Raw genomic sequence first — 144,179 nt, 5'->3', positions numbered from 1 at the left:
TATTCTGTTTATAACAACACCATGCTTTCTGATCTCAATTTCAGAGAACAGATGAGGTACAAAATTGTCCACCAATCTTATATTTGAATTTGCCGGATAATCTGTTCCATCGAGCTTTACAACATCAAATTTGATGTATAGATCTGCTCTGTGAGGGTGTATAAAGCCATCCCCTACATCAAGATCAACCTCCATTTCTGTGTTGGGTTGATTTAAATTTGCAAATGTCCTCCTGTTTGGGGGAAATGTTTGTAGCTCATAACTCTCAATATTTTCCATTTTTTTTATCTTGTATGTATTTTTATTTAAATATTAATTTCTATGATAGCAGTTGTTGTGGCTCCAGCAAAATCAACTAATTCTTCTTTTTCATTAGTGACCATCAATTCAATATTATCTATTCTATTATGGCACACAGGAAAATATAATGTTGGGGATGGAGTGTAGATGATTGGCTCCATAAATTCAGAATTAGGTTTAAATGTTGCAATGATGCCAGTTTGTTTGTGAGTGCCTATACCATTTGATTTGGCGATCATACCCTCAGCTACATTACAGTGAATATTCAGAGTTTCTATGGCTAAGAATTTAGGTATATTAATAGCAGTGTGTTTGATGGCTGGTTCAAGTTTTGTGTTGTTCTCAAAGCCTAACAGCTCTCCTATAGTACCCAGATCCACTGTTTCTGTAGCAGACACAATCTCTACTCTGTGAGTGACAGAATTTTGACTTAACACTACACCTCTGGGTAATTGAGCATTTACAGTGGATAGATTATATTGCCCTGGAGTGATGACAATTTTTTGATCCCCAACTCCAATTTTGTTGTTGTGGTGTGTAATATTAGGGATCAAGTACATGCCATAAAATGCTCTGAGAGCTATTGTTTTGGGATACACTATGTCATCATGTAATTTGAGTTTCAATATTGAATTTTGGCTGGTGAGATGGAATACCCCCATGATGTTTCAGATACCACAAGGCTTTTTGAAAATCTTCAATTGATGGTTTATTTATTTGAGACATATATCTGAGAACAGATAAACACAAATGTCCACAATTAACATCTTTGAAATTTTGAACACGGGCATTATTGTAATAAAGATTAGGTGATTTTAAATATTTTATTAAATTTTCAGGTGGAATACCTCCAAATGAATCAAACACAAATGCATCATCTTTTAAATATTTAAGATAACAGATCCAGTGAGTGCCCTGATTTTTGTACTTATCCAAATTAACAATGCCACACTCTTTGTTGAGTGGTTGCTCTGGCAAAGAATCAGACATGTACACACCTCTAAAATTTTTGATGCCCAGTGGCTTGATAAAGCTTCAATATCTTGGTTTGTAAGCGGCTCTTGTTTTTTTTAAACTTATTCATGGCTCTCTTAACACCTTTGCCTTGTTTCTCCATGGCCAGGTTATGGCGCTTCAATTCATCTAATTCTGCCCTATTCTTCTTGGCATCTATTACTGTTTTTGCTATGGCAGCTGATCCCCCAGCCAAGCTCCCAACAGCCCCGAGTGCTGCTAAGATGGCCGGGATAGTAAATATGAAACCCCCCACATGAGATTTTTTTCTAGATTGTTGTAATTTTTTTAATTGGGGGGTACTAAGCATGCCCCTTTGCAAGACAAGAATTTTTTTTCTTGCGCTGCTTTTTGGTTAAAAGACTGTCAATAGTTTTAAGAGATTTAAGACCTGCATAAGGTATTTGATACATAACACCCTTGGCCTTCATTGTAGGTTTATTATATACATATTCACAACCCCCACCCCAGTTTTTGTTTGGTGCTCATAGCTATGGTGGTTCCCAATGTTGCTATTCTCTCACTTAAAGAAGCATCTTTGCTTACAAATCTACCAAATGCAGCCTCTTCTAATTTCTTGTCTGCAACATGTCTCTTGTCAAGATCAGAATGTGTGTTGTATGCTATGTCATGGTCTCTACAAGCAGCATCTAGGGGATTAACACCAGGATCCCCTCTGTTTAATCTATGATCCAATTTTGTGCCTGGACCACAATACTGATAGCCTGGAATATGTAGTTCAAATGGCAGCTTGTTTATAATGTCATTAACCAACCCCCGACCCTCAGAAATATTCCAAAATTTAGGTGGTAGAGTATTAATAATTTTTATAAGATATCCAATCCCCTTAGTGTCATTCACTATAAAATTAGACAATTTTGTGCTTATCATGTCCATAATTCCAACCTTTTCATTGTAAAAATTGTGGTTGCCAGCATTTTCCTCCCCAGCTATCACCAATAACCTATCTACAAGTTTCCTGACATCATCAACCCAGACAAATTCTTTAGGCAGGGTGTTGTATTGTTTGATTCCACTGCCAGTCTTAATTTGTGACCATATGGGCTTGATTAAATTATTGTATTTTGCTCCACTGCTAGACTTGACTCTTTTTTGTGTGGGATCATTGTTCTGATATAGAGCATCTGATTTTATTAATATTTCTTTGTAATATTCATAATCTTGATCTGTATAGCTGCCAGGCCTTTTCCTAGTCATCAGTTCCCACAATCCAGGTGTGCCAAGATACTTAACAAAAGCACCTTTTTCTCCAAGACGAGATTCTGAATATACAATCAGATCATCCCCCATAAATGTTACTCTGAAATTGCCAATTCTATGTATGATGCTACCATCACGCTCTGTGTCAGCATATAAGCCAAAAACCTCATCTTTATTGTCTTTAGGTGTGGTTAAATATTTTTGAGCAAGAAGACCCAATTCAATAGGATCCTGAGTAGCTTCAATTCTTCTAGGAGCAATAGGACTAGGTGTATGAATACTGGAAAGTGGGGTGAATGGATAATCTAATATGTTCCTAGCAGCTACAGGCACAAGCTCTGTGATCAAATTTTGATTTTGCTCTGTAACAGTTTTGATATTTTTACCTAATTCACTAATAGCATCAATTACAGGCTGTTCTGTTTGTTTGTGTTGCTCATAAATTCCTCGGTTCTGTGATTTCCATCCCTTAAATCTTTTTACAAGATTATCTCTTAATTTAAGATCATCAATGATTGGCCTTTTCATGGTTATTTATATATGTTTCAATGTCTAGAAAATTGTTGATTTTATTTCTATATTTGCCACTATTGGGTTTTCTTGTCATATCAATTGTGACAAACCCATAACTGTCCTGGTTCCAGCACCTACTGCAAAACTTGGAAAAATCATTGTAGCTCAAGTCCCCACCTACATATTCATCATGTATGTGTTTGAGGTTGGTATGATCTTGATGAAACACACATATAAAATTGCTGTTGTCTCGGATCAGCTGCTTGGGTATTTTTGAAAAAGTCTGTGCAAGGTAGAAGCAATCAATGTTTTTGTGTCGGCCCTGTGTAAAGAAATTTCTAACTTTGTTTTGATTATCCAGTATAATGTCATCAAACACAACAACAGAATTATCGAGACATTCATGAAGTGGCTTAACATCTGGTTCAAAAGTGGCTATATCCAATCCATCATATAGCTTCATCAGCTGCTGATATTTTAATTGTTCCAAGCTCTTAGAGAAGATATACAAGTGCCTGTTTTTCCAGTCTAACCAGTTGGGTGCCAATAAAAAATTATCAACCATTAGTGTAGTTTTACCACAAGCCGATGGCCCAACAATAAGACATCTAATATTTTCAGGCAGCAACTTGCCACTTCTCTTAATCTGCTGTTCAGGTTCTGGCAGCCTTTTTATAACATCCCAGGTGCTCATATTATCACTTTGTCTGCATCGATCCAGCTGTGTTCTGGAAGTCCTAGCCATTTGACAAATAACTTGTTGCCTTTTCTGCGGATGATTTTTTCTATGAGATATGTGTCAGGCTGTTTAGTTTTGCTGAGCTCTTGTTCATAAAACCTGCCTTTGAGAATTTCTCCTCGGTGATCTTTTATTATATATGTGTTAAGGGTCCCAGGTTTAACTTGAACCACTGTAAATAATTCAGTGCTCCAGTTTCTTGTAAAGCCTCTTTTGAATAAGTGCTTATATTTGCTGATTCTTACTTGATCACCCACCCTGTATTTGGCCTTTCTTGTTGTTTGCTGGTATCTAGGATAATAAACAGTCCTGATCAATTTTTGCTCATCAGATGAAGTTACTTCAGAGGGTTTCATGTTGATTGTGGAATGAACCGAGTTGTTATATTTATGTAGAAGTTCTGGAAGAATATTAATCCATTTATAATTACCTTGAAGTGTAAATTGTTTATACATAAGATTTTTTAGGGTTTTGTTGAATCTCTCAGTAGTGGTAGTGGGCGGGAGCTGCAACAGAAAATGAGGCTCGCCTTAATGGATTTTTCTCGTAAGGCATGAGCCTCATTTTCTCGCAGTGTTGCCAACTTCTTACTCGAAAAAATCACCAAGGTTTTTTTTAGTTTAACGTAACCTAAAGCAAGGAGCTGGCAATCTTGCTTGAGGCTTCTTAATGGTTTGCTTTTGTAAGGCATAAGTCTTATTTTCTCGCAGTATTGCCAATATTTTACTCGAAAAAATCACCAAGGTTTTTTTTTCGGGTCTAACCACCTAAAGCAAGGGGCTGGCAATTTTGCTTGAGGCTTGTCTTACAGTGCATAAAGCAAGGTTGCCAACCTACTGCTTTTGCCATAGCTTTTTACAAAAAAAAGATAGAGGAGAGAAAGAGAGGGAAGAGTTAAACAACCGATAGCCTACCTACAGCTTTTCTTGGTCTAACCTAGCCTCAAGCAAGGAGCTGGCAATTTTGCTTGAGGTTTGGTTTACAGTGCATAAAACAATTTTTGCCAACCTACATATACTAAACAAGGAGAGTTGGTACTGCCGTAAAAGAGAGAGAGGTGGGTGGATGGCAACACAAGCGCGCGCGCGCGTGCGTGTGTGCGTGTGTGTGTATAATATGTAGCATTATTATTAACTAGAGTGTGTTGGCAAACCACCTGCAACTAAAAAATAGAGATGCCAACGTTGCTGTAAGATGAAGAGAGAGAGAGACCTACGGCCGGCAACAGTAATAAGCGAATGCGCCATATCGTAATTTTCCAACTCCGTATATTGTGATTTTGTAAACCTCTCTCGGGGGAACGATGTGCCACACACACACGCACGCGCGCGCGCGCGCACATACACTTATATTATAACACAAACAAACAAACAAAATAATAATAATTGTTGTTTTTAGGATTCCTGTCCTCCATAACCCCGCCAGGAGTGCGTGGTGCCCAATCAAAAAAAAAAGTAAAGATTTACAAATAGGAATTGGCAACACTGACGAGGCACGAATTATTATTTGAGGCTCGAAATTATTATTTGATGCTTGTTGGTGTTGCCTACCCACAGGAGGAGGGGGAAAGAGGGGGGGAGAGGAGAAGAGGAGAGAGAGAGAGAAAGGAGGTACTATCAGCGCCATCTATTAGCAAACAATAGAAATAAAAAGTAGGGTCAAACTTTTTCAACACCCAAACATTTTAAACGTCCTCACGTAGTAATACGATCTAGCTGAAGATGTTTAAGAGTACTCTTAGTCGACGAAGCTAATTGCTAGGGCCCTTATATTGCTAAAATATTTCTTGATTTGCATATTTCTCATACCGCCATATGTTGTTCTAGTTGACTTCTTCCAAAAAAATGCTAATTAGCGAGAGTTAATTAAGCAAGGGCAAGTAAAAGAAGCAAAATAGAACATATGTGCCGGCGTGAGAATATGTAAAAATTCGATTCAGAGGTGGATCGAATTAAAGTTGGGGGATATTTTGCATTTTTTCCCTATAATGTACAAAACATTTACCGTACATAATTTTTTCTATTTACAACAGTATAAAATAAGAGGAATGTGTGACAATATCCATATTAATTAGGAAAGTATGTTGTATGCTAGGTTAGCTAATTGTGTCTTCTACAGCTTCACTGTATAGAGGGGAGATGGAAAAAAGAGCTCTACGGAAACTGACGCTCTTAACAATATTGTACGCCCGTGAAAATTACATATAAATAAGACTTAAGCGTATTATCTGCTTTCATGTCAGATTTTGCCAACCTGTGAGCTGTAGTGTTTAGGTGACAAGCGACCTGCTCAAATATGATACTGTTGACAATATTGTATGCCCCGTGAAAATTATATATAAATAAGACTTAAGCGTATTATCTGCTTTCATGTCAGATTTTGCCAACCTGTAAACTGTAGTGTTTAGGTGACAAGCGACCTGCTCAAATATGATACTGTTGACAATATTGTATGCCCCGTGAAAATTATATATAAATAAGACTTAAGCGTATTATCTGCTTTCATGTCAGATTTTGCCAACCTCTGAGCTGTAGTGGTTAGGTGACAAGCGACCTGCTCAAATATGATACTGTTGACAATAATATACGCCCGTGAAAATTATATATAAATAAGACTTAAGCGTATTATCTGCTTTCATGTCAGATTTTCCCGACCTGTGAGCTGTAGTGTTTAGGTGACAAGCGACCTGCTCAAATATGATACTGTTGACAATATTGTACGTCCGTGAAAATTACATATAAATAAGACTTAAGCGTATTATCTGCTTTCATGTCAGATTTTCCCAACCTGTGAGCTGTAGTGGTTAGGTGACAAGCGACCTACTCAAATATAATACTGTTAACAATAATATACGCCCGTGAAAATTACATATAAATAAGACTTAAGCGTATTATCTGCTTTCATGTCAGATTTTGCCAACCTGTGAGCTGTAGTGTTTAGGTGACAAGCGACCTGCTCAAATATGATACTGTTGACAATATTGTATGCCCCGTGAAAATTATATATAAATAAGACTTAAGCGTATTATCTGCTTTCATGTCAGATTTTGCAAACCTGTAAACTGTAGTGTTTAGGTGACAAGCGACCTGCTCAAATATGATACTGTTGACAATATTGTATGCCCCGTGAAAATTATATATAAATAAGACTTAAGCGTATTATCTGCTTTCATGTCAGATTTTGCCAACCTGTGAGCTGTAGTGGTTAGGTAACAAGCGACCTGCTCAAATATGATACTGTTGACAATAATATACGCCCGTGAAAATTATATATAAATAAGACTTAAGCGTATTATCTGCTTTCATGTCAGATTTTCCCGACCTGTGAGCTGTAGTGTTTAGGTGACAAGCGACCTGCTCAAATATGATACTGTTGACAATATTGTACGTCCGTGAAAATTACATATAAATAAGACTTAAGCGTATTATCTGCTTTCATGTCAGATTTTCCCAACCTGTGAGCTGTAGTGGTTAGGTGACAAGCGACCTACTCAAATATAATACTGTTAACAATAATGTACGCCCGTGAAAATTATATATAAATAAGACTTAAGCGTATTATCTGCTTTCATGTCAGATTTTGCCAACCTGTGAGCTGTAGTGTTTAGGTGACAAGCGACCTGCTCAAATATGATACTGTTGACAATATTGTATGCCCCGTGAAAATTATATATAAATAAGACTTAAGCGTATTATCTGCTTTCATGTCAGATTTTGCCAACCTGTGAGCTGTAGTGTTTAGGTGACAAGCGACCTGCTCAAATATGATACTGTTGACAATATTGTATGCCCCCGTGAAAATTATATATAAATAAGACTTAAGCGTATTATCTGCTTTCATGTCAGATTTTCCCGACCTGTGAGCTGTAGTGTTTAGGTGACAAGCGACCTGCTCAAATATGATACTGTTGACAATATTGTACGCCCGTGAAAATTACATATAAATAAGACATAAGCGTATTATCTGCTTTCATGTCAGATTTTGCCAACCTGTGAGCTGTAGTGTTTAGGTGACAAGCGACCTGCTCAAATATGATACTGTTGACAATATTGTACGCCCCGTGAAAATTATATATAAATAAGACTTAAAAGTATTATCTGCTTTCATGTCAGATTTTCCCGACCTGTGAGCTGTAGTGTTTAGGTGACAAGCGACCTGCTCAAATATGATACTGTTGACAATATTGTACGCCCGTGAAAATTACATATAAATAAGACATAAGCGTATTATCTGCTTTCATGTCAGATTTTGCCAACCTGTGAGCTGTAGTGTTTAGGTGACAAGCGACCTGCTCAAATATGATACTGTTGACAATATTGTACGCCCGTGAAAATTATATATAAATAAGACTTAAGCGTATTATCTGCTTTCATGTCAGATTTTCCCGACCTGTGAGCTGTAGTGTTTAGGTGATAAGCGACCTGCTCAAATATGATACTGTTGACAATATTGTACGCCCGTGAAAATTATATATAAATAAGACTTAAGCGTATTATCTGCTTTCATGTCAGATTTTCCCGACCTGTGAGCTGTAGTGTTTAGGTGACAAGCGACCTGCTCAAATATGATACTGTTGACAATATTGTACGCCCGTGAAAATTACATATAAATAAGACTTAAGCGTATTATCTGCTTTCATGCCAGATTTTGCCAACCTGTGAGCTGTAGTGTTTAGGTGACAAGCGACCTGCTCAAATATGATACTGTTGACAATATTGTATGCCCCGTGAAAATTATATATAAATAAGACTTAAGCGTATTATCTGCTTTCATGTCAGATTTTGCCAACCTGTGAGCTGTAGTGTTTAGGTGACAAGCGACCTGCTCAAATATGATACTGTTGACAATATTGTACGCCCGTGAAAATTATATATAAATAAGACTTAAGCGTATTATCTGCTTTCATGTCAGATTTTCCCGACCTATGAGCTGTAGTGTTTAGGTGACAAGCGACCTGCTCAAATATGATACTGTTGACAATATTGTACGCCCGTGAAAATTATATATAAATAAGACATAAGCGTATTATCTGCTTTCATGTCAGATTTTCCCGACCTGTGAGCTGTAGTGTTTAGGTGACAAGCGACCTGCTCAAATATGATACTGTTGACAATAATGTACGCCCGTGAAAATTACATATAAATAAGACATAAGCGTATTATCTGCTTTCATGTCAGATTTTGCCAACCTGTGAGCTGTAGTGTTTAGGTGACAAGCGACCTGCTCAAATATGATACTGTTGACAATATTGTACGTATATTGTATTGTATAGGAGACTAGAAGCATATAATTTGGCGAAAAAAAAACAAAAAACCCAAGTAAGATCATAGAGAATAGTTAAAAAAAAAGTGAAGAATTATATTTTGCATTGCACAGCATTGGATATTAAATAACATACCCCCAAAAAATTTCTGCATTATACGTTCTGTAAAAATTGCCCTACGTACCAAACTGCTGTGTCAAGTAAACATTTTCAAAGGCACTGTCGTACTTGTGTGCCGGGAAAACAAATATGTGCAACCAAACTGTGCTCTAAGTGTGGGAAAAATATTTCTATTGCCAACTTCAAGCGACACCAGCTTACTTGCCACTTACACTTACTTGTAGCAAAAATAAGCACCACCCATATATAAATAAACCCCCCAAACTAACGCTAATTAGAATTAGCTTACAAAATTTTTCTCATAAGGTATTTTTCGTAAACACTCTACCACCAACAGATCACATATAAATAAACATACCCCCAAAAAAAATGCGCTCCATGAAAAGTTGCCCTGTGTGCAAAAAAAACAAACATATCAAGCAAAAATTTTGCAAGACATTGTCGCACCTGCGTGCCAGGCAAGCATTTGGCTGCCACCGAACTGTGTTCCGGATGCAATATACGCTTCACAATTGCGTATGCCAAGAAGCATAAGCTTACTTGTCTAAGCGAAAATACATCTGGGGCTCAGACTTCGACCTCCACCAAGAGGAAGGCAGAAGCAGCCTCCATCAATGCACCACCCACGAAACGCGTCAAGCCTGCGATGAAAGCGAACCAATCTGCTTTCGAGCGTTTGTTGGAGGATTTTGTCCTCACTTCGGAGGGCTTATGCGACGTTCGTAGTTTTTTAGAGGAGAAGCGAGCAGAGATAATTTCCATCCTCGGTGATGCGCTTGCAACGCACTCCACCAAATTCTACGCATCGCTACGTTGCCAGTACAAGAAGCCGTCCGATGAAATTTACAGCTTCTGCCACAACACCAAGGCGAAGACGCTGCATCTGGCGGATGTCGACAACCTCGAGGTCATCTACAACCAGTTTGCCGAGGAGCTGGTGGTTAAACAAGAAGAACATGAAGCTGAGGGCTCGGGGGGTTCGCTGTGTGGCGGGCCTCACGAACTGTGCGTCAAACTTTGCAAGTTTACGCCTCTCTCCGCCTCCAGCTACGTCCCCTTACCACCTTCCATCGCGGCAAAGAAGGCCGTCCTGAACATTCAGAACAGTGACGCCAAGTGCTTCGTATGGTGTGTGCTTGCAGCTTTGCACCCTGTCAACAGGAAAAACCAACCACATCGAGTTAACCACTACCTACCCTACGAGTCGGAACTGGAAGATGCTATGGCTGGGATCGACTACCCGGTGGCGCTTTCGGACATTCGCAAGTTCGAGGCCCGTACACACAACCCTCGGTTGGTCATCAACGTTTACGGCCTCACCGACAAAAATGTGGTGTACCCCATCCGGGTGAGCGACGTAGACGACGATGGTGCTCGAGAAATTCACCTTCTGCTCATCAAGGATGAGACCCATCACCACTACACCCTCATCCGTTCCATCTCTCGGTTGGTGTCGAGTCAAAAAAGCAAGCATCGTGATAGCATAGAAGTTTGTCGAAGGTGCTTGTCAATTTTTGATAATCGAGAACAGCAGGACTACCAGCGCATCAGAGGTCCCAACATCGCTGCAGAGAAGCTCGCTCGCCACAAGATCTACTGCAATGCCAACGAGCCTGGGGTGGCAGTCTTGCCCAAACCTGGCACCGTGGAGCGTTTCCACATGCACGGAGCTATGGTGGAGCACCCCGCTATCATCATCGCGGACTTCGAGGCCTTCCTCAAACCCCTGTCCACTTGCGATCCCGATCCCGAAGTTTCCTCCACCACCCCTTACCAACTCCACGAGGCATCCAGTTTCGCCTACGTTGTGGTGCGACGAGACCAGCACGTCGCCCCCGAACCCTACGTGTATCGCGGTCCCGACGCAGTTAAACACTTCCTCGAGAGGATGGTTGTCGAGGCCATCGAGATAGGGAAGGTACTGTTGGCCCCCAAGCCTATGCTCCCACTGTCCCCCGACGATCAACGTAGACACGACGAGACCATCGCTTGCCCTGTCTGCGTCGAGGAGTACACTGCCAACAACCGTAAAGTCCATCACCACGATCATTTTAACGGTAGGTATGTTGGTCCTTGGTGCAACGATTGCAACCTAATGGCCCGGGACCCGCGCTTCATCCCTGTGTTTTTTCACAATGGCTCGGGATACGACTTCCACCATCTGGTGCTTCACTTGGGGTACGACGACATGCGAATCAACGTCCTGGCGCAGAACGAGGAGCGTTATATTAGCTTGAGCAAACGAGTGTCGATCCCGGAATCACGCTCTACCGTCGAGCTTCGCTTCCTCGACTCCCTGAGGTTCCTCCCGGCCAGCCTCGATGCTCTCGCGGGGAAACTCAGCGACGAGCAAACACTCATCACCTCTGCGAATTTTCCGAACTTGGACGCCGGTCTCTTCAGGCGTAAGGGGGTCTACCCCTACGAATACGTCACGGACCCTACCAAGTTCGCGGAGACGTCGCTACCTCCTCGAGCAAACTTCTATAGCAAGCTGCGAGGCTCGGACATATCTGAGGATGACTATAACCATGCTCAGTCCATGTGGCGCGAGCTGGATTGCCAAAATCTCGGGGACTACCACGATGCGTACCTCAAACTTGATGTGACGCTCCTCGCCGACGTGTTCCAGGCGTTTCGTGCAACTGCGAAGACCATCTACAAGCTGGACCCTGCATACTTCTACAGTCTTCCCGGACTGGCCTGGTCGGCCATGCTTCTTCTTACGAAAATCAGGCTTGAGCTTCTTTCGGACGTGGACATGATGCTGTTCGTGGAACGTGCCGTGCGGGGTGGAATGGTCCAGGTGCCGCTGCGATACGCACGCGCCAACAATCACCACATGGCCACCGGTTACGACCCTTCGCAACCGTCCAGCTACATCATGCACACGGACGTCAACAACCTCTACGGATACTGCATGATGCAGCCACTCCCCTTTGGAGGCTTCGAGTGGGCCGATCCCTCCAACTTCGACGTTGAAGGTTTCCACGATTCGGAGCGTGGATTTTTTGCCGAGGTGGACATCGAGTTCTCCGAGAAGGTGCAGGATTTGTTCTGCGATCTTTCGCCAGTCCCGGAATTCAAATGCCCACCCGGCTGGAACCAAGCAAAGCTCATCATGGACTTCGTGCCCAAAGAGCGTTATGTCCTACACTACCAAAACCTCCGGTGGCTGATGAAGCGAGGGGTTACCGTCCGCACGGTACATCGAGTTTTGATGTTCGAGCATTCTCCATGGATGAGGCCATACATCGAGCTCAACACCGAACATCGCACAGTCGCCACTTCTGATTTCGATCGCGATTTCTTCAAGTTAATGAACAATGCGGTGTTCGGGAAAACTATGGAGAATGTGCGAAATCGTGTAGATGTGAGGTTAATATCAAACAAAGCACAATGTCGCAGGCTCGCAGCAAACCCGTTATTCAAATCAAGCACCATTTACAATGAGCAGCTGGCTCTGATTCACATGAATCGAGGTGAGGTGAGGCTCAACAAGCCCATCTACGTTGGAGTCGCGGTTCTGGATCTGAGCAAGCTACACATGTTCGAGACGTACTACGACATATTACGTGCACACTACGGCCACAACATCTCGCTTCTCTACATAGACACGGACAGTTTAATATACCAGGTTCACACAGCCGACGCGTACAAGGATATGGCCACGGTTCCATCTTTGGTTGACCTTTTCGACACCTCGAACTATCCCCAGCCGAACCGATACGGCATCCCGGCTCGCAACAAGATGGTGCCCGGCAAATCCAAAGACGAGAAGAAAGGTGATGTGGCTCTCGAGGATGTCGGTCTTCGCTCCAAAACCTATGCTATTCAGGCAGAAGGATCCATCACAAAAAAGGCTAAGGGTGTGGACAGGCGGGTCGTCCAAGAGGACTTCGATATAGTGGATTACGTCAAAGCCCTTATAAATAGGACGTCAATTGCAGGAGTGGAGCAGCGCATCCAGAGCGTCGACCATGTGTTGACAACCAACCAGGTGAGAAAGGTTGCCCTGGACGCACGCGACGACAAGAGGTGCGTTCTGAAATGTGGGATTCACACGCTCCCATGGGGGCACTATTATCTAGAAATTAGCTTCGAATGTGGTAAATGGCATGTATGTATGTATGTATGAAAAAAAAAACAATTTATGTAACAGAAGTTCTAATTTAATATAGCCAAAATATTGGAACAATAGTGTTTATCTTCAAATGCGAAAAAAAAAAACAGGTGGAGGTTTGGAATTTTTAGCGGGACTAACTCCCTGCCGCGCCCTACGGGGTGAATATGGGGCACACGCAGGGCCAAAGGGGAAGTTCCTTTGTGCGTTCAAGTGTGATTTATTATAAATGCATTAAAATTAATTTTTATTTTTTATTTTTTTATTCCAGATTATTCTCACAAATGTAAGAAGGTGTTCCTCGCAGTACATCCTAAACATTGCGTTGCAGGTTAATCTAATATTTGAACCTGCGGTCAGTATAATTTTTTGAGAATTATGTGTTTTTTTTTACTTAAAACTGTTCGGTCACTCTTTCATTTTTGACATCATACACAAAAGACTTCTCTGCAATCAGGATGACGCTGCACAGAGTATCGGCAGGCAGCGCGTCGTGGAACTCGCACACGACCTTGATGTTGGTTCGATCGTTGACCACCACCTGCTTTCTCTTAGATGTGTTGATGACGAACATCGGCCTGCGTGTTTTGAATTCGCTGGGCGCGTAGTACACGTCCACGCTTCCCTCGGTCACGCGTTTGTAAGCCGTGTAAGCTTCGTAAAGTTTGAGGTAATCGTTTTTGGTCATGTCGAGGTTGTAATTCTCGCGCGGGAACACTTCGTTCCTACCGTTCTTCAGATAAACGTTCTTGATCTTGCAGTCGTCGAACTTGCTGGAATCTTTTTCCTGATCGTTATTGCGTCCGGTCTGAAAGAGCACCACGACGAAATCTGGCATGTCGAACTGTATGTTGTTGAACTGCGTCGTCACGTCGAATTCCATGTGACTTCCCGACGCCATCTTCTGCACGCACTGGTAACCGTGAAAGTGAATCGGCACCTGCGGACTTTTCAAGATCTCCGCTTTGTACTTGAGGGCGTAGTTCGTTTCGTATTCCACCACCGGCATTCTCAATTCCATGCTCCGGGTGACGCACTTGGCCGCTTCGGGTAAAGTGTTGGGCAGCGGCGTGGTGCCGTCCGGACCCAAAGTAGCGTATCGCATCAGTGCGTCGTTGTCGTTGGCCGCTCTTCGAAACGTGACGCGCAGTCCTCCCTTCCACATGATCTCCTTGTAGTCCGAGAAGAAACCAGGCAGCAGACGCATGGGAAAGAGCACCGTGTGACTTGTCGTCGATATTTTGGTCCCGGCTTCGAATCCCCCGGCCTGATAGTACGTTGCGTCCGTTTTGGATAATTTCAATGTTCCCACTGCCGTCGACGTTATGCCTGGATAATCTATTCTGTCGATGACGGTGTTGTGTTTCCTCACCTCCACCTGCGAGAACAGGTGAGGCACGAAGTTGTCCACGAGTATCAAGTTTGCTGCTGCAGGAAACGCGTCTCCGTTTTCTTTCTTCACCACGTCGAATTGAAGGTAGAGGTCCGCTCTGTGAGGATGAACGAACCCATCCCCTACGTCCACGTCGTATTCAATCTCCCTGTTCGCTTCGTTCAGATTGGCGAACGTGCGACGGTTGGGAGGGAAAGATTGCAATTCTTAACTTTCGATTTGCTCCATTTCACTATGTGTGTTATTTATTATACGTTGATCTCCACGATGGCCGTCGTAGTGGCACCTGCGAAATCCACCACGTCTCCTTTCTCGTTCGTCACCACCAACTCTATGTCGTCTATGCGGTTGCGACATACTGGAAAATAGATCGGCGAAGAGGGCGTGTAGATGATCGGTTCCATGAACTCGGAACTTGGTTTGAAAGTGGCTATGATTCCCGTCTGCTTGTGACTTCCTAATAATCCGTCCGAAGATTTCGTGATCATGCCTTCCGCCACGTTGCAGTGTACGTTCAGAGTCTCTATGGTCAAGAATTTAGGAATGTTGGTTGCCGTGTGCTTGATGCCAGCTTCGAGTTTTGTGTCATTCTCGAAACCTAAAAGTTCTCCCATGGTGCCCAGGTCCACGGTCTCCGTCGCGGATAGGATTTCCACTCTGTGCGTGACCGAATTTTGAGAAAAGTACGTGCCTTTGGGTAATTGAGCTTGCAAAGTGGAAAGATTGTATTGGCCTGGCGTGACGACGATGTGTTCGCTTCCGACGCTAATTTTGTTGTTGTGCTGCGTGACGTTAGGTATGAGGTACATGCTGTAGAATGCACGCAGAGCCACGGATTTAGGATAGACGATGTCGTCGTGCAGCGTGAGTTTCAAGATTGAAGATTCGCTCGTGAGATGGAACACGCCCATCCTAGTGATGCTGTTTGAGGTTCCACAATGCTTTCTGGAAATCCTCGATCGTAGGGTTATTTATTTTAGAGAGAAACGCGAGCACGGAGAGGCAGAGATGGCCGCAGTTCACGTCTTCGAAATTTTGAATGCGTTCGTCGTTGTAGTATATAGAGGTTTTGTTCGTCTTCAGATAATAAATTAAATTTGTAGGTGGAACACCTCCGAAAGAATCGAAAACAAATGCTTTATCATCATTTTTGTGGTAACATATCCAATGCGTGCCTGGATTTTCTTGACCGTCCAAGTTGACTACTCCGCATTCTCTTCTTTTCACGCTTGAAGGTAACGAGTCGGACATGAAAACTCCTCTGAAGTGTTTGATTTGTAACGGTTCGATCAGAGATTCAATATCTCGGTTGGTGAGTGCCGTTGTTTCTTTTTTTTAAACTTTTTCATCACGCCCTTGCCTCTTTTTTTCTCCATGGCCAGGTTGTGACGTTTCTGTTCTTCCAATTCCGCCTTGTTCTTCTTCGAGTCGATGACGGTTTTCGCGATGGCGGCGCTACCGCCGGCTAAACTTCCAACGGCCCCCAATGCTGCCAGGATGGCCGGGATGCTGAATATGAAACCTCCGACCTTTTGCTGTTTCCGCGAACGCTGCAAGCGTCTCAATTGAGGTGTGCTGAGAAGTAATTTCATTCCGTGTCCTTTGCTCAAGCAAGAACGTTTCTTCTCGCGTTGTTTCTTGGTGAGTAACCCATCGAGGACACCTAGATTTTTAAGATTGGAGTATGGTATCTGGTACACGACACCCTTGGGCTTCATGTTGATGCTCTATGTGTTATTTTCACGGTATGTTATTTATATATATATTCTGAGATTTTTTCTCGTGTAGTTTTTTTACGGTATGTTATTTATATATAAATGTTCAGAGATTTTTTTTTACGGCCTCGCAGTCGTTACACAAATTCTATTACGTGCTTTGTTTTCTTGCCAAGAAGTTCCTTTGTCCCCTTGTACACGATTCGAGTTTTGTTCTCGATTAAAATAGATAGCTTCTCGTCGGATAACATGTTAGCGTATCGATCTGGTAAAAATAGACTGTATTGTGCGTTGAGCAACAAGCGTACCTTGGGACCATACTGGGTAGAAACGATTGAACCGGAAGTTATCGTGTAAGGTTTGTCGACTTCCAATTCCTGAATTTTTACATACTCGACTGACAAATTTAGCATTTGTTTTAATGCTTGGAGATCGCTCATTTTTTCAGTCGTCATATCAAAAAATTTCAGAGTGTTAGAGAGAAATTTAATTGTTTTTCACTATGTGTGTTATTTATATATACCAAAAATTATTTTTTTATGATGTGTGTTATTTATATATCAAGTTTTTTTTTTTTTTTTTACTGGATGTTATTTATATACCCCACCCCAATTTTTGTTTCGTGTTCATGGCGATGGTGGTACCCAGTGCGGCGACCCGTTCACCCAACGATGCGTCTCTGCTCACGAACCTTTCGAAAGCTGCATGCTCCAATTTTCTGTCTGCTTCGTGACGTGCGTCCAGATCCGTCTGCGTGGTGTTGTAGGCGATGTCGTGATCTTTGCATGCGGCGTCCAACGGATTCACACCCTTGTCTCCTCTCTCCAATCTTTTCTCGAGTTTGGTACCCGGTCCGCAGTACTGGTAGCCAGGTAGATGCATCTCGAAAGGTAACTTGTTGATGATGTCGTTCACGAGCCCCTTTCCTTCGGCCACGTTCCAAAATTTCGGAGGCAGCGTGTTGATGATTTTGATCAGGTAACCTATGCCCTTGTCGTCGTTCACGATGAAGTTGGAAAGTTTCGTGCTGATCATGTCCACGATGCCAACCTTCTCGTTGTAGAAATTACGGTTGCCTGCATTCTCTTCGCCGGCTATCACCAACAATCGGTCCACGAGTTTCCTAACGTCGTCCACCCAAACGAATTCTTTGGGTAGCGTGTTGTAGCGTTTGACGCCGCTGCCCGTTTTGACCTGGTTCCAAATCGGTTTGATGAGATTCCTGTACTTCTCGCCGCTGCTCGATTTCACCCTATTCTGCGAGGCGTCGTTGTTCTGGTACAAGGCATCCGTCATGATCAGAATTTCCTTGTAACTCTGGTAATCTTCGTCGGTGTAATCTTTCGGCTGCTTTTTGGCAACGAGTTCCCACAGTCCCACCGTACCCGGATACCTGGTCCAACTATCCTTCTCGCCTAAATTGACTTTAATGTCGTTGCCTTCGAAGGTCACCTTCGATTTCCCAATCTTCCACACCACACCACCGCCTTCGTTGGTTTCCATGCTGGGATACAATCCGAACACTTCATCCTTGTCGAATTTCCCCGTACTCAGGTAGTCTCGCGCCAAAGGTCCCAACTCGATTTTATCCGAAGACGACGACGTGCTACCTATAGCTCGGTGTCGTGCCGGTGCATCCTTCAGTTCGAACGGTGTCGAAGGAATGCTCGAAATAGGCGTGGGTACGGCGTAACTTTTAGCTGCGAGCGGTACGAGTTCGTTGATCAAATTTTTATTTTGTTCCGTGACACTTTTAATTTCTTTACCTAGACCGCTGATGGCATCGATCACAGGTTGATCCTGACGTTTCTTCTCTTTTTTTTATTTATTTATTTATTTATTCAAAGTTTCAGATACAGCACTTTTAAGGCCATTTTACACTCAAAACTCTAACAAATAACAAGAACAAGTCAAGGTGGTTTAAGGTAAAAACAAGAAAAGTTAAATATAAACATAAGGCATAAACAAGGAAACAAAGATTTACATATTCATTTTTAGGGAAGATCGGAAAATGCTTTCAGGGGCAAAAATGTCTATGTTTGTGGGTAAATTATTGTAGAACTGGGGCAGCCTGTGGAATAGAGCGCGCTGTATAAGGGAAAGCCTAGCTGTGGAGGTGTGGAACAATTCAGTGTTTCGGGTCGATCGAGAGGGAACTCTGAAGTTGAATTCTGTAAGAAGAGATTCAGATCTTAATTTCCCATTGATGATTTTATAGAAAAAATTCATATCGGCCATATCGCGTCGGGTCTGCAGTAACTGAATGTTCAAAGTAGTCAAGATGTCAGGTTTCTGAAGATGCCGCAAAGAAGGAATTCTATGACGAACAATGGCGGTAAAGAAGCTGAGGACGGAATCCGTGCTAGAAAGATTTGTATTGGAAGCCATGGCCCAGACTGGAGAACAGTACTCGAGAATCGGAGAAATGAATGACTTGAAAAACAGGCTAAGAGAAGTTGGAGTATCAATTTCAGTGAATCTGTACAGGAGGCCTAAGAGGCGCATTGCACTTTTAGTTGTAGCTGCGATGTGTTCCTTAAAGTTCAGCTTTTCATCTATGATAACACCTAGATCTTTTTGGGCCGCAACTGTAGAATCCGCGATTCTCGGATTTCCAACCTTTGAAGCGTTTCGCGAGGTATTTTCGCAACTTGAGATTTTCGTCCTCGATTTTTCGTTTCGTCATGACGTTATTTATATACGTCGTTTCTCACAACGTTGCAACGTTTAGAAAGTCGTTGATTTTGTTTCTGTATTTTCCGTCGTTGGGTTTCCTCGTCATGTCGATCGTCGCGAATCCGAAATCGTCACCGTTCCAGCAAGTAGAGCAGCAGCGTTCCGAAAATTGATTGTAGTTCATGTCTCCGCCTACGTAGTCATCGTACGCGTGCTTGAGGTTGGTGTGATCTTGACGAAACAAACATATGAAATTAGCGTTGTCGCGTACTAACTGTTTTGGAATTTTGGAAAACGTTTGAGCTAGGTAGAAGCAATCCATTCCTTTGTGACGACCTTGCGTGAAAAAGTTGCGAATTTCATTTTGATTTTCCAGGATGGCGTCGTCGAACACAACAACTGAATTTTCACGACAATCGTCGAGTGGTTTTATTTCCGAGGCGAACGTTGCAATGTCCAGACCATCGTACAGTTTCATCAGTTGCTGGTATTTGGATTGCTCCAAACTTTTCGAGAACACGTACAGGTGCCTGTTCTTCCAATCTAACCAATTCGGTGCGAGGAGAAAATTGTCCACGAGCAGTGTGGTTTTCCCACACCCCGAAGGACCTACGATCAGACAGCGAATGCTGTCGGGAAGCAACTCACCGTTCTTTTTCTTCGTTTGACTTTCCGGATCCGGTAGACGCTTCACCACGTTCCACGTACTCACAAGATCACTTCGTTCGCGTCGATCCAACTCTTTTCCGGAAGTCCCAGCCATTTGACAAACAGTTTGTCACCTTTCCTACGCAATACTTTCTCGATGAGGTACGTGTCGGGGTGTTTCGTTTTAGAGAGTTCCTCTTCGTAAAATCTTCCTTTCAAAATCTCGCCGCTACTATCTTTTATTATATACGTGTGTCGGTTTCCGGGTAAAACTCGAACCACCGTAAAAAGTTCCGTGCTCCAATTTTTTGTGAACCCCTTCTCGAAGGTGCGTTTGAATTTGCTGATCCTCACCCGGTCTCCAATTTTGTATTTAGCTTTTTTTGTCGTGGGTGTGTACTTTGGACAGTAAACTGTAGAAATTAAACGCTGCTCGTCAGATTTCGTAACATCAGCTGGCTTCATGCCTATCGTTCTGTGTACCGTATCATTATAGGTGTCGACGAGTTCCGGCAGGATGTCGACCCATTTGTAATTTCCCCGAAGCGTGAATCGTTTCCACATGTGTGTTTTCAAGGTTCGATTGAATCTTTCCACGATGCTGGCTTTGATGTGACTGAAGGTTGAATAATGTTGAATGCCATGTTTTTGAATAAACTTTTGGAATACGGTGTTGTAAAATTCTTTACCGTTGTCCGTTTGCAGAAACCGAGGTCGTCTGCCGCCGCTTTCGCGAAAAATTAATTTGAATGCTTCTGTGACGCACGATCCCGTTTTCGCCTTCAAAGGTAGAGCCCATGCGAATTTCGAAAACGTGTCTATGACGGTGAGGAGGTACTTGTTACCCTTGTTAAATTTATGTACGTTTTTCAAATTGCCGCTGCTCATCTCCACGAGATCGCTTTGCCAGAGGTCGTCGATGCCCTTGGTTACCACAGCCAAACGTTCGTAGTTGCGGCGTGCAGGTTTATGCAATTCTTCGACGATGGCTTGCCTAGACATTTTTTAGAGATTACGTTTCAAGAGAAGCACAAGCGTGATGGGATTCAAAGAGGGTGGCACTTCGCTCGTGTTTTGAATGATCAGCTTATCGCCGGCACTCACGTCGAAAACGGTGAGATCTTCGTCTTCGTGTATTTCATATATGTTGCGCGTTTCGTTCCAACGTGCCAGAGGAATGTTTCCTGCTTTCTGGACACCACGATTCGATATCAAAGTCATGGTGGGAACGCTAGCTTTTCTACCGTGAGACCAGTACGAAAATTCGTTTATCTGAATCGTGCCATCGAGGAGAAACTTGTAGTACGGATGATAAGGATGTAACATGTACAGTTTGTTACCTTCGACGAACGTGGAGATTCTCTGTTGATTGGGTACGCTGTTGATTTCGATGGCTTGCAAGGTGAACAATTTGGCGAATTTAGTGTCGACGCCGAGCAGATTACTGTGAACTTGTCCGAGTTTATTTTCGATGGGCAGCAAATGCTCGACTATGGTATCTGTTACGGTAGAAAACGACGGTTTGATTTTCACTTCCACGTTCAACTGCTTGTAGTTTTCGTTGAGTTCTTGCAACTTGGCACCGAAAGAGGCCAGCGTCGATTCCTGCGTGGATTCCAGCACTCCAACTTGATCTCTGATGTTGACGACGATGTTCTGAAGGTTCTCGACTTGATTCAATTTCGAGCTCTTCTCGGTAAGATCGTTCACGATGCTTCGCATCTCTGTAAACTGCGTGTGAAGGTCGGCGACGCTCTGCGAAGTGGGCAGCGTCGACACCAGCGAACTAATTTCGTCTCGAATCTGTTCCACGTTCGCCGTTTCCGTTTCTAGTCGTTTCAGCATTCGAGATATGTTTCTTTTCAAAGCGTGCAATTCTTTGGAGGTGGGGAGATTGGCCACCCTACTCTCGAGTTCGCTCAACGAACTTTTGATGTCGCTCGAATCGGATAGTGCCGTCACCGCCGTTTTCAATTTTTCCAAATCTTCGCTCGAAGGCACGCTCGTCCGTAACGATTCCAAGTCACCCTGTATGTTGTCGAGTACGTGATGAAAATGAGCGAGATTCGTTTCGACGTTCAAATTTTCTAAATATTCGATCTTCAGCTGAACCGTGCTTAACGTGTCTTGAATGCTCGTCAACGCTCTCGCTTCAGCGTGAATATTTTTAATTTCTTCGTTGATCAATTCCAGAGACGCCTGAAGCGTAGCGATGGTGGTTTGAATGTGTTCGAAATCTCGATACGCCTCCAATTGAATTTTTATGTTCGCGACGCTTTTACCGATGACCTGCAGTTCGTCCGACGATGGTAGGTTCGTCATTGTATCTTCCAAAGTCTGCAACTTGGATTTAATTTCTTCCAACGTGCCGGTGAATTCTTCTTGTAATTTGGAAACGACGACATGCAAGCGTTCTGCGTCTATATCGTTCACGACGGTTTGAAGTTCGGAGAAATTCTTTTCTATTGCGGAAGTTCCTTCTTCGATTTCGAGTTTCAATTTTTCCAAATCTTCATTTTTCGATTGAAATTGCTGTAATTTGACCAAATCATTTTGAAGCGAATCCACGCTCAACTGAATATTTTGAACGCTGTCGTAAGAAGGTACGTCGACATAATTTTTTATCAGCGTCTTCAGTTCGGAATCGATTTTCAGAATGGGGTCGAGACATTGCGTTTGGAGCGTAGCGATTTCCGACTCTAAACTTTTGTTTAAGGTCTCCTGCAAAGCGATCAAATCGGTCCTCAACTTCTTAACTCGAATGTCCAACATGAGAATCTCTTCTGCATGGTCCACACGCTTGGTGTTGCCGAAAATGTCGTTAGGCATTTTTGGTTAACGGTTATTTATAATAGGATAGACGATTCGTAATTCTACGAAGAGAGGAATAAGTTTGTCGTAATCTCCGAGGAGTTCCACGTACAGGTAATCTCCTGCGGAAACATCGTACGTAATGTTAGAAAGCATCTTGTCGTGCTTGATTCGAAAAATATTCTTGCCGGTAGAAATTTTGATTTCGCCTGCGTTCACCGGATTCACGGTGATTTGAAGTTTCCCGTCGATCGGAATTTCGTAGAAATGTAAATTGTTATTAAAAACATAAAACATCTTGCCCACATCGTCATTCAGTTTCGTCCAAATGCTGTTGAGGTGAACGATCAGTAAACCATTGAGTTTAGATAACACGGAAGGTAAGAGGTTATTGAAATTTGGCGGTGCAGTCTCCATGTTGATCTGTTTGCGGAAGCCAAAAAGATTCATTGTTCTTGTTAGTTATTTAAGAATACGGTCAAAGTTTTTTTTTTTAATAATAAGAAGCAAAGTTTTTTTTTTCCACATGTATGTAATGCATCACAATACAAGCGCGCGCGCGTGCGTGTGTGTGTGGCACATCGTTCCCCCGAGAGAGGTTTACAAAATCACAATATACGGAGTTGGAAAATTACGATATGGCGCATTCGCTTATTACTGTTGCCGGCCGTAGGTCTCTCTCTCTCTTCATCTTACAGCAACGTTGGCATCTCTATTTTTTAGTTGCAGGTGGTTTGCCAACACACTCTAGTTAATAATAATGCTACATATTATACACACACACGCACACACGCACGCGCGCGCGCGCTTGTGTTGCCATCCACCCACCTCTCTCTCTTTTACGGCAGTACCAACTCTCCTTGTTTAGTATATGTAGGTTGGCAAAAATTGTTTTATGCACTGTAAACCAAACCTCAAGCAAAATTGCCAGCTCCTTGCTTGAGGCTAGGTTAGACCAAGAAAAGCTGTAGGTAGGCTATCGGTTGTTTAACTCTTCCCTCTCTTTCTCTCCTCTATCTTTTTTTTGTAAAAAGCTATGGCAAAAGCAGTAGGTTGGCAACCTTGCTTTATGCACTGTAAGACAAGCCTCAAGCAAAATTGCCAGCCCCTTGCTTTAGGTGGTTAGACCCGAAAAAAAAACCTTGGTGATTTTTTCGAGTAAAATATTGGCAATACTGCGAGAAAATAAGACTTATGCCTTACAAAAGCAAACCATTAAGAAGCCTCAAGCAAGATTGCCAGCTCCTTGCTTTAGGTTACGTTAAACTAAAAAAAACCTTGGTGATTTTTTCGAGTAAGAAGTTGGCAACACTGCGAGAAAATGAGGCTCATGCCTTACGAGAAAAATCCATTAAGGCGAGCCTCATTTTCTGTTGCAGCTCCCGCCCACTACCACTACTTCTCTCTACAATTGAGGCTTTGAGATCACTGTAACTCGAGTAATGTTTTATTGCCAGGCTTTTAATAAATTGTTGAAACACGGAATTATAAAATTCTTTGCCATTATCTGTTTGCAAATAGCGCGGTGATCTTCCACTCTGATTGATGATTGTTCTGATGGCTTCTGTAACACATGTTCCAGTCTTGGATTTGAGTGGCACAGCCCAGGCAAATTTTGAAAATGTGTCTATTACAGTGAGTAGATACTTGTAGCTCTTGTTGATTTTGTCTAAGTTTTTCAACTGTCCACTTGCCATTTCAATCAAGTCCCCTTGCCATAAATCATCTATGCCCTTTGTGACTACTGGCAGTCTCTTAAAATTATGTCTGGCTTGTCTGTGTAATTCATCAACAATAATTTGTCTAGACATAATATGTAAACAAGAATATTGCAACTATGGGGTGTTCAGCAGCTGATAATACAGGATTTTCTAAATATAATTTGTCTCCTATTTGTATATGAAATTCCAGAGAGCCATCATCTTCAGCATAAGATGTTTCTAATGTATTGGGATCTGTAAAATCCTCCAATTCTACACTGGTGATTTTTGGTTTGTTGTCAGCATTTGTTATTGATAAGGTAGGGTAGTGGTGTGCCTGTGGTTGAAGCCAATATTTGATCTTGATTGGTCTAAGTGTGCCCCCAACAAAAAACTGGTAATAAAATTGTGCAGGGGACAGCATATATATTTTGCCACCTGGTGTAAATGGTGAATCATATTCTTTGTTGGGGATGCTGTACAATTCAAGAATTACTGTATGTTTTGGATTCTCGATTATGCCTGTTATTTCTTTTTCTGCTGTAAGCAATCTGCCTGTTACAGATTCAAGGTGCTCATTGATGGTCCTAACAACATCATCATGGCCTGGCTTGATCTTTATGTCCACAACAAGTTTCTTGTATTGTTGCACTATTTCTTGAAGCTGGGTGGCAAAAACAGACAAAGCATTTGCTTGATTGGATTCCATGGTCCCTAGCTGTTGCTTGATATTGGCTACAATTTGCTGTAAAATTTCAACAACTGCCAATTTTGAATTTTGAGCAGTAAGATCATGGACCTGTATTCTGATATCCTCAAACAGGGCATGCAGTTCATTAATATGTTGATTAGTTGGTAGAGTGGCCACTGTCTGAGTGAGATGTTTGATCTCTGCTTGGATATTCTTGATATCTTCTGATTTCAATATCCTATTCACTGCTCTCTTAATATTTTTAAGTTCCTGTGATGTAGGCAGATTTGATACTGTATTTTGCAAAAATTCAAGTGCCAATTTCACATTATTTAATTCAGAAGCATCAGCTACACTACGCATAGCATCTTGGAGCAGGGCTATATCTGCCTGAGAGGGTGTTGATTGTTGTAAAATTTCAAGCTTTGTTTGGATATCATCGATCAAGTGATGAAAATGAGATAGTTCAGATTCAGTGTTGAGGTTTTCAAGCTTTGTGATCTGTTCCTGGACACTGACAAGTGTGTCTACAATACCAGGCAGGCGGGATTCTTGTACATTTGTCAAATCACTTTGCACTGCTGCTATTGTACCCTCAAGATGGGTTATGGTACTTTGAATTTTTCCAAAATCTTCATATGTTTCAAGTTGCAGCTTAATGTTGGCAACACTCCGAGTTATTGCACTCAAAGCATCAGAAGATGGCAAGTTGTTCATAAAATTTTCAAGTGTCTCAATTTTTTATTTAACCTCGGCTATGGCATTGTTCAGAGGGTCCAGATTAGGTATCTGGAGTGATTGAATCTGTTCCTTTAGAGTGGAAATCACTAGATCAAAATCTTCTTGTGATTTTATGCTTTTGACAATTGTTTGGAGCTGTGTCTGGACATTATTTATCTGCTCTTCCAATTGCTGTTTCAATTGCTCAGAATTGGTGGCCTGGGTCTTAAATTTGGCTTGAAGAGCTGCTACAGCTTCTTCTAAACTTTGAAAATTATCTAATGTGGCCAGGTCAGTATATTTCTGAAGCAGCACTTTGAGTTCTGAGTCAATTTTAAGAAGAGGGTCCATGCATTGTGATTGTAAATTTGTAATTTCTAGTTGAAGACTGGCATTGAGTGTGGTTTGTAAAGCTTGTAAATCACTTCTTAATTTCTTGACTCTGACATCAAGCATCAGAATCTCATCACTGTGATCTTCATGCCTTGTATGGCCAAATATATCATTAGGCATTTTTGTTTTAGTGGTTATTTATTATAGAGTATCTGATTCTTAGTTCTATAAAAAAAGGTATAAGCTTGTCATATGATCCAGGGACCTCAATATATAAGCAGTCACCAGCAGAAACAGTATATACAGTGCCAGAAATCATGTTTGAGTGCTTAATTCTATAAATATTTCTCCCCACTGAAATCTTGACATCACCCTCAGGGGTTGTAATAAATTGCAATTGACCACCTACAGGTAATTGGTAATGATTTAAATTATTGTTAAATATGTACAATGTTTTACCTGTTTCATCATCAACATCTGTAAGTATGCTGTTCAGATGAATAATTAACAAAGCACTTAGTTTAGATATCATATCAGAAGAGACTTGTGGTGTTGGCAGGTCCATAATAGCCTGTTTTTTGAACCCAAATAAGTTCATAGGCATGTTTATTTATTTCAAATCATGCTCTGTAATTGGGCATTGATTCCCATTTTTCAAATCACAATGCCCCCATGGTAGAGTATGTATGCCACATGACAAAATGCATCTCTTATCATCATGAGTAGACCTAAATAGAGAATTGACAAACACCAATTGGAGCTCGGTGGAGCTCGCCTTAATGGTTTCCTCTTGTAAGGCATGAGCTCCATTTTCTCGCAGTGTCGCCAACTCCTACCTACACCCTTTTTTTTTTTTTTACTTGGCAAGGGCTAGAGAGAGAGAGAGACCTATAGCTGGCAACAGTGGTGAGCGAATGCACTTTATTGTAATTTTCCAACTCCGGCAATGTTCGTAGATCGTGACCTTTGTAAACCTACCTCTCTCGGGGGAACGACGTGCCACACACACACACACACACACACACACACACACACACACACACACATGCGTGTATTGTGACGCAAGCAAACAAACAAATAATAATAATTGTTGTTTTTTTTTTTTTAGGATTCCTGGCCCCTATAACCTCGCCAGGAGTGCGTGGTGCCCAACCAAAAATGTAAAAGTTTTCTAATGGCTGCGGTTATAGATTACCGCACCTCTGTAGAGTTTCACGTGTTTTTTTTTCCCCCAAACTTCCATGAAACCCTACAGAGGACCTCCGTAATGCATGCAACGTGTACTAACGACTCTAGTGTTATTTGATGTTGTGATATTTTTGGATATAGAGTTTTATTGTGAGATAGATAAAAATAATTATGTTTATTATAATATTTTCTTGATGAAGATGGAGAATGTATGTGTGTGTTACAAATAAAGTTGCATGCTTTTTTTTCTAGTGTGTGTGTATGTGTTTTTGATGTTTCGACAGCATCTGAAACGATAAAAAAGAAATTTTATTGTTAATTTTTACGTGTAAAAACAACAACAAATTTTTTTGTGCAAATTCTGATTGTCTCGTGCTATAATGCAAAAACTGATAACTAATGAAATTGACATTTGTAACTGATCTGAACTAGTGAAATTTGTATTGTGCCATTGTAACTGATTGTACTAGTGCAGAAAATTTCTTATTGTGCAAGAAAATAGATGTTAAAAACTTGTTAAAACTGCTCTGTGACCCTCTCGTTCTTCACGTCGTAGGCGAAGGACTTCTCTGCAATCAGGATGACACTGCATAGGGTATCCTCGGGCAAGGCATCGTGGAACTCGCAGACGACCTTGATGTTGGTTCGATCGTTGACCACAACCTTCTTTCTCTTAGATGTGTTGATGACGGTCATGGGTCTCCGTGCTTTGAACTCGCTGGGCGTGTAGTACATGTCCACGCTTCCCTCGGTCACGCGTTTGTAAGCCGAGAACGCTTCGTAAAGTTTGAGGTAATCGTTTTTGGTCACGTCGAGGTTGTAATTCTCGCGCGGGAACACTTCGTTGCGTCCGTTCTTCAGATAAACGTTCTTGATCTTGCAGTCGTCGAACTTGCTGGAATCTTTTTCCTGATTCTTGTCCCTCCCGGTCTGAAAAAGCACTACGACGAAATCTGGCATGTCGAACTGTATGTTGTTGAACTGCGTCGTCACGTCGAATTCCATGTGACTTCCCGACGCCACCTTCTGCACGCACTGGTAACCGTGAAAGTGAATCGGCACCTGCGGATTTTTCAAGATCTCCGCTTTGTACTTGAGGGCGTAGTTCGTTTCGTATTCCACCACCGGCATTCTCAATTCCATGTTTTGGATGACGCACTTGGCTGCTTCGGGTAGAGTGTTGGCTATCGGCGTGGTGCCGTCCGGACCCAAAGTAGCGTATCGCATCAGTGCGTCGTTGTTGTTGGCCGCTCTTCGAAACGTAACCCTCAGTCCTCCCTTCCACATGATCTCCTTGTAATCGGAGAAGAAACCAGGCAGCAGACGCATGGGAAAGAGCACCGTGTGACTTTTCGTCGATATTTTGGTCCCGGCTTCGAATCCCCCGGCCTGGTAGTACGCTGCGTCCGTTTTGGATAATTTCAACGTTCCCACTGCCGTCGACGTGATGCCTGGATAATCTATTCTGTCGATGACGGTGTTGTGTTTCCTCACCTCCACCTGCGAGAACAGGTGAGGCACGAAGTTGTCCACGAGTATCAAGTTTGCTGCTGCAGGAAACGCGTCTCCGCTTTCCTTCTTCACCACGTCGAATTGAAGGTAGAGGTCCGCTCTGTGAGGATGAACGAACCCATCGCCTACGTCCACGTCGTATTCGATCTCCCTGTTCGCCTCGTTGAGATTGGCGAACGTGCGACGGTTGGGAGGGAAAGATTGCAATTCGTAACTTTCGATTTGCTCCATTTTACATGTATGGTTATTTATTATACGTTGATCTCCACGATGGCCGTCGTAGTGGCACCTGCGAAATCCACCACGTCTCCTTTCTCGTTCGTCACCACCAACTCTATGTCGTCTATGCGGTTGCGACATACTGGAAAATAGATCGGCGAAGAGGGCGTGTAGATGATCGGTTCCATGAACTCGGAACTTGGTTTGAAAGTGGCTATGATTCCCGTCAGCTTGTGACTTCCTAACAATCCGTCCGAAGATTTCGTGATCATACCTTCCGCCACGTTGCAGTGTACGTTCAGAGTCTCTATGGCCAAGAATTTAGGAATATTTGTTGCCGTGTGCTTGATGCCAGCTTCGAGTTTGGTGTCGTTCTCGAAACCTAAAAGTTCTCCCATGGTGCCCAGGTCCACGGTCTCCGTCGCGGATAGGATTTCCACTCTGTGCGTGACCGAATTTTGAGAAAAGTACGTGCCTTTGGGTAATTGAGCTTGCAAAGTGGAAAGATTGTATTGGCCTGGCGTGACGACGATGTGTTCGCTTCCGACGCTAATTTTGTTGTTGTGCTGCGTGACGTTAGGTATGAGGTACATGCTGTAGAATGCACGCAGAGCCACGGATTTAGGATAGACGATGTCGTCGTGCAGCGTGAGTTTCAAGATTGAAGATTCGCTCGTGAGATGGAACACGCCCATCCTAGTGATGCTGTTTGAGGTTCCACAGTGCTTTCTGGAAATCCTCGATCGTAGGGTTATTTATTTTAGAGAGAAACGCGAGCACGGAGAGGCAGAGATGGCCGCAGTTCACGTCTCCGAAATTTTGAATGCGTTCGTCGTTGTAGTATATGGAGGTTTTGTTCGTTTTCAGATAATGAATTAAATTTGTAGGTGGAACGCCTCCGAAAGAATCGAAAACAAATGCTTTATCATTATCGTTTTTGTGGTAACATATCCAATGCGTGCCTGGATTTTCTTGACCGTCCAAGTTGACTACTCCGCATTCTCTTCTTTTGACGGTTGAAGGTAACGAGTGGGACATAAAAACTCCTCTGAAGTGCTTGATTTGTAACGGTTCGATCAGAGATTCAATGTCTCGGTTGGTGAGTGCTTCTGTTTCTTTTTTTTAAACTTTCTCATCACAGCCTTGCCCCTTTTCTCCATGGCCAGGTTGTGACGTTTCTGTTCTTCCAACTCGGCCTTGTTCTTCTTCGAGTCGATGACGGTTTTCGCGATGGCGGCACTTCCGCCGGCTAAACTTCCAACGGCCCCCAATGCTGCCAGGATGGCCGGGATGCTGAATATGAAACCTCCGACCTTTTGCTGTTTCCGCGAACGCTGCAATCTTTTCAATTGAGGTGTGCTGAGCAGCAATTTCATTCCGTGTCCTTTCGACAAGCAAGAACGTTTCTTCTCGCGTTGTTTCTTGGTGAGTAACCCATCGAGGGCACCTAGATTTTTAAGATTGGAGTATGGTATCTGGTACACGACACCCTTGGGCTTCATGTTGATGCTCTATGTGTTATTTTCACGGTATGTTATTTATATATATATTCTGAGATTTTTTCTTGTGTAGTTTTTTACGGTATGTTATTTATATATTTTCAAGGCCTCGCAGTCGTTACACAAATTCTATTACGTGCTTCGTTTTCTTGCCAAGAAGTTCCTTTGTCCCCTTGTACACGATTCGAGTTTTGTTCTCGATTAAAATAGATAGCTTCTCATCGGATAACATGTTAGCGTATCGATCTGGTAAAAATAGACTGTATTGTGCGTTGCGCAACAGGCGTACCTTGGGACCATACTGGGTAGAAACGATTGAACCGGAAGTTATCGTGTAAGGTTTGTCGACTTCCAATTCCTGAATTTTTACATACTCGACTGACAAATTTAGCATTTGTTTTAATGCTTGGAGATCACTTATTTTTTCGGTCGTCATATCAAAAAAAATTTCAAAGTGTTAGAGAGAAATTTAATTGTTTTTCACGATGTGTGTTATTTATATATACCGAAGATTATTTTTTTTCACGATGTGTGTTATTTATATATCAAGTTTTTTTTTTTGCGATTTGTATCGTATATATATTATTATTTTTTTTAACAGAGGAAGAAAGTCCGTGCTTCGGAGAACGCGATGATGTGCGTAATGATATTTTTCTTCTCCTGCTCAGACTTGTACCAATCTACTGTGTACCGTCTTCTTCCCTGCATCGCCTCGTGCAATTCATCTAACCTATCGTTTAATTTCTCCCCTGCAGCCGAAAGCAGAATGTTGAGATCACCACACCTCAGGCCGCTGATCTCCCGAAGATGGTCCTTGAGAACTATTTCACAAGGGATGCGAAATTCCGGCGTTGTTCTTGCTATGATTACAAGTTTATTAACATCTCCGTTTACTACTTTTTTGAATATTTTAGATAGTAGCTCGGGTGGCAAATCAGTTATGCAAGCCATGTTGTTTTTTTTTTTTTTTACGGTATGTTATTTATATACCCCACCCCAATTTTTGTTTCGTGTTCATGGCGATGGTGGTACCCAGTGCGGCGACCCGTTCACCCAACGATGCGTCTCTGCTCACGAACCTTTCGAAAGCTGCGTGCTCTAACTTTCTGTCTGCTTCGTGACGTGCGTCCAGATCCGTCTGCGTGGTGTTGTAGGCGATGTCGTGATCTTTGCATGCCGCGTCCAACGGATTCACACCCTTGTCTCCTCTCTCCAATCTTTTCTCGAGTTTGGTACCCGGTCCGCAGTACTGGTAGCCAGGTAGATGCATCTCGAAAGGTAACTTGTTGATGATGTCGTTCACGAGTCCCTTTCCTTCGGCCACGTTCCAAAATTTCGGAGGCAGCGTGTTGATGATTTTGATCAGGTAACCTATGCCCTTGTCGTCGTTCACGATGAAGTTGGAAAGTTTCGTGCTGATCATGTCCACGATGCCAACCTTCTCGTTGTAGAAATTACGGTTGCCTGCATTCTCTTCGCCGGCTATCACCAACAATCGGTCCACGAGTTTCCTAACGTCGTCCACCCAAACGAATTCTTTGGGTAACGTGTTGTAGCGTTTGACGCCGCTGCCCGTTTTGACCTGGTTCCAAATCGGTTTGATGAGATTCCTGTACTTCTCGCCGCTGCTCGATTTCACCCTATTCTGCGAGGCGTCGTTGTTCTGGTACAAGGCATCCGTCATGATCAGAATTTCCTTGTAACTCTGGTAATCTTCGTCGGTGTAATCTTTCGGCTGCTTTTTGGCAACGAGTTCCCACAGTCCCACCGTACCCGGATACCTGTTCCAACTGTCCTTGTCGCCTAAATTGACTTTAATGTCGTTGCCTTCGAAGGTCACCTTCGATTTCCCAATCTTCCACACCACACCGCCGCCTTCGCTGGTTTCCATGCTGGGATACAATCCGAACACTTCATCCTTGTCGAATTTCCCCGTGCTCAGGTAGTCTCGTGCCAAAGGACCCAACTCGATCTTATCCGAAGACGACGTGCTACCAATGGCTCGACGTCGTGCCGGTGCATCCTTCAGTTCGAACGGCGTCGAAGGAATGCTCGAAATGGGTGTGGGTACGGCGTAACTTTTAGCTGCGAGCGGTACGAGTTCATTAATCAAATTTTTATTTTGTTCCGTGACACTTTTAATTTCTTTACCTAGGCTGCTGATGGCATCGATCACGGGTTGATCCTGACGTTTCTTCTCTTCGTAGAATCCGCGATTCTCGGATTTCCAACCTTTGAAGCGCTTCGCGAGGTAATCGCGAAGCTTGAGATTTTCGTCCTCGATTTTTCGTTTCGTCATGACGTTATTTATATACGTCGTTTCTCACAACGTTGCAATGTTTAGAAAATCGTTGATTTTGTTTCTGTATTTTCCATCGTTGGGTTTTCTCGTCATGTCGATCGTCACAAATCCGAAATCGTCACCGTTCCAGCAAGTAGAGCAGCCTTCCGAAAATTGATTGTAGTTCATGTCTCCGCCTACGTAGTCATCGTACGCATGCTTGAGGTTGGTGTGATCTTGACGAAACAAACATATGAAATTGGCGTTGTCGCGCACTAACTGTTTTGGAATTTTGGAAAACGTTTGAGCTAGGTAAAAACAATCCATTCCTTTGTGACGACCTTGCGTGAAAAAGTTGCGAATTTCATTTTGATTTTCCAGGATGGCGTCGTCGAACACAACAACTGAATTTTCACGACAATCGTCGAGTGGTTTTATTTCCGAGGCGAATGTTGCAATGTCCAGACCATCGTACAGTTTCATCAGTTGCTGGTATTTGGATTGCTCCAAACTTTTCGAGAACACGTACAGGTGCCTGTTCTTCCAATTTAACCAATTCGGTGCGAGGAGAAAATTGTCCACGAGCAGTGTTGTTTTCCCACACCCCGAAGGACCTACGATCAGACAGCGGATGCTGTCGGGAAGCAACTCGCCGTTCTTTTTCTTCGTTTGACTTTCCGGATCCGGTAGACGCTTCACCACGTTCCACGTACTTACAAGATCACTTCGTCCGCGTCGATCCAACTCTTTTCTGGAAGTCCCAGCCATTTGACAAACAGTTTGTCACCTTTCCTACGCAATACTTTCTCGATGAGGTACGTGTCGGGGTGTTTCGTTTTAGAGAGTTCCTCTTCGTAAAATCTTCCTTTCAAAATCTCGCCGCTACTATCTTTTATTATATACGTGTGTCGGTTTCCAGGTAAAACTCGAACCACGGTAAAAAGTTCCGTGCTCCAATTTTTTGTGAACCCCTTCTCGAAGGTGCGTTTGAATTTGCTGATCCTCACCTGGTCTCCAATTTTGTATTTAGCTTTTTTTGTCGTGGGTGTGTACTTTGGACAGTAAACGGTAGAAATTAAACGCTGCTCGTCGGACTTGGTAACGTCAGCTGGCTTCATGCCTATCGTTCTGTGTACCGTTTCATTATAGGTGTCGACGAGTTCCGGCAGGATGTCGACCCATTTGTAATTTCCCCGAAGCGTGAATCGTTTCCACATGTGTGTTTTCAAAGTTCGATTGAATCTTTCAACGACGCTGGCTTTGACGTGACTGAAAGTCGAATAATGTCGAATCTTGTGTTTTTGAATAAACTTTTGCAATACGGCGTTGTAAAATTCTTTACCCTTGTCTGTTTGCAGAAACCGTGGTCGTCTGCCGCCGCTTTCGCGAAAAATTGTCTTGAATGCTTCCGGATCGCACGTTCCCGTTTTCGCCTTCAAAGGTAGAGCCCATGCGAATTTCGAAAACGTGTCTATGACGGTGAGAAGGTACTTGTTGCCCTTGTTCCATTTATGTATGTTTTTCAAATTGCCGCTGCTCATCTCCACGAGGTCGCTTTGCCAGAGGTCGTCGATGCCCTTGGTTACCACAGCCAAACGTTCGTAGTTACGGCGTGCAGGTTTATGCAATTCTTCGACGATGGCTTGCCTAGACATTTTTTTTGTTTAGAGATTACGTTTCAAGAGAAGCACAAGCGTGATGGGATTCAAAGAGGGCGGCACTTCGCTCGTGTTTTGAATGATCAGCTTATCGCCGGCACTCACGTCGAAAACGGTGAGATCTTCGTCTTCGTGTATTTCATATATGTTGCGCGTTTCGTTCCAACGTGCCAGAGGAATGTTTCCTGCTTTCTGGACACCACGATTCGATATCAAAGTCATGGTGGGAACGCTAGCTTTTCTACCGTGAGACCAGTACGAAAATTCGTTTATCTGAATCGTGCCATCGAGGAGAAACTTGTAGTACGGATGATAGGGATGCAACATGTACAGTTTGTTACCTTCGACGAACGTGGAGATTCTCTGTTGATTGGGTACGCTGTTGATTTCGAAGGCTTGCAGAAAATGCAGTTTGGCGAATTTAGTGTCGACGCCGAGCAGATTACTGTGAACTTGTCCGAGTTTATTTTCGATGGGCAGCAAATGCTCGACTATGGTATCCGTTACGGTAGAAAACGACGGTTTGATTTTCACTTCCACGTTCAACTGCTTGTAGTTTTCGTTGAATTCTTGCAACTTGGCACCGAAAGAGGCCAGCGTCGATTCCTGCGTGGATTCCAGCACTCCAACTTGATCTCTGATGTTGACGACGATGTTCTGAAGGTTCTCGACTTGATTCAATTTCGAGCTCTTCTCGGTAAGATCGTTCACGATGCTTCGCATCTCTGTAAACTGCGTGTGAAGGTCGGCGACGCTCTGGGAAGTGGGCAGCGTCGACACCAGCGAAGCAAGTTCGTCTCGAATCTGTTCCACGTTCGCCGTTTCCGTTTCCAGTCGTTTCAGCATTCGAGATATGTTTCTTTTCAAAGCGTGCAATTCTTTGGAGGTGGGGAGATTGGCCACTTTACTCTCGAGATCGCTCAACGAACTTTTGATGTCGCTCGAATCTGATAGTGCCGTCACCGCCGTTTTCAATTTTTCCAAATCTTCGCTCGAAGGCACGCTCGTTCGTAACGATTCCAAGTCACCCTGTATGTTGTCCAGTACGTGATGAAAATGAGCGAGATTCGTTTCGACGTTTAAATTTTCTAAATATTCGATCTTCTGCTGAACCGTGCTCAACGTGTCTTGAATGCTCGTCAACGCTCTCGCTTCAGCGTGAATATTTTTAATTTCTTCGTTGATCAATTCCAAGGACGCCTGAAGCGTAGCGATGGTGGTTTGAATGTGTTCGAAATCTTGATAGGCCTCCAATTGAATTTTTATGTTCGCAACGCTTTTACCGATGACCTGCAGTTCGTCCGACGATGGTAGGTTCGTCATTGTATCTTCCAAAGTCTGCAACTTGGATTTAATTTCTTCCAACGTGCCGGTGAATTCTTCTTGTAATTTGGAAACGACGACATGCAAGCGTTCTGCGTCTATATCGCTCACGACGGTTTGAAGTTCGGAGAAATTCTTTTCTATTGCGGAAGTTCGTTCTTCGATTTCGAGTTTCAGTTTTTCCAAATCTTCATTTTTCGATTGAAATTGCTGTAATTTGGCCAAATCATTTTGAAGCGAATCCACGCTCAACTGTATATTTTGAACGCTGTCGTAAGAAGGTACGTCGACATAATTTTTTATCATCGTCTTCAGTTCGGAATCGATTTTCAGAATGGGGTCGAGACATTGCGTTTGGAGCGTAGCGATTTCCGACTCTAAACTTTTGTTTAAGGTTTCCTGCAAAGCGATCAAATCGGTCCTCAACTTCTTAACTCGAATGTCCAACATGAGAATCTCTTCTGCGTGGTCTACACGCTTGGTGTTGCCGAAAATGTCGTTAGGCATTTTTGGTTAACGGTTATTTATAATAGGATAGACGATTCGTAATTCTACGAAGAGAGGAATAAGTTTGTCGTAATCTCCGAGGAGTTCCATGTAAAAATAATCTCCTGCAGACACATCGTACGTAATGTTAGAAAGCATCTTGTCGTGCTTGATTCGAAAAATGTTCTTGCCGGTAGAAATTTTGATTTCGCCTGCGTTCTCCGGATTCACGGTGATTTGAAGTTTCCCGTCGATCGGAATTTCGTAAAAATGTAAATTGTTGTTGAAAATGTAAAAAGTTTTGCCGACGTCTTCATCCAATTTCGTCCAAATGCTGTTGAGGTGAATGATCAACAGACCGTTGAGTTTAGGTAACACAGAAGGTAAGACTTCATGATCTGGTATGGACGGTGCAGTTTCCATGATGATCTGTTTTTTGAAACCGAACAAGTTCATAGGCATGCTGGTTATTTAAGGATACGGTCAAAGTTTTATTTTGTAATGACAGTCAAAGTGTTTTTTTTTTTTTACTGAGTAACAAAATGATTTTTTTTTTTGTTTTGTTTTGTTTTTATGAATTTTCTGTTGAAGATGGGCATATGTTGCAGGTTTTGCTTTCTGCTAAGCGATAGTGCCCCCACGGCAGTGTGTGAATTCCGCACTTCAGGATGCACCTCTTATCATCGTGCGCATCCAAAGCAATCTTCCTGACAATGTTGGTTGTCAATTTATGGTTGACGCTCTGGATTCGATACTCTTTTCGTAGAACAGGTGAGCGAGTTTTCAGGCATTCAACATAATCCTCGAATGCGAGATGCTTTTGTACAACCTGCCTACCTACACCCTTGGCCTTCTTGGTGACAGACCCCCCGGCCCGAATTGCATAGGCTTTGGCCCGAAGTCCAGCAAACTCAAGAATAACATCCCCGTCCTTCTCGTCCTTGAGTTTACCGGGCACTTTTTTGTTTCGGGGCAGGATGCCGTACTGGTTCGGCTGGGGATAGCCTGATGTGTCGAAAAGCTCGATGAAAGGTGGAATCGACGCTATATCCTTATATGCATCAACTGTGCGAACATGGTAGACCAAGCTGTCCGTATCTGTATATAAAAGAGAAATGCCACGATCATAATGTTTGCACATTGTACCATAATGTGTCTCAAACATATGCAACTTGCTCAAGTCCAGAATAGTAGCACCAACATAAATTGGCTTTGTCAGGCGCACCACCGGTTTATCCATGTGGACCAGAGCCAACTGCTTATTATAAATAGTCCTTGATTTAAAGAACGGGCTTGCAACCAGCTTACGACATCGCTTCGCATTGGTAACCAGCCTAACGTCCACGCGATTTCTCACGTTCTCCATCGTTTTACCGAACACAGCATTATTCATCACCTTGAAGAAGTTTTTGTCAAGCTCCGAGGTTGCAGCGATGCGGTGTTCGGTATTGGCTTTGATGTAGGGTACTAACCAGTTACTGTGCTCGAACCTGAGGATGCGATGAATTTTACCAATTGTAACACCTTGCCTCATCAACCAAGCAAGATTCAGGTAATGTAGCACATACCTCTCTTTGGGCTCAACATCCATGATAAGCTTGGGTTGATTCGAGTTAGGTAAACGCTTAAATTCTGGAGCAGGTGGTAACTCGCTGAATACATCATGGAGGTTCTCAGAGAATTTGATGTCCACCTCGGCAAAATATCCGTATGTACAATCTTCGAAATTTTTCATGTCGAAATCCGAAGGATTAACCCACTCGAATCCCTTGTACGGAAGTTTCTGCATCATGGAAAATCCATACAGGTTGTTTACATCTGTGTGGAGGATGTAGCTTGTTGTTTTAGAGGGATCGTAACCGGTGGCCATGTATTGATTGTTAGCACGTGCATAGCGTTGCGTCACCTGGACCATACCGCCTCGGATGCCTCGTTCCAAAAAAAGTAACTTTTCCACATCATTAAGAAGCTGGAGTTTAATCCTGGTCGTGAGCAGCATGGCCGACCATGCCAGTCCGGGGAGGCTGTAGAAGTAGGCAGGGTCTAGGTGGTAGATGTTTATTGCTGTTGCGCGAAACGCCTGCAAAACGTCCGCGAGGAGCGTCACGTCAAGCTTTAAATATGCGTCGTGATAATCCCCAAAATTTCGACAACCTAACTCTTTCCACATGGACTGGGCGTGCTGGTATTCCTCATCTGTTATGTTAGAGCCTCTCAGCCGACTGTAGAATTTATCCTGTGGAGGGAGCGATGTTTCCTTGAACTTGTCGGGGTCCGTTACGTACTCGTAGGGGTAGACCCCCTTACGTCTGATGAGCCCAACATCCAAGTTTGGAAAACTAGCTGCAGTGATAGTCAGCTGCTCGTCCCTAAGCTTGCCTGCAAGAGCATCAAGGCTTGCATGGAGGAAACGCAGCGAGTCAAGAAACCGAAGCTCGATAGTTGCTTCCAATTCGGGGGTAGACACCCACTTACTCACGCTAATGTAGCGCTCCTCGTTCTGTGCTAAGACCCTGATACGACTATCATCGTAGCCGAGATGGGGTACCAAGTGATGAAAATCGTATCCCGAGCCGTTGTGAAAGAAGATGGGAATAAAGCGCGGGTCCCTAGCTTTTAAGTTGCACGTGTTGCACCACGGACCGATGTAGCTACCAGTACCATAATGGTCGTGGTGGTGCACTTTACTGTTATCGTCGGTGAAGACCAAGTTGCAAACAGGGCAGTTGGTTGCCTCCTCGTGCCTACGCTTATTCTTAGGAGAAAGTCGTCGCATGCGCTTGGGGGACAGCAACACTTTTCCTATTTTTTGGGCCTCCTCTACCATCCTCTGCAAGAAGTGCTTGACCGGGTCGGGACCGCGATAGACATACGGCTCGGGGGCAACACGTCGGTCTCGCCACACCACAACGTAGGCGTAACTCGAGGCCTCGTGGAGTTGGTAAGGGGTGGTGGAAGAAACTTCGGGATCGGGATAGCAGGTGGAGAGGGGTTCGAGGAAGGCTTCGAAGTCTGCTACAATGATGGCAGGATGCTTTGCCATGGCGCTATGCATGCTAAATTTTTCTGTCGCATCAGGATTGGGTAGAATAGTTCGTGCAGGTTTGTTGGTACTGCAGTATAGCATGTGGCGAGCGAGCTTCTCGGCAGCGATGTTTTCTCCTTGTAAGCTCTGGTGTTTTTGTTGTTGGTTGTCAAAAGTGATCAGACACCTTCGACAAACTTCTATGCTACCATGATGCTTGCTTTTTTGACTCGACACCAACCGGGAGAGCGAGCGAATAAGGGCGTAGTGGTGTTGTGTCTCATTCTTCATGAGCAGGAGGTTGACTTCTCGTGCCTCGTTGTTGTTGCTCACGTTGCTCACCCGGATGGGGTAGACCTCATTTTTGTTCTCGGTGAGACCGTAAATGTTTATGGCTAATTGTAAGTTGCGAGCACGTGCCTCAAACTTGCCAACATCCGAAAGCGCCACGGGGCAATCTATTCCCACCATTGCATCCTCCAACTCCGACTCGTACTGCATGTAGTGGGTAACGCGACGCGGTTGTTTTTTCCAGTCGACGGGGTGCAACGCTGCCAGCACCGACCAGACGAAGCACTTGTTATCCCTGTTCTGAATATTCAGAACAGCCTTCTTTGCTGCAACATCTGGTGGTAGAGCGACGTAACTAGACCCGGACATTGGTGCAAACTGACTAAAAGTAACACACAATTTATGGGGTTCTCCGCACAGCGAACCGCCCGAGCCTGTGGCCTCGTGCTCCTCCTGTTTAACAAGCAGCTCTTCGGTAAACTTGTCGTAAATTTCCCCAATGCTGTCACCATCCGCCAGATGCAGCGTTTTTGCTTTCGTTGCATGAAAGAAAGTGTATCTTTCATCGGTCGGCTTCTTGTATGTGCAACATAGCGTACCGTAGAATTTAGTGGAGGAGTGCGTAGCCAGTGCATTACTAAGAATAGAAACTATTTCTGCTCGCTTCTCCTCTAAAAAGCTACGAACATCGCAAGAGCCGTTCGACAATCGGACATAATCTTCTAATATTCCTCCGAAAGCAGACCGGTCTGCTTTCATCGCAGGCTTGACGCGTTTGGCGGGTGGTGGCGAGTCGGCTACCGCTTTCCTCTTGGTCGAGCTGGTCGACGGTTGTGGAACAGGTGCTCCGACGACGACTTTGCATGTTGTGATATGCCTTTTCAGATGACCAATAGTAATATGTTTGTCGCACCTGGGACATGGTTCGGTGGCAGCCAAATGCTTGCCTGGCACGCAGGTGCGACAATGTCTTGCAAAATGTTGGCTTGACATGGTTCTCTTGCACACAGGGCAACTTTTCATGGAGCGCATTTTTTTCCTTTTTTTCGGGGTATGTTTATTTATATGTGATCTGTTGGTGGTAGAGTGTTTACAAGACAAAAATGCCTTATGAGGAAAATTTTGTAAGCTAATTCTAATTAGTGTTAGTTTGAGGGATTATTTATATATGGGTGGTGTTGTCTTCCTCAAATATGTGCTTTAATCAGCCCTATAAAAAAATAAAAAAATATATATATAAGAAAAATATGATTGTAGATAGAAAAAACACAATAAATATTGTATGCATGTGTAATTCTATTTAGCTTATTTTTGCTAGACACGAAACTTCTTCAGATTTTATTGCCTACTAGTATATTTTTCTACCAATCTAGTAGAGGTGTGAAACTATGAAAATGTTCTTGTTTAAGCACTAATCATTATGTTTCCAATAGGACTCCTATGGGGCGTAAAACCTTGTAACTTTGCTCTATGTATATACTAGTGCTTTTCCAACATATTCACAAAACCTTAGAACCTTCACAGACAAAAAAAAATAAAATTTCCCCCTGTGTACATGTATAATTCGAATCCCACTGTAGGTCCAGTTTCGATTAGCCTTACTGTGCATAAAACAACAAATCCAGCCCAGAGTATCAACACATTCAAAAAGATAAAATTTCTCCTGTACACTTGTATAATTTTAATCTCCAAGTTCGATACCCGGCGGAGGTGGTTCGGATCCCACTGTAGGTCCAGTTTCGATTAGCCTTACTGTGCATAAAACAACAAATCCAGCCCAGAGTATCAACACATTCAAAAAGATAAAATTTCTCCTGTACACTTGTATAATTTTAATCTCCAAGTTCGATACCCGGCGGAGGTGGTTCGGATCCCACTGTAGGTCCAGTTTCGATTAGCCTTACTGTGCATAAAACAACAAATCCAGCCCAGAGTATCAACACATTCAAAAAGATAAAATTTCTCCTGTACACTTGTATAATTTTAATCTCCAAGTTCGATACCCGGCGGAGGTGGTTCGGATCCCACTGTAGGTCCAGTTTCGATTAGCCTTACTGTGCATAAAGTAGACTTAAAACAACAAATCCAATCCAGAGTACACGCGTCAATACCATCCACCATGAGTAAACTAACATGATCATAATTATCGTCCCTCCCCTCCCTCCGATTGTTACCTCGCTTTTATGTTATTCGCGATGAAGAATAGTTTTTTCAAGCGCACGTTATGTATGCTCATATTTTTGTTTTGTTTATCGTAAATTTCGATGTTTAATCAAAACAACACTTCCTGTTCACTAACGCCACTCGAAATTATTATTATTAACACACACACACATGCAAGAGAAATAACAAGAAACAAAACTTACCTACAAAAGGCTGCTAGCAATTTAACACTCACAAATGGTAGTATAATCGCGTACAGTCGCAAAAACTTTACTGTTCTGTCCAGAAGCTTTCACACTACTGTGTTTGATTTGACCTACATCCACACCACAGAAACGAAAGTCATCTGGCCTCTCCCCTTTCAGCGTGAACTTTGGGAGTGGCGCGAATTCCACGCCGGAACGGACGTCCCGCCTGGCACGGAAGTTGATGTTTATCGCGGCGTCACAAATCCCACACCGGCTGCATGGAAGTAGATATTCACGTGTATTTTTCACAGGACACGCTAAACGCTACGTGTATCTGCAAGATTATGGCCTTGCATAAAAAAATCAAAGAATTTAAAAACGATAAAACTTTACCGCCGGGCAAACTGCTCGAAATAGACGCCAAACAGAACACGGCTAAATTAATGATGAATAGCATGTACGGGCAAATGTACGAATTGAAGGACATCCCCGAAGAGATTCGCCCCCACGTCAATCAATTTTACGTTCGAAGGCCGTTAGAGAACCTTTTATTTTTTTGGTTGGGCACCACGCACTCCTGGCGAGGTTATAGGGGCCAGGAATCCTAAAAAAAAAAAACAACAATTATTATTATTTGTTTGTTTGCTTGCGTCACAATACACGCATGTGTGTGTGTGTGTGTGTGTGTGTGTGTGTGTGTGTGTGGCACGTCGTTCCCCCGAGAGAGGTAGGTTTACAAAGGTCACGATCTACGAACATTGCCGGAGTTGGAAAATTACAATAAAGTGCATTCGCTCACCACTGTTGCCAGCTATAGGTCTCTCTCTCTCTCTAGCCCTTGCCAAGTAAAAAAAAAAAAAAGGTGTAGGTAGGAGTTGGCAACACTGCGAGAAAATGGAGCTCATGCCTTACAAGAGGAAACCATTAAGGCGAGCTCCACCGAGCTCCAATTGGTGTTTGTCAATTCTCTATTTAGGTCTACTATCATGTGGGTAAAGAGCCACTTTTCTTACAATATTGCTAGTCAACAAGTGATCCACACTCTGAATTCTAGATTCTGATGTTTTGATTAAATTCTGGGATTTGAGGCAATTTTCATAATCTTCAAATTTAAGCTCTTTTTCAACAGTCACTCTGCCAATACCCTTGGCTTTTTTGACAACAGCACTACATGTTTTAAAACTGTACATCTTGGCACTTAACCCAGCAAATGCCATAATAACATCACCAAGTGTCTCATCTTTTAACTTGCCAGGCACCTTTTTGTTGTGGTGTTGAATCTCTGTATGTTCACTGGTATCAAAGTATTGAAACAATTCAGGCTGTGCAATATCTTGATAAACATCTTCTGTTTTAATATCAAGAACAAAACTATCCGTATCCATGTACATCAATTTTATATTATCACCATAAAAAGGTTTCAATACATCATAATACAATTTTAACATGTGTAATTTGGCCAATTCCAATATCACAGCCCCTACATAAATAGGTTTATCAAACTTAATCTTTGTTTTTTTCATGTTGAAAAGTGCCATATTTTCATCATAAATTCTTCTATAATTGAAATTAGGCTTTGCAACCAATTTTTTGCTCAGGCTGGGGTCAGTAATTATTTTAACATCGGTATGTTTTCTGACATTTTCAATAGTTTTGCCATACACAGAATTTACCATCAATTTAAACAAAGTCTTATCAAATTTGCTCACTGCAGATGTTCGAAGCTCTGTGTTTGTATCAATATATGGCTTCAACCATCTTGAGTGCCTGAACCTCAAGACTTTGCCAAGTTTGGTCACTTGAACACCATGATTCATCAGGAACTGGAGGTTTTTGTAATATATGACATAACCCTGTTTCGGCTCCAGAGTCATCATGAGCTTCTTCTGTTTAGAGCCAGGTGAGCACTGAACCTCGGGAATTGGGGGCAGATCAGAAAATGTGTTGTGCAAATCATCAGGAATTGTCAGATCAACCTCTAAGAAGAGGCCATAGTCACTGTCATCAAAATCTTTAAAATCTTCAATATTGAAATTTTCAACCCATTCAAGCCCTGCATATGGCAGTTTTTGCATCATGGCATGACCATAGAGGCTGTTTGCATCTACATACACTATATAATTTGATGGCCGTGCTGGATCATAATCAGGCATATATTTGTTATTTGCTCTGGCATATCTCTGAGAACATTGCACCATCCCTCCTCTTATACATTTCTCCATAAACAGATACGTATCTTGATCTTGGATCAGATCCAATGGCTTTTTGGTGTTAAAAAACATTGCGGCCCATGCTAGGCCCGGGGCACTGAAAAAATATATTGGATCCAGTTTATAATTTTGCATAGAAGATTTTCTGAATGCCTGCAATATATCAGCTAAGAGGGTGACATCAAGTTTTAAATATGCCATGTGATAATCACCAAATGTCTGGCAATTTAAATTGTTCCACATCAATTGGGCATGGTGATAATCTTCATCAGTGATTCCAGATCCTCTGATTTTGCTGTAAAACTCTTCTTGTGGTGGCAGGGAACACTCATCAAATTTAGAAAAATCTGTAACATAGTCATATGGATATACACCCTTCCGCCTAATTAATTTCAGGTCCTGATTTGGAAACAATGCACGTGTGATTTTGAATTGATCATCAGATAATTGAGTGGCCAGTATAGCCAGGCTAGCAGATAAAATTCTGTAAGAATCAAGAAATCTTATGTGAATAGGAACACTATTAACTTTAATTATTTTGCTAATAGATATATATTTCTCATCATTTTCAGCTAAAATATTTAAATTCTGCTTGTCAAACCCCTCGTACCTGATCAGATGATGAAAATCATAATTGGATGCTCCATGGCAAAATATGGGGACAAATCTTGGTCTCTTGATCTTAATATTACAGCTATTACACAGGGCCATTAAGAATTTACCATCTGTATGAGAATGGTGTTTCACCTTGATATTTGTATCTGAAAATTCAGAATCACATACCGGGCATTTTTCTGCATTGTTGAAATCTTCAATCTGTTTCTCTGTTAAAGGCAACATGGGTTTTGATTTTAATAAGATGTTAGATGCTATGTCACGGCACTCATTTTCTATTCTATCTGCAAATTCTTTGATGGCATTTGGTCCCATGTATAAGTGTGGCTCACTAGCTACACCATCCCGTATAACTATATAACAAAAGCTGGAAGGTTCATGTAGCTGGTATGGTGTAATTGCAGATTCTTCAGGATCTGGATTGCAGAATGCAAGAGGTTTGAGGTTTGATTCAAAATCACAGACAATATATACTGGGTGTTCCAACAAAGCTTCAAACTTTTTGAATTTGCAATTTTCACTTGGATTGGGCATCACCATATGAACAGGTTTATGGTTTTTACAGTATTTTAGATGCTCAATTAACTTGTTTTTGGCAATTTCTGCATTCACTTTACAAACCCCTTTTATTATTTTTTTACCATCAAATACACTTAAACATCTTCTGCACAACTTAAATATTGTATTGGATTTGTCTAGTTGTGTTCTCACCAAAGCTTCAAGATTATGTATCAGAGTGTAATGATATGTGCCATCCCCTTCAATTAAGAGCAGATCAATCGGAACAGCAGAATCATCATCAATTATACTGATTCTGAGAGGTTCTATCAAGCAATTGCCAGTGGAACAAATAAATACATTAATAGATAATTGTTTGCCATTGATATGCTTGGCCCTTTTTTCAAATTTATCAATATTCTGAACAGACATTGGATATTCTAAACCCTCCATTGCCTCATCAAAATTGTGTTCATGTTGTTTGTAATAAGTTATTCTCTCAGGATGGCTTGAAACTGGATACAAAGCAGCTAAAATACACCACAAAAAGCATTTCTGGTCGGTATTTTTTATATTAACCACAACTTTTTTGTTTTTGATATTTGCAGGTAATGGCACATATGTAGATCCTTGTAATGGGCTGAATTCAGAAATATTAAGATAGAGCTTGTGTGGAGAACCGCATAGGCTCCATCCAGACTCTTTTGCTGCAAATTCAGAGTGTTTAATATTCAATTGATCTATCAACCTGCTTATTATTCTGTCTAAATTTGCATTTGAATATACAGGTACAGTTTCTGATATGTGGGGCTGTGTAAATTTTGTGCCATTTGGTTTCTTATATTGTGTAAACAATTTGAGGGACAGCTTATAAGAGCTATTTTGTGCATTTAGAATTGCCTGTAGATCAGGATTTACACTCTTCAAAAAATTCTTAATACCACATCTTGGCTCTGATACAAACCGATAATCCCTAAGTTGGGCATTAAAACTGCTATGGATGGGTTCATAGCGTGGCTGCTTTGCTGTTCTAGCATTAACAGGTGTTTCATGCTTCCTTTTCAGACCAGATGTAGATGGTTGTGGGGGCAATGTTGATGACTGTGCAGAACAAGTATCTTTATGTGTATATGTGAAGTATTGCATGTTATATTTTCTATGGCATTTGGGGCATATTTTTGTGGGAGTTCTGCATTTGTCTGGGTTACAAATCTTTTGGTGTCTGGCCCAATTAGAGCTAAATATATTTTTATTGCATTGGTCACAATATTTTTGTTTTGGCATTTTTCTTGTTGTTTATTATATAACATTTTCTGGGCTTCAATTCAAAACTTTATACTTAATAAAAATATCAGTTAGGTTCAGCTGTGTGATTTGTATATTTAGTGTATATACTTAATATTAATATTATTAATATTATTATTAATTTTTATCCTCGGTTTTATTATATAATTTTTTGGGTTTTAAATCAAAACTCTATGCCTATCTTATGACAGGTTGTAAGGCCAATAGCCCACAAGTAGAAATATTGATCTAAACTGACCCTCCGCAAATACCTGCACGGACATGCATGTCTAGAATAGCCTTGTTATGTATTGATTTTTTGTATAACAGGCTGGGAGAGATATAAGCCTGACCCTAAATATGAGTGGATTACAATAAACAAGCTGGATGTCAGGCAAAATATTGTTCAATATACCAGAAATATAAATTAAAACAAACAGGCCTGTAAGTATGAGAAGGACTGTAACAACACATCTGCTCCCCTCAGCCACTCTCACAATACTGGCTGATGCAATGCAAAATCTCTTTATATACCCTAAGCACAAATTAAAACTTCTGAAACAAATAAACCAATCAAAATATAACACATCATCATATTATATCATAATTAAGCAATTAAAAAACAATACATGGCTAATAATTTGTTGCATTGGATAATAATTTGTTGCACAGCATGATGCAATAGCTCTTGCATCATAATTTGTTGCTGAATAATAATTTGTTGCACAGCATGATGCAAGAGCTCTTGCATTACATGTGTGTGTGTATGGGTGTATATGTGTGTGTATGTATGTGTGTGTGAGGGGGGGGTATGTGTGGGTATATATGTGTGTGTGTGGGTGTTTTGCTTAATTTCAGGTGTAGCCAAAAAAACATCAATTTTTGACAAGTTTATGGACAAAAATCTGGCTGATGCAACTTTTGTAAGTGTGGGCAAATCAATCTGAGGGGAGCTCTTCTTTTCTGAAAAATGCCCGAGGGCATTTTTACAAAATCCTTGGGTTAGGCAGGGTGCTACACTAGAGCAAAAAACTCATATGAACATGTTGAGCAAGTTTTAAGTGTAGCAAATCTGCATGAGAAGAGCTCTTCTTTTCTGAAAAATCCCCTTCGGGAATTTTTCCAAAATCCTTGGGTTAGGCAGAGTTCCACACTAGAGCAAAAAACTCATATGGGCATGTTGAGCAAGTTTTAAGTATAGCCAAATCTGCATGAGAGGGGCTCTTCCTTTCTGAAAAATTCTGTCCTTATCCTATATACTTTCCCACTACTATCCAGTTAATTAATATTTACGCTGCAATCTTTCCGTTAGCCCTTTTCTTTGAGTCTGAGAGAGACAAAATTCCCTGCATATGGTTAAATTGATTGATAGTAAGCAACACTGCTGCTTTCCGAACACTTACTTCGGCTGTACTTCCGGCCACGAAGCTGGACCAACTCAAACGAGTGTGCCACTTTTTGTGAACAAAGTGTACCATGCTGAGCACCGCATGCAAGAAATTCAATCGCCGATAAAACTATAATTTAAATCTGAGTATAACCGCTCACAAAATCCACACTTGTCGTTACCTTGACTTTCCTCTAACGATTCGTCGTCAGAACTGGTGGAGCTATCAGTTGAAGAAATGCTGTCTCTCTTTTTCTATAATGTGATGTTCTGTCGCCGCTTAGATTTTAGCAGAACTTCTAGACTTTTAGATGCTGCTGCAAGGTCTCGTAATTCTCTCACATTATTGGGCGATGTGACATGGGCGTCTTTCTTCTCTTGTTGTTTTCTCTTTCGTGCTGGTGTTGGTGCTTTTTTGGTGAGGGTAGTATGTGTAGCTATATATATATATGTGTGTGTGTGTGTGTGTGTGTTGGGGGGGGGGGTTCGTGTTATATATCCGTGTTTTCCTGTTTTCTAACAACTAATCATACATTCGGTTTACATATTGTGCTATTTTGTGGTGATCCGATTTGCACTACTTTTTATGGTCCGATTTAAAGGATTAGTAAACGAACTGCAAAGTACCGCCTACACGAGCAACAGCAACAATGACCATGAAAAAGTCAATGGCATCGTATTTGTGTAGTATTCCTCCTATTTATAACACACAAACATCAACACCTATTACAACAATGCTTACCTTATGAGCTTAACCAAGAACTGAAGAAATACTGTATTTCACAGCAGTCAACGCACACAATGGCTCACGTCAACGGTATGTTTCGAATCGCTTTGTCACAACGAATACAGAGTGAACACTGTACCCGTCCACTACTGTCTGCATGAGGCATGGGGTCACTCAGCGAGAATAGTAAATACATCACCACGCCCGCCATATGTTCAACGCTGGAGACAGTAAACCTTAGGGCGATCCGATTTTGAGGACTCTACTCTATATTCTTTTGTTTATTTTCTTCTATTTCATGTATGTAATTTTATGTTTAATTCTTTATTATTATTATTATTATTATTATTTTAAATTTGTACACTAAAGAAATAAAACAAAAAAGCAAGAGATAACAAAATAAACAAAATGCAAACTGACGTCCTAGCATATCATATTAGAAGCTAGGGCAATAAGTTCATACCACTGAATGTATGCGGGTGGAGGAGGGCATCTTCAGTAAAAAAGAAAAATGAAAAAATATCATTGATAACAAAATTAGAACAGGGGAATTTTGACAAAAGGTAAATTTACATTATTAGTTACAAATAAATATTTACTTTTAATGAACTAAAGCAATTAAAGTTATTGTATGTATTAATTACATCACGCGAATGGCATAGTAAGTCCATTATGATTATGAAGCAACCTGCTCCGAGTGATTTCACATGGAATGACCCTATTCAGTTTTGGAGAATATTATAAATATTGTCACAAAGATTGATCGATTTGAAAGATTTGCTTTATTTTACTTCGCTTTTGCAAGGACACACAATCAACGCCCAACACTTAACAACGCACTCAGCAAACCATCCGGCTAAGTATTGGAATATTTAGCCATTATGTGAGCAAATAAATAAATAAATAAATAAATATACAGGGTGAACCATTTAAGTTGGTAACTCGAAATATCTTACAAACGGCGCGTTTTCGAAAGAAATTATTCAAATAAAAGTTAATTGACTTTAAAGGGGGGGAGAGAATTCCGTTATGTATGATTTAGTGGCCGGCCATTTTGAAGGTCATTAGAAAATCACTCAATTTAAATGGAAACCTATTTTTTTTTTTTTTAATATTTCCATTCCTCTTACTGAAATAAGCAACATTTGTACATATCATTTTTCATTCGTATTGTAATTTCACAGATAGGCTATTACACAAGTAAAAATTGATAACGGAAATTAATATTATTTCATAAGAATCGATTTTTTATTCCAAAAAAGAAAAAAACAACTAAATACTGAGTGGCCAAAATTAAGTTGCCCTATTCAGAGCCCTCTGAAGCCCGTTTTATGCATCTGATTGCTGTGAAACTTGATATAGAGGGTATGGAGACCACAGGGAAGCGAATGCTGAAAAAGAAAGGTTCAAATGTTTACCACCAGGTGAATACTTCCGTAAATATTGGCAACATACGTTGTTATTTTCGTAACAGTCATAGTTATGTGTTATGCGTGAACGGTGAGGTTATTTCACGTTTTTCATAAAAAGTGTAACTATATCATTACAAAACATAATGTTTGTGATTCAAATTTACGTTTAACAAAACAGGAACACATTGATTGTCAATAAGGAAGGGTTTGGAATATTGAATAAAAATAAGAAACTTAGGAGATCGATCTTATTAATATAACACTATACACTGTACATTATAAATTGATCTCTGCGATACACAATCGTAGTAGATTTTTACTACTTATCTTTCTATTTTTTATAAATAAATTTCTCCATTTTTATTTATGGTATTATCAGGATTCTAAAATATTACACTGTTTTGCACTGAAACTTAAACACATACTAAACAAGTTTAAAATGTGAGTTACTATGTATGTTTAATGTGCTAAGTGTACGTAGTTTGATAACACGTTTCTTCAGAACATGACTGTACCATATCTTCTACGATTAGTGAGAAATTTTCTCTGTCCATTATTTGAAATTTCTCTACACTCTGTCTCGGGAATCCGTGGAGAAAGGCCGCGCATAACGGTAGAGAAGGGGAGAAAGCGAGTGTGTGCAGCAAAGCAGTGCGCGCTGTAGCTGCAGCTGCGTTTTCCCCTCCACGCACTCACTTCTCCCTGTCACGCGTCCATTAGTCGAGCCCTCCAGAGTCACTACTTGCGGAGAGACATATTTTCTTCACTGGTGTCACTTATCGCACGCTTCTGAAACACTTTTTTTTTTCAAGCCCCGCCCTTCGTCTTCTGACGTAAGAGTTGATTGCTTTCGTTGTTAGGTTAGGCAAGTTCGGTTTAGGGCTCTTTAGGATAAAAAAAATACACTGCAATCTTTCGGGGCTTGGCCAATTATAATTAAATATATTCATTAGAAGCACACTAATTATGCTAGGAGACCTAAACCTAACAACCTAACCTAACAATGAAAGCAATCCGCGCTTACGTCAGAAAATGAAGGGCGGGGCTTGACAAAAGAAAAAGTGTTTGAGAATTGTGCAATAAGTGATATCCTTCGTTCGCTTGCTCAAAAGATTCCCCGGACAGTGTGTAGTATTTCTCATCCGGCGCAGAGAAAAGAGAAGACTTGGATTCATTATAAAACAAAAAAAAAGATCATAGAAATATCACATTATTTTTTCCTTCCACCACTACTTCGGTAAACAAACATCTTCCCAAAATTTGTTCAGCGACAAATTACAAGAAAGAAGTACACCGGGTTTCTTTAAAGCCTTGTTTTTTTCACTTCAAGAAGCGTCGTCTGTCAATTGGTAACTCGAGGGTCTTCCCAGGCGCACACGAAGACACACACATGCACACACAACGCATCTCTCATCGCCTGTCGATTTGTCAACAGAATGCAAGCGCTGACGGTTGGTTTATCCTTTCCCCGTCGGGATCCAGAGGATGTAGCGAAGATCTCAGGGCTTCAGCTCCAACGCCCAAACATGTTGCGGCCAACCTGTTCTCCCCTTTCCGTTCTTCTTCTCTCCCCCCGCACTCGAGAGGACGGCGGTCTGAAAAGACACAAAAAGATCATCTTCAATCTCCAAACACAGTAACTTTCCTCGAGTTTATTTTTTGAAGTGCGCTCATCATAAACTGCTTGGCGAAAATGTATGGAGTCTACTTCACCTCGTTGACTGAGGGTTTGTCTATTTTAGGATGTATCTTCCGCTCCTTACGGAAGGGAAGGAAATGTGGGGGTTCTATGCCAAGGGATGGGGGTAGCAGCAGATACATTGGTGAATAAGGATTTTTCTCTGGAGGGGCATAGAGTATACAAAAACTGTAAGTTTAGAAATATAATCTACATTTGTCTACACATGAAACAACGGAGGGCACAACATTGGAAATAAAATCTACATTTGTCTACATTTGAAACAACGGAGAGCACAAGATTGAAAATATAATCTGCATTTGTCTGCATATAAAACAACGGAGGGCACAAGATTGTAAATAAAATCTACATTTGTCTACATATGAAACAACGGAGGGCACAACATTGGAAATATAATCTGGATTTGTCTACATATGAAACAACGGAGGGCACAACATTGGAAATATAATCTGGATTTGTCTACATATGAAACAACTTAGGGCACAAGATTGTAAATAAAATCTACATTTGTCTACACATGAAACAACGGAGAGTACAAGATTGAAAATATAATCTGCATTTGTCTGCATGTAAACAACGGAGGACACAAGATTGTAAATGAAATCTGCATTTGTCTACATATGTAACAACGGAGGGCACAGCATTGGAAATAAAATCTACATTTGTCTACATATGAAACAACGGAGGGCACAACATTGGAAATAAAATCTACATTTGTCTACACATGAAACAACGGAGAGTACAAGATTGAAAATATAATCTGCATTTCTCTACACATGAAACAACGGAGGGCACAACATTGGAAATATAATCTACATTTTTCTACAAATGAAACAACGGAGAGCACACGATTGAAAATATAATCTGCATTTCTCTACACATGAAACAACGGAGGACGCAAGATTCGAAATATAATCTGCATTTGTCTACATATGAAACAACGGAGGGCACAACATTGGAAATAAAATCTACATTTGTCTACACATGAAACAACGGAGAGTACAAGATTGAAAATATAATCTGCATTTCTCTACACATGAAACAACGGAGGGCACAACATTGGAAATATAATCTACATTTTTCTACAAATGAAACAACGGAGAGCACACGATTGAAAATATAATCTGCATTTCTCTACACATGAAACAACGGAGGACGCAAGATTCGAAATATAATCTGCATTTGTCTACATATGAAACAACATGAAACAACAGAGGTGAACAGAATATACCATAACTGTAAAATTCGAAACATAATCTACATAACCCCCACTGTATCAACCAAACCTGATTCTGAAAGACAGGGGCGACGCCAGGGGGTTCGATTGCTCACCAGTTAATTTTGATCCGCACCCCTTTTTCATAACCTATTTTCAATCAAAAACACTATTACTCGTAACTCTTTCATTGTCATATTACTTTGTAACTTATTAAAAACCATGTCGGTACATTGAGTGTAGAATGTTTGGTATTGAAGTGAGACACAACAGGCAAACCATTGATTCTTATCTGAAGTAGAAGCCGCATTTACTTTCTTGGGGGGGGGATCCCCGATGGCGCAGTGGTAGCGCCGTTACCTTGTAATTAAGGGGTCCCGGGTTCGATACCCGGTGGAGGCACATAGTGGTTCGGATCCCACTTTAAACTGTAGGTCCAGTCCCAATTAGCATTACTGTGCATAAAGTGGACTTCAAACACCAAATCAATCAATCAAACCAAAACTTTCTTGGCGGCAGTCTTTACAATTATCAGCGGCTTTTGTCTTTTTTCGTCATTATTATTGTTTAGAATTGTTTCTTCTTTTGTAGGATTGTTGCGGTGAAAGCAAGCAAAAATGTAGGGAGTCGCTAGTAGGTGTTCAGTTTCATAGAAGCAGCCTACTAAAAGTTGATTGGTATTTGATGTAATGGTTAAAGCATACACGAATGTTATCAACATCGCATTCCCCACAGCACCCCTAGATGGCGCCACCGCTGCTGAAAGAATCTCTTGACCGAAATGAAAATGCTGATGTTATAAGAACTTAGGAGAAGATTCGGGATAGGATTTTTTTAAAAAAAGTAATGTATATTCGATTCAAATAAAATTTAAACACTAAGAGAACATTCTTCGATGATGAAGTGAGGATGAAATACGGTCTGGTTTTCTCAAATCAAAAGTTACAGCGTGACAAACCAAACACTGAAAGTCCGTATCCAACGCTACCCAGATCAGCTGTTAGTTCATGAAGTAAACAACAGATGTCACGCTTTACACTAGCTAGGAAAAGAATGGAAGTTTCAAATAATGGTCAATTTGGAAAATAACTTTTTTAACATTTATTTTAAATTTCAAAAACTGATACTGGACTTGACATTGTACTTCGTCTATGAAGAAATAAAAGTGTAATTTGTTGATATTTTCTCATAATCACGAAAGTTTAACGATAGATAGCTAATTTTACCCGAAGAAAATTAGATTTGGTCATTGGTTGAGAATCATCTTAACGAAATTAACCACTGCATAGTTAGAGATCGATTAGTTCATTGAACTCTCCAGCCTAATTTTTGCCTATTTTTGTGGGAGCAGGAAAAGGTTTATTATCCATTTTGCCTTGACTCATCTCACTCAACAGGTCGCTAGGTGCCGTGGCTTGCCGCGAGTTGATAGCTTCCTGGAGATGAGGCCTTGCTCGAAAAGGTTTATTATCCATTTGGTCATTGGTTGAGATTTAAGGTTGTTCCCGGTTGTTCCGTTTTCCTTACGGGAAGGATTAGATGTGACCAGAGTTGGATAACTTTGCTGAAGGGGGTAGGCGATGGGATAATTTTGCACTTATTGCATAGCATAGTCTGGAATTTAAACTCGAGAATCGGACTAGATACCAAAACCAAATTTTTAACAGAGTATCCACTTGATGATCTGATTAAAAACCGTTCAGACTGAAGTCGACCCCATTATTATTATTATTATTATATTAAGTACGATGGTGTGGAAATCTTTAGGGAGTGAATACCAGAAATAAATTTGTCACAGTGTGCCCATGCGTTGCTCTGATTCACCCCGAAGAGGGTGTGGGGAAAGTCAAATAGTTGATTTCTTCACTTAGACTGAAATTAAAAACTTGTTGAATAAAAATTTGGCTGAATATATGCTTGGAACAGATAGTTAATCCGCATAATGATTTTTTTTAAATACAAATACAGTCGACTATCCACCCAGAGGGATAAAAGCACAAATATTTTTGAATGAAACAAACATGATGGAAGAGCAGCGGTATAGCTCAGTTGAAATGTCGACCTTTGTGTCGGAATGGACGTAGATGCTCAATACGGTGTGCGGTAAGTGATACCCGGGGACAAATGATGAGCTATTTGAAAGATATTCACTCTGTCCAAGGATTCTCTGGAGAAAGTGAACGAAAACAAGTCATCTGCGCAAGTAAGATTCGAGAGAGCTCAACCAATGAACGCGTGAGAGGGGAAGTGAGTGTGCGGAGGGGAAAACGCGGTTGTAGCAGCGCTCACTTCTCTCCTCCGAACACTCGCTTTCTTCCCTTTTCTACAGTTATGTGCAGCCTTGCTCAACAGATTCCAGAGACAGAGTGTAGTTGAGCAGTGGCACCAACTTTTATGGGCCTGTGGGGCTCGAGCTCCCCAATAATTTGCATCTTGTTATATTTTAATTTAAAGTCCCCGTGCTTAAGATAACTAAATGTTTCATCATTACACATTTAAAGAATTATCAACTTAATTACTGAGTGCTATCAAAAATATTTAAAATGTGTTAAATCTACAATATGATACTTTTCAGTTTCCTATATATAATTACACTATCCGTGGTCACATCGTTATTAGTAGAGCCCGGATTTATATGCGAAATGCATGTTTCATGTAGCATGCAAAAACTTATGGAAAATATTTCTTTCTTTCCGACGAACTTGTGAAGAGTCTTTTGGGACGCATATGATAGCGCATATAAGTGCATATTTTGAGTGAATTTTGTTGTGCATGCATATATCTTAAACTTTGCAGGATAAGGCATATTTCGAATTTTATTGCTACATACAGTAGAGCGTCGATTATCCGAACGTCGGTCAACCGAACGACCGCTTAACCGAACTGTGTACTCGCTCACTTTCAGATATCTGTAATGAAAAAAGTACGTGACTTAGCTGCTCGTATGTAACGAGTGCACTCGTGGTCCCCGAAATGACGTGTCAATCATACCCCGGCACGGGGCCAAACGTCGTTATGTGTACGGGAGACCGGTCGTGACTCTCGGTCCAGGTTTTCAAGTTCGGTACTGAGACGGTCGTTTATTGTCATCCTATTGCGAGGCGGAGATTAATACCTTGAAAAGTTACACTGTTTTGTTTACCTATGATATGTAGATTCGAACAATCATAAAACACTAATAGCATAATATCTGGTACCTGAAAAACGTCAAATAACAACACTGACGAACGGTAAAAAAGTGAATATATATTGCAACAACAAAAAAATATTGCAATCAACAACTGTTTACAAAGCCTCCTCAAACGCTCTCTCATTCATTCTATCTCTCTTTCACACACATGAGGTATTTTTACATGTGAAGTATGGATACAAATCATGGATCTCATTAACATATCATTCCTTTTAATTTCTAAACCTTTATGTGAATTTAGGGCATTTGTCTGCCGGCTCCTGTGCTCTTTTAAATTAACTTAAGTGCCAGCCCTCGGAAAGCGGTTAACTAAGACAATTGGGTCGGCGTGGTTAAATCTTTCGTTCGAATGAACGTATGCATCGAGTCGTAAGCACGACATTATACAAGTTTCTCGGACGGGGGTTTTACACATAAGCCTCTCTCGTCCAATGAGAACAACTACACAATTACATAGTGATGCAAAAACTTAATTGGCTCCAGCTGCCGGAATACACTAATCAATCGTCGGCGCGAGCAAAAATTACCTTAAAAACCACTATGCAACAAATAATACTATTTCACGCACACGACCTTGCAATAAAACAACTACGCTTTCCACAATTAAAAAGGACTCATCAGTCAACTATTGACAAATTAAATGGCGCGACGGGGCGGTCGGTTACACAAGAAATGGAGCACACTTTGACAATTTATACTAAATATTAAAGAAATGGAATGGAGCTTCTAACCCTGAATGCAGACAATTAAATTAGAACATCTGAACATGAAATTACCCTTTTTTATAACAATACCAAAAATTATCAGACGCGGGGGTTAGGTTCGGGGTTTCCTGAGTAACTTTGCGAATAAGTGAGACTTCGGCGTTAACTGTACGGTGTTGATACTGACGACGCACGTTTACATGGACATGAGACCCTCTGAAGTATACTGTACCAGACTCTGCTACGTGGCGTGGTCCTTCATCTCTCCTGGACGCGGGACTTGCACACGGTTCCTTTGTGGCGAAATTGTCCTCCGAGGTCGATCGCGACGAAGAATAATTGCGACGATCTGTTGCACTTGCACCTCCTCAGAACTTCGGGCGTTCATCTCGTCACTAGCGTCGGGTGTACGTGGTCACGCGCCGGTCAGGAATCTCTCTGGTGGCGGGCTTCGATTCGGCGTCGTTCTGGAAGCGTCGTTCTGGAGTCGTCCTTCAATCTCTCCCTCTGGCTTCGATCGGCGTCGTTCTGGAGTCGTCCTTCAATCTCTCTCTCCGGTGACGGGCTTCGATCGGCGTCGTTCTGAAAACGTCCTTCGGGCTTTGGGCAGTGTTGGCTTTGGTGTCGTCTTTGGCGTTGGCTGACTGGCTTCGTCGGAAGATGGCGATGCATCGTTGCGGGTGTCAGGGAAGCGACGGCCTCCCTTCTCTATCTTCTTTAGCCCTCCATCCTTATGTAGTCCACGCTTGGCAAAAACAAATCACCGCGTAATCTTCACCAAAATAAGGCGCACACTGGTAACTCTCTATCTGCAAGTTGTTCACAGTACGTAAGGAAACAAAGTTCACGGACACAAAGCAATGATCACGCGAGAGTGTAGCGCGGGGATGCTCTCTCTATGAAATCCGGGTAAAAACTGTGTCTGGAATCATAGTACTGCCTATATATAAAAGATTCAAATTCGTCCGTTGAAACCCACGCTAAGGTGTCTTCGCTTCGCTTTCTCAGGGGATGGAAATGACCTCTGTCCATTGTCTTGAAAGGCGCGGTCGGCGACGCGTCCTGGATCCTTGCAGGCTTGAGCTCCAGCTGGTTTTCCTGGTCATCCGTGAACACGGGTTCGAACGCCTGCTGCGACTCGAGCCCGGTAGCGGCGAAAATAATCTTTCCTTATCTCCGCGTTGGTGCAAATATGTCATGTTCTAGGCGGCGGCTGTCACTCAAGAAAAACCCCATCTCTCAACTCCCGACGTCTGGCTCGGATACAAGTTTATTCACAAAAATAAAATCAAACCTCACACTTTCTTGTTTGCGCATAAAATGAATCAATAAACAAAAAATAATTTATATCGAACTGCGTTTCACATGTCACAAGATACCGTGACACGTAAGCGTGTAGGCTTGCTTAGACAGACCAAAATAAAGGATTTTTTTAAACGTTAATTTTGTGTACTGTGTGTATTGTTCATGCAAAATGCGTATGTAATATGTACATATTTTTGTTTAATAAACTGTACCACATACTATATATTCCTACTAAAGTTGCCTTTGTACGTTACTTTGTAATACATACTTAAAGAGATGCCTGTTTTTATGAATAAATTTACTGTACAGTACTTCTTTTTCTCAAATAAACATGTACAGTTCGATTATCCGAACAAACCAGTTTTCCGAACACCCATGTCCCCCAATTACTTCGGATAATCGACGCTCTACTGTACTAGCATATTTCATAGTCTATCAAGAGAAAATAGCGTTGATATTGTCGCCCACAATTGTTGGTTAATTCACTTTCGACTGCACGGCGATAACCGAATGGCGAACATACCAATTTAATATACAATATTTACACTATAATTTTTAAAGTCCTTTTTCAGCATTTTATGTAGCGCTTTTTAGACAACAGCGATCTAGCCCCTTATGATTCTTTTACAACTGTCAATTAGCGCGAAGCCTTTCTCGCGACTTGGCAACTATGTGGAAAGGGTTTCTGCTGTCAGTATCAAAGAGTTCAAGAACGTGTAAGTGTTATTTTGTGTTCTGTTAAACATGCGACCTCAAAAATCAAGTAAGGCGGTATTGTTGCGTAAATACGTACAAGAATTTGGAAGTAGTGTATTTACAGAAGATGGGTCAGTTTTGTTCTGTGTGGTGTGCGAGAAAAGAGTTTCAGCAGAGAAGAAATTTCAAGTTACTCAACATGTCAATACAGCAAGACACAGGGAAGCCCTTCATAGAAGAGCGCGCAGTAAACAACAACTGCTTACTACCGCGTCCACTAATTCAACATCTGAATGCACAGTAAGTGCACACAGATCACAGAACACAGATCTATGTAGATATGTGTTCTGCGTTTGTGAGTGCTAATATTCCTTTGTGGAAACTGAGCAATGCCCATCTACGAGGTTTCCTTGAAAAGTACACGGGAAGGAAGGTGCCAGATGAATCAACGCTACGTAAAAACTATGTGCCGGTTTGTTTTAATGTGGTCATTGGAGAAATTTGGGAAGCGTTGAAGCACGAGAAAATATGGGTTTCTATCGATGAGAGTACTGACGCGGCAGGACGTTGTGTTTGCAATGCTGTTTTTGGTGCAATGAAGGCGAGTGGTAACCCCTACTTACTGAATATCGAGGTGTTTGAGAAAGTGAATCATTTCACAATTGCCAAATTCTTTAACGATTCGTTAACTTTGTTGTGGCCAGATCACATCCAGAATGACAATGTGTTACTGTTTGTTACTGACGCCCCGTACATTGTCAAAGCAGCAGCTGGTTTGAAAGTGTTGTATCCTTATGTAAGTCCATCAGACTTGTCTTGCACACGGTCTTCATCGCGTAGCAGAAATAATCAATCAGATACCAATACCCGGAAGTAGACGCACTTGTATCAAATGTAAAGAAAGTATTTGTAAAAGCTCCTTCGCGACTACGTCTCTTTCGCGAACTGGCGAAAAATGTTCCGTTACCTCCGCAACCGGTATTAACACGATGGAGCTCGTGGCTAGAAGCTGTGTCGTATTATGCAGAAAATTTCAATGAAGTGAAGGCAGTCATAGACTCACTGAAACAAGAAGATGCAGCCGCTATTTGTGTGTCACAGAAATGTTTCTCTAGATGTGGCATTGAGAACGAAATGAAGTACATACACAACCACTTCTCGAGTATACCTGCAATTCTTACACAGTTAGAGTCCCGTAATAATCCTTTGCAGCATTCACTGTTCTTGTTGGGTGAAGTATCGCAAACTTTGTCCAGTAAAACTCACGGTGTTGCCAAAATAGAGTCAGAAAAACTTCGCCAAGTATTAGACAAAAATCCCGGGTACAGAACAATCTGTGACATTCCAAATGTACTGAATGGTGAAAATGTGGACTTGGAAGAGGACATAACACAGGAGGAAGTTGGGTGTTTCTCACACGCACCAGTGACTTCTGTTGATGTAGAAAGGAACTTCTCGATCTACAAAACGTTTCTCACTGATAAACGCAGAGGGTTTACAGAAGAAAACCTAAGGAAGACGTTCATAGTTCATTGCAACAGAGGTCATTAAGGTAAGATGTTTGGGAAAAAAAATAATTGTGTATTGTTCATGCATATCTTAGTGCATATTTTTGATATTTTTCGTGCATATTTGCATGCATATTTTGCTGTTTGTTTGTGCATGGAAATCCGGGCTCTAGTTATTAGGCAAGTAAGAGAGGATAAGGACTTATCAGCAGGATGAGAATGGATAAACATTACAAACTCTCAAAATAGGCAAAAAGCACTGAAAAGTACAAAATAGGCTCTAAAAGTTATGAACGTCGGCATATTTGTTATCATTTTCCCGAATTAGCCAATCAAAAGGCAGTTATTTTCGAAATATTTAAATGTAAAAGTCTACATGTTCTAGCCAAGTAATAAAAGAAGGTATATTGGCGAAATCCTCACGTGTAACATATATTATTGCATAAAATTATAGCCCGACCCTGTGGCCGAGTGGTTAGCACATCGCGCTGCGACGCCAAGGGTCCCGGGTTCGAATCCCGGTCGGGCTTGGTTGTTTGTGAATGTCCATTCATCAATTTCATCATTTCATCACTCATCCCCATCTTCACAAATTAGCCAAGAGGCACAAAACGCGAAGTAAAATAAACTAAATCAATCAATCAATCATAAAATCATAATAACAAATATTCCAAATATTTCTCAAAAGTTTGCGCTACTGTAGTTGAGCCTAATCTCCGATTGCTGGAAATATTCAATTGGTATTTCTTCTTTTCAGAACGGCTGTGCCCGCCGCACAATACTGGAAACTAATAGATGTAGAAGCTCCTCCATTGTTCTGCCACTGCGGTGGTCTTCCTGCCCGCAGGGGAGCCGACTGGTAGCACGCGAAAGGGGGAGGGGGCGCAGGAACACAGAGGCGGCCGAACCTCCATTTATCAAAACGATACGTAATCACACCTCCTTTGCGTCAGTTTTAAGGCCTCGGTCCTCCACTAACGACTTCATTGTCGCCATATTGTGCAAAGGACGTCGGGTTGAAAAGAGAGCCGTTTCCGCCAGGACGGCACTGCAAAACAAATGGCAAACGCCAAGGCCAAAAAGATTGCTTTATTTCCGACAGTGTTGCCAGCTTGCAATAAATTTCTGCAATCATACCCACAGTTGAAGGGTACTACAATGTTAATTTTGATATTAGCGTCACATTTCGGCTACTTTTGTCTAAACTCTACGATGAGAATGAGGGATGATAAGATGGTATTGATGAAGGGACATTCACAAAGAACACCCAATGCCCAGGCCGGGATTTGAACACGGGACCCCTGGGTCATAGAACGTTGTGTTAACCACTCAGTCATTTTTTTTCGAATCAGCAAGACAAGGATTGGATTGAACCAATTACTTTGGTTGCGTTGTAACGAGTGCACTCACGGCCCCCAAAATGACGTGTCAATCATACCCCGGCACGGGGCCAAACGTCGTTATGTGTACGGGAGACCGGTCGTGACTCACGGTCCAGTTATCAAGTTCGGTACTGAGACGGTCGTTTATTGTCATACTATTGCGAGGCGGAGATTAATACCTTGAAATGTTACACTGTTTTGTTTACCTTTGATATGTAGATTCGAACATTCATAAAACACTAATAGCATAATATCTGGTACCTGAAAAACGTCAAATAACAACACTGACGAACGGTAAAAAAGTGAATATATATTGTAACAACAAAGAAATATTGCAATCAACAACTGTTTACAAAGCCTCCTCAAACGCTCACTCATTCACTCTCTCTCTCTTTCACACACATGAGGTATTTTTACATGTGAAGTATGGATACAAATCATGGATCTCATTAACATATCATTCCTTTTAATTTTTAAACCTTTACGTGAATTTAGGGCATTTGTCTGCCAGCTCCTGTGCTCTTTTAAATTAACTTAAGTGCCAGCCCTCGGAAAGCGGTTAACTAAGACAATTGGGTCGGCGTGGTTAAATCTTTCGTTCCAATGAACGTATGCATCCAGTCGTGAGCACGACATTATAAAAGTTTCTCGGACGGGGGTGTTACACATAAGCCTCTCTCGTCCAATGAGAACAACTACTCAATCACATAGTGATGCAAAAACTTAATTGGCTCCAGCTGCCGGAATACACTAATCAATCGTCGGCGCGAGCGAACATTACCTTAAAAACCACTATGCAACAAATAATACTATTTCACGCACACGACCTTGCAATAAAAACAACTACGCTTTCCACAATTAAAAAGGACTCATCAGTCAACTATTGACAATTTAAATGGCGCGACGGGGGCGGTCGGTTACACTAGAAATGGAGCACACTTTGACAATTTATACTAAATATTAAAGAAATGAAATGGAGCTTCTAACCCTGAATGCAGGCAATTAAATTAGAACATCTGAACATGAAATTACCCTTTTTTATAACAATACCAAAACAATTTTTAGACGCGGAAGTTAGGTTTGGGTTTTCCTGAGTAACTTTGCGAATAAGTGAGACTTCGGCGTTAACTGTACGGTGTTGATACTGACGACGCACGTTTACATGTATATGAGACCCTCTGAAGTATACTGTACCAGACTCTGCTACATGGCGTGGTCATTCATCTCTCCTGGACGCGGGACTTGCACACGGTTCCTTTGTGGCGAAATTGTCCTCCAAGGTCGATCGCGACGAAGAATAATTGCGACGATATGGTGTACTTGCACCTCCTCAGAACCTCGGGCGTTCCTCTTGTCACTAGCGTCGGGTGTACGTGGTCACGCGCCGGTTCGGAATTTCTCTAGTGTCGGGCATCAATTGGACGTCGATCTGCAATCATCTCTCTCTGGTGCCGGGCTTCGTTTGGGCGTCGTTCTGGTATCATCCTTCCCTCTCTTTCTCTGGTAACTAGCTTCGGTTGGAACGTCGATCTGGAAACGTCCTTCGGGCTTTGGTTGGGACGTCGATCTGAAAGCGTCCTTCGGGCTTTGGTTGGGACGTCGATCTGAAAGCGTCCTTCGGGCTTTGGGCAGTGTTTGGTTTTGGCGTCGTCTGACTGGCTTCGGCGTCGTTGCAGGCGTCAGGGAAGCGACGCCCCCCCCTTCTCTATCTTCTTTAGCCATCCATCCTTATGTAGTCCACGCTTGGCAAAAACAAATCACCGCGTAATCTTCACCAAAATAAGGCGCACACTGGTATCCCTCTATCTGCGATTCGCTCACGGCACGTAAGGAAACAAAGTCCACGGACACAAAGCAATGATCACGCGAGAGTGTAGCGCGGAGATGCTCTCTCTGTGAAATCCGGGTCAAAACTGTGTCTGGAATCATAGTACTGCCTATATATAAGAGATTCGAATTCTTCCGTTGAACAGGACGCTCTAGTGGCTTGGCTTCGCTTTCTCAGGGGATGGAAATGACCTCTGTCCATTGTCTTGAAAGGCGCGGTCGGCGACGCGTCCTGGATCCTTGCAGAGTTATGCTCCAGGTGGTTCTCCTGGTCATCCGTGAACATGGGTTCGAACGCCTGCTGCGACTCGAGCCCGGTAGCGGCGAAAATAATCTTTCCTTATCTCCGCGTTGGTGCAAATATGTCATGTTCTAGGCGGCGGCTGTCACTCAAGAAAAACTCGTCCCCAACTCCCGACGTCTGGCTCGGATACAAGTTTTATTCACAAAATAAATCAAACCTCACACTTTCATGTTTGTGCATAAAATGAATCAATAAACAAAAAATAATTTATATCGAACTGCGTTTCACATGTCACTAGATACCGTGACATCTCGCCCTCCTTCCGATCAAAAAATTCTGTAGGCGAATAAAATTTTTTTACTACTCTGGGGCATGAAATTTTGACTACAAATTTTTTTAACACCCTGTACAAGAAAAGTCAACCAGTTCGATAACACAAAACACATGATATAAATGATACCTCCGATTTACATTATAAATATACATTTTATACACTCTGGGTATGGCGCAATGTTATTTTATACTTCTAAAATGGCGCGATGTCGCTTAACCATGTTTCGCCATCCCATTCCTCCCTTCAGCGCTGACGACCTGACGGGCCCGGCTGTGGAGATGTGTTGCTGGGATTCGGCCCGTTCGCGTTTCGCGTCGGGCTCCTTTGAACCCTCGGCGGGCTCCGCCTTGTGTGCCCATTGTCAGAACGCGGGCTCTCTGGTCTACTGTCGGGGTGACGCTGATAATAACCATTGTTCACTCGGCCGTTGGAAAAGTTGCTGTCGTTGCTGTTGCCATGGTGACCCGGCGACCTACGGCTCGGTCCACCTCGACGTCTCCTTCCTCGGCACTGGCGTCTGCGTCGCGGTGAAGGCGGATTGTCTAGAAAACGGCTTACTTCGGCTCCTGGAGCGTGTTGCTGCCCACCGTATCTTTGCTGGACCAGGTGAACGCGTGGATGTTTATTTCCTCGGCTTCCTTCATCCTCCGGTCGTCTCCTTTTGTTCCATCTGTCACTCCGCGTCCTCTCGCGTTCCTCTTCGCACTGGTTTAGGTTCTCGAGCGTGAGCGACATGGCTTCTGCATCGAAAACGCACGCCCCGTTGAGATGCCGTCTTATCTCTTGCGGGTAATGATAAATTAGGGCCGCAATTATCTCCGACGTGGTCATCTGTGGCTGGAGAGCTTGGAACTCATTGAACTTACGCCAGAAATATTGCGAAAAAGTAAGTCCCCCGTTCCTGTCGTACCTCTCGTTCCTCAGCTGGATGAGCATCCTTTCCACTTGCATAGGGCGCTGAAAGTGTGTCAGGAACGCTTCCCTAAACGCCGAGTATGAATGAAAGTGTCTTTCATTCCGATCCAGCCAGTTCTTTGCCCGATCTTGCATTAGGCCTTTCAGCACGAGTAATCGCTCCCCATCCGCAAGTCCTAACTCCCGGGCCGTTGCTTCGAATTCCTCGATGAAGGCAGACGGCAATATCCTGTCGGCCCCGGAGAACTTCTTGAAATGTTTTTTATATTCAGGCGGGAACAGAGCTCTTCTCGTTGGTGCTGGTTCAGTCCGTATATCTTCCCGGTTTGAAGTTTGGGCTTCGAACGGTCGCGGCGATGGATAATGTAGTCCAGGTTCCACTTCGCTTCCCCCGTTGACAAGCGTAGTCGGTCTTGCGTCACTCGCGCGCCTTGAAGACGAGGGGACCGCAGCTGGCTGTGATGACGTCATGGCTGCCGGCTCTCGCGATGATCCCGGGACGTCAGCTACGTTCAATTGTTGCAGTTTATCCTCGATTTCCTTTATCTTGTCGGAATTCCCTTCCGCTATGCTCGCTGCTCGCCGCACTTGTCGCTCGAGGGTATCGTTGCTCCGATTACAGGCTGACTCCAGCTGTGCACATTGTTGGCCGATGTGTTGCAAAGCACCTTCCTGCTCACTTACGCTCTGCGCCAGTGTTGCCACCTTGGCTTCCTGTTCATCGATGCGAGCGTCGGTCCTGGCGATCCTGGATTCGATTCGAGCCTCGGATTCTTGGATCGTCTGAAGGAGCCGTTGCGTCACTTCTTCTCCGGAGGCGCGAACCGTCCCTTGTAGGCGTTCTTCCATCCCTCGCACGTCGGTCTGCATCCCTTGCACCTCAGCCTGCAATCCCTGGATGTTGGCTTGCATCTCGGTCTGCATTCCTTGCATGTTGGCTTGCATCTCGGTCTGCATTCCTTGCATGTTGGCTTGCATCTCGGTCTGCATTCCTTGCATGTTGGCTTGCATCTCGGTCTGCATTCCTTGCATGTTGGCTTGCATCCTGGTTTCCATTCCTTGCATGTTGGCTTGCATCTCGGTCTGCATTCCTTGGAGCATCTGGAGAAGCAGCTGGAATTGGTTGGCACCACTGCCACTTCCTACGTCATCTTCTTCCTTGCTGTGGTCGCTGTCCGCACGTGACGATGTACCCCCCTGGGCACTTGGTATCTCCCTTTCCATTCCTGGCGGGCTCTTGCACTGGAGACAAACCGGTCCGGAATCTCCCTCGCTGTCGACTTCGAAATCATGAAATTCCTGTCCACAAACCTTGCAAACCATCATGACGTCACTCTTGTTCAAACAGTCTATGCGACGATTTCTTAATCTCATGAAGGCCTTTTCGCTAAATATCTGCTCAATCTTCTGTCGCACTTTGGAACAGTTACGCAAACTTACGCGAGCTCACGCAAAATGTGAATTACAAATCGATACATAAAAAGAAAAAGGAGGTCCGTCGGGAATCCCTTATCCCGCAACTCAGCCTGATGCCATAAATTACGCCAACTACCAAAAATAGTACACAAAAAGTACATAAAAAATGCCCTATGCAGCTGCCCTTGCTGCTTTCGCCGAAAAAAATATCTGCCCTATTGTTACCAATTACGCCCAAAAACGTGTCCTTACACGTGAACCTACGACAAATACATGAAAATAACCCTCGAAATACAAAATGAAAAACACACAAATAACCAGGAACCTAACACAAGAATTTTATGCGTGACGTATACAACAATGAAATTTCTACCGCTCTCGCAACCTGGCTTTCCTGGAAAGACAAGACGAAGTTGCCGTCCCATGTTCGCGGTGCCAAATGTAACGAGTGCACTCACGGCCCCCAAAATGACGTGTCAATCATACCCCGGCACGGGGCCAAACGTCGTTATGTGTACGGGAGACCGGTCGTGACTCACGGTCCAGTTATCAAGTTCGGTACTGAGACGGTCGTTTATTGTCATACTATTGCGAGGCGGAGATTAATACCTTGAAATGTTACACTGTTTTGTTTACCTTTGATATGTAGATTCGAACATTCATAAAACACTAATAGCATAATATCTGGTACCTGAAAAACGTCAAATAACAACACTGACGAACGGTAAAAAAGTGAATATATATTGTAACAACAAAGAAATATTGCAATCAACAACTGTTTACAAAGCCTCCTCAAACGCTCACTCATTCACTCTCTCTCTCTTTCACACACATGAGGTATTTTTACATGTGAAGTATGGATACAAATCATGGATCTCATTAACATATCATTCCTTTTAATTTTTAAACCTTTACGTGAATTTAGGGCATTTGTCTGCCAGCTCCTGTGCTCTTTTAAATTAACTTAAGTGCCAGCCCTCGGAAAGCGGTTAACTAAGACAATTGGGTCGGCGTGGTTAAATCTTTCGTTCCAATGAACGTATGCATCCAGTCGTGAGCACGACATTATAAAAGTTTCTCGGACGGGGGTGTTACACATAAGCCTCTCTCGTCCAATGAGAACAACTACTCAATCACATAGTGATGCAAAAACTTAATTGGCTCCAGCTGCCGGAATACACTAATCAATCGTCGGCGCGAGCGAACATTACCTTAAAAACCACTATGCAACAAATAATACTATTTCACGCACACGACCTTGCAATAAAAACAACTACGCTTTCCACAATTAAAAAGGACTCATCAGTCAACTATTGACAATTTAAATGGCGCGACGGGGGCGGTCGGTTACACTAGAAATGGAGCACACTTTGACAATTTATACTAAATATTAAAGAAATGAAATGGAGCTTCTAACCCTGAATGCAGGCAATTAAATTAGAACATCTGAACATGAAATTACCCTTTTTTATAACAATACCAAAACAATTTTTAGACGCGGAAGTTAGGTTTGGGTTTTCCTGAGTAACTTTGCGAATAAGTGAGACTTCGGCGTTAACTGTACGGTGTTGATACTGACGACGCACGTTTACATGTATATGAGACCCTCTGAAGTATACTGTACCAGACTCTGCTACATGGCGTGGTCATTCATCTCTCCTGGACGCGGGACTTGCACACGGTTCCTTTGTGGCGAAATTGTCCTCCAAGGTCGATCGCGACGAAGAATAATTGCGACGATATGGTGTACTTGCACCTCCTCAGAACCTCGGGCGTTCCTCTTGTCACTAGCGTCGGGTGTACGTGGTCACGCGCCGGTTCGGAATTTCTCTAGTGTCGGGCATCAATTGGACGTCGATCTGCAATCATCTCTCTCTGGTGCCGGGCTTCGTTTGGGCGTCGTTCTGGTATCATCCTTCCCTCTCTTTCTCTGGTAACTAGCTTCGGTTGGAACGTCGATCTGGAAACGTCCTTCGGGCTTTGGTTGGGACGTCGATCTGAAAGCGTCCTTCGGGCTTTGGTTGGGACGTCGATCTGAAAGCGTCCTTCGGGCTTTGGGCAGTGTTTGGTTTTGGCGTCGTCTGACTGGCTTCGGCGTCGTTGCAGGCGTCAGGGAAGCGACGCCCCCCCCTTCTCTATCTTCTTTAGCCATCCATCCTTATGTAGTCCACGCTTGGCAAAAACAAATCACCGCGTAATCTTCACCAAAATAAGGCGCACACTGGTATCCCTCTATCTGCGATTCGCTCACGGCACGTAAGGAAACAAAGTCCACGGACACAAAGCAATGATCACGCGAGAGTGTAGCGCGGAGATGCTCTCTCTGTGAAATCCGGGTCAAAACTGTGTCTGGAATCATAGTACTGCCTATATATAAGAGATTCGAATTCTTCCGTTGAACAGGACGCTCTAGTGGCTTGGCTTCGCTTTCTCAGGGGATGGAAATGACCTCTGTCCATTGTCTTGAAAGGCGCGGTCGGCGACGCGTCCTGGATCCTTGCAGAGTTATGCTCCAGGTGGTTCTCCTGGTCATCCGTGAACATGGGTTCGAACGCCTGCTGCGACTCGAGCCCGGTAGCGGCGAAAATAATCTTTCCTTATCTCCGCGTTGGTGCAAATATGTCATGTTCTAGGCGGCGGCTGTCACTCAAGAAAAACTCGTCCCCAACTCCCGACGTCTGGCTCGGATACAAGTTTTATTCACAAAATAAATCAAACCTCACACTTTCATGTTTGTGCATAAAATGAATCAATAAACAAAAAATAATTTATATCGAACTGCGTTTCACATGTCACTAGATACCGTGACAGCGTCACGTCAGTTGTAACGAAAAAAGTTTCAGTAACTTTTCTTATATGTTAATATCACATTCAAATGTTCTTGCTTTACAATGACCTCAAATCTGTTAGTAGAGTCAAACAAGAAGACAAATACAATAAAATAGTATTGTAAATAATATGTAAAAAAACGTCCTAATGTTGGAGAAAATAACGGTGGAAAATTGTTTTCGAAAATTCTCTCAAAAATTTATTAGAGATATTTAAAACTGAGGGAAAATAAATTCCACCAAGTAAATGTTACGTTATTTTCAGAACATAATGGATTACGTTTTTGACACCGTTTTCTATGATGCAGTCATTTGAATGTCAAATTCTACATATAATTTCCATACAGTGTGTGTGTTGACATAGCAGGTTATATAAGTACAGTAAACCCCCGAGCAAGCAAGTAATGCGTTCCGTAAACCTTTACGTAACTTGAATTTTACGTAAGTCGAATTTGTAAATTGCTTAAGTGTAACTTCGTAAGAAACTGCAATATTTATTATTTTTATATGTATGTATGTATTATTATATGAGTCACACTTCAATATATACGTATATTATTTACACAGTATTATTTTATAAATGAAACATCATGCAGCAGTATTTACTCGGATATAAACTATAAAAGTATGAATATATAAATATATATAATAATAAATATATAAAATAATATAAAAACAAACTGAAATCAAACTTTTCAAATAAAAAACTATTGTGACTGCTACGTGCAATTATTACGTAACTGCGAATTACGTAAGTCGCGTATTACATAAGTCGGGGGGGGGGGGGTTTACTGTAGTACCAAATGTTAAATTTTATTGCAAACTAATCGGAGACAAACAATGCTTTTTGTTTCTTACAAGGATAATAATATCCTTTTCCTATACGCTAATGGTTAGCGACCTTCATTACTAATTATCTGAAATTATTCAACATATAATAGCTTAATTAAAATACATATTAAATTGAGTTATGCTAAATCACAACTAATAAACAGGACTTTTCACTTTAAAGAAGTGGTTAATACCCATCTGAACTAATGTAGCTTAGTTAAAAAAAAAAAGTTTTCCTCGTAGATTAAAGATGAATGACGTAATGAGAAAAACGAAACAAAATATATATCAACTATTAACAGTGCCATCTTTCAGTTAGAAATAACTCAAATTGGAATAGCACAATGTACATTTTAGCTAAAAAAAATAAATGAGATTAAATTCGCGAAACGAAAGTAGAGAGTATTTTGTATTTTCAAATGAAACAAACCAAAAGTAGAAATACGATTTACATTCTCATAAATATTATTATTTATAGACTAGAGTTATGAATGAAAACAGAATTATGACAACTTTTGAGAGGAAATGGAAGACCAAAAGAAAAGATGAAATATGTAGCACCTAAATAACTAATGTTTGATATACGAGTTCAGACATTATATGCACAAGTATTTATAATTTGCGGGTTACATTAAAAGTATAGTATATGCATGCATATTAAATGTTTTGTGAAAATTGCTTTCGGCGAGTTGATTTCGAGATCAATGCATGGACGTCTCAGGATTTTGCTCAGGAACTGGCGAAATGTAATTTTATCCGGGGGTGGTGGGACAAACGAGGCCTATTGCCCTCTATAATATTCCCTGATTTTGAAGTCATCAATTTCCTGCAACACCTTACAAAAATTAACAACTGCTGTGACTGCATTGAAATTGTGTGTGAAATGTCCATGAAACACGGTGAAGGGGAAAAATTGAATTAAAATGAAGTATAAAAAGTTCATGAAATATTTTAACAGGGCCAAAGAAAAACACAAAGGAATCAGAAATGAAAGAAATGTGGGGTCAGTTTTCAGAGTGGGAGAGAGCGACAGAGGGGGAGAGAGAGAGAGACAGAGAAGAAGAGAGAGGGCGAGAAAGAAGAAAAATGAGAGACAGAGACGGAGATATAAAAGGAGGAGAGACAGAAGAAGAGAGAGGAAGAGAAATAAGAAGAAGAGAGAGGGAGAGAGAGAGACGAAGATATATATATGGAGGAGAGACTGAGCAGAAGAGAGAGGGAGAGAATGAAGAAAAATAGAGAGAGGGAGGGAATGAAGAAAAATAGAGAGAGGGAGAGACGGAGATATAAAAGAGACTGAGAAGAAGAGAGAGGGGGAGAGGGGAAAAGATAGAGAGAGGGAGGTGGAAGAAGATAGAGAGGGGGAGGGGAAGAAGATAGAGAGGGGAGAGAGAAAGAAGATGAGGAGGGGAAGAGAAAACGAAAGAGGAGAGAAAGCAGAAGAAAGTGAGAGATGAGAAAAACTGAAAGGAAATATGCTATTCTATTCAAGACCACTACGAGCCAAATTGAAACAGGTGCCTTCCCCGTGGCGCAGCGGCAGCGTCGTCGCCTTGTAATCAAGGGGTCCCGGGTTCGATATCCGGTGCAGGCACAAGTGGTTCGGATCCCACTTTAAACTGTAGGTCCAGTCCCGATTAGCCTTACTGTGCATAAAGTGGACTTAAAACACCAACTCAAACCAAACCAAACCAAATTGAAACACGAAACTAGATGGCAACATTGTTAGGATTTTCAGTTGCCCAATAATTGCCAGGTACACCCAATCGACCAGGTGGGCAATTTTGGAACGCCGGCGGTTTTGTTTGAGCACCTAAAGGAAGTTGAAAGGAAGAAAAGGAAAATTTGTAGAGAGGAAACATCGTTACAGAAGCCGAAAGAGAAGTGTTATTATCTCGCTGGAGGTAACAAGAAACCGCATTTGGTGATTTCCACCTTGCTCTCCTTTTTCGGGGCGTGGGGGGGGAGGCAGTCAAGGGAAAGAGCTTTATGGCCTCTCCCATTATTCTTTTCTCTCGGACACCCACGGTTGTGTGTTTTGGTTGTCTTTACCTGGTGATTTAGGCGTCAATGTCTCTCCCGCTGGTTCGGCGGAACGAAGTTGACCGGGCGGTCAGTTTTTCATGGCGTATCTCGTGGTCAGCACGCGCGGAAACAAAATAAACGCAAGCTGCGAATCTCGTCGGCACGTTCTGGCTTTGAATGTTGTTTTTGTATGGGTTTCTTGGTAATTTTGTTTGGAGGGCTCGAAACCGGGAGGTGATGATCAGTATTGCTACTTGTCTGCGGGTCTGTTATGCACACCGTTAGGACAATCCTTACATGCGGTAACACGTTTTCTCTCCCCCTCTTCTGATTTTTCTATCTCTCCTTCTCTCTCTCTCTCTCTCTTTTTCTTGCTATGTCTCTTTCTTTCTCCTCTTCCCTTTCTCGTATCCTCTCAACCTTAAAAGTCAGTATGGATTAAATGGAGCGCGGCGTTGCCAGATCAACAAACGAAGTCGCATCGAGTCACTGTTAATCGCTAATGATTGCGACAAATTTACTTCCTTAATATCATATAGGAAATCATCAAAATCTATGTATTTGATGCATTTTGGAAAAAGAAACGATAGTTGCCTCAAGATTTTCATGTAAATGTTTATATTTCGACGGAACTATTTACTATTTTACATTTGCATTATATGTGTAATACACGCAACTATTGTTACTTTTTTCGTTGAATGTTGTATCCTTCACATAAACAGAATTAAATAAATGCAAAAACAAACATTAAGATACATTTTTTTACGGAAAATAAAGCACACTGCACTTCCTACGAACCGGGGCACCTGCCTGCAGCTGAAATGTAACCTTGGTGGCTCGCAATGAATTTGATACGCGAGACAGTCCGCATAAACAAACTACGATTGCGGAATAAATAACGGTGCTGTGGAGTAACAATGCATTCTAAAAATAACTTCAAACAATGGTCAACACTTTTCTCGCTTGGTCTGCATGTGTATCGCGACAAACCGAAAAGTTTCTCGCCAACCAACTTTTTCGTGTTACGGTCTGATGATTTATACAAAATATCCAATGTATATATATATATAACTCTCCTCGTAAGCAAATAAATTCACTCAGGCGAAGAATATCATATTTACAAACAGCATAGATCCCGTAGGAAAAAAACTGACGAAGTTGTTCAAGCGGTTTGATATTTATGGCTTTTGAAGTGCTTACTACCTGGGTAGAAAACAATTAAGTGTTTTGCAGTATAATTATGAAAAATTCAGATCACATGAATTTATGACAGGTTATACAGGGCTAGCATAAATGATTCATTCGTTTTGAAAAGGCTATATTTTCAAGAGTATTACACGTACGCACATGAAAGATAGATGAAAAGAACCACAAACTCACCAAGTTTGTATTGTGTATTCCAGGTGGCAGCACGAGATCATTATCTTTTTCTATTATCTATTATTTCGCTGCCAAGTTGATATTCAGCGATGAAGCAACCTTCCACTTATCCGGGAACGTGAATCGCCATAATGTGCGATTCTGGGGCACGGAAAACCCACGTGCAGTCGTGACAGTTGAAAGAGATTTGCCAAAGGTGAATGTTTTCTGTGCAGTGTCACAAACAAAGATGTATGGGCCGTTTTTTTCTTCGCTGAGCAAACTGTGGCCGGTAAATGTTACCTGGATATGTTGCAGTTGTGGTTGTTCCCTCAATTCAATGCTGACTTCAGGGATTTTGTCTTCCAAAAAGACGGGGCACCCCCTCATTGGAACATCCCACTTCGTGACTACCTATACGATGAACTTCCGCATCGCTGGATTGGGCGTATTTGTGAGGATGACCTAGCTTTGTTCCCCTGGCCTCCCAGATCTCCTGATTTAACGCCCTGCAACTTCTTCCTGTGGGGGTATATATATATATATATATATATATCATAATTATTTTTGCCGACATCAGTGGAGCGTTCGACAACTTATGGTGGCCGCACCTTTTCTCCACACTATACAAAATGAATTGTCCCGTGACCATAATCCAAATCCTGGAGAGCTATTTCAAAGACAGGAAAGTTAAATTAAATTTAAATGGCGAAACTGTGTCCAAAATGTCAACAAAAGGATGCCCACAAGGATCAGTGTTGGGACCACATTTGTGGAATATAAACCTCGAGCCCTGTTTGAGACTATTAGGAAGGAACAATAATGTCGATAGAGTCATAGCCTATGCAGACGATGTTGCCTTCATTTGTTCGGGAAACACGAGAGCTCAGTTGGAGAGAAAAGCAAATAACGCTCTAAGTGAACTAAACGGGTGGTGCCGTAATGCTAAACTTGAGATATCGGCTGCTAAAACAAAGTATCTGATCGTCAAAGGTCGCCTCAGCAGAAGTAGAAATCCAACAATCAGAATATCAGGAAAATCTATACAGCGAGCAAATGCAGTAGAATATCTGGGAGTAACATTGGAAGAGGGGCTAAAATTTGGAGCTCATATACAATCTATTACAAGTAAAGGGGAGCTAGCCATGAATAAACTGACAAGATTGGCCTCCCAGAATTTTAATCTACATCCTAGCATTATACAATCTTACATTAAATCCATATATGCACAAATAGTAACATATGCGGCTTCAACGTGGGTAGATGGCCTAAACAACCAAAAAAATTTAAGGACACTAAGAGGCTCACAACGAAGGATACTTTTAAGAACGACAGGTGCCTTTGGTACAACATTGACTGAGGCGCTTCTGGCTGTCACAGGACACCTGCCAATGGATCTGGAAGCGAGATGGAGAGCCACTAAATACCATTTCAAGAAGGGCAATGAAAGAGACATAATAAGAACTATAGGGACCTTCCACCCGACACTCCAAGAAATTCACGACAAAATAACCACGGACTGGCAACGAGAATGGGAAAGAGCGAAAAACGGGAGAAGAACATATGAATTCATCCCGAACATAAGAGCCAAAATTCCTACTGGTGATCTCCCCATAAGAGGACTTATTCACCTGCTGACAGGCCATGGTCCTTATGGAGTTCACTTGCACCGAATTGGCAGCAGGCAAACAACAGTATGCGCCACATGCGGAGAGACAGAGGATACTCCAGAACATAAGGTCTTCTTCTGCCCGGCAGCTGGAGACTACATCAAGAATCTGAGGAAGGAACTACCAACGACGAATATCAAAATCCTTCTCTGTCAGCAACAAATAGACAAATTGAAATGCTTGACAAACGCAGTTTCCTTGGAGGAAATGAAACGGTTCAACTCACAGCTGCAGACTCGACCTACTACACCTCTCATTACTCCCAGCCAGCCTCAAGATAGAAGGGTGACGAGGTCCCAAAATGCTCTCGACGCGTAGAGATCACCCACAGTAGTTCCCGGGGAGAAGAGCGATAAGGAGGACGCACCAGTAAATGCCCCCAGAAGGAAATTCTTCGTGACATCTACAGGCAGAAGTGAAGCAGCCGAAAGAAGAAGATTTCGTCTCATGTGAATGCAAGGAGAAATACACAAGGACTACCTTCTGAGGGAGACAGCCTCAAAACAACACAACCCAAATTCATAAAATTATCAAATAAAACCCCTCTGTAGATACACGTACTGGTACGCCAGTAAGAACATAGCACCGGAAATCCGGAGCTTCATAAACCATTGTATTCATTATTAATATTCATAATAATATAGTATCTTATTTTTGTATTATCAATGTTATTTTCATTAATATTTTATTAAAAGTTATTTTACTTTACATTTACTAGTTATCTGATTGTAATCATACACGTCGCCATGAATTAGCTGAAGTGCACACATTTCGGCCTACACATACACAACATGGCGACGATTTTTTCTTTTATTTTATCTACAACTTCTGTTTTTTTTTTGTTTTTTTTCTCACTACAAATTGCAATACTCCACTATAGTGATGGAACTCGAGTGCTCTATACCTTGTCCACTTCCTCCTAAAGGAAACGGGACGGGACACCGAGGGCGGAACACCTAGCCTCTGGGGATGAGCAAACGACGAAACAATACAAACTAAAATGGTCTTCAACCATCAACTCACCCTCTCTCGGTGGCTGGTCCAGGAGCCTAATCATACCTTTAAAAAACCAATTATATTAAATAGAGAACTCGAGCCATACAAATCCTCAATTTCTTAGATTCTGGTACCACAGAATCCGGTACTTACAGCCATACCAAACTACAATAAACTGCAAACACTTTCATACAGAATCTCCATCTCACGAAGAAATAATTGTGTACTGTAATACTGTGTCCAGACACTATTTTATGTAATAATTTCATGTATGTAGTAATGTTATTTTCTTGTATACTTTCAAATATTGTAATGGGAAATTTAATAAAGTGGTAGAGCAAAACAATAACGGGGGAACCGTAATTCGAGCAAAAGACGTCCCAGTTTATTCACAGAGGCACTGGGACAAAGCGTATGCCCTCGAATGCATACGGGTGGAGGTTTGGTAACATTCGGGGGTTCCCCCTTTATTTTTTATTTTTGTGGGGGTACGTTAAGGACCTTGTTTACGTACCCCCACTACCGCAATCCTTAGTCGAGCTCAAAGAACGCATCAGTGCTGCAGTGCAGACCATTGACAGGACTATGCTACAAAATGTATGTAATGAGCTCGAGTATCGTCTGGACGTGTGTCGTGTAACCAAACGGGCACATATCGAACATTTGTAGAGGGTGTATAAACTTGGTGAGTTTGTGGTTCTTTTCATATATCTTTCATGTGTGTGCGTGTAATACTTTTGAAAATATAGCCTTTTCAAAACGAATGAATCATTTATGCTAGCCCTGTATAATGCCGACGGTAAATAGAGCAGAAAAAAACTCTAAAGGATAATGATTTCACTGTTTGAAATATTTGACTATTACATTTTGTACATTTTGTAACATCTCGTAACAACGCAGCGGTGGTAGAGAAGGACAGAGCTATTGGCAAAACTCATGTATTAGACAGAGAGGGAAGTACTCCATTTACTTCCATACTGACTTTTAAGGTTGAGACGCTCTATAGCTCTCTCTTTCTCTCACACTCCCTTTTTCTCCTCTTCTCTTCTACTCTGTCAGTCTATATCTTGTTATGTCTCTTTCTTCCTTCAATTCTCTCTACTACTTTCTCTGTTTGCCTCTCTACCAACGTCTCGCACTCTCTTTGTCTTGCTATGTCTCTCCATTTCTCTGTATTTCTCTCTTTCACTTTCCTTTCTTTATCACTCTGTTTCGCTCTTTCTCCCCCTCCTCTCTCCTTCATTCTATTTTCTCTCTCTTGCTATGTTCTCTCTTTGTTCCTTTTTCTGTCGCTCGTTCTGTCTTCTCTCTGTATCTTTCTCATCTCTATTTCTCTCCACATTCTTTCACTATAGCTATATCTCTTCATTTTTCTTTCTTCTCCTCCATCTCTTTCTCTATTTTTACCTTTGTTTCTCTTGCTCTCTGCTCCCACTCACACACTGTCTCTGTGTGCGTGTGAGACATAGAGAGCCGGGAAGAACAGAGATAGAGAGGGTGTGTGTGTGAGAGAGAAAGATAGAACAGAGATAGTGTGTGTGGGGGGTGAGAGAATGATAGATAAAGACAGAACAGATACATTCTAAGAAACATGCAATTGATTTGCCATCAAATTTTGGTGTCCTGTTGCACCATTTGCTGTCACACCACACCCAGTATGGAGAGATTTAACATTCGATTAGGTGTTCTGCTACATCTAACAGTTGGGCTGAAAAGTTCGTAGGCTGACTCATAGATGGCGTTACTAGAATTAAATCCATGTGATTTTTACTTAGTACTAACCTTCAAAAGATACGTGTATAAATTTCACAGCTGCCGGATAATTAGTTCGTGAGATATAGCATTGTGAGTGAAGCAGCTTTTGTTATTGTGAAAAAATGGATAAAAAAGAATTTCGTGTGTTAATAAAGCATTGCTTTTTGGCGAATAAAAATACTGTTGAAGCCAAGGCTTGGCTTGATAAACATTATTCGGACTCTGCACCAGGAAAATCAACCGTTGAGAAGTGGTTTGCTAAATTTAAACGAGGCGAAATGAGCATCGAAGACGATGCACGCAGTGGACGCCCCAAAGAGGCTGTTACCGACGAAAGCATCAAAAAAGTCCACAAAATAATTTTAAATGATCGTAAAGTGAAGTTGATCGAGATAGCTGAGATTATTACATAGCGTTGTTGGAGCGTTTAAAGGATGAAATCACGAAAAAACGGCCCCATTTGATGAAGAAAAAAGTGCTGTTTCATCAAGACAATGCACCGTGTCACAAATCAATGAAAACGATGGCAAAATTATATGAATTAGACTACGAATTGCTTCTCCATCCACCATATTCTCCAGATCTGGCCCCCAGTGACTTTTTCCTGTTTGCAGACCTTAAAAGAATGCTCGCTGGAAAGAAATTTAGCACTGATGAAGAGGTAATCGCCGAAACTGAGGCCTATTTTGAGGCTAAAGAGAAATCGTACTATAAAAATGGCATCGAAAAATTGTATGACCGCTATAATCGTTGTATCGCCCTCAAAGGCAACTATATTGAATAATAAAATCGAATTTTGTTTAAAAAATATTTTTTACTATGTTAGCCTACGAACTTTTCAGCCCAACTGTTATTACGATGTTGCACCACTTTTGGTGGCAACTCTTTTCGACCTCTCCTTCTCTCTCTCTCTCTCTCTTGTACGATGTACGAAATGTTCCATTCATCCTAGTAGATTTCTTGCTCACACGGAACGTTCTACACTAAGGCACAAATCATCAAGGGATATATCATTATTATAATCGATCATTTCCACCTCTTGCCTTAAAAATCATATCTTGTTTATAACAAAAAAAATGAAACAGTTCCAGTCCGTATCTTATGATACCCTTGTAGGCAAAAAAAAATTCAAGATATTAAGGAAGAAAACTATCGGGCATTTCTGATTACAAGCTCCAACGCTTCTTTGCATTGCGGTTCGACAAGAGTCACGAACCAATTACGTATACAGGAGCTAACATGGAGGGGGTCGACGACGATAATTCGAAGATATGACCATTGTGGTTTTCCAGTAGTCTTCCCCGATCACGAACAATGGACTGCAAACTTGCCACCGTGATTTACCAGACTTGACTCTGTTGTACGTGACGGCTAAGTATCTCATCAACAACTTATTGGGTTCGCCTCTGTTCTTGGGGTCTAATGCCTGTAATCGCCGTGTGATTTGTTTACCCACATTCCTACACGGGGGAAAGTCCCGGGATATCCTATTATAGTATTCTTTGTCTTTACTAATTTGGTTTTTGACGTTGTGAGCATTTCTCGAGGCGGAGTGCCTCGAGAAAGATGTGGGGGAGGTTTCTCCATATTGGAACAAAAAATAGGTGCTGGTTGGTAGACAATGTGGTGGGAAGTGGTGGAGCTACTGTTTCTGATCGCTCACATCGCGCTACGACGCCAGAGGTCCTTGGTTCCAATCCCGATCCGGGCAAGGATGTTTGTGAGTGTCCATTCATCAATTTCATCATATCATCACTCATCCCCATCTTCGCAAATTAGCCAAAAGTGGCACAAAAGCGAAATAAGATAAAACAAATCAATCAATCAATCATAACTGAATAAGGGAGAATGGATTAGTGGTGAACACTTAATGAAGATAAGCGACTTGGGTTACTTGTTAACAACTAAAATGCTTCCAATTATGCTTCACTTATTTAGTATTTTGTGATCAATAATTTTATTGCTCACAGACAATGTTACATTGAATTCTGGTTTAGGAAATATGGTAATGTTCGCCGTTACCCAGCGTCGTGGGGTATGGTGAACACATTTGATATGTAAAAATTATGTTATGTATGAAGTTTGGTTACTTCTTAAGAGGCCGATTTAACGTAAAGATCAAGATAACATGTGTAACAATTTCTAAACAACAGTTTAAACAATTCTGACACAGTTTATATATCTCTACATCATTGTTAATGTCAATCAATAAACATGCTACATAATTACTGTATATTTTTAACAGAGAAATTGAGAGATAACTTTCATTTAACAACGCGAGATAATGGCGAACACAAGGATGAACGTTCGCCATTACCCCAAAATCTCGCCATTTACTTTATCCAAGATTACTGAAGTTACAACCTTCTGTATTCAATACAAAAAATACATGAACACTCCTCTTACTTTCTACTTTTTAATTCATATGCGAATTCTATAATGAAGTTATGACAAATAACACTAATCTCCTTCCGAATTGTATATTCTACGTACAACAAAGCGCAAACAAACACAAAAACTGTTTCACTATTTAACAACGGCTTCTACAGTAAGGGCGATACAAGAGAAGTAATATATCCAGCAGTAAACTGAAGATGGCAGCATCAATCAAGCCTTCTTGAAACTTGACGGAAGCTTCATACTTGTGTGTTCGCGAATACCCCGCGTTTGCCATTACCCTACTCTTCTCCCTTACACTGTTGAAAGTTACAGCAATATTTACATTTTACCGTAAAATTTAACAATCTGCCTGTTAATTTACATAAAACGGGACGCAAACATTTTCGTTCTCATGTCGTCATCTCTCCGAGCTGTAGCTAGAATCAAAAGTGAACATGGCGTCATTAACAGCTTGGAATATTGAAGACAATAAATAGGCTTGCAGTACAGCATTCAGACAAGAAAAAGCTTTCAACTTTAAATTTGAATATTTTATCACTTTATTTTCGTTTGTGTTTGTTTCGTTTCTTGATGAGTGTCCCCTCATCAATTTCATCCAGTTATCACGCATTTTCATCGTCATGATTAGCCAAAAGTGACAGAAAAGCGACGCTATGTAACACAAATACGGTCTAATGCTGTCATTTCTCCAGTCAAGTTTTTAGTTGGGCACTTAAAATGCTATAATTATGTTCTGACGTCAAATTCTAGTGCAATTGTAGTGGTTATGGACTAACCTGTGATAATTTACCAGTTTATGTTTTACGTATACTTTTTGCTTTTCTTAGTTTCTTTTTTAAATTTTTTTATGTGTTTCTCAAATTATTACGTATGATAATCTTATGTAGAGACAGTTAAGTGGAAGAAGATAATTGTGCCGTCCAAAACAATGAATTAAAAAATATACCTGTAGATTTTCGGTAACGCAGGAAATGTTTGTGTTCCGTCATCGCTAAATGTGTGTAAAAAGCCAACCAGCGCCATCTCTTGGCGTTGAATATTAACAAAAACAACTGAACGTGGAGCGTACAATAAGGGGGGAACCCCCGAATACAACCAAACCTCCACCCGTATGCATTCGAGGGCATACGCTTGTCCCAGTGCCTCTGCAATAAACTGGGACGTCTTTTGCTCGAATTACGGTTCCCCCGTTATCGTTGTGCACTACTATTTTATTGATAATTGCAGATACATAAGACTGAAAATAAAAAGAAAACAATACAAGATTAAATAACATAGTTAATAAATTGAGTTACATTACATTACATTTGTAGACAGTACAATGCTATACATTTTTCCACGTGAATAAGTATCTTCCGTTACATATTGTTTGTATTACAATTTTAGGTGATATGCTGTAATGTGTGGTGATCTAGCATGTACCGGATCCCGGGCTCCAGGATCTATGAGTCAGAAGTTTTTGGAGCTCGCACGCCCTATACATTACATAATATTGTTTATTGATGCATCTTGCATCAGGAGCCGGCAACCGAGAGCGGGTGAGCTCTTGGTTTAAGACCATTTATTTTTACGTTTTGCAATTACTGTTGTCAAAGAATGCTCCACCCCAGAGGCTAGGTGTTCCGCTGTCGGTGTCCAGCCCCCATCTGTACAAGAGTTTGGGATTTGAAGTTGGTAAAGAGTGATTATAGCGCGCGCGAGTTTCCTTAGAACGGGTATGTGTGGTTTCTTAATGCCAGGAGCGTACAGCAGAGACAGACACCTGTACACAAAAGGATCACTGTTCACAACAGTGGAAGAACGCTATGTAATTTTATGTATAATTTACAGTTCGCTTATGTTTATCTAGAATAAAGCCACGTATAATCAGTACGCTAGTGTTTTTTATCATAATATCAGCTGCGAAGGATGCACAACAGTCCAGAGCCGCAACAGTTTGTTTGAAGCTTATTTTCAGATCGTAGTATTCTGATCCAAAGTTGTATTATTCGATTTGTGGAATATTGACAGAACGGTTAAACGGACTATTTCACCACACAGAAGTGTCGATCGAATTGAAACAGGAAACTTTATCAATGAAGTAACAGGCTTTAGATCATCCTACAGCCAGATTCATCACTATTCACGCCAAAGAACACAGAAGCTTCGGCATTTAAAGTTGATAAAACGCTTGGTGGAAACCTGGTTAAGTAAACGTCGAATTATAAACAGTCCGTGTCACTCTTCGCCTGTTTGTTTGTACAACTTTTTCCTCATCGCAACCTCACAAACCCAGGCACTGCATACGGTTCTTCCTGATTGCTCACGCGACGAATCTAGCATGTGTTATGCAGTTCGGAGTGTTACATTTTTGTCAAGCGCATGGCCACATTGAAGTGCAGAAGGTTTTTAGGAGTTTCATCCTTCTAGCACAATATTTTCACAGCAAGATACAAGGAACTTGGCTCATGATGTTTGCTTGTTTGCAAACAATGCAGCAAGAAGCTCATGCACTTATCAAGACCTCCCAAGTTGTTGCTATCAAGAACTGAAGCTTCGTTGCATTCCTTTCGCCCCTCTGTCCTATTAATGCTTTACACTGTTGCAGGAATACACCCTACTGGAAAATGAGTACATAAACTCAGATAGAAGGACAGCCATTATTTGAAGTTAGGTTTCTTATCATGACATGTGGTTATTTTTATTTGCATTCTTGCCTTGAAATCGGAGTGATGTTGGTTTTCTAACAGCATACATCAACCCCAAAGGATACGATTTCCTTCCCGATAAAATATTTATTTTTTACCTTAAGACAACTATCGGTCCACAGTATGGGCACGTCGTTTACCAAAACCAAAGGCAATATTATTGTTACAATGAATATATGTGGAAGCACGTGTAGTACATATTGTAATAAAATAACCTGAACTTTCTAAGGCAGCACGTGCAAGGGACGTTCAACGATGGCTGAGACATTTGTGAATAAAAAAAGTATCAAATAACCTGAGAACGATAAAACTGCCAGAGGATGTACCTTCATCCTTCGTGAGTATTGCGCGTTCGCCCCAATGTAGTTGGCGCATGCGCAGTAGTGTTAGCAAGAATGGCGGCAAGTAGTGTATGTGTGTGTGTGTGTGTAGGTGTGGAGCAGCGGCGTTTGATCAAATTCCTTGTGAAGAAAAACCTGAAGCCAGGTGAAATTTTGAGATGTTCGCAAGAACAGTATGAGGAACAAACAAAGTCACGGGCAAGAGTGTACGAATGATGCCAACACTTTGGCGAAGAACACTAGTTGCTGACGAACGAACCGCATGGACACATTTGTCCGACTGGGATGTGCAAGTGTTCTTTATGTGAATTTTTTGTGGTAAAGGTCATGATTAATTCCCAGTATTCATGCACATTGATGAAGGGTGCCGTATCTAACGTTATTCGCAAATGCCATTCTTCACCATGACAATGCACGGCCGCATATGATCAAATTTGACAGCAACACCTCTCCGAAAGGGTTTTGCTCCATATTACACTTCAGACGTAACCGCTTAAAGGACATATAAGAGGAAAGAAATTGAAGACAGATGACAAGAGATGTCCTGCAGTGTCTACACAGCAGTCAACTTCCTTCTACGCCAAAGGACTCGGGCACTGACACCCTGATGGCAGCGGTGCCTGGATGCTCCGGGTGATTCCTTTGAAAAACTCTAATAGTTTTGTGCTTCTAGGACTTTCCAATTTTTTTCTATAAATAGTTTCCGTCAACCTTGAGCGACTACTGTATATTCCAAGTATAACCCATACTCCATTAGCCCCTGTGTAACATAATCATGTTTTCTTAATTACTATTTACACAATTTTCTTTATAGTTAGATGCTTTTGTATATTAGTTACAAAATTACTTACATTAGTCTTAATTTTATTCCTACCTTTTTCATTATCTATATTTTACGTACACAATATTAACATCTAGCTTATAAGTATTAGCCTAATACTTTTGTGTGTAGGACAGAAAAATTGCTCCATCTAGTTATAAAAGATACAAACAATAATGTAAGGATGAGTGTGATGTTACTGCAAATAAGAAACAAAATACAATAAATATATGTCGTTGTTTTGTTGATTAGAGTCACTCGGGTCGGGTGGAAATTTAAAATTGTGAGTTCTTATTTGTAATATGCTGCAATTATTTTGAACAATGTACGAGTATGATATATTCTTAGACATGAATGAACCTATGTGATGGTATGCCTGCCGTACTGGCACAGTTATGTCTCGTAAATCAGCTACGTTACCAGTGAATTGTTCTTTTTGTGGTTCAAGGAACATTTTCTACCATGTAAATAACAAGGCCAAGTGTTGTTAATATTACACGGCTATTACTCTCATAACAATAGCATTGAACTTACTATGCTTCAGAAAATGTAGTTTTTCTATGGCTACCAAGCTATACTACACATTGTTTTCAGTCGCTGGATCGAAGTTTCTTCAAGACCCTACAGACAAACGATTATTCGGCTACAATTTACTGGATTGGGTCAAATCCTTGTCGTAAACTAACTCGCCTGAGGTTTGATGGGTTGTTTTGTCAACCCTGGGAGTTTATCCATTCAATTCGGCCAGCATTTCCAGTCATGCTTTCATTGTAAATGAAGGTTCAGCAAGTGATGAGTGTAATGGTCCCAGAGACGTAACTCATTCTCTCGCCGTCGACATCAGTTACGAAACCCAGTGTTAGTAAACCTGAAGGTCGAGGAGACGCCTGCAGTTCGACTGGAACACCTTCGAGGAAAGTACAAGATCTCGGGGAGACGAGGAATCAAAGAGTGAAGAAATATTACCTGTTCCTATCGTATCTACTCGAACTATTATCTCCAAGCGGGCGCGACAAGACCAACTGCTAACTAATGTGGATTTTCGTTCAAGAAGATGAAGCCTGTTTCAAGCATTCAAAAAGCTTCGGGTACGAATAGATCAGTAGCGTATGCTGAGTCAAAGACCTGGACTAACCCACTACACCTGGTCCTAGGCTATGGAGGAAGGGAAAAGACTAGGTTCATTCTTGACGTCTTCAAAGAAGCCACGTTGCCATCCCAACGGCAGTCAGGTTGCAAACTTATAAAAATTCAGGTTGCCAACTTCTAGGAATTCAGGTTGCCAACTCCTAAGAATTCAGGTTGCCAACTTCTAAGAATTCAGGTTGCCAACTCCTAAGAATTCAGGTTGCCAAATCCTAAGAGTTAAGTTTGTCAACTTCAGAGTCGCCATTTTCGTTTTGTTTTTTTAAAAAAAATCAGGTTAATTCACAGTTTCTAATCGGCTTTTCTTCAGTATTTTGATTTCGCAGATAGTCTAGCTAGTCTGTAATATACGCTCCTAGAATAGATCCATGATTAACAAATCTTCTCAACTGCAAGGGTCAAAGAGTAAACAACAAAAAAATAAAGTAAAAGATTGTTCAAGTTCTACATTGCATTGTACTGGGCATTTTACACTGTATTGATTGGGCATCTTATCCGGAAGATGGGGTTATTCACCCGGCCTGATGTTGTTTTGTTTATTTGTCTATAGTTCTGTTGCTATGAAACTTAAAGTCATGTAACTTGCAAGTAATTATAATGAAACATGTACCTTTAATTTGATATATTTGTCCTTACAATACTTCTTTATTTAGCGATGAAAATGGACCAACTTTTAAAAGAATGCGAGTGACTCTATATAAACATAGTACCCCTCGTAGTATAAACCCACATGCACACCAGAGTCTATGCCCTCCCCTCCAGACACAAACAACTTCACTCAAAGTTAGTTAATATGTTCATTCTATGCTAATTAGTGCAACTCTTATGTCAAAATTCGTTTCAAGTTCACCTTATGCTCAGATGGGCTAATTGGATCCGAACCACTGAGGAACGAATACGGAAGAACTTGGTTACAAGACTATACAGTCTTACCACTACGCCATCATTAAAAAAAACAAAAACAATTTTCATATTTTTTGGGGTTAATTTATAATTTGTTCACAATCCATGTCTTACGCGAGAATCGAACCCGGGTCCACTGGCGTCATCTCCCACCGAGGTCGACATCACAGACAGGCACGTATCTAGATATATATTTTGGAGGGGGATCCAAACCAAGTGTCTCAAAATAATAATAATAAATATAATAAAATTATAATTAATAATAGTATTAATTAAAATATTAAAATTAATGAATATAATATTTTTATTACATGAATAGGTAAAAATATGTTATAAGCATAGTGCTCGTGTAACAGCAGGTATTCATTATCTAGCTTATGTATAGCTAAAGTCAACAAAATTTGTAAAAAAAAAACTGCCCCGAGAAGGAAATTAATGTGAAATAAATAAAAGAATTTAATATTTATTGAATATCAAAAAACAATGTTAGATCCAGTTCATGAAAAGTAAAGTTCCTGGCATCTTCTTTGATACTGTCATTCAAAGTCGTATGATTCCAATGTACAGTGGCGTGCCTAGGATTTTCAAATGGGAGGTGTCATGTGTATATTTTGTAAGTAGTCAGACCTCATTTTGTCATATTTTCCTGCCTTTGACGTTCTTTTTTAGAAATACTGGCCCAAAGGGGAGGGGGTTATAACCTCCACCAACCTCCATTGGGCACGCCATTGGCTTCCAATTAGTTAAGCGAAAATGAATAACCCTTGATTAAACAAGTATATTTTCATTATTTAATTTTAGTTATTGTATTATTTTATTATTTAATTTTAGTACTTAGTAAGTGTTTCGGGGGAGTCCGGGCCCCCGACCCCCATAAATACGTCCTTGATCACAGAGCCTCAGATTAGGGGAAGCTAAAATAATGTGCTTGGTTGTATTAATAATAATACACCATAAAATAAAGTATTATCAAGCATTATCTTTGTTGAGGTGAAATAAGATCTTTGGCGAATAGGGTGCATGGGTGGAATGCAACCCTGCCGTGGCTTTGCTTACATTATAGAAGACTGGATGGCTTCCCGCTGGGGGTTGAAATTGAAACTTCTCCCATATACCTCGGTCTCCATCTAATTTCCACATGGGGACAATAAACAAACACCACTTGGTCTCCCAAGCAAGGAAGACCCTAATTCACCCCCATCCGGTGTGAAGGATTACCAGAGGAAACTTACTACGTGGGAATTTATCCCTCAAAAGAAATTGAAGTGTGATTGCAGACCTTTTCGAAAGGCACCCAAGTGTCAAATTTCCATGGAATACACCCTGAATTCTTGCAGAGGATAATGAAGTTCTAGCGCGTAAACGCTAGGATAATCCTCTGTGGAAATGTATTGTGTATTCCCATACATGTCACAGCTTTTTACCATGTGTATGGAGATTTTAGTTTTCAGATGAGTATTAAGCCACACATGTCCTCCTCCGTGGCCGTGCGGGACGGCATGGGTTCGAGTCCGCCTGGGTTCTCGGCCTGTGTATAGGACCGAGCAACCCACCATCGTGAGGAAATTGGGGAGCTACGAGTGAGTAGCGTAACCCGGTCACGGATATCTCCTGGAGTTCGACGTGCTGACTACACGTCACCCCATTACCGGTTGAAGATTGTGGGAGGGAGACTGGCAGTGGGGAGATCGGCCTAGGCCCTTCAAGGGCTGTCGAGCCACGGGTTATTTTTATTATTATTATTATTAAGCCACACATACTTTACTTCGCCCAAGTTCTGATTGTTTAATTCCGAACTAACCGTGGTGCGCATGCGCTTTTACATACTTCAGAGGCTTAGTGACTGCTTCCTGAGTTTCATTTTCTGGAGAATGATTTTTCCATTCCGTGTTTGTCTGCTAGCAGTCATTCGTTTCCTAGCCCCGTCTAGTTGTCTTCACCTTTTGACTCCCTTCGCACTCACGTGTCTAGTTGGTTACCAAGTGCAACACAGAGTCGTCTACTTCGTTGATTTGGTGTCACGTAGTGTATTTGGTGTCTGCACCGTTCGCACTACGTTCTGGAGCAGTGTACAGTGTGGTGTGTATTCACGTGGTATATCCTAACCAATCCATGAACGTTGAAACCAGCAACAAATACCTCTACCCCTGCATACAGCGTCTACTACTTCGTTCAACACAATTTCCTTGCACCAGCCTGACACTGGCATGCACCTGCATTACACATAAGACGCGTCTAGTTCGTTGCACTTTCTGACACAAGTCAGACACTGTCCCAGTGTCAAGCTGATGCAAGCAAATTGTGTTCCAAGGCGTTATGTGTGTTGCCTAACTCTACGGGGACGAGCCGATTTCAATAGCAACTTTTCAATAGAAAACTCTACTATCGCCGTAGACAACACACATGAAACTTTGAGGCGAAGCCAGTATTTCAGGTTCTAGGTGTCCCTTTCTTTATTGCTGGTAACTGTACGATCACGGACACTTCTGGGTTGTAACACTACCATTAGCTCTCAATGGGATTGTTACAACCCAGAAGTGTTCGTGACTGTACAATCCCAGCTCCCTCTGTGTACCCTAGTGCCCTTAATATCATACAAAAATTCATATTTGGGCTAAAAAAAGACACTGTTTGCTGGAAGGTGGTAAGTTATCTGTGGAGAGGGCGCATGTTTGCTTCTCGCGCTGTCCCTGGTCCCTGCCCTCCCTGTTTATCCCCTGGGTGCCTTCATGGCAGTCTGCAATGCACAGGGGAGGGTTTTACCTTTATATCACTCTACTGTCTCATACACAAATGCGCACAATATATGACAAAATAAAGCATTAACTTATCAAAAAAAGAAGCCATGTTCTTCCCCTCTCACTCCCGCACGAAATGCATGATTGATTACAGTGAAATTACTTACATTTCTGAACTTATGGCAGAGAAGGAGAGAATATTAAACTCATGAAGTTTATGGTGTGTGATCTCTCACCTAAACTATATTTTTTCGAATTTTGAATACTGTGGAACCATTTATTCTTTGGATTCTAAGGTAGAATATGAAAATAATTGGCGAAGATATAGTACTAGGGTGTATCAAAAAGTAAGGTGAATTTTCGATTTATTGATAAAGATGCATAGAAAAAAATATGAAACTGAAGTATGTTTGACACATTTAGACAAATTCACCTTACTTTTTAATGTACTTAATGTTTTAGCCTTAATTAGTTTCCATCACCCTCCATTTCGCAAAATTTTACGGCCGGAAACTCCCTCAGCAGGCCGTTGAATAAGTTAGGACTCAGTGCTTCCCAAAGTGTGCGCCGCGGCGCCCTGGGGCGCCTTGGCTGGCTTACAGGGGCGCCGCGAAATGTTTCAACATTTTCACTGAAATGACACGTACTCCAAATATATGCTTATTTAGTCCTTTTTTCATGTAAAATGTTTCTGAATTTGAAATATTTGTTTATTTTTTAACTTAAGGCAAGCCACCTATAGGTGGCCTATATTCTGACTTGGGCGCCGCAGAAAAATCTTGAAACACTAAGGAAGCCGTGAAACGAAAAAGTTTGGGAACCCATGGGTTAGGTAATGATTGATTGATTGATTGATTGATTAATTTGCTTTATTTTACTTCGCTTTTTATGCCACTTTTGGCTAATTTGCGAAGATGAGGATGAGTGATGATATGATGAATGTACACTCACAAACTCCCATGCCCAGGCCGGGATTCTAACCCGGGACCTCTGGCGTCGTAGCGCGATGTGATAACCACTCAGCCACGGGGGCCGGTGGAATAGGTTAGGTTCAGTGATATTAGCGTGTTTTGCACAGTACATAATCATAACAGTCACTCCTTACAATATAGGTATCTCAAGTTGCTAAAGCTGTCGCTAGCCTCAAGTGGAACATATAATTTATGTTGAAATTGTGATATCATAGTGGTACGTATTGTTAGTACACTTTAGTTACAGAGGTTATCATTATATCATTATAGCAGAGTGTGTTAGAAATCTCCATCCAAAATTCCACACTGATCTTCAAAATTTACATAAAAGCATCAATACTGAAATGGTCACATTTTCCTCAAATTTTTCAGAAATATTAGTTACTTGTAGATTACATTTACGGTCTAAAATTCTAGAAATATTACAATAACAAGGAAGCGCCATCTATGAAGCTACACGTACACTAACTACAACTTGTGTCAGAAAGTGCAAGAAACTAGACGGGTCTCTTTATGTGTAATGTAGGTGCATCCCGGTGTCAAGTTGGTGTAAGCAAATTGTGATCAACCAAGTACAAGCTGCAGAGGTTCGGTTCGAGTTCAGAAGATTCAACAAATACCTGTCTGTTGCTTTCAACGTTCATTATTTGATTGATTGGCACGTAAGGTAAGTTACTTATGATCATACACCACACTGTTCACCGCTCCAGAACATAGTGCGAATGGTGCAGACACCAAATACACTATGTGGCACCAAATCAACGAAGTAGACGATTCGGTGTTCCACTTTGTAACCAACTAGACACGTGAGTGCAAAGAGTGTCAGTAAGTGCAGCGAACTAGATGAAGCTTGTTAGTCTTGGTATATATATTTTTGCACCTGAATATATTAGTCGTAAGTGTACAATTCACAATGTAAGGTTTCACAACTTCAACAGTTACGTTGAGTGTTGTGGCTTTGTCACATGCACTATATTCCTACGCGGAAGATTTGTGCACAGTTGCCATTGGAATAACCAATAGGATTCACAAACCGCATGCATTTCTTTCTCCGAGTTAACATTACGAAAACGAAAGTCATAGTTTTTAAGAATGGGTACGTATTCGGTAGGGACGAACAATGGAAATATGGAGGGACACAACTAGAGAGGGTAAAACAGTACGATTACTTGGATATGGTCATGACAATGTCGGGTAAGTGGACGCGACAGGCACAAAGAAGCAAAGAAAAGCTATGTACACGCAGGGTAAAACTAAAACATTAAAGTACAAAGTTCCTAATATACCAACCAGAACACTCGAGGGAGTATGTGAAGGCCACATTATTCTATGGTGTTGAACTGTGGGTCTGGGGGGCAACAGAAATGGTAAATTGCGTACAAGCAATCTTTCTAAAACAAGTTCTGGGGGTAGGAAGGTGTACGGCAACGTGCAGGGTTCTTAGGGAAATGGGAAAGTATATGGAAGAAGTAGATGCAAAAATGAGAGGATTCAAATATTGGACAAGACTGCTAAGTATGGAGGATGGAAATCTAAAAAAACTCGCGATACAAACACAGAACATTGACCTAAAGGAACGCCACTGGGTAGCAATGATAAAGAAGGAACTGTACGCCATAGGGCTGGAGTGGATTTGGGAAGAAGGAGTCGATGGGAGGGCGGGGATGCAGGAAACGGAGATCATACGGGACAGATTGGAGGACATCACCAAACAAAACATTTTGGCAAATTTTGTGGGGAAAGTATCTTTAACTACGGCACAAATCGTGGAGGGGGATAGGCAATGGGGAAGGCGAAAATACGTAGACGTGTGTGGAGCGCGTGACAGGATGGGTTTGGCATGGTTCAGGCTAGGGGGGTGGGTACAATTCAAGCGCGTGAGAGAGGACGGAAGTGCAGAATGTCCAATGTGTGGGAAAGACGGGACGAAATTCCACATTCTACTCCAGTGCAAAGAAACAGCAGAGAGTAGACGGAAATACATAAGGGATATGAACGAATCAAAAATGGAGGGCCTAATGAGGGCCATTACGGGGGGGGGGGGACAAAACTCAAATAAGGGACCTGGGAACCTTCCTACATTACTACTGGTCAAAGAGAGCGAATAAGTTGAGGGACGGAAGTGAAAGTGCCTGAATGCAGCTTCTTTTTGACAATATAATAACTAGTGCTATGTGTAAAATTATGAGAAAAATGAAACAGGGTGATATATTGTAGTGAGAGATGAACCCACAATTAGTACGAAAGGTAAAGTTGAACATGTGAGGGCATTAAGAGAGGGGTTGTGGTGGGGAAGAAGAAGAAGGGGAAAAAAAATCATTGATGTATGGAAATGTGTGTACAGCCGCAAGAGCTCATACTGAAATAAACCTATATTCTATTCTATGATTTGTTCTCACTGTGAACAGAGAATACGCAGACTTTCCATCATAAAGAGTTAGTCTATTAACTTTCAAAGTTCATCTGGAAATCGCTAAATCTTAGCATTTACCGAAATGTGTTATTTCGGAGAAAGCCGCCTGGCGTTGCAATGAAAGAGCAACTCCACAAAAGCCTTTTCCGAGATAGTAATCTCGATCTGGGGCGAGCAGTTGTTTCACGATAACATCTTTGCCACTTTGTGCGACTTTATTGGACGAAAAGAAGGAACCCAGACCCAACCAGAGAGAGGAAATACACTTCTTAACCAAGTCAATACCATAAGCGGGCTGACAATTATAATAAATAACGCGAAAAGTTAATCGAGTTAAGTGGCAGTGGCCCGCTCCTTTGGGAATATCGAGGAGAAAGTTGATTGAATTTACTGCCCCCGATTGCAGGGCCAGATGCGGCGGCGCCACCGTCGCCATCACAATTAATTCACTCCTAGCCGACAAATGAAGATCGCGAAAACCAGCCAAAAGGGAGGCATTATTATGGCTATCCGCCCGAGAGATGTTTACGGAGATATTAGAAGCGCATTTCGAGGGATAATCTGTGGATAACAGCCAACAGAGAATTGATGACACGCTGCAATCATTGCTGGTGAGAGTTGCCAGTCGCGTGTGAGGTATGTAAACAATGGCGACTCGACGTTACAGTCGGTTCTGGTAACACTGAACAGGAGCCCCTCCTGTCAGAGAGGAAGGGAAAAAAATAGTACACGGCTCTCGAGGAGAAGGGAAGTGAAATTTGTGTGCTGCAGTTGCATCGTTAGCATAAATGACGGCAATTTACTTGCGTGCCATCTATCGCCACAAAAAAGAAGGAAATGATAAAGGCTTGGGTTATTAATGAGATTAAATCTCACAACTGTGGAAGGCACCTTTGGCTCGTGTCTTCGAAATGAATGAATGAGTATATGAGTAGAGGTTAGGGGACTTCTTCCAGCTATTACAAATCCTTGTCTTTTGAGTTGCCTTAGAAACAACTTATGTGAAGTAAAATTTTTGCTTTCGACATGAAAACAGCGGATGTGTTCACTCTGGTATCGGGAATCTGTGGAGCAAGGCCGCGCATAACGGTAGACAAGGGGAGAAAGCGAGTACATTGGAGTGGAGCTACTCTAGTGTGCACGGCCGTGTTTCAACAAACCAAATCATTTTGCTTTTCGGCCGAATGCCGCAGAAGTATAGTGCAGTGCGCTGTTTATACTTGACTTCTAGTGTTGTTTGGGTGACAATAGTGGGCAATAAAAAGTTTATTGACTTAGTTTACGAACGCATACCGTTACAGACACATCAATCAAAAACTATCACAGACAGGAACGAATTAAAATCATTTTTCATTATTAAACATAGTAATAATAATCTTGAAAAATCTCATGAACTCACTCCATTCACTCTCTTCAACAATATTTTCAATGGAGACTTTTCCATTTCGTCGGCCAACTCTACCAGCACACTGATCATTTTGCTCATGTAGTGTCAACAACGTCCATCAATTGAACTCGACAGAACCCGCCAGAGTAAAATTTTGATCGAAACCTGGAAGAAGTTACAAGAAATTCATAGGAAAGTACCGTACTACTTACACAAAAGAATATTTTGTTTTGATTCATTCATTACTTTTCTAAATTGCGTCAAAATTGTGATTCGCATGTAAGTTATTCTCTCTCCTTTCTCTCTCTCTCTCCTTATCTGTCTCCTTTCGTCTTTATCTCTTTCTCTCTCTGTCTGTCTGTCTCCGCTTTTCTCTCTTCCTTTGTCTTCCTCTCCCTCCCTATCTCTATGTATTTATATATGTAATATGTAATATATTCAAAATATATTGATTTATTGATTGACTTGCTTCATTTTACTTCGCTTTTGTGCTCCTTTTGACTATTTGCAAAGATGGGGATGAGTATGATAGAATTGATGAATGGGCACTCACAAACATCCATGCCCAAGCCGAGATTTGCACTCTGGACCCCTGTATTCAAAATAAAGTCTCCAAAAATATCCTAATAACACGCGCTAGAAAAACACTGCATGAAAATTATTTCAAGTAACAACACACAATTCTAACAGCTCCTGTTACGGTTGAAAAGCAAGAATTTGAAAACTTAACTTGATAAAAGCAGGAATGCAGGAAAGACCTCACTACTCGCTATATACATTTCTGTAACTAGTGACTATTCCTTTGCCATAAAATAGTGTGGAAAGCAATAGTTTTCCATACTCTACGAGACCGACAACAATCTAAATGTCAGTGCAATTGGTAAGTTATGAGAGTAATGAAGCTTGCTTTGTTTGTAGGATTTATTTCTTCAATTCCTCTATACTGAAACGTGGTAAGTGAAATTCTGGAAACAATTATATCAGTGGATTGATATGGAGTCACGTAACGACATCTATTGGAAAATTTTGGAAACAAAGAGAGTAAATAAAGCAAGCAAAAATATTCCGCAGGGAAGTACTGTTATTTACAGAAGTTCTATTTTCTGTTTTAATAAAATAGGAAAAGTATCCTCAAGGAAAAATTATAAGTTTCATGTAGTAGGCCTACTAAGACAAATTCTAACTTCCTGAAGTGAAGTTATCTGAATGAAATGAATTGCAATTTGCAAAGAGTTCAACAAGTGGAGAATATGGATTGGAATTTTTATTGTTGTCAATTAAAATAATCATGTACTATAGAATTGTGGTATTTGTGCGTGTTTATCGATAAGTAAATCATTGTGTTTAGGTTTTTACGTCTTCTTGAAGATGAAATTAAAATATCGCATTTCACGCCTGCATGTTGACAAATAACAAGACAGGCGTAAGTCAAATATTCAGAAAACAGAAGCTTTTTCAATGTATATTTCTTTAAAATATAATATTTATAACAATAATAACGAATTCTCTTGGTATAAGAACCAAGTAATTTACATTCTCGCCACAGTAACTACGTGCGAAGTGTTAAAAGGAATATTCCTTAATTACATTCTGCCGTGTATTATTCAACATCACAAAAATGGAAAGTGTTCGACAGTTCAGAACGTTCTTTCGACCATTATAACAAACATATTAATTTTCACATTCATAGGAAAGTTATAAGAAAAATAATCAGACGTTGCAACGAAACTCCCGTTTAATACCACTGCGACAAGATGGTTGATTCATTGATTGAAATTAAAATTGTGGGTGCGTCAGCACTTAGGCTACTTTACACCAGTCACACTATACGGGGCCCGGCCCCTTACCGTTGCCAAAATCAACACATGTCTCTGAGGAATAAAATCTCCTTACCAAATTAAAATCTGAGGCTGTAAAGGGGCACTCAGCACATATATAAGGACAAACACAGGACAACATAGTCCTACAGAAGATTATAATGGCCGTAGTTCCAGACGCCAGAGCATTGTTGGCCTGAAACAATGCAATTGACGGGGTGTACTATGTGGAAGTGAGACTTTTGGGTGCCATACACGCCCTTAAGCAAGCGGGGCAGTGCCACTTGCGCCGTGCCACTTGCGCCGGTAGGGGAAATCGTGCCACTTGCACCGATTGAGGAGTGTGAGAGAAAATAGATTGCCGCTTGCGCCACTGGGCATTTTTCTATTTACATTTGGCAACGTCGCAGTGAATTAAAACACAGGTGTACACTTGTTTACAAGAAGTGACTGCACCGGACTACGTCTAAAATTGTTAGTTGTGTGGACGTCTTAGTGAGAGTAACATGGATCTCTTAGAAATTACGAAAGGGAAGCCTCTTCTCCAGAACTTAGGGCAAGAATATCGTAAAAGATGTTAAAACAAGGACTCCTACCATTTATCTTACTTGCTTGTGTTATTATTTTATTGTTTTATTTTATTATTTACATATTATTAACAGTTAAACATATAACATATGAACAGTTTATTTAAGTAGATACCTAGGTATACTTGTTGTGAATGTTAGGTCTTGTTGTGAATTGTATAGCATTTTAATCACACTTTATATGTCATTTCAGATCTGCATCAATGAAAAGAAGATGAAATGCAAGGGTTTATTAAAGACAGAGGGGGGAAATATCCTCCAACTGAATTGTGACAATTACCTGCGTAGGTTCTGCACTGTTATTTCATTGTGATAATTCTTCTTTTCATTTACTGAATAAGTTGTAGAAAGTTATTTCTGTTTATAATGTTTTGATTTACTTAATAAATTGTAGAAATTTATTTCTGTTTATAATCCTTTACTGTAGTTTATAGGTTGTAAACCTTTCGATTCACTACGTTGCCAAATGTAAATAGAAAAATGCCCAGCGGCGCAAGCGGCAATCTATTTTCTCTCACACTCCTCAATCGGTGCAAGTGGCACGACCCCAAAAGCAGATGGAAGCATTGCCTCATCGCGAAATGAAACTACTATTAGGAAACGCAGCTGCCTATGAACCAATGACGCTATCTGAATGAACCTCCTCCCCTCACTGATGACTATCAGCAAATCACTGATGGGCAGCCATTTCCACGCACCGAAAATTAACATTAATAATTTTGTGTTTAAAGTGTTGCAAATTTGATTTCAAAAAGGCTGAAACAAGATAAGGTGGTTCGATTAGCGGCTAAGAAAAAGGCAGATAAATTGTCGATCGCTATATTCGTTGTTTTATTTTTACCCTACATCCTTTGTTTCTTTAAGGAATTATATTGTTCTGTAACTAAAAGAGAGGCTTTCCTCTTCTTACTGGCGATCTTATTCACACTGCGGAAAACAGAGTGACTGAACCTGCTGATGGACAATTCGTCCACCACTATACTTTTGACGTCAGCTGTCTCCCACAAATACGACCATCAACATTTGCTTGTCAAAATACTCAAAGTTTGATTCAAGTCAACTTTACCCCCGCATAAGCTAATCGGGACTGAACTTTCAGTTTAAAGTTGCATCCGAACCGCTGTGTAATGTGCACCCCTCGGGAAACGAAACCAGGACCCCTTGATTACAAGGCGATGGGGTTTTCTCTACACCATCAGAGAGAGACCAGTTACTTGTCAGTGATACTCAGTTACCTTGTAGAGATACCCTAACAACCTCCTTCTAGTTTCTTCTAATCCTGTTACACTAAAGGGGAAGAGTAGAATAGAACTATAACAAATGAACGTCTGATAAGTACAATGCATATTTGCTCATATCCAAAATGCGTTTACACAGTACCAAAAGAGTAGGAGGCATTACTTTTCAGCACGCCCTCGTATATATACTTTATTGCAGATCCATGTCAGAATTCTAATGTTGTAGAGAAGTTCCCGCTTCTCCATTGAAGGTTTCAAACTTCTATCGCCAGCGGTTGGGCAGCTTGTTACCATGCAATGTCGGTGGAAATCCTGAATCAGCGCGCGGTGATAAAGTTTGCAACCGCAGAAAATGTACCCACAACTGATATTCACAATTGACATAGAAGACTTTTTATGTGGATGAATGTGCAGATATCAGTACTGTGCGACGTTAAGCTGTTATATTTATCAATGTAGTGTTCACAAGTACAACGATAATATTTCAGCTGTGGAAACTTGTATGTGGTAATGGTAAGATATTCAACACATTTATTTTAGAGTTTGGGAGATGTAAAATTATACTAACAATACGAACCACTATAATATCACAATTTCAACATACGTTACACACGTCATATATGAGAGGATAGCGATAGCTCTAGCAACTTGGAGATATACCCATATACCTGATATGAACCTAACTTGCCTAACCTACTCAAATTCTTATTTCGGCTATTAGATAGACACAGGCACGTATCCAGAGGGGGGCTTAGGGGGCTCGAGCCCCCCCGAAAGTTTTAGGTTTACATTAGATAAAATGAAGTTTTTGATTTCTTGTGGTGTGAAATAAAATAATGTGGCAATAATTTAAGGAGATAAATAATTATCGAGGCAAGACGGAGAATGTTCCGTAACCCTGTTATTGATAATAGCACGTATCCAAGATGGGGCACAGGGGGCTCGGCCTTCTCCCCAGGAATTTTTTCAGTTTACGTTAGATAAAATTAGGTTTTTGGCTTCTTAAATAATGTGAAAATAATGTAAGGAGAGAAATAATTATCGAGGCAAGACGGAGCATGTTTTATACCCTGTTATTGTTAATGGCTCGAGCCCCCCCCCCCCCACCTCCCTCAGGAAATTTTTCAATTTACACTAGATAAAATTAGATTTTTGGCGTCTTGAATAATGTGAAGATAATAAATTTATTAATCTGAGAGAAATAATTATCAAGACAAAACGGAGAGTGTTCTATAACCCTATTATTGTCAATAGCACGTATCCAAGGTGGGAATCAGGAGGGTCGAGCTTCCCTTCAGGATTTTTTTCTGTTTACACTAGATGAAATTAGGATTTTGGCTTCTTGAATAATGTGATGATAATTTGGGAGAAATAATTATCGAGACAAGATGAAGAATGTTCTATAACCCGGTTGTTGATAATATTGCACGTACACTTTTCTTACGCTTTCGGTGTTGTCGCAGCGCACTTGAGAAACTAATCACTGGAAGGCGGGAGAGGGTACGTTCTTGAATGAGAGAAGGAGTCAACTACTGGCGATATTAACGAATCGTTTTATCTACGGAACGTTCTAGAATATAATGAGGATATAAATACGCGGATTCAATTTTTCGGTTGATCTGTACAAAGAATCGGTTAATCAGATTTCAGAGGTAAGTGTGACAATTCATACAGTCGATTGGTGATCAGATCAGTCAGCGTCCTCTGATTGCTTTATGAGATATAGTGATTCGAAAATGAAGACATTGACGACAGCAGAACTTCCGGCGCCTCAGTGTAGTGCTAGTTCCGTTCGAGGGCCGAAGAGATCAAAGGCCTCTCTCTAAAGTGAATATTTCAGCAGTACCGGATATTGGAATGGTTTATTAAAACAGAAATAAACTGCATAGATCAACTGAAAAGCAAAGTTTTGAGTGATGATTTAGTTTTGTCAGAACTAAATTTCGTATATGCAGTCCGAGAATTTCATGGTATAAAAAAAATACTTTTCTTTAAGCCTACTGGGTTCGAAACAAATTCAAACACTTAACTACCATAAAGAGACAGCCGAAAATTTTATGAATGCCGAGAAGAGAAAGCAAGATGTTGCATATGTAAACATTTTAGACGGAAATTACAGGCTCTACCAGGACCCAAATCAGGGCTCTACCAACCGAACCACCTAGCCATCCTTGACTTCAACCGATTTTTCGTTAAAATGTCGACATAGTATTATACATGTCCTGTGTATATCAAATCGTAAGGTGTTGCCTGTATAGTGAACAAGCACAGAAAATATAGGAGAGAAGAAAACTGAGGAGCATTATCACCGGTTGAGGATAATTTTTTCTGTGGTCAACAAGAGCTACTACTTCGAGGTGAAAATGACAGTGGCCTAATAAGAGAGATTTCACACCGTGTCGCCTGAACGTTAGGTTTGTGCGGACTTTTGTGTCGCTACGGTGTGAAACGTTGCTGTTGATTGGCCCATTCCAATCGACATGTATCGCGTGTCCCTTCGGTCTGAAACCTTCCTAAGTCTTGAAAATCCAAGTCACAAGGATGAAAAATTAGGGCCTTGTTAAGGTTAGGTGTGAAGGCAGGCAGACGACAGCACCCTAAATGATCATATCCAAATCTGCAGGAAGAACGCATCTTACTTCAATCTCCAATACGATGATAAAAACTTCTGGTGAGTTGATTTTAAAAAATGTGTCCGAGATAAAGAGAGGCGTGTGTTTGACGTTCCTCTTTTTTTTAAAGGAATACTGGGTCAAATGGGGTTATTACCTCACCAAACCTCCCTTCGGCACGTCACTGGAGATAAATGAGTAAGCATTTGATCATACTGGGAGACGAAACATTACATGTGTTGGGAACGGAAGGGTTTTCACTGTGCATTAATTGTTTCGTAATCCACCTGTATTCGAGAAGACTTCCTTTGTTTCGTGCCGATACATGACAAGACAGCGGAAGCTGTGACAGGCATTTTTGAACACTTGTGAGTGCTAAGGCCTGAATCTGAACAATTTGGTGGGTTTCGGCTTTTATAAGAGCTGCAAACATGGGTGGACAAGACACTTTAGTGGTGTTCAGGCTCGAATCAGAGAGAAATATTCGAGAGCTGTCTGCGTTCAGTTCGCAGCCCACAATTTGAATCTCGTGTTGTCGTCGAGTGGATTGTCCATCCCGTGCATGTGTATCAGCTTCGTAAAAACACTCAAAGACACCATAGATGTTTTTATACCTGATGAGAAGAAATGGACAAACCCACATACTGAGATGGTTCCGGCACATAATATTAATGCATGGAAACAGAGAAGTCGAGTGGTAAAAAATGTTCAGATTTCACGTTCTGATTAAAACGATAGCCTTACAGTGGCAACGATTTAAGGGATAGTTGCTCCCAATTTTTTTATTTTTTTTGCCTCAACATTATGACCTCTTAATATTAAGCCTTGGCTACCAAGAGAAAGTAAACTTTCCTTGCAAGGCCCTCCGCAACCCTCCCCCCCCCCCCGTTTTGGAACCCAATTGCCACCTCTTGTCTTAAACACACAATTGTAAGGTTCTTACTATACCCCTTAAAAATGGTGTTGAGCCCCCCCCCGAAAGGAATTCCTGGATACGTGCCTGGATAGACACATGTTCGATATCCGGTGGAGGCACATAGTGGTTCGGATCCCACTTTAAACTGTAGGTCCAGTCCCGATTAGCCTTACTGTGCACAAAGTGGACTTAAAACAACAAATCAAACCAATCAAACGTGTACGTGAATAGGTTAGGCAGGTCACGTTTGGTGCTCTAGCACATATCTCCAAGTTGCTGAAGCTCGTCAAAGGTATAAGCAAATGGACGAAATAGATCTCCACGTATAGTCCGATTAATTAATATTCCTAGGTTATCACCTTGAAGCGTAAAGCAAAGAGAAAAGACACAGTGATATACAATTTGATTGGTAATATTTATACACGCCACTGTACACACTATATAATAATAATAATAATAATAATAATAATAATAACAATTATTATTATTATTATTATTATTATTATTATTATTATTATTACGTCAGCTTTGAATTAGTTTTAATTTTCATTTGATTTGTTCTTTTGTTATTTAGCGTATGAAGGGACACTCACAAAGAAGACTTATTCCCAGGTAGGGATTCGAATCCGCTACCTCTGGCGTCGTAGCGCGCTGTGCTAACCACTTCGCCACGAAGGTCGGTAAATTAGTTTTAGAATTTGGAGTTTGGAGGGTGAAACCCACAATTTTTTCTACCCTGTGCTGAAACTATGCGAGAATAAACTCCGACATGCTTTTCTTACGGCATTTTAAAGAGCATCCCATTCCTATTTTTATCAGAGACAAATTAGACATTTTAGAAGCTGTTCTTTTAAAATCTCAGCATTGTTAAGCTACGCACTGTTGACGCATAAGGTCTGGAAGGGTCGTCCTTTGTCAAGCCACGCATCTAAACACGCGGTGTGTCACGCAAGAAGGAAGACGTAAGGACTCGTCTAGGCAGCAATTGTGTGGCAAAACAAAAGCCTGCGAACGAAAGAGAGAGTAATTGTTCTCGTACCGCCCTTTCAGTCAGTCGCTCCTCTAGGTAGAGGAATTTCTCCCAGCTGCCAAACAATGTCTCTCGCCAATAGACTCAAGGGGAAAACATTGTTTCCACCTTTTTTGTTTGCAATGCTCAATATTTGAAATAGATATTTACTAGGAGCCACTCCCCTATATATATATATATATATATATATATATATATATATATATATATATATATATATATATATATAAGGATATATCTATGAATCAAAGAAGAAGCACTTTCTGCTTCTTCGAGAGAAAAAAAAGGTTCCTGTCCTGTTACGAGACCCAATAGAACCCATTAGAATTTATAGGTTCCTGGATCTATGACCCCCCCCCCTGCTTTATTGTAATTATGGAACAATTTAATACAGTTTCCAGCATAAACTACTCATTTCAAAGATATGCTAATCGGGATTAGATCTACAGTTTAAAGTAGGATACGGACCACTAGGTATGACACCTTGATTACAAGGAGACGACATTAGCCTTACGCCATGAACACCCACTAGTCATTTCAATGTACAAAGTTGTATAATATTAATATTACGCATGCTAATAGCATCTTGAGTTTCGTGCAAGCTTCTCCTGGCTCTATATTGTGCCGCATCCAAATTCTGGCGTTAACCCTGAATTCCAAGAAGGAGCATCTTCAAAAGATGAAGTCGTGAGCTCTTGCATTAGAAATCCAAATAACAGTGACCATGGGAATCTACGTGCTGACCATCTGTGAGAAGTCGTTGGGCGTGCGCTGATCCCTCCAAGGGCAATATTTATCAGTAATTCTTGCTGAATGTGCCGATATTGTTTTCCTCGGACATACTTTTAATCTTCCCAGCTGTTTGTCATTCCTGTTGGGCGATGACATCAGTGTTTTTTCAAATGCTTCTAGCTTCTGCGAAGAGCTGGTCTCACCCACTCTCTGTGAGGAAGCTTTTAGTACAATTATTACTTTTTAATGTTTTGTTTGTCTTGTGCAGCTCCATTTACAACTTTGCTCTTTTAATTTCTCCCAAGGGGCTTTTTACACCCCTTGTTTCAACTTTTTAAGTCAGAATTTTAAGTAAGGGGATATTTCCCCTCCCCGCATACATTAAAGAGTGCAAAATGGCCTAAAGTACCGACGGACTCAACACTTTTAACTCAATAAACATTCTCTATTTCAAACTATCTTTTTGCCCGCTTTTCTATTTTAATGATATGGATGATATTCAGCTAACAACTTCAACAATTTACTCCATATTTCGGGCAAACAGATCAGATGTTGCGTTGAAAATATTCCGGTCATTGCGCGTACAATCTTTGCCGAAGTGACTCAAGGTGTGATTATCATAATCACATGAGGAATGTTTGCTTTTTATCTTTTCAGAAGCCCTACAGAAGTGGTGAAATGCAAATTTTCTCGAATCAAGTTGACAATCATCCATTATCAATATTCTTTGCTCAAATCACAACTTAAGGTTAAAAGGTCTGGTTTTAAACATCAAGAAACTCATTGCAAAATTTCCCAACATGTCCATCGAGCATAAATGAAGACAAAAGCTTTTTTTTTTTTTTTAAAAAAAGAAAATTTTAAACTCATACTGATCTCGAATAATTTGCAAATGCTAACATAGTAAACGGTCTTCGATACATTTATAAAATATAATTTTGGCTACTGACGTCTGTCTCTATTTTGTGCAGGTTTATCATCGTGGTGAACCAGATCGAAAATTTTAAATTAAACCGTACAAGCTGCAGCCGATACTACATACAGTACTCGCCGGACCCCGTGGCCGAGTGGTACGCCAGGGGTTCCGGGTTCGAGTCCCGGGTAAGGCATGGGTATTTGTGTTCGTCCAAACGTGAAAAACTGAGAATACTGTAAAAATTGAAAAGCGTAAAAGTTGAAAAAGTGTGATGGGGATACCACCGCGTAGGGGTATTCCTTTAAAAAAAAAAAAGTGGTTAGCACATTGCGCTGCGACGCTAGGGGTCTCGGGTTCGAATCCCGCTCGGGCATGGTTCTTTGTAAGTGTCAATTCATCAATTTCATCATTTCATCCCTCATCCCCATCTTCGCAAATTAGCCAAGAGGCACAAAACGCGAAGTAAAATAAATAAATAAATCAATCAATCAATACATATAGTACTCAAAGATTATGCACATTTTTGATGCATCAATTAACGCAGTTAAATGCCTCATCTTCTCGACTGATGCATTTCTAGTGCATCACACGGAATACCAGCTGATAAAAGTACCCTTGGATGCATTTCTGTGTGTATTATGGTGCAGCAAAATTGCATCACTGGCAGTTAATGCACTTTAATGTGTTACTGGAGTCACAATTGGCACAGGGAACCCCTGGTAACTGGTATCAGAGGTAAATTTTCCTCCTTTAATATCTCTCCATAAATAATAGACTTTAATATTAGAATTTTTTTAAAAAACCTTACGTTTTTAATACAGTACCATATAAAACACTAAAGAATATTTCAAATATTTGTTATTGTTGCATTAAAAAATCGGTAATATATAATAAATTTAATGCAATAAATACAACTAACTAAATCTCTACACAATTGTGCCACCTAGCAGCCGTTGCAGGAAACATCAGTATAAAGTTTGTATATCCTGAGCTTTCTTCCAGCATATTAGGTTACACAACATCATGAAGACCTGCTTCAAATAATTACCTATCTACTCGAGTTTCAATATTCGAATATTCGACAACATTAACGCGAACTCGAACGAACTTTCATACTCCACTCGACGAAACCGGACAATCGTTATTTCAAATTCGAACGCACGCTCACGCATGCAATGCTGCATTAATTTGTCAACAGAAAAGAGCTACATTAGTTCGGTGTCAACTGTTATCTAGATATTGTAAATTTAATCATACGTTTTGTTGTTCTTTACTTTCACATGTATCGTTTTGTTTACGAATACTATATTTCGTCTGACCAAATTTTTTGTATTCTTAAACAAAATTCTTTAGTAATTACAAGCAACTTTTGGTTATCGGAAACAAAAAGCATAACCAAACAGCTCAACCAAACTTTTTTGGTAATTCCAAACAAACCAGTATTTTTATTTTTGACTGATTGTTGTGAGAGGCGAAAAGAAATGCAAAGAAATTACAACAATTGAAACTTGTTTGCTTCCTGCCCGTTCATTCTCGTGCATGCATGACGGAGTACATTTTTCTTCAATAATGTTCGCTCGGCTCTGAATTGTCGGCAGGATAAAAGAAGAAGGGTTATTATTGTTCTGTAGTAATTCGTAAGAAAAGACAGAATCTGCTTTTAATTTCTTCGTCCGTAATTTCCTTATGCTGCCATCAATAATATAAACTATCCATTGCGCTAAAGGTACGAAGAATAAATTATAAAAAAGCCGATTATATGCAAGACAATTATGAAATGATACAGCAATACCTATGTCTTATTACAAGAAAAATTGAAGAAATATGTTGTGTTCGATCCGATGCCAAATAAAAAAATATGTAATAACATAAGTCCCTGGCCCTAGTGAAGCCTCTCTGTCTGTCCGTCCGTCGGTCTGTGGCAGCAAGCGGAAACTGCCAGTCCTATATGAGGGCAATATTTAATGGACTGATACACCAATCAAACAATGGATCGACGCAACATAAACTAACTCTATTGGTCTATTTGTCGTCGTGCAAGACAGGGCCGGATTTAAACGAAATTGGGCCTGATGCTGCATCAATTGATAGCATGAACTTGTAATATTCGGTGAACAATAAACACAACGACGTTATAGTTACGTCACAGCGCAAAGAATAATAGTAACTGTATAAATAAGTAACGCTGTGTCCAGGCGACCGAAATTGGGGCTCCAAATTTCATTCTAAGATTTATTTTCAGGTTAATATAGCAAAAGAAAACCGTTCAGCTTTCGGAGAATTCTCGTCTGTTTTCATCTGGGCCTATTTCAGGAATGGGCCTAATGCTGCAGCATCAAAAGCACCCAGCTTAATACGGCCCTGGTGCAAGACAACAATCGGTCAAAACTGACCTGTCGATATATCCAAGAAGAAGATCTAAAATTTCTACAAATGAAGCCCTAGTAAATGCTACTTTAATGCGTTATAAATAATTTTGATTTACCAGTCCGTTCAAACAATTGACGTCAACAATAGACATATTTTTAATGCTGCGATATCTTCGAAACCACTCGAGCTATAGTCTAAATATGAAATTTGGCGAGTTGTAAGAAGTGAATCGGTTCGTTCATTTTGGTTAACAATCAGAACCTATCAGTAGAAACATTGAATTTTCGCGATGCGCGAAATCGCGAAATGTGAAAAAAAAAATGCAATTTTGAACATTCTGCACGTAACTACACCCCCAATGATGAAATATGCATGAGTTTTATTCGCGAAGTAATGCGAAATGTGTGCTTTTCCACGAAATGAACGCTTTTTCGCGAAATAACCGTGAAATATCATCAAATTAAGTAGAAAACGCGCAAAAACCGGCAATCGAGGTTGTGCGCGCAAACTGTCGATTTGTAACGAAACGTTTGCCTAAAGTTTCCTACCACTTGCAGCTGAAGAATGTTTTATCTTCGATCACACCAGGAAGACACTGCAAATTGGGATCTCCCATGCACATAATATCAGTTCGAAAACTTCGCTCCCTGTCAAGCTGCATTCCTTTATTCCCCCAAATGTCTTACTCAACTTCCAGTTTGATTGAACTTGCTAGCTGTAGCAGCGATAAGATTAGTCTGGTCCCGCACATCAAGGGAAACAATGGTGTCATTTGAGTTCAGTCATGAATGAATTTTGTTTATCATCATGTGATTTTCAACATTTGTGTATGTGCAGTAGTGATTATTTTATTTGTTGGACAGCAAGGATATCCTTTAAATACATACAATGAATAAATCACTTGAGATATGCAATTTAGAAATGAAGTGATTTTGTGTCGATGTTTTATTTTTGGTTGGACAGCTAAGTACTTGTGTATGTGTACAGTATATAAAAATGAAGTAGTTTATCAATTTATAGCTCTTTTGTATGTTGTTTCCTCTTATAATGAAAAAGTGCGTGCCAATTTTTTTTCCACCGCTGGTATATACCGCTGATCTAACATTTTATTTACCGCTCTCCTCAGTTTTTATTTACCATAAATTTGTCCCTACCTATCAGTATCTTACATAAACATATACGTACCTAATACTACAACCTAACGTAGATATGAAGGGTCTGATCTTAGTGTTGACAGTCAAGCAAATCTTAAAGTCTAAATTTTGCTATATCAAAAGTAAATAAAGCTGTAAACATATAATTTGGTGTACAGAAAAACATACGAATTATGGACAATTCTTCAAAACTCCATTGCTTGTTTCATGTGTCTATTCATGTCAGCAATTGAACCGTTCGATATATGTTGACTGTTCGGAAACTTCTACAGAAACAAAGATATTATTTCGTGGACTGAAAAAAACACCAGGTGCCAGTAAGATGGGGTCAACCGGTATCAAGAAAACTGAAAGTAAAAAATCGTCAGTATAGCTCCCTGTCTGCAACAAATAAACAGAAATATATTTTGAAGGTAAAATGCTGTTAAGAAAAATAATATTTAAAAAAATTATCTCGATATGATTGTTTAGATAGCTACAAATGCTATAATTATACAATTTTGAAAAAAATTCTAATTATTTATTGGGGCTACGGCTATATAAATTATTCTCATAATGGGAATTCGTTAAAGAAGAATCTATAAGTATTGGTTTATGCCAATGTTCTGATTAGTACAAATGGAACATTTTGCTGTTACGTATTAAATGCAGCTAAAACTTCTTTGGTCAGGTTATATACATTTAAAAGATTTTTTAAGTTTATTTGAATGATTTCATTTATAAATTTTGTTTCCATATTACCAGAATAGTTCAATTTCAGAGACTGTGCCGAAACTAAGCATATTTGGCTTTGCGACACAGATAGTAGGTGATCTTGAAATCCATGCTTTAATTTTTAGACTGAAAATTTCAGTTGGAAGCAAGCACCAGGAACGACCAATGAATACAATGATGCATCTACTTGTTCAGTGCAACAAACATAAGTATTTATTTACGGATTGCTGTAACTCTTTCAGGAAACAAAATCCTTTCCGGATCAAAAATTACAATTGAAATTAAATTAATTCCTATTAATGGTCGGTTCGAATGTAGTATTTTACAAATACATAGTGGCAGGTACATGTCACCGGTATTAAAAATACACACTTCACACACACGTTATGTGTGTTGCCCACTGGCGTACGCAGAGGGGAGGTTGAAGGGACTGCAGCAATCCCCGAAATTTTAAGAAAATCAAAAAATCAAAGTGAAGGCAGTAATGTGAAGTCGGGAAAAAAAACATAAAATGACCGCCGATAACCATTTTTAATGTTTGAATAACTTTCAAAACGAAGGTTTAAAATGGTAATTGGAACTCATCTCTCATGAAAATAAAACACCAACAATATGGTATCACCGAAATTGATTTGCGGAGATGCATTCTATGATCCAAGCAAATATTTAATCTCACTCTGTTCAATAAAGGTTAGATTCATTGCACTAAACCCACGTCTACATTCAGCTGTAGATAGGCCTATTGGTACAATTTCAATTGAATCCACATAATCCTTGAGTGAGGTAGAAATGTGTTTTGGATTTTCTTTTGTAGATGTGAAAATCTTTACCTAGTGTCGCACACATGCTCTCGCTTACATTAAAGTTCATATGACATGTCTCCATAAAACACGCGTTCTTAATCATCTAAATGTTATCCCTCCTATCGGCCCTTCAAATCGCACCCTGCATTAAATTGTTTGTTCCCTACTTTCAAAGGACAAAATTCTGATTTTTCTTTCCATCACATTCGAAACGAGTCCAAAACAAGGTCCCGAGCTATATTTTTCGGAATTATTTGTTTTTAAAATAACCATAAATTCTAAAAGATAAAAAAATAAAACATATTTATGTAAACTTTCGACTTAGAAACAGGAAAACCGTGTGTGCTCTTCTAAAATGGAATTTCCATGCCCCAACATTATATACATACATACATACATACATGCATATATATACACATATATGTATGAACGACCAATTTTTTCACCCCACAGACGAGAGAAGTTCCTGCACCACAAGTTCAGCCCCCCCCCCCACCCGAAAATAAATCCTGCGTACGCCAGCGATGTTGCCTATTTCTACGTGGATGGGCAAACTTGCTATTGAAGTTCGCTCATCGCCGTATAGTTAGGCAACACACATAACACATTGCAGCCAATTGTGTATTTGAGGAGGTGTCCTATTTTTTAATGCCGGTGGTTGTACATTGAAAGTTAGGTCAGTATCGATTTTATTATCGATAGTTTGGCCCAACCAGAATAAACAATCCGGGCTATGGCCCTGATTCAAGCGGAAGAACAATAACGCCCATGGTAATGACAATGTCTTCAACTGAAATTTGATAACTGCCACACTGCCACTGTACCAATCTTTACCACAAAATTGCCTCAGACAACCAGCGAGTTCGGAAACAAATTCGACGTTCCACTAAAGTCGTTTTCTACACTAGATTTATTGGCGTAATGCTGAATAAAATCTTTGGAACGAAAAAACAAAGGTTCAAAAGTATTATTAGAGACTGCAGGCTCTCATAAATTTGATGTAGTTGTTGATTTGCACTTTACCTGATAGTCCAAACATCAGAGCTGAGAAATTAATTAATGACAAGATTCTGAGAGCTATTTTTCCTCTCCCCAAATTCTCAAACTAATGAAGGAAAACTTGAGGCAACTGCCGAAGTGAAGGAATTGCTGAGGAGGAAGAGGACTTTAGACTTTCCTTATTCACATTTTATTTCAATGCTAGGTTTTTTCAATTTAAGTTATTGATTGATTGATTTGGTTTATTTTATTTCGAATATTTGTCTCTTGTGGCTAATCGCGAAGATGAGGATGAGTGATATGATATGATGTAATCGATGAAGGACATTCATAAAGAACAACCGGATTCGAACCCGGGACCCCTGGCGTCGTAGCGTGCTGTGATAACCACTCCGCCACGGAAGCCGGCTATTTGTTTGGAATAATAATACGTAACAACAAAGTGTAATAATTTAGCTATGTTAATCAGATTTCGGTCCACTAAAAACATTACGTAAAATTAAAATAAGAGTACATAGTCTACTGCCCCCTGAGTAAAGTGGCTACTTCCTAGAATATTGATTTATTTACCTAGGAATTGATAAAATTTCAGACATCACAAATGGCTATTTTACGCTGAAATCGTTAACAATGAAAATAACAAAACATTAATTAACAAAATAACACAAAAAACATTAAAAACATGCTTGTCCTTTTGTGTGCTGAGTGCCACTTTGCAGCCTCAGAGATTTTATCCACGCAGACAGCTTAAGTTGTCGGGAAGGTATCTTAAGTTTTAGAAATTGAGTGAGAAAGTTTTTGAACAGATATTATACTTTATTGTTAAAGTAAGAATGAATAACGAATATACGTATTAGTTTTAAGAATTGAGTTGGAAAGTTTTTAAGAGACATGTTTAATTTACTTGTTGGCGTCCTGTCCTACATTGTGTTTTCATTAAAGGTCTAACCCCCCCCCCCCGCCCCCCTGTTGTGTGACTGATAAAATAGCATGCGCACTTATGTGATCTTATATAATAATCAAATCACATTTAAATATAATCATGCAATTCGAACACGGTCTCTAAATACAATCATGAATATGGGAGAGAATTCTTAATAGATAACATTTTTTTACCCCTTGCGTCAGAAGTTGGCCATATTCGGTAGGAGGGTTGACTTTGGCTGCGATGTATTCTGCGAAGTCATATTTCACATAAAAGTGCAAATTTTACCTTTAGCACATAAAACACATATTTATATTGAAAGAACATAACATATATATATATAGTTTAGACATTTCAGATAAAATAAATTTTCGGAATTCCTTTCGTAAACGCACATTTTGGAGTTGATGCATAAAAAGAGACGAAATAGTTTCCGATAGTTCAAGGTTTATCGAAAGATGGATGTTTACAAAACGATTTGGGGTTCCCAAATCTAAGCTTTCTTTGACGAGATAGAAAAACTGGAAACTTCCACACAAGTGCTTTGCGAAACAGTGAAGGAAAATCGAACTCCCTATATAAGAGACACGTTTGCAAATTCCGAAGTATCTTCGAAAGAAAAACACGGGGCACCAAAAACTGTAAAATTGCTCACGTAATGGAGGGTGAACGTGTACGTGAAATTGATAGTGTAAGTGAGCATGACATTCTGCACTTGAACAAACAGAACTCAAAAGGTGTCAATTGACACACGTATGTTGACTCTCCAATAACACATTAACGTGCATTAACTGCAAATTATGCACTTTTTGGTGTGTCAGAATACACACAGAAATGCATAAATGAGCACTTTCATCAGCTGGTGTGATGCACTAAAAATACATTAATTTGGAAGATCAGACAAGATCATTTCAAAGATAGCAAAATTACACAATTGACTGTATCAATTGATGCATTAATATTTTTTTACCTTTAGCCACGTATTTTTACTGTTCTTGAACATAAAAAAATAAATACTTTTCAGTTTGTTTAGCGCGTAAATATCCGCTTCCTAATCATGAAATTCGAACACTGTCTCTAAATACAATCATTAAACCCCAACACTGTCTCTAAATACAATAATGAAATTCGAGTACTGTCTCTAAATACAATCATTAAACGTAATAGGCGCCGACTCCATGTGGCTTAGGGGCTCGAGCCCACCCCCCCTCCCAATGTTAACGATGTGGAGCAGAGTCCCCCAAATAATTTTGCTTAAGAGGATCTAATGTATTATTTTGCATCTCTTGTAAAATTTACTCTGAATTGTGCCACATGAACTTAACTTTAAATATACATTTGAAATGTTCTAGACCATCAATTTGGGGGGCTGAGAACGCTAAACCATCAACTTTGGGGGGGGGGGGCTATGACCGGAGACAGCAAAATACATGACTTATCACTATATACTAAGTATGTAATTATGAGTATTGTTAAAATTTTTACTAAAAAGAATTTCAAAATACGATGTGCATGAACTAGGGTAGTGGATGAGACGTTTGGGCTACAAATGACATTCAGAACGAGATCATTGATATATTAGGGAGATCTGTTTTGCGCTCCGTGGTAGCAGATATTAAAAGTCGGGAATATTTTGCTATTATGGTTGACGAAACTTGTGACATATCCATCCGTGGACAATTAATATTCTGCATTAGAACTGATAATAAAAATGTTGATATTTTTGAGGAATTCATGGGCTTTTATGAGATTCCGAACACTGAGGCCAAAACTTAAAAAAGGGAGAGAGTGAGTCATTCATTAATTTATTTCAGTGATCAGAGGCCCCCCCCCCCAATAATTTTGACAAGTATGCGCTACTGGTTTAAACCCCAACACTGTCTCTAAATACAATAATGAAATTCGAGCACTGTCTCTAAATACGATCACTGTTTTGAGGGAACTTACCAAATCGTTTCTCCGCCTGTCATCGGACTTGTCACTCTTCTTCGTCAACTCTGCTTTGAAGCCACCTTCCGAAACGGAGCTCGGATCTTCGCTGGAGAGGACATCCATCAGGTACGCAATGTAGGAGGTCGCCAGCCTCAACGTCTTGATCTTTGACAGTTTCGTGTCGGAGGGAACGTTCGGGATGCAGTCCCTCAGCTCGGCGAAAGCGTTGTTGATGCTTTGCGTCCGCCGCCTTTCCTTCTTGTTCGCCGTGTTCCTCTTCCGGACGACCCGGACGAACGGCGGACGGGAACCGAACTCGACAGTCTCTGTCAGGACGTGTCCGTATTCGTTCGAAGGCGACGACGGCTGCGGGTATCCGGGGTATTCGGACACCGGGGACATGTCCGGGATTAGCGACGATCCGATGCTTGCAGTGGGCGAATTGGGGGTAGGAGGACCGTTGGCGAAGGACCACGCCGAGAAGTAACCCGCGTTGCTGGTGGTGTCCGGTGCCGCACCTTGATGATGGTGTATCTGGTGATGGTGCAGATGGTGGTGGTGCCCGGTGTAGTACGCCTGGTACAGAGGATCGCCGACTTGAGGACCCGGAAGGGTGTGCTGGCTGTAGCTGCCGACCAGGCTCATGATTTTTGCAGAAACGTTCCTCTCTCTCGGTTTGACGAGATGCAGAAGGTCCTGGGAGAAGATGGTGGGCGGGGCAGGTGCGGGTCTGCAGATCGCTCTGAAGGGGGTCCTTGATGCCACCGGCCGTGCGTGAGAGAGAGGGATCCCACGGATACGCACAGACACGCACACAAACACTTCACTCTTTCGCCAACAGACGAACAACGGTGCACCAGATCCGACAGCGGCCGTCAAGTGTCAGATGGGTTTCTTCGGGAGGGAAGCAGGGCTGATCGGGAAACCTCCAAATTGCTTCGTGGCAGCGTTGCCAACTTCTCGCCAACAAAAAGCTCCGCATGCTGAAAGCTACCGTTGTGGTGAGATGAGCAATTTAGCTTTTTAAAAATGCTGTCCTCTGCTCGTTGCGCAGTACCGTGAAGGCACACAGAAGGTCCAAAACATTCTCGCTCTCGGCCATATTGAGGGCGATGTTATCAGCACCACGCTCTTGCCTCAGGTACCTATTCCCAACCCAGGAATAGAACCAACCACCCACAAACATCCATGTCTTACCCATGAATCGAACAGGGGACCCCAGGTTCGTAACGAGCTGCGACAACCATTCAACCACGGAGATAGACACAGACTGCACCACCGGAACTCCGTGACGAAATAGACGAGACAAAAAAAAAAAAGTATAAAATCACTAAAGCAGATGTCTTGCTGCACTTACCACAGACCTGTTAAGCGTTCGTTAAATTATTTCAGAAATATCTTGATAATATAATCATCAAGAGGTTACTTTATTAATAATAGCTTATTCGCCACCTTTGGCTAATCGCGACGATGATGACAAACTGTTAGATTAAATGCTGAGGTTAAACTCCCACATTGGCCAAAACGCGGCTCGAGCTTGGAAACTTCTGTGGCGAGCTCGTGATTCGACCACTGAACACCTCGGTCACCACAGTGATGAATTGAGTGAGGTGGAGTCTCGAAAATGAAATCCCTTGTTCCAAAATGTTTTCTGAGGAGGACAGCTACTAAAATTTAAAGTTTGATTGAAAGTTATCAGTAATAAATAATTCTTTAGAATAACAATATAAATACACAGGAAAAAAAACCGGATTTCTTTGAATTAACACAGCCCAGTCAGATCGACACGCGCAGATTGTCATTTGAGCTATCTGAGCCACAGCATGTTCCCAAAATCATTTCTCTTCACGTACTGAGATATATGTCTGTCCCAGAAGCCGTTGATGTACACCTGGCTGGGAACCATGTGGAATCCCCAGAGGGAGCTTTGATTTTTGTTATTTCGCGTCACGTTTCTGCCACTTTTGAATAATCGCGGCGATGTGGGTGACGATGGCACTGATGATGGTACTCTCACAAAGAACACCCATGTGCGCATGCTGGGAGTCGAACCCGGGACCCCTGGCGTCGTAGCTGGGGGGGATGCTCTAACGCCACGGAAATCGGAGTGAAGCATCGTGCGCTGACACTTTTTAGTATATGTCATTTACAAGTCGCCCAATCCTCCATATTTACATCCGATTCAGGACTTCCAAACTCAAACACTATAGAAATTCCATATAACAGTGTTATTTCAGGAACAAACTGGTCTATCATTTGAATATTTCAGTGAATTGTCGTTCCGACTCAGGACGTCCTATACTAATTGCCTCTGGGGAGGATGACTTGGCGTTTGAAACAGTTTGAGCTAGTATTAATATTTGTAGACAAATGAGTCTCATGAAATTTGGTTTAGAATTTGTAGAGGTCAAACATACTTGTTAGATTCTAAAGGAGATACTCAGAGATATATTTATTTAACTAATTAATTAGATGCAGAAACGATATTCTACTCAATTGTGATCGAAAAGATGGGAATCTATTTTTTTTATGTGAGCTGATAATGAACAAAACATTCTCCTTCAATCGTGTCAAGCAGAAGAAACATAAGAATGCCCCTGTGGCGATGAAGTCAAATTTGAACCGTGAGAGGGCGGGGCGAGTATGGGCGATGCAATCAGCTTCTTGCATTGTTCTTGTGTTACACCGTTGCCAAATTGTGCAACAGTGTCAAAAGGTACGATAGAAGGGGAAGCAAGAGTGGAAAACAAATGATTGAGCAATTCAGTTCACGGGTTTGCTTGTGGCAATCCAAGGGGAAAAAATCACTTCCAGAGCTAGAAATTGAAAACAACCTGTTACATCGCTCTGTTCTTTAATAATAATAATAATAATAATAATAATAATAATAACGATAATCTAGTTTAGGTGCATAATGTCCCGTGTTTATTATTCGTATATTATATATAGATAGACACCTCCAGGTGGCCGTTAGCGTGGCCCACAAAGTTATCAATTCTTGATCTCTGATTGGTTAGTTACCTTTTGCCAGTTGCGAAAATAATGTCCAACTGCAAAATAATGCGTCAAGACCATAGGAAATCTGAGTCGTTTTGTTTGTAATTTTATGTAACAGTTAATCATCTGTAACTTTGCGTTTAACCCACAGCAAAAAAGGGCCTCCATGATTGCGCAGTGGTACCGTCGTCGCCTTGTAATCAAGGGGTCCCGGGTTCGAAACCCGGTGGAGGCACAGGTGGTTCGGATTTCACTTTAAACTGTAGGTCCAGTCCCGATTAGCCTTACTGTGAATAAAGTAGACTTAAAACACCAAATCAACCAACCATAGCAAAAGGAAAAAGAAGTTAATTACTCACAAACATTATAGCTACATTACTAACAAGCTCTTGTTAGCATAATATAAGTTACATCAATCTGAAAGACCTCCAGTGATATACATATTTTTGCAGTATAAATTATTTAAATTAATTGTCATATTCTGTTCCAAGCATTTATACAGTCAGAAGAAAAAAAGAGTCATTTTTATAGAAACACGAAAAATTGCTCTAAAATTTCTGTAATTGATATTTCTTTTGGCAGTCCGGCCAGGTAATGATAAAAATCAACAGCTAATATACAGGATGGTATAATTTCTTTCTTGGAAGTCATATCGTGAACGCTTCTTCCCACAAATATATCTGCACCACTCAATGAAAAACAGAAAAACGTATGCAAATAGCACATTTCGTCGCATGAGAACCAGAGGAACATAACTGCAAAAATGCGGATTTCAGTTTTGTTTAAATAAACTCGTCTGAAGACCTCTATTTGGAGTCATATCTTCACTACTAATCCTTAGCAGTATAAGGTGGAGTCATGTATCTCCAGTTAACTGACTATTTTTAAAGAGTCAGGCACGGTAAGAATGCATTATTTCCTCTCCTGTAAATTTGAAAAACTGTCCCTCTGGTTCTCGCACGATGATTTTATGTAAAAAAAATGTACTGAATACGGAAAATATGTTAATATTCTAATTCGCCGACATTTGTCATTTTAACATAACTACATACGAAGGGAAAAGTATGTAATTACATATAATTCTGGCCCTTACATATTCATCCCTCACTTATTCAAAATACGTCTCTGTTTAGAGACAGACTTGGTTTTGTATCTGATTCTCATTTTGCAAGGAAACACCGTTATTTGCTAATTAATTGTTACAGTTCCAAAATCAAAAATATTACTCTTTATTCTCGTACTTTGCTCCTCATGTTCCAGGTGTTCACAAAAGTACCTCTAACTTGAAATTTCATTAAGACTGAATATTTGGGGGGTAACTGCCCCTATTGCCCCCGCTAAATTACGCCTATGATTATAAATTCACCACCTTACAAGAATGCATTTTGTCTGAGTTTTGAGCTTTTGTTAGAAGTCCACACACAGAACTCAAAACGTGTCAATTAGTCTAACACATGATTTCAATAACACGTTAATGTGAATAAACTGCAAATGATGCATCTTTTAGTGTGTCAAAATACACATAGGAATGTATTAAAGGGTATTTTTATGAGATGAAGTTCCGTGTGATGCACTGAAATGCATCAATTTGGAAGATCAGACAAGATCATTTCGAAGATAACAAACTTTCACTTTTAATGCATCAATTGACCCAGCTAAATGTGTAATTTTGTTATCTTCGAAATGATCTTCTCTGATCTTCCAAATTGATGCATTCTAGTGCATCACACGAAACTCCATCTCATAAAAATACCCTTTAATACATTCCTATGTGCATTTTGACACACTAAAAGGTGCATCATTTGCAGTTTATTCACGTTAACGTGTTATTGAAATCAAAATATATGTGTCAATTGAGACGTTTTGGGTTCTGTGTGCACTTCATACACAGAAGAATTGAACCTGTGGTCTAAAGTAGGATACGAGCCACTCACTATGTGCCCAGATATCGAACTTAGAACCCCTTTATTACAAGACTGACGTTACCACTACGCTATCGGAGAAGATCTAAGAATGCCTTATGCTTACAGAACAGGCCCGCCCTGACGGACCGTCACATTTTCTAGACCGTCTTCACTCATGTAAAAACCGAAAATAATAGAAGGAAATGAACAGAAATAGACTAAGAGAAAGAGAACGAAGAAACGAAAGAGAATGGAGAAGAAGAAGAGAGAAGAGAACGAGGAAGAAGAAAATACAAGAAAATGAGAAAAAATATGGAAAGACTTGTTGATTGCGAAGATTAGGATTGGCGGTGATGAGATGAAATGAATGGACAACCACAAAAATAAAATATAGCGTATAATTATATATGGACGACACAACACAAGCTGTGAGTTCAGACGCCAGAGCCTCGATAGTCTGCAAAATGCAGTCTAGGGAGGGTCAACTACGTGGAAGAGGTTGACATCTGGGTATCATCGGAAAGGGGCACCCCTTACACTCCGAAAAAGAAGGAAAATGAATGATGAAGATGGAAAACAACTTCGGAGCATTATTTTTATGGTCTATCATCGCTCGAGTGGTTACGCTGTGGCTAACAGCCATGAACTTGGAGCTTAACTTTGGGCAGGGGGGGGGGGGCAGAATCCAAACGTTTTCAAGCCCATAGAAATATCATCCAGGGCTATTTTGATAACTGTTGTTACATTTGCAAAATCATAAAAAATACTCGTTACTTTGTTCCTCAGGTTCCAAGAGGTTAACAAAGTACCATTACTTTATAAATTTTCAAAAACTTGAAAATTTGGGGTGGGCATGTGCCCCCTTGACCCCGCCTATGCTTACAGCATACAGCAAATGTCCTTCCTCTGCCGCCCCTCAAGAAACGGATACACTAGATAAGCAAACGTGCTTCAAGATATATTTTTTCAAGTACCATCATTATAACTTACAAGCAGTGCGCGAAATTTCAGTTTCTAAAACCTATCATACTTCAGAAGAATTCGAAACGTCGGCGTATTGTTCTGAAACAAAGCTGAAATTGATTTGCTTCAAAGAGGATGAAAATGACACCAGGCGTAGAGTGAATGTTGTACGGTTGGCAACGCTGTTCGCAGGGAAGAGCGGATCGAGATCCAAAGGCCTGGATGTTCAGCGACCCGCCTGTTCCTGGCCTCTGCGCATGCCCCGTGACGACCCGCCTCATTATCACCACATTTGTTCCGATAATGGGCGGGGCTAAGTACGCCCCCCTCTGCCGCCTAGCGCCTGCACCTGTGAAGTTTCATTGCTCGGAAAATGTTTCCGTCGCGGTGACGTAGAGAAAATAAATAACCAATTCCGTTCAACCTGGAAAAAGAAAAAACTTCCTCTGTTCCCAAGCAGCAGGTGAGTTTAGGCGAGGATGTGTCTAATTATACTGTCTGTTTCTATCGTAGATCTATCTCTGTCTAGCAAGAGATAAAGTTGGATCTTATAAGTAGGCCTAGGATTTTAGGTTTTCAACCTATTTTATTCCTTTACAGGTATGTAAGAAATAATAAGTTATGTCAGCGTTTCGTTAAAAAATGCCCCAATTGATGAAGTTTTATAGTGCCTAAAATAACCTATTTTGCTTGTTAGAAACTATTTTAGGTTTATGTGCCTAAATCAAGCCTATTTTTAGGTTTTCATATATTTTTAAAAGTTTTACAGGATTTTTATGTCACACAGAGGCATTTGCTTTGTTTGGTCACGAAAAATTCAATGACGAACGTGTTTCAAATGTACTCTGTCGATTTCCCTTCCTGATTTTTCAAAGCTCTAAACAAAGCAAAATGTCTGGTGTCACTGTACCTGTACCTGTACAATCCAAAGTCGTCTGATGTGGTCTTGCTCACTTTCGCGACACTTTGGTGCTTTGTGGCATTCACGCCTTGCAAACTAACATTTCAGCATTGAAGTTTACACCACTGACTATGTTTTTGTTGGAAGATTATTTTCAGCATACAAGATGATCCTCACAGACAAAATTACGGAGTTTGACTGTGGATAATATGAAAAAAGATTGGTGCCTAACTATACGGCGAAGAGTGGATTTTAATAGCAAATTACTAATGGTAAGTTCTGCCATCGCCGTAGGGTTAGGCAACACACACAACGTTATGCGTATTTCAGGATGTGTGTCCCATTTTCATTGCCGGTGAGTATCTAATCAGCATTATTCAGGAATTTTGAACTATTTTAAGTTTTTTGAACCTACTTCAGGATTTTTCGAGCCTAACTTTAGACTTTTAGCACCTATTTAGGATTTCTAGAACATTTTTTTACAGTTTTTCGAACCTATTTTAGGATTTTTAGAGCCTATTTTAGGAATCTAAAAGCACACTTTTTAGAACCTAAATATTCGAGGTTTACTTATAATTTATACTCGGAGTACAGTGTTCGTGGAAAGGCACATAATTCACAAACTGTTATTTTTTGTTTCTTTGGGGCCCCGCCTGTGCTATCTGGAAAAAGTTCATGTAATTGAAATGGTGAAGTTGTGATGGTATTTTATTAAAAATAATATTGCTTTCTGCCATTAAAGGCTGCCAGTTACAGCAATTAACTGCCATGTCCAACAAAATAAAGAGACAGAATCATTTTGGCTGCGTGACAAACAAATTTTGGTCGGGTCGGGATTGGGAAGGAAATATTAATTATCTTGACGTTCGGGACTGAAAAAATTATCCATTTCCAGATACGTTGGGAAATTTTCAGGACGGAAAATATTCGAGATTTCGCGATGCATGAACATCTGGAATTGTACACACTATTTCCCATTCAAGTTACTGTGTACGTCTGAACTATAAACTCATTTCAAGAAACCTCTTTTAAATAAGATTCTTTGGAGTTTCTCGGCAATTTGGGATTACTAAAATTCGGGGAATCATTTTCCAAACACAGAATCTGGTCTTGATAATTCACACCCCGTCATTTTGAATTATTACTTTTTTCTTATACAGTACCCTTAGCACGTAAAAACGAAGTATCATGAAGGACAGTACAGGGTGAGCCAAGGTGAGCGACGAGGGAAGGTTATGGATATGAAGTAAATAGAGTATGATAAGAGACGAGACATGTTAGCTGAGGAGGTTACAGACAACAATTTAGTCCAGAATGTCTGTGCGGACACCATCATTTTCATAGCAGAGAAATATGCTCCTCCAGGTACGGTGTGAAATTCTACGTAGCATTGTGCGAGTGATCGTGGCAAATGCATGCCGAACGGCTTCTTTCAGGCACCTTGCTGTTTGATATAACCCCACGATGCATTATCACACGATGAAAGATCGGGACTCCTGGGAGACCAGTTCAGAGGTGCTGGTAACTGTGGAGAACCACGCCCAATCCATCTGTTACGAAACACTTCACTGAGATATTTTCGCACGGCAATCGAATAATGTGCTGGTGCTCCATCTTGCTGAAACAGACGCGATCGATAAGTCTTAGAACTACAACCACTAAGTATCACTACGAACCAAAACCACAACACAGACTCGCATACCTACGGGGTAATGGGACCTTTGGGTCACCCTGTAGATTAAGTGGTCTCTGTGTGATATCTGTGCATTGTGAAAAAGTACAAAAAGACAAAGAACTGATCGTCAACAACGTGATAGATAGATTTTTCTGGAAAGGAAGTAGGCGAATCCAGTTTCTATCTAAATAGTAGAGTCAAGTCTGAACTTGTGTAAACGCCAAAGTATTTTCAATTCAATTTGAATTTCATGATTTGTAAAGTAGTAGTATTAATAATAAAAGTTTCTATGAATGAAGGGCAATATATGGAATCTTATTCTGCCCTCCCCCTCTGAGAAACATCTTGAGGGCGGCCTTGGTCACACTAAATCGATTAAATAAAATATGATAAGTATTTATATCTGGCATGTGTAAAGATTCTTGATCGAACATGTCTGTAATGTTTGCTCTGAAAGATTGAACATAAATAACTGTCTGTAAACTTTCCATCAGTTTTCTCTTGAACAGACTAGAATTGTTTCATTTCGATGCGCTGCTGTTACTGCGTGGCCAAAATTTTGCCAAGTTTCTCTCTATATTCAGTTTGTGCAACCAAAAACAAAAACGGTTGAAAGTTCTGTTTTTTCCCCTTCTCTCCTCCTCCCCTATTTTTTCTCTATTTACTCTTTAGTTGTTTCTTTTTATCGTTCTTTTCATATCTTCTTTCCCCTATCTTTGCTTTCCTTTCCTCTCTCTTTTTGTTCTCATTTCCTTTTACTTGCTTTCTCATTCTCCCTCCCTATCACTTCCTTCCCTTCTCTCTATCTCAACCTCCCTCTCTCTATTTTAACCTCTTTTCTTTACTTCTCTTCTTATGTCCCCTATTTTACTCTATTTCCTCCTTTTCTTTCTCGCCCTATTTTTCTTTTCCTTCCCTTCCCGCTCTCTCTTGTTTCCTCATTCTCGTTCTCTCTCCCTGTTTTCTCGAACGAAAGCGCAAGTCTCTGCGCCAGTAGTGACTCGAGAGAGCTCGACCAATGAACACGTGAGAGAGAGGGGGGTCGAACGGGTCGGTGGACCTCCCCCCTGGAAAATGACATTGTTCATTTAAAGATACAAGAAACTCTAAAGTTTCTTACTTATTGTTAATAACAGAAATAACGTTAATTTAGTTAGTGTTCGAACAGAATAATCAGTGGCGGTGATTAGGGGGGGCAGTTGCCCCCCATTTTCGCCACTTTTGCCCCCGCACTATGCTAAATCTTATCTACAAAGGGAAATATACTGTCTTTGGCCCCCTAGAACCCAATCGCCGCCACTAAGAATAATCAAAGTAAAAATGCATTGGATCGAAAACATTGAATGAAAAATACACGAACAAGGTTATATTCTACCATTTCATCCAAAGAACAAATGGTTCTACAATTTTCAAAACTCTAAGAATTACAGTTGTAGGTGAGAGGTCACACAATAAACTTTATGAAAAAATAATACCCCTAACATTTAAAGCCTTTTCTTGAACGAGACGTGCAAAAGTTAATAACAAAATGCATTTAAGACACAAACTGCATAAAGTGCAAAAGAAATAATGGAAAATAGTTGTGATGTTCACTCGTTTGGTGGATGGAGTCTCCCCATTTATATAATAATAATAATTATTATTATTATTATAATTTCGAATAAAATGTATTTTTATTAGTTTAAAATATTTATTATTATATAATAACATTTATAACCGTGGTAATAATACTTATTATTTTTCTATTATTCAACTTTTATAATTTGCCCGACCCCCCTGCGAAAATTTCTGGCGACGCCCATGCATTGCATGTAGTGGGAAGAGCGACTGCTATTACCAACCTTTGCAGTAGTGCGTACGTTCGTTGTCACGCTTCCCCAGAATATCTACTCAACTTCCAATTTCATTGAACTTGCTAGCTGTAGCAGCGATAAGATTAGTCTGTTCCCGCACATCAAGGGAAACAATGACTTGAACTGGTAGTACAAGCGAGCGAAAGCGGTCCCCTGCAGGACCCTATTGCATATATACAAACTTTCCACCAGAAAATAGATCAAATAAGCTCACATTTGGAGCAGACCTATTTGTAATTGACTTCCTTGCACAAATAATTAGCAGAGCTGAATTCCCAAAACCTTTCCAAAAGTGGTAGTAAGTTCAATTGCAACTCACTGACCCACGGTTGAGGTTGACAGCCTCAAAAAAAGTGGATGGAGTTGTTCAGAGGGTTTGCCGGTGGTGGCAGTAGCTGCTTTTTAGTCTCCCTCGACCCGTGAAAGATGCCAAAGGTCATTCTTTGCAGGGAAGGAATTCTTGCGGTCTAAACAACTGTGAGGCGACGAGAGATATGGCGCCGCTATCCCTTTCCTCTGTGTCTCAAAGTCGGGCATTTTATGTAAGGTCCTCCAACCAGCACTCAACAGTGAGAAGACAAATAGCGCCCACCTCCTATTCAAGTGGAATATCCCTAGGCCTGGGTGTTAGTCAGAGGACATAGCTTCGAATCCTGGGAACACATGAACGTATCATTGTGTCTATTCTTTCATCTATTGAATGAACTAATTAATTTTGAGACAATGAAACAAAGTATGTAAATGGTAAAAAAAACTTTCTAGAGTACAAATGGTGATAAACGATATAATAATTGAACAGGTAACAGACTTTGTATATTTGGGAACCCCGACCACGCTTCGAAATCCAAAAAGGTGTTGAGAAAAATTTAATAGACCTAATTTTGAAAAGAAATTTTGGAAACAATTGACAAAAGAAATTCAAATTAGATACCATAACATAATTTCAAAACCAGCTCTTGTATATGCTAGCGAATGTTGGACTCTTCTTCAATGTTATGAAACTAGAGTAAATTGTTCACAAATGAGACTTATGCAGTCTTTAAGTGAAGTAACCTTACGAAACAACATTATAAGCAAAGAAATCCGAAATAAATGGAAGGTCGAAGCAATGTTTGAAATTTAAAAAATATCAAAGTGGAATCAACATGTTCTCGGGATGTCAGATAGCCGTTTGCCTCCAAATTTATGAAATTACAGGTCAAATGGGAAAATAAATTTAAGACGACCATATCGCCAATGGATGTATCAATTTTTGTAGTCGCAGAACGGATTTGGTTACCCAGACCTGCAAGACGAAGAAGAGAAAAGTTTCAAGAGTATAACTTTGATAGTCTCTTTACAAGGACGTATTTAGGGGGTCCTGAGGGTCCGGAACCCCCTGAAAGATCAAGTAAAAAAATAAATAATGAAAAATATATTCGTTTAGCCTTTCTTGTATAATTTCCTCTGAACTTATTGGAAGACAAGGATTATATTGGGATCATACGGCTTTGAAGCACAGGAAGGACATTTTTTTGGAGAGGATCCAGGGGTCCGGACTCCAACGAAAAATTTACCAAGTAGATATTAAAATTAAATAAAGAAAATATTAGCATTTGTTGCATAATCGATGGCTATTAATTTCCTTTGAACGCTTTAGAAGGCAAGGGTTGTATTGCGATCATTTGTCTTTAAATGACATTACAAAGCTTTATTATTTCTCGCTCGACAAATGCCGATGGTGCGCACTTAGCTTGGTAATTCAAATTCGCGTTATTTCGATATTTCGAACGGGGAAAAAATATGTCCAGACATCACTGCACATTCATAAACACAACCTCGCAACAATGAACATTTTTAACGGTTTTCGCGTTTGCGATAAATCAAGGTCCCTACTAATTGGAAATTACTTATTGGGCACTCCTCGTATAAATCAGTAGATGAAAAATGAAAATTTAGCAGAACTGGCAGAGATAAGTCAATTCTTGAAGAAAGTGATGTGCTTTTATGATTGAATGATTCGAGTAAATATATTAAAATATTTACTTATTTAATTTCATAATATTGGACATTAACTTCACTCAGTGAGAGATTAATGACCATCTCTCACGAGTTTAAACAGACAGGACAGAGAGTAGTGTTAATTTCATTGCAATACTAGTGTTGCAGTAAATTTGAGGTTGAGAGCATGCACTTGCCAAATTTATATAATGTTCACCAATGAAGCTTTATGTTAACTTGGGCGAAACCAGTAATAACAGTTGGGCTGAAAAGTTCGTAGGCTAACATAGTAAAAAATATTTTTTGACAAAATTCGATTTTATTATTCAATATAGTTGCCTTCGAGGGCGATACAACGATTATAGCGGTCATACAATTTTTCGATGCCATTTTTATAGTACGATTTCTCTTTAGCCTCAAAATAGGCCTCAGTTTCGGCGATTACCTCTTCATCAGTGCTAAATTTCTTTCCAGCGAGCATTCTTTTAAGGTCTGCAAACTGCAAACAGGAAAAGTCACTGGGGGCCAGATCTGGAGAATATGGTGGATGGGGAAGCAATTTTATTACGGTTGAATATCGCTAAACATTGCTCCGAATCATCAAAACGTTGTTGCTTTTGATCGATTGTGAGTACGCGCGGCACCCAATTTGCACACAGCTTTCGCATGTTCAAATATTCATGCACAATATGTCCAACACGTTCCTTTGATATTTTTAAAGTCTCAGCTATCTCGATCAACTTCACTTTACGATCATTTAAAATTATTTTGTGAACTTTTTTGATGTTTTCGTCGGTAACAGCCTCTTTGGGGCGTCCACTGCGTGTATCGTCTTCGATGCTCATTTCGCCTCGTTTAAATTTAGCAAACCACTTCTCAACGGTTGATTTTCCTGGTGCAGAGTCCGAATAATGTTTATCAAGCCAAGCCTTGGATTCAACAGTATTTTTTTTCGCCAAAAAGCAATGCTTTATTAACACACGAAATTCTTTTTTATCCATTTTTTCACAATAACAAAAGCTGCTTCACTCACAATGCTATATCTCACGAACTAATTATCCGGCAGCTGTGAAATTTATACACGTATCTTTTGAAGGTTAGTACTAAGTAAAAATCACATGGATTTAATTCTAGTAACGCCATCTATGAGTCAGCCTACGAACTTTTCAGCCCAACTGTTACGTCAGGATGATGAAATAAAACCTTCGTAAGCACTGCTACATTAAGCTCTTGTTTATGCATGCGATATTTGTTGGATGTTGGAGTCTGAAGACATCAAACAAAAATCAATTCCATAAGAGTGCCATGCATGCAATTTCTGTCGCATGTTGTAGCGAGTTACTTTGTCCAGTGGCGATATTTAACAAAAATCGTATGTATCAATGGAACCTATTTGTTTCCATGTTCCTTCAGTTTGTCCAACAAAATGCCTTACTACGACGTCCGACAACTATCGGACAGCGCCACCCGCTCCCATCCCCTTCATCTGTTGACAGTTCTGTCCCCTTACTACTCCCACAAGGACAAGAAAAAAATGATAATTCAATGCATTTTCCACATAATATTTAGAGGCTTAACACATTTTTCGACCCCTCCGGAATCTCTCTCTCTCTCTCTCTCTCTCTCCTCCTGCCATCACTGGTTTCTGGCGCCGTGGTTGTGTTGTGCATAAAAGGGGCCTAAAAGTTGAGGCCGAAACTTGGCAACAAGATTTCATGTTCCCGTGCAGAGTTCCATAACGATATAATAATAAACAAATAAAAAAAATTAAAAAAATCAAGACAAACACCTCAAATTCCCTGACTTTTCCCGGTTTTCCAGGTCTGTCGCCACCCTGAAAATGCAACTCTATAGTAATTGTTTAGCCTACGTGCTGGGGGCATGTACCAATTTGAACAAACAAAAAAGAGTCACGAATTCAACTTGTCAAGTTCAAAATACCCACAAATACAAACCGTACACACGTTTCCTCTTTTCATAGCAACATGGTTATTAGCGATAAATCAACGAAGAAATGGCTTTTCTTCAGATAAAATAACCGGGGGGAAGAGTGCAGCCACAAGGCTCCCGAAGGCATTCCCCCTAGGAGACTCCCAGTCACTAAATGGGAGTGTGGGGTCAGAGGGGACCCAGGCCCCCGAGGGAGGCGGAAGGTCACTCCGCACAGGATCAAATTCCAAGACCTTTTCGTGGCTGCGTGAGGACAGGAATGTGCAATAATTCCTCTTCTCTCGTCTCTCTGTCGAGGAAGGAATCCTCGGAGATTGCTTTTTTATCTCTAAAATATGCTTTTGTCAATCCGAAAGTAGAAGGGGGGGGGGGTTAAAGTTGTTTCTAAATTAAGAAGAATTACCGTTCCAGCACGTTTGAGCTAAGAGCAGTCACTACAACAATGATGAAGCGACCAGGACTTTGTGTAATGAGGTAGTGGAATATGAAAAGTATGCTGTAAAAAGAAAACTCTTAATTTTTAGAAGAGTCCATTCACAAAATGGAATTTTGTTCGGGTGTACTTTTCTGAAGGCATCCAAATGTCAATTTTTCGTACAACCTGGACTCCTTTGTTGCAGGCTAATAAGGCTCTGGCGACTGGATTCGAAGTGGGTTTGTGCTGTGTCCTGTCCATGTGCGTTTGTGGTTGTCCCTTCATGCATCTCATCGCCATTCATTCCCGTCGTCGCGATTAGCCAAAACTGGAAGAGAAAAAATAAAGATTTCTGCAAATGATGTATATTTTGTGTACAATTGTTACAGCTATAAAGGAAAAGTTTCCCGTGCTCACTGCACCGTGGCATGAGTGAATTGCAATCAGCACCAAACTCCGCCTACCTTTGCTCCCTTCCCCAGGTTTTCCCCAGGTGCCCAGGTTAGAAGCTGAGTAAACTCTAGAGCCGCTTTATGAGGGGACAAGGTCGGAAACAAACAGAGGAAGAGAGATGTTCGAAAGGACGTTTGAGAGAGGCAAAGATTGGTTTGAACTGGACAGAATTAAAATTTAAGTACGTCTGACATTGAGTTCTCTATATGGTACTATATCCTGAGAATTGCTTATAAGATCCAGGGAGAGAGAGATAGGGAAGCTGAGAGGGGGAGAGAAAGTAAGAAGCAAAGCGTTAGCCAGAGAGAAACAGAGATAAGAGAGAAATTGGAAGGGACAATGTGTGTGTGTGTGTGAGAGAGAAGGAAGGAAGGGTGTGAGATTGAGAAGCAAAAAAAAAGGGAGTGAGAAAGGGGCAACGGTTTAGCTAAAGAAATAGAGGCAAAAATAAGCGGAAGGAGAATGTGAGTGAGGGAGAGGGAAAAGAAAGTTTGAGGTAGAGAAGGAATGAAAGAGAGAATGAGAGAGAGAGAGAGAGAAAGAGAAGCAAAGGTATAGGCAGAAATCTATGAAGGCAAAAAATGTAGTGGGAGGGAGAATGAAAAAGAAAAAAATGTGTGTGATTGAGAAGCAAATAAAGAGAAGGAAAGAAGCAAAGGTATAGGCAGACAGAAATAGAGGCAAAACTATAGTGGGAGGAGAATGTGAGAGGGGGAGAGAGAGGAGGAGGAAGAGAGAGAGAGAGAGAGACAAAGAAAGGTAGGAAGAGTGTGAGATAGAGAAACTAATAGAGACAGAGAGGGAGAAAGAATGAAGCAAAAGAGTTAGAGAAATAGAGAGAAAGACAGGAAGGACAATGTGTGTGTTTGTGTGTGTGAGAGAAAGAAAGAAAGAGTGTAAGTTAGAGAAAATAAAAAGAGAGACAGATAGAAATGAAGACAAAAGGGAAGTGGAAGGGACAATGTAGGAGACAGAAACAAAGAGAAAAATTGTATGATAGAGAAGCAAAGAAAGGGAGAGAATGAAGCAAAAAGAGAGTGTGCGGATAATGTTGAGAAAGAGAAAGCGTGTGAGGTGGAGAATCAAAAAAGAGAGCGATAGAGAGAGAGAGAGAGAGAGAGAAAGAGAAAGAAGCACAAGGTTAACCAGAGAGAAATAAAGGCAAAGGGAAAAGTAGAGGGAGAATGTGGATGAAAGAGAGAGAAAGAAATATGAGAAGAGTGTGAGATAGTCAAAGAAAAAGAGAGAATGTATTTTAGAGAGAGACAAAGAGAGAGAGAGAGAGAGAGAGAGATAAGCATAGAAGAGAGAGAGATAAGAATAGAAGAGAGGAAACAGAAGAAGAGTTGTGCGAGAGAAAGAAGGAGATTAGAACGAGTGTTACATTTTCCAGTGTGAGTGTTTTGTTGAGACGGCATAAAAGCATCCCTTACCGTAACCCAAGCGGGGACACAAGGACGGCGTGAAACATGCAAAGCCAATAAGGCAACTCTCGAATGGATATCGGTGACGGAAGAGCGAAGGGTCCTTGTAACATAATACGGTTTGTTTAAAAGCGCAAAATGGAGATTTCCATCCAAATGGAAAGTGGATGTTCCCGAAGTGTGTGGGAGTCGATAACCCCTAAAAAGACACGCCGAGTGGCAGGGGGAGGTTTCGCCCTTTGCCTCGTCTCCTTTCAAAAATAATTTCTCGCAACCGAAGTGAAAGGGGGGGGGGAGGGAAGAAGCAGAAAATGTCGGAGAAGGAGGAGAGAGTGCTCTGAAAGATTTTGTAGTTTCTAGCTATTTTTTTTTCTGTTTCGTTCTTTTATCTTTTCTTTAAAGATTTCTGTTTACTTAAACCTCCCCCACAAACTCTTGGACCTTTCCTGCCTCTTGATCTCTTGTTAACCATTCTCCCGGGAGCAGAAAGATATCAACTATCTGTCCTACAGAACTTTTAATTTTTGTTCCGCTTTTTCCCCCAAGGAACTACAAAGATTACACATAGAGAAAAATCACGAATAGTACATACGTGTAATCAATGGTGTCACAACTGAAAGCCGAGAATAGTCCACCGTAACATTGTAGAAGCCCACTATCCTGCTCACTCAAAAGAGCCTACAGAACAAATTTTCAGAATATTTATTTCAGAACAAAAATAGAAACCACAACGAGATAACGAGGGACAAAGATTGGTAGAAATAAGGCAAAATACTAAGAGACAGAAAAATAAAGACAAAGAAAGTGATTATAAGGGAAAGGGAAACAGAGAAAAACAGATATGAGATAGAAACAGAGGAAAATAAAATGAATGAGAGTTTGAAGAAGACAGGAAGGAAGACAGGTAGAGAAAAAGTAAGAAATGAACAAAGGAAGAGAAAAGTCTAGAAAGCAGAGAGGGAGAGAGAAGAATAAAATGAGAAAGAGAAGAGGCTAGAAAGCAGAAAGAAAGGGAGAAAGAGAGAGGGAGAGAGGGAGGATAGAAAGCAGAAAGAAAGCAAGAAAAGGAGAGAAAGAGAAAGAAATAAAGACAGAAAAGGATAGAAAGTAGAAAGAAATGGAGGAAGAAAGATAAAGAAATAAAGAGAGAAAAATAAGAAGATTGAAAGCAGAAAGAAGGAGATGGAAACAGGAAGAGATAGAGAAACAGAGGAAGAGAAAACAGAAAGAAGTAGGGAAACAGTGAGAGAAAGAGAGATAAGTAGATGGAAAAACAGGGGAAGAGAGACAATCAGAGAGAAACAAGAGAGAAATAGCAGAAGAGAAAACACTAGAGAAACCGGGGAAGAGAAAAAGACAGAGAAACAAGGAAGATAGAAATATAGGAAAAGAGAAAAAGATAGAGAACAAAGGATAGACAGGGAAATTGTGAAATATGGAAAGAAAGTGATAGAGAAACAAAGTGAGAGAGAGAGGGGGGAAGGGCCACGAAAAAAATAGAAATATTTTTTTCAAATAATTCAAAATCACTGCCACAATTTTGAAGTATCATTATATTGCTTGATGCTCTGGAAAAAATGTCTGGATACGTCCATAGCGTGCATATGACTTTTCGAAAAGGGACCGAAGTTTGAGAATATGCATTTTATAAGTTACAGAACGGTTAACGCTAGTCATAAAATTCCTGCGATATTAAAAAGGAGTTATTTCTGAACCTCTCCATGGCGACTGGAACACTATGCGTTATCTTCTGGAGAGGCCTGGAAACTCTGGGAGAGCATAAAGATGCTGGCTCACACGCCAGAGCACTAGCGATTTATCTCGGGACCCTGATGGTCCATGAGCACAGCATCACACAAGAGCCGCATCTGCAGATGGAGGCTGCGCAAAGTATATTTGAAGCATCCCAATGAACAAGTGGCGAGGAAAAAGCTCTCAAGAGATTCCCCTTATCAACTCCAACGCCTCTTGTTTCTTCCACAACAGAGGGACTGTATATTTCAGCCTCTGACTGCTAATTAGTTGTACACAAGTATCTGCCGCAACAAAACTTAAAAGCTGTAATAAATTAAATACAGGGAATGTCACTGTTGAGATGATGCAATTGGCTTCTTTTGGGCATTATGGCGTCGGGTTTACTCATGGTTCACTTAATTTATGTTCTACAAGGTGCCGCAAGAGTCATCACCTGATTCTCAGCCTAAAGATTGGGTTTTAAATTAAACAAAGTAGTTTTTTTTCTTGTTAAGCTTTTATTGATACTTGTAACTTTTATGTTCTCAATTTTTAAAGATAACATCCAATAAATGACCAGCATTCTGATTGATGCAACTTTGGGCTCTTTATTGCGTTTTCCATGGTGTTGGAAAGAATGTACGGGGAAATGTTTTCAATTTCATGCTGAATATTGTCCTTTAGTTACTGTAACGTCTCTGGATTATTTACATAAACCAATGACTTCAAATATCCCCAAAGGAAAAAAAATCTGTAGCAGTCAAATCGGGGGCATGGCCGGTGTAGGTGCTGGACAATCGGGAAAATGTCGTCTAAATTCTCGTTGTGTCAAGATTTCCTTAAAAATATTGTCACAATTTTTTTCACGTTCTTGTGGGGTATACTTATTAATTTTCGCACACAAGAAATTTCGTGAGTATCTTCTATTTAACTGACAAAACACTACTGACATGAACAACAAGATGTCAAACTAAAGGTCAGTTCAAATAGGATGATGACCTTTGCGCCACCTGTTATTTGCTGAAATATATATATATTGTTTTATATACAATTCATGGCCTAATTATTCTCACTTTGTAATCACAGGGTCACAGCTATCGAGTTTGGAACTATTTCTGATTCAAAGAAAGGGAATGGATTTATATATAAAGCTGAAATCAGTTATATTTTGCATTATCTTTCCGTATCATGGCATGCAGACTCGAAGAATTCAGTTTCTATTATCCATATTTGTACATATATTAGGTCTTGGTTCATATTTTACATATTTTAGTTATTTTCACAAATTATTTCCATATTTCACAACATTTCTCAACATATACTCCATATTATATACGCAATAATTACATGTCCCCGTGTTTCCGAGAAAGTTGGGCGAATTTCTTGCCAATAACTGACAAGTCCCAAGTCGAGCAGCCCATTGCTAACCATTGTTTTATGGCTTCTTCAAAGAGTGCATCATTTGATTCAAGTGAGGATTTATTTCAGTCGAGATTCACTTCAATGCATCAGTTGATGCGTTTTGATGGACCAGCATGCATCTTTTTTGATGATGCACTTAAACGTTTCGTCTGTAGCTCAGACCAAACGTGCATCATCCAAGAAGATGCAGGAAGGTTCATCAAGGCACATCAACTGATGCATTGAAGTGAATCTCGACTGAAATAAATCTTCACTTGAATCAAATGATGCACTTTGGTGTTTCACGACATACAAAAATTCACCCAAATGCATCAAATGTGAACCTGATTCTTTGAAGCAGCCATAAAACACACTTTAGTGCATCAATCGATGCATTCTGGTGCATCAATCGATATGATGCATTTAGTTTTCTGTGTGTAGTTGCGCACCCGACAGCAGCGCCAGAAGCAACGATTTTGTGTCACACGTATGGGATTCGCTTCTGATTTCTTCAAGACAGTCACGGTAATAGTTACAATGTCGAGAGAAGCGCAATCGAGTGTTTTAAAACTCAAAGAGTTACGTACAACCTCTGACAATAAAGTTCGGTGAATGATTCTGAATATCGAAAGTAGACGAATTCTTAATGAAACCTACCTTACTGTCCTCCCATGGCTATGCACCGTTGAGAACGGCTGTACATGTCCTGGAAACTTTTAGAAAAGTATTCTTTCGGAATGGTGTTCAAGACCCTCGTCACGTTCCGTTGGATGTCCGGAATATCCTCAAACCTCTGACCTTTCAAAGCGATTTTGAGGCGTGGGAAGAGAAAGAAATGTGGAGGATTCAGATCCAAATTTCTTGCAATGCATTGCCACAGAGGATGAGAGCTGGTGTGTGAGGTACGACCCTGAAACGAAACGCCAAAGAATGGAATGGCGTTCTCTTGCATCACCCCGTCGGAAGAAGGTCAAGGCGTAAAAATCACGCATCAAGACGATGCTTATCACTTTCTTTGACAGTGATGGCATGATCCACAAGGAATTCCTGCCGGAGGGAACAACAATTTTATATTATATTAAATTTTTATTATATTATTTTATATTTTTAATTATTAAAATTATTATTAAAATGGCAAATTTCTACAATTTTAAGTCCCTATTTAACTCCACATTTTGGTGAAAATAACTAAATATGTAAGGGTGTTTTTTTAAGAATGATAGAACTTTCGATAGGGATAGCTGTCATTTGTTTTGTTTTGATGACATGTTGTTTTGTCATTTCATATCAGTGAGCATTGGCAAATGATCATGGAAAGAATGACGCCGCAATAACGTTTACAAATTGTGGAAATATATTTCCAAAATCAATGTTCTGTTCGCCAAACGTATAGAGCACTTCGGAAATATCGGTGCTGTCAGTGAATTGGCCTCACAAGATCATGGGACCTAACGCCACTGGATTATTTTCTTTGGGATATCTAAAGTCTCTGGTTGATGCTGATAAACCAGCAACAATTGACGCTTTGGAAGCCAACATAACTCGTGTTATTAACGACATATGTCCCCAATTACTTGAAAAAGTGGTTCAAAATTTGACTGATCGAATCCGGTTCATCACAGCTAGTCGTGGTGGACATATGCCGGAAATTATTTTCAAAAAGTAAATGTCAGAAAGTTATCTTTCAAATGAAAACACAATTGGCTTCAAACTTATTTTTTTATGTGTTTTATTTCAATTCAAAGTTCTATCACTCTAAAAACACCCTATATTTACATATATAGGACATTTTTACTACATATAAATCCGTTTCCTGCTTATTACTCACAGACAGGGTCGTCAACTCTTGAAAAACATTGAGTGGGCTCAAACCATTTGAGTTAAAGTTCACAAAAAAATCTCATGATATTGCTGCACACCAACAATGCATTCTTGCTTATTATTATTTTTAATCTGTTTTTTTTTTAAACTGATTTCAATAAGCAATCCACCACGAATCAGGATAACAAATATATAATAATGACAATAACAACTAATTTTTTGGGTGGGCTGCAACAGATATAGGTATACACCATGATTCCATCTGGAAACTATTGGAAATGGCCAGCTGCTGATGACAAAATTGCGTGCACACTCACTAATATTGTAAAAAAATGTCTCCTCCCAATGTTGCAGCATCACGTTTTAAGTTTAAATTCAATTAAATTATATATATATTCATGTTGAATTATAAGTTTAGGTGTAAGTCACATCAAGACGAAACAGTTGATATATCTTTTATTTATTGATTGATTTTGTTTATTTTACTTCGATTTTCTTCCAATTTTGCCAATCGCGGAATGCGGAATCATAGGTGGCAACATTTGGAAGTCACGCAACTCACAAAAATTATGTCTCATACGTCACTAATCACACGAATTTGTCATCAGAAAAGAAGAGAATGTAACAAGAATTAAAACTGTTCTTGTCAAGTATCTTTGACATAAATATGGGGAAAATACCAAGAGTCACTTCACAGAGTTTTCTTGTAAATGACTCCAAGACGTTTCTCACTGCACAAAGACGTCACATCCTGATTTTCCAGGCATTAATCACGTTCTACGAAAAACAGATGGCGGAGTAGTTATTACAAAGCAGTACGGCACCTGTGGTCCCAGGTTAGAATTCCTTCCTGAGCAAGCATGGGTGTTCCTTGCGTGTTCCTTCATCAATTTCATCATATCATCACTCATCCTCATTGTTGCGATTAGATAAACCTGACCGAGAAGGAACGTAAAATATTCTAATTCAATCAACACTACAGCATTTCTCTTCGTTCCACAATTTCGGATCTCCCCCCCCCTCAAAATAAATTCTGGGTACCGGGGTGCAACTAGACACGTGAGTGCAAAGAGAGTTAAGAAGTGCAGCGAACTACACTCTGTCTCGCTTATCTCTGGAGCAAGAGATGGCCCCACCAATGAACAGGTGAGAGGAACGGGATTGCGTGGAGGGGGAAGCGACTGCTGTTACCAGCCTTCCCAGCAGCTGCCCACTCGATCCCCCCCTTTCTATGCGCGGCCTTACTCCAGAGATAGCTGGGATAAGTTATAGACGAAGCTATAGTTTATAAATTTCATTGCACTGTTACCCTTTTCTAGAGTTACAAGCGATCAGAACATGCGCACATTGCGTGTCTCATCACTGTTCCTGCAACAACCAGCACTTTTACCGCTAAAGAAGCCGAGGTGCCTCATTTTTACGCCTTCGTCGACGAAACAAGGCAGAAGGAGATTCCTGACATAAAAGATCAAGTTGAGGGATCGCAGAGGAGAACCGGAGCCGCTGACGGACGTTAATGAAGCGCTAACGTGTTGCAGTTTGTGGCACGGAGCGGTTTATTCCTCTGTCTGCCGTAATTGAAGCAGAAGCAAGGCGTGGAGGCAGCCGTCAAAGTCGAACGCGCGTCGCTATGATTGACGAATGCCAGGGAACAAGCATTTTGTCCCAATCCTAGCTTTATCGATGTCTTGGCACTAAGCAGCTAAACGTCTTGGTTTACACGCATGCCACCTCCCCCCTTTCTTTCGTTTTGACTTGTCAGTCACTTTTGTCATCTATAGGGCCTGAATTCTTACGATATTACCAGTAGTAGTAAAAATGTGCCAAATATGTAAATACATATTTAGTTATTTTCACCAAAATATGGAGTTAAATATGGACTGAAAATTGTAAAAATTTACCTTGTTAACACTACACGAGCTACAGAAAATAGTGTCTCGGCATTGTAACTATTACCGTGACTGTCTTGTAGACAAACCAGAAGCGAATCCCGTATGTGTGCCACGAAATCGTTGCTCCTGGAGCTGCTGTCGTGTGTGCAACTACGAGAATAGAATAGAACAGAATATAAGTTTATTTCAGTATGAGCCTTTGCGGCTGTACACACATTTCCATACATCGATTGAGTTTTTTCCCCTTCTTCTTCTTCTCCCCCCCCACAAACCCTCTCTTAATTCCCTCACATGTTCAACTTTACCTTTCCTACTAATTGTGGGTTCGTCTCTCACTACAATCTATCATCCTGTTTTATTTTCCTCATAATTTTACACTTATAGCACCAGTTATTATATTATCAAAAAGAAGCTTTTTGCACACCGCTCTCAGGCACTTTCACTTCCGTCCCTCAACTTATTCGCTGTCTTTGTCCAGACGTAATGTAGGAAGGTTCCCAGGTCCATTTGAGTTTCGTCCCTTCCAGCCATTTCCCTCCCCGTAATGGCCCTCATTAACCCCTCCATTTTTGATTCGTTCATATCCCTTATGTATTTCCGTCTAGCCTCTGCTGTTTCTTTGCACTGGAGGAGAATGTGGAATTTCGTCTCGTCTTTCCCACACATTGGACATCCTACACTCCCGTCCTCTCTCACGCGCTTGAATTGTGCCCACCCCCCAGCCTGAACCATGCCAAACCCGTCCTGTCACGCGCTCCACACACGTCTACGTATTTTCGCCTTCCCCATTGCCTATCCCCATCCACGATTTGTGCCGTAGTTAAAGATACTTTCCCCGCACATTCTGCCCAAATGTTTTGTTTGCTGATGTCCTCCGATCTGTCCCGTATGATCCCCATTTCTCCGAGAGTGCGTGACAATGGCTGTGGAAGTGACCGCGTGTAGGGCGAGGATCGAGCGCTTACACCACCGGCGATGGACTGTTCAACTTGGGACTCTTTTCCAACGTTTGTAACAACCAGGAGCCGATGCTTCAGCCACCATTATCCAATTTTGACAATAGTTGTCAATAAACAGGAACTTCAAGTGTTTTAGAATAGCAAAAGCAAATAGGTGGGAGGTGTAAATTTGAAGACATTAAGACATTATTGTTCGAATGACAAAAAACTTGTAATTAACGCAATTGGAGCGCATAAAAAATTTCGTGAACTTCGTTTGTTTAACGCTGCTCGGACTTTGTTAGTTATTGGGAAGAAATTCAACCAACTCTTTCGGTCGTCACACGGGGACATGTAGTTATTGCGCGAATATGGAGTATATGTTGCGAAATGTTCTGAAATATGAAAATAGTATGTAAAAATAACTAAAGTATGTAAAATATGAGCCAAAACCTAATATATGTAGAAATATGGAAAACAAAAACTGAATTTTTGGAGTCTACATGCCATGATGCGGAAAGTAACACAAAATATAACTGATTTCATACACTCAGAGAACTAAATGCATCATATCGATTGATGCACCAGAATGCATCGATTGGTGCACTAAAGTGTGTTTTATGCCTTCTTCAAAGAATCAGATTCACATTTGATGCATTTGGGTGCATTTTTGTATGTCATGAAAGAAACACCAAAGTGCATAATTTGATTCAAGTGAGGATTCCTTTCAGTTGAGATGCACTTCAATGCATCAGTTGATGTTTGATGCATCTTCCTGCATCTTTTTGGATGATGCACTTAAAAGTTTGGTCTGAGCTACAGAGTTTATGAAGCTCAGGCGAAACGTTTAAGTGCATCATCAAAAAAGATGCAGGAAGGTGCATCAAAACGCATCAAGGAGCATCAAAACGCATCAAATGATGTATTGAAGTGCATCTCGACTGAAAGGAATCCTCACTTGAATCAAATTATGCAGTTTGGTGTTTCTTTCACGACATATAAAAATGCACCCAAATGCATCAAATGTGAATCTGATTCTCTGAAGAAGCCATAAAACACACGTTAGTGCATCAATCGATATGATGCATTTAGTTCTCTGAGTGTACGATGCATTTCGGGGTTACCTTTAGATAAATGAAGGGTTATGAGAAGAAACTAGGTAAGTCAACGCTCGTCAAACTCCACAAAAATGAACATTCAATTGCAAAATGTTACTGAACATGTAAATGAAAAGCTACAAGATACATATGCCTTGATGAATAGAAGTGTCAAATGTATGAAACGAAAGAAAGTATAGATAAGGCATAACTTACACCATATGCCATCATTCCACTAAGTAACGAAGTCCAGTTTTGGCATATACTTACTGTTCTCCTGTAGTTTTCGCCACATCATGTGGCTTCATCAGGTGTTAAGATAAGAATAGTCAAAGTTTAAAAGATGCGAGGGTAAGTTTGGTTAAAAAGGTTTTAAAAAGTGAAGTTAAAAAACACTGTAGAGCGTCTTTCACTGCATCCTACTCAATGGAGTGTCTTGTCCAAATATGACTGCCTGGTTGACAGGAACTAAAGATGGTTGCACATCCTGTTGATTATTTGTTTATTGTGATGTGATTTGTCGTTTGTTTCTATGGATTCCACACAGAAAGCTAGAGTAAAACAGAACTACATGCCATAACTGGACTTCAGTTACTTGCTGAAAGAAACCATGGCAGCAACACACTTCCGACAGAAAATTCACTTGTCTGTTTTTTTTTTTCTCTCTGACCCTTCAAATGACACAAAAATGCATCAAACTGCAAACCTGATTCTTGGCAAAGGCCAAGAAAGAAACTATAGTGCAGCGGTTCTCAAACTATTTCATCATTGTACCCTTGAGTCGTAACTAAAGGTTTTCTCCGAATAGTAAGTCTTGTGATGTTTTTTTCCTGCCTGATTAGTGGGGCGTTTTTTGATATGTTGGAAGCGTGTGCCTGGAATAGAGCAAAATGGCATTCGGGCTGTATGTGGGAAGATGGTAAGCAAATAAGCATCAGAGTCCTACGTTTATTATTTTATTGGGTATTCCTGTTTACAATCTTGATCATCACTTACAAAAATAAATATGTGAAACACATGCATGATAAGAACTACAATAGGTATATAAAAAAACTTTAATTTTCATACATTTTTCCAGAGTTACTGGACAAAAAGTTAAAGCTCAATTTTGGAGTTTTTATTGTAAATCCTCAGAATTTCTACTGAGAAGGATGTGCCTGTATAGCCTGACACAGTTTCTTGATGTCTGCTTGGGCACTTGAAACTTTCAAACGGAGATTCTGCTCCAAATTTAGTCCATTATACAGCGTGTCCCGCTTATACGTATAATAAAAGAAAAAATCACAACTTTTTTATTTACAAATATTTTTTGTACAAACTTTGTACAAACATGTAACAACTCAGAATTTTTTTTTACAAATCAAGAAAACTAGCGCACTTCCACATGTGAACCGTTAGTGGCACGGCAAATGTCAAACCGGTTGTCAGCCTCAAGCCACACGTTTTGAAGCACGTGTGGGGTAATGTTGCTTACTGCAACCACAATTCTTTCACACAAGTCTTGCAAATCTCTAACCGGTGTACAGTAAACTTTGTCCTTAACACCCCTACAACAAAAAATCACACACAGTGAGGTCTGGTGACCGTGGGGGACATTCAATAAAATCCGAACCTCTTCCTATCCATTTTCCATTGAAATGCTCGTCCAGGAAGTGTCTTAACGAGATTTGTGAAATGAACCGGTTTCGCGTAACTGCTTTTCCCATTTCTTTATTGAAATGTACGATGGAACTACTTCTTTAGCACCTAAACCATAGCGTGCACGAAATCGTCTCTGCACAAGTGTCGCAGACTTCACTTCAGACAACGTTAAAACACAAAACATCTTTTCTTGTGGCGACCACATCACGAATGGCTACTGAGAAACTGATAATATCAGTTTTCAAGACATTCTGGCTACTGTGCATGCGCAACTACCACTGAATGTGTTGCTAAAAAAAAAGTCTGAGTCATTCTTTAAAATGAAACAACAATCACATCATTCTGACAGTTTGTTTAGAAGTTATGATTTTTTCTTTTATTATACGTATAAGCGGGACACGCTGTAGATTTCGAACGAGTATATTGTTTCAAAACATATGAAACAAAGATAAGTGTGTCAGTGACAACATCAACCTTTTTCCTGTTGAGTGTTGAAGCTGTGAAGTCTTAAGAAACGAAATCTGCTCCACACACCTGCTGCAAAAATGTTGTCGTGTAGGTATTCTCGACATTTCTCTTCCGAGCTGATCGCGTACCCCCTTCAAGTCGTTCATGTACCCATGGGGGTACGCCTAATACAGTTTGAGAACCACTACTTTAGTGCATTAATTGATGCGTTGATGAATTTAGTTTCCTGTACAGCAGAATTAGATGTTAGGCCACTGCTAACCATTTCTCCACGGAGGCTGGCTACAGATTTCCTTTTCAAATTCTCAGGGGGCGTAACTTAAGACCAAACTTGCGGGGTGGGGGGGGGGGGGGGCAGAATCGAAAAGTTTTCCATCTCATAAAAATAGTCTCTATGACTATTTTGTTAAATAACTGTTACATTTGAGGGAATAGATAGAGCATTCAATATCTAGTTACCAATCCGATTACGAAGGTAACACTTGATTTGCCCCAAACTAGAAAACATGTTCCTTCACATCCAGCTGTTGATGGGGAATGCACATTGTAATAACACAAAGCTTATGAAGTTCGTGAAAGGCGATTTAGAACGTTTCAACGATTGCAAGCAGCTGCTGAAGGGTCCTTATTTTGAGTTCCTTTCTGCCTCGTACCGTGCCATAACTTTTGGCAACATCTTTAATTCGGAATCAAAGCTGTCCATATCACAACAGTAGTGGACGGCGAAAGACTAGCTTTTCGTACTTCAGAAAATCAGCACTTTCTAAATTGAAACGACTAGCTCCAATTAACACATCACTGTCCTTTAATTTAGAAATTAGGTGATCAAGAACTGGAAAATAGATCCTAACTTTAATGTCCTCTTCCCATGTAGTGATTTTGCTTTCACATGCTGGAATCGAAATTGGCTACTATGACAGTGCTGCAGAAATTCTTTTATAGCCTCACAAATGATAATTAATTAATATGTAGGCCTAGGCTTACGAGCATTAAAATTGCCCAATCATGCTGGATTTTGCACCGTATTGCAGTATTTAGTTGGTTGGATTTGTATTGACGTCCACTACATGCACAGAGGCTAATCGGGAAGAGACCTACAGCTTATAGTGGAATCATGGACACTTAATGAAATCTGCCTCCAACAGGGATCGAACCCGGGACCAGTTGGTTACAAGGCAACAGTCTTACAGATAGACTACCGGGTTGGGGAGCTTAATTTTAATATTTCTAATTCTTAGCATTTAAGAAATTCTCCGATTCGTATATTTCTAACAAAATAGGACACGAATGAAAAAACATTACTAATATTCATATTGCCGGTACACAAATAAGGAACTAACAAACAGAAATGAAAGTTGACGATCTATTAAATGTTGAACGTCCTCCAACTTATAAAAAATCATTTTTTGCACCTGTTAGACCTATTCCGAAAAATAGTGATTCGATTTATGGGAGCTAATAATTATACACATTTAGCTGCATATGTGTATTTCTCGTCACAGTTTGAACCTCCAACAACCAATGAACAATCTCACAGCCATTGAATACATCCACGTAGCAGACAAGAGTATCATGTGAATTTAGTAGAAAGTTTGGCGACTCATGATTAGCCAAATGGAGGTTTTATACTGAAAAATATCAAGTAAGAAAATTCCTACTTTTCTTCTTTTCGGTCGAAATGCGTCTACCGTACTATAAAAATCTGAGGGGGTTACAAGGGTGGCTGAGATCAGTTTTCGGAGGCTTGAACCGCTCCTGCTCGTCAGTAACAGCATCTAATCATCATTCGTCCTCAACGTCGCGATTAGCTTAAGGAGATAGAATGGCGACGTGTATCAAGAAATGTCCCCCAAACGCTGCAACACGCTTACAGTCCACCTCAGGTTCCTCCCCAGTAACCCCACACGCTTCGCTACACCTCGGTGTAGCAGCAACGCCTACCGTGATTCCACCGGCCATTTATCATCACACGAGCCGACGTCTGGCATATCCTCCCACCAAGAGGAGAGGGGGGAGAAAAAAATTGACACCGTGGAGGAGAATCCGCAGCCTGTGTCTGTCGAAATTCGGTCAGAGGCTTGTCGAGTTTCACGTAATTCATCATGTCAAGCCACTTCGAGTTGAACTGCTGCTAAAACGGTCGTCACTACAACAAGATGAGTTCCAGTGGCACAACTGCCTCATTCAGTGAGCAAATTGCCTTTTTCCTTTTTGGAAAAAAAAAAAACAACTTAGTACTTTCTCTGTATATTGTGCCAAGAGCAGTAGCAGATTACCTCAATTAACTTTATCTTCCAACAGTGGCGGCGATTGGGTTCCAAAACTGGGGGGGGGGGGGGCAATAACAATTTACTTTCCCTTGGCAGATAAGGTTTAGCATAGTGCGGGGCAAAAGTGAAGACAAACGAAAAGGAAAACGGGACAAAACGGGACGGCTAAATGTACACATTTTAATATAAAAACGGTTTAGTCAAATTTATGTTTAAAAACTAATTAAATAAATAAATTAATACTGTGTTAATAACTTACATAATATGGTGGTATACCCTGCACTCCAATCAATCAGTCATTTCATTGATATTTTGCCAATGAATGGATCTTCCTCAGTACACTCTTCTTTTCAAATAACATTTTGTAAACGTTTACACATATGTGATTAAAGTTCACCTTATTAATCAACACAGCTTTCAAAGTTTGTACTAATTGATTGATTGATTGATTTGTTTTATTTCGCTTTTTGTGCCACTTTTGGCTAATTTGCGAAGATGCGAATGATGATGAAATTGATGAATGGACACTCACAAACATCCATGCCTAGGCCCGGCCGGGACCAGTGGCGTTGTAGCGCGGTCAAAGTTTGTACTAAAAGACCGTTCTTGTCACTTGTCCACAATCCATTCATGTACAAAAACACTCGTTCTGTGGTGGCATTAGTTCCAGGTAAACAGAGAGAAAATTCCAATATTTAAATAAAACTGGAATATGGCACATTGTTGACAATGAAATGTGAAATTATGTCTACCCAACAATGCCATAGTTCATAGTAATAGTAGAGGTGTATTGTTGCAGCAATTCCATGCCGATAAGTCATTGTCACATTGGCGTCCCGAATTCAAAACACACAAACCATGGTTTCATCATATAAGTGCTACAAGAAGTATTAAGTATGCAATTAGTTCAAACAATACAAAAATCTGGAAAAACCATTGAGTTTTCTTGGCTTAAAGCTCATAGTAATATTACAGGCAATACTCATGTAGATGAATGTGCAAAAAAAGCAGTGTGTCTTCCAAATATTATGAACTTATCATTATACTATACGGATCTTCTCCCTAGAGTAAAGAAGAAAATTTTGAATGAATTGTTTGATTGGTGTCGAAATGAACTTACAACAGTTGGAGAATCATACAGACCATCAGTGGCGTCTCGTGGCCTCAACTTTGGCCGGGGCTTATTTTTTAAAGAATTTAAAATATAATGACAATTCACATGAATTACAAAAAATAGGTATTTTCTTCTTCTAGACTACAAAACTGGACTTATTTTTTTAAAAAAAGTATTTAAAAGGTAATAACAATTCATATGAATTACAAAAAACAGGTATTTATCTTCTTCTAAACTACAAAATTGGACTTATTTTTTTAAAGAATTTAAAATATAATTACCATCCACATGAATTACAAAAGAAACAGGTATTTTGAAACGTACCTTTCTACGAACATTGGTTCCTCATTTAAACAAGAACTGTGCTCTCCTGTTCTTCTGCTCAGCAAATTTTGTAATTATTTTTTCATTGAAGCCCTCTATATTTGCAATGTATTCTTTCTCTATTGTAAGCACTGCCAAGGCATTGAGTCTGTCTTGTCCCATTGCATTTCTTAAGCAGGTTTTAATACGCTTCAATGTGCTGAAACATCGTTCAGATTCAGCTGTTGCCACTGGAGTTGTTAAAACTATGTTTGTCATTTTTACTCTTTCTGAAAAGGTATCCTCTAAATCATTTTCAATGAAAAACTAATGCAATGTACTAATAGAGTTTATGTTTTTAAACTCTTCACTACAATAAAGAACACGAAGTTCACTCTTTAGTTTTCCCTCTTCTATGAAGGGATAATATTTGGCACAATTCTTACACGAATCATCGAGAAAATCAGACTTCCTCCAGTCATTGAATTTTGCAGGGTCAACTAAATTGAAACACTCCAAATGTTCAGTTGCCCCAAATCTCTCTTCGGCTTGATGAATAATTATATCGCAGCACTCAATAGCGCATGC

The 144,179-nt window shown here is 40.6% G+C and overlaps 1 protein-coding gene across 1 annotated transcript; it reads right to left on the bottom strand.

Moving 5' to 3' along the window:
• Positions 1–50,224: 50,224 nt before the first annotated feature.
• Positions 50,225–113,253, bottom strand: LOC145994247 (heart- and neural crest derivatives-expressed protein 2-like). The gene is made up of 2 exons (XM_083130349.1): positions 112,413–113,253; positions 50,225–51,541 (listed from the first exon to the last, which is right to left on the bottom strand). Exons 1-2 carry the CDS (start codon positions 113,040–113,042, stop codon positions 51,446–51,448), a joined length of 726 nt encoding a protein of 241 aa, XP_082986475.1. The 5' UTR covers positions 113,043–113,253; the 3' UTR covers positions 50,225–51,445.
• Between the last annotated feature and the right edge of the window lie 30,926 nt (positions 113,254–144,179).

Source organism: Lepisma saccharinum, chromosome 10, assembly GCF_977018435.1.
Source record: "Lepisma saccharinum chromosome 10, izLepSacc3.1, whole genome shotgun sequence".
NCBI lineage: Eukaryota > Metazoa > Arthropoda > Insecta > Zygentoma > Lepismatidae > Lepisma > Lepisma saccharinum.
Note: the sequence above shows the minus strand (reverse complement) of the source record. Positions and strands in the feature narration are given on the sequence as shown.

What these genes read in the sequence shown, in the direction of transcription:
- LOC145994247 (XM_083130349.1), bottom strand. Translation starts at nt 113,042, where the DNA reads ATGAGCCTGGTCGGCAGCTACAGCCAGCACACCCTTCCGGGTCCTCAA. An exon ending in ACAGGCGGAGAAACGATTTG is followed by an intron (nt 51,542 to 112,412) that starts GTAAGTTCCCTC and finishes GTGTCTTTTCAG; the next exon opens with ACCGCCGTCCTCTCGAGTGC.